Source organism: Diorhabda sublineata, chromosome 10, assembly GCF_026230105.1.
Source record: "Diorhabda sublineata isolate icDioSubl1.1 chromosome 10, icDioSubl1.1, whole genome shotgun sequence".
Classification (NCBI taxonomy): Eukaryota; Metazoa; Arthropoda; class Insecta; order Coleoptera; family Chrysomelidae; genus Diorhabda; species Diorhabda sublineata.
Window position 1 is genome coordinate 12,203,598 of NC_079483.1, and position 121,618 is coordinate 12,325,215.

At 31.6% G+C, this 121,618-nt stretch overlaps 5 protein-coding genes across 13 annotated transcripts; 3 read left to right on the top strand and 2 right to left on the bottom strand.

The window, feature by feature from the left end:
• Positions 1 to 2,936: 2,936 nt before the first annotated feature.
• On the top strand, positions 2,937 to 18,447 carry LOC130449550 (protein cramped). Of its 3 annotated transcripts, none has more exons than XM_056787444.1 (6): positions 2,937 to 3,724; positions 6,289 to 6,558; positions 8,698 to 9,109; positions 10,404 to 10,452; positions 10,510 to 10,962; positions 14,012 to 18,447. In XM_056787444.1, the coding sequence occupies exons 1-6, from the start codon at positions 3,054 to 3,056 to the stop codon at positions 14,542 to 14,544; spliced, it is 2,388 nt and encodes a 795-aa protein (XP_056643422.1). In that variant the 5' UTR covers positions 2,937 to 3,053; the 3' UTR covers positions 14,545 to 18,447. The 3 variants fall into 3 exon arrangements, 2 of the variants coding, with proteins under 2 accessions (XP_056643422.1, XP_056643421.1); XR_008910459.1 differs by having other exon boundaries at positions 2,969 to 3,724; positions 10,404 to 10,962; positions 14,012 to 14,812; positions 16,030 to 18,447; XM_056787443.1 differs by having other exon boundaries at positions 10,404 to 10,962.
• Positions 18,448 to 21,713: 3,266 nt separating this feature from the next.
• LOC130449468 (zinc transporter ZIP1-like) lies at positions 21,714 to 30,385 on the top strand. Of its 5 annotated transcripts, XM_056787306.1 has the most exons (5): positions 21,755 to 21,822; positions 23,319 to 23,500; positions 24,725 to 24,854; positions 27,017 to 27,142; positions 29,273 to 30,385. In XM_056787306.1, the coding sequence occupies exon 5, from the start codon at positions 29,277 to 29,279 to the stop codon at positions 30,309 to 30,311; it is 1,035 nt and encodes a 344-aa protein (XP_056643284.1). In that variant the 5' UTR covers positions 21,755 to 21,822; positions 23,319 to 23,500; positions 24,725 to 24,854; positions 27,017 to 27,142; positions 29,273 to 29,276; the 3' UTR covers positions 30,312 to 30,385. The 5 variants fall into 5 exon arrangements, with proteins under 5 accessions (XP_056643283.1, XP_056643285.1, XP_056643284.1 ...); XM_056787303.1 differs by lacking the exon at positions 23,319 to 23,500 and having other exon boundaries at positions 24,713 to 24,854; XM_056787305.1 differs by lacking the exon at positions 23,319 to 23,500 and having other exon boundaries at positions 21,714 to 21,822; positions 24,725 to 27,142.
• Positions 30,386 to 32,833: 2,448 nt separating this feature from the next.
• Positions 32,834 to 42,707, top strand: LOC130449467 (uncharacterized). 2 transcript variants are annotated; one of them, XM_056787301.1, is made up of 3 exons: positions 32,968 to 33,025; positions 35,687 to 37,073; positions 39,696 to 42,707. In XM_056787301.1, exon 2 carries the CDS (start codon positions 35,689 to 35,691, stop codon positions 37,066 to 37,068), a length of 1,380 nt encoding a protein of 459 aa, XP_056643279.1. In that variant the 5' UTR covers positions 32,968 to 33,025; positions 35,687 to 35,688; the 3' UTR covers positions 37,069 to 37,073; positions 39,696 to 42,707. The 2 variants fall into 2 exon arrangements, with proteins under 2 accessions (XP_056643278.1, XP_056643279.1); XM_056787300.1 differs by lacking the exon at positions 39,696 to 42,707 and having other exon boundaries at positions 32,834 to 33,025; positions 35,687 to 37,117.
• On the bottom strand, positions 38,982 to 97,050 carry LOC130449469 (aquaporin AQPAe.a). 2 transcript variants are annotated; one of them, XM_056787308.1, is made up of 6 exons: positions 69,787 to 69,944; positions 57,072 to 57,274; positions 47,249 to 47,392; positions 44,095 to 44,304; positions 42,772 to 42,852; positions 38,982 to 39,182 (listed from the first exon to the last, which is right to left on the bottom strand). In XM_056787308.1, the coding sequence occupies exons 1-6, from the start codon at positions 69,836 to 69,838 to the stop codon at positions 39,087 to 39,089; spliced, it is 786 nt and encodes a 261-aa protein (XP_056643286.1). In that variant the 5' UTR covers positions 69,839 to 69,944; the 3' UTR covers positions 38,982 to 39,086. The 2 variants fall into 2 exon arrangements, with proteins under 2 accessions (XP_056643286.1, XP_056643287.1); XM_056787309.1 differs by lacking the exon at positions 69,787 to 69,944 and adding an exon at positions 96,603 to 97,050 and having other exon boundaries at positions 38,984 to 39,182.
• A 17,318-nt stretch (positions 97,051 to 114,368) lies between these two features.
• LOC130449260 (nucleoporin SEH1) lies at positions 114,369 to 121,160 on the bottom strand. Its single transcript, XM_056786965.1, has 6 exons — positions 120,928 to 121,160; positions 120,294 to 120,450; positions 118,549 to 118,810; positions 116,814 to 117,047; positions 115,813 to 115,970; positions 114,369 to 114,666 (listed from the first exon to the last, which is right to left on the bottom strand). Exons 1-6 carry the CDS (start codon positions 121,036 to 121,038, stop codon positions 114,485 to 114,487), a joined length of 1,104 nt encoding a protein of 367 aa, XP_056642943.1. The 5' UTR covers positions 121,039 to 121,160; the 3' UTR covers positions 114,369 to 114,484.
• Positions 121,161 to 121,618: the final 458 nt, after the last annotated feature.

Consider the following 121,618-nt stretch of genomic DNA (forward strand, 5'->3'; position numbering starts at 1 on the left):
TTTTGAGATATGAGAAGGATCTGCACAAAAGCCGAACGTTTGGTTAGAACCCTATTCTATAAGAGAGAAATTAAATGATGATAGATATTTACAACTTTTACAGGATAAAGCGTCGTCAAATTCCAGCATAATTGTAATTGATTTTTTGACATAATACGAAACGAGAGTCACTGTTTCGCCAGATTTGGCTTCCTATGCTTTTTCTTTTTAAAAATTTCAAAAATCCACTTTGGGAAACGTTGATGAGTCCATTAAAGCAATAAAAAGTGATTCGCTTAAGGATAAATTCGAAACCAAGGACTCGCTTGCTCATCTATTTTTGGTGAATATGCTGAATGCTACCAATGAGGAACTCACGACTTCTTCTGAAACGGCCAAGGATATTTGGGCCAAGTTGAGTTCTGTGTATGAGCTGAGCTCAAGTCATAGATTTGATAGGCTTCTGAAATCTTTCTTTTCTTATGGAATCATGTTCAGGATGGAATCGTCAATCATGTTGCGCGCTTTCAGCGTGATTTCAATGAGTTCAATGTTCGAATTCAAGAGGCTGCAGCAGGCTGAATTAATATTGATGAGGCGGATCATGTCAACTCTTCCTCCCCATAGTTTAAATTTAAAAGTGTCTGGGAGAGTGTTCCTATTCAAGACAGAACCCTCAATAGCTTAACGGAACGTTTGAGACTAATTGAAATGCGACTGCCGAGCAAGGAATCAATTGAAGTAGCACTTCTTGTCAGAATGAAGCAAAAAGGGAGTGGCAATGATACTTTACGTGCATCACAGAATAATGGTGATGGTGGGGATAGCGGTGTGAAAACTTCTTCCCAACAGTGAATGGGTCGACGGACCAAGTGTTACAAGTTCTACCAGGAAGACCATTGGGCTCGCGATTGTCTTAACCGCGGCAGAAGACGTGCCCTGCCAGAAATTCAATGTGCCTGCAGGACCCTCCGAAGAAAATTCTTCAGCTGGATCCAGAATTTCTGTTTCGGGAACTGGAGTTGATCAGGTTGAAGCAAGTAAAGACGAGGGAACATTGCCAGTCGAACAGTCATCTTAGCTTCCCAGGAGTAGCCGCACTAGGCGGTTGGCCTCATATCTTGTTAATAATTATGTGCTTATTATAGAAAGGGACATCACTATAAAAGAAGCGCTTGAGTCAGATGATTGCAATTTATGGAAACAAGCTATGCAGGAAGAGCTAAATTAATTGACTGAAAATGATACTCGTTAACCTACTCGAAGGCCAGAAGGTTGTTGGTAATCGATGGGTGCTGAAAGTCAAACGCAAAGCGAATGGCGATGTCAACAGATATAAAGCCCGTTTGGTTGCAAAGTGGTACACCCAGGAGGAGAGTGTGGAGTTTGAGCAAACCTTCAGCACTGTTACTCGATTTGAAACAGTGAGAGCTCTGCTGAATCTGACTGCTGCTAAAGGTATGATTTGGGTCTTGGACTTCAAGAGGATATGTTCATGAATCAACCAGCTGGTGTTGAGGATAGAAGTGGTCGAGTATGTAAGCTAAAGCGCAGCTTTTATGGTCTGAAGCAGTCACCCCGCTGTTGGAACCAAAGGTTTGTTCAGTTTATGGAATCTCAAAAAAGTACACGGTTCCATATTCTTGCATCCAGAGGCTTACACCAAACACATCTTAAGAAGGTTCAACATGATAGATTCAAATTTCGATTGAAAAATGGACACGTGACAAAAATGGACCACCATTGGAAAAGATATAGACAAGCTGCTGGAAGCATGCTCTATCTAACTATGACTACTCGTCCAGACTTAACATATGCTGTTAGTATAGTTTCAGAGGTGTTGTATCGTTCTGACTGGGAAGCCGTAAAAAGGATCTTTAAATACTTGGAGGAGACTTCACATTATGGTCTGTTGTACTGTGGAGGAGTGCTCCACTGATTCCGATTATACAAACGACCCTGAGACTCGACGCTCAAGATATTGATTTGTTACTACTTGTGGTGGAGCTGCCGTTACATAGATAAGTCGCAAGCCACCAATCGTGGCATTAAGCACAAATGAAGCTGAATATGTGGTTGCAAGTGAAGGCGCCAAGGAAGTAGTGTGACTGAGGAGGTTGCTGAACGAAATAACAAAGTTGTCTCGGTTGCCAACGTTACTTGTTGGCAATATGACTACTATAAGACTAATCTGGAGCCCAGAGTTTCATCGTCGAACTAAGCACATAGAGTTGCGCTTCATACGGGAAAAAAGTCATGAATTAGCAAATCAAGCTGGAACACGTTTCAAGTCATTATCAACTTGCCGATATGTTCACGAAGAGTCTTCCTACGTATTTATTTCTGTAACTATTTACTTTTTTGTATTATTGTATAATTATAATGAGTTTTTAGACAGAGTAAATGTAGTCATGAAATATGGACAAAATATACAAATCTACAATGAAGAAATTTCTTTAAAAGATCTAACCTTAAAATGAATGACTTAAGGAAACTTTTAAATTCAAATATTTGCAAAATCAACTGTCAAACATGAATCAGTGCTTCCAACCGACCACCTACGTTACGGTGTAATTTCCCTAATGTATATTTTTAACAATTTTTCTTTAAGTAAATGATGTGAATACAAGCCGCAACAAAGAAAATTGTATGAAACACTCGTAACAGAAGGCCATTCCAGTTTTCGTTTATTCGGCCACTCGCTTTTGTTACTTGTAGTTTAATATACCATCTTATCTCGAATGGGTTTTTACTAATCAAATCAACATAGGACTTTTTAAAAATTCAAGACCCACAATAGGTGTTTTATTGTTTCAATATGACCTTTTTTGAACTATATTATAGGGTGAACTATCATTTTATTAACTGTATTATCACATTTCTATTTAAATAAAAACTCACGTCGCTAAGGACTGTCTAAGTAGAGACCCAACAATTTTTATGGTTGACAAGACATTGACTATTGACATGTGACTACGAATAAGAATGATATAAACAAATTTGGTGAAAGTAATTATTGTCGTAGTTTGATGCAATCGGAGTCATTTCTTTAAAAAAGCAACAAAATAGTGATAATGAATAAAATGGATATAAAATCAGAAATAAATTTAGAGGAAAAGTCTATAGTTGCTGTAAGTAACACAGAAGAGGAACCTCTGGGTTCGTTAACACTTTCAGATGTACCTGAATCAAAGGGACAACAATTAAGATCAAGTGCTAGAGTATTTAAAAAAATGAAATTAGATTCGACTGCACCAGTAGTTCCCGAAAAAACCGAAAAGAAAGAAGAAAAACCAGAATCTAAGAAGTGCTTTAGACCTTTATGGTCTTCTGAAGATAAAAATGTTTTTTTTGAAGCATTGAACGAATATGGAAAGGATTTTGAAAGTATTCAGCTCTATATAAGCAATAAATTTAGAAAAAAGGGTGTACCAGACCATTTCGCCAAAACTAAGGATCAAATTAGACATTTGTACTACAGAACTTGGCAAAAAATTTCAAAATATTTGAAATTTTCTGAGGGAATTAAAAAAGTAACTCAAGAGTTGTATGGTCTGATTAATTATGGAGAATTAAGAAAAAAACTTGGTTCGGTCAATGTGAAGTATTTACTTAAACTTAATAAATTAATTTACAAAGGATCAATTATATTAAGAGTGAAAGGAAAGTCTATCAAAGTGAAGACTCCATATTGTAGAGCACTACGAAAATTGAACCAATTGGATGATAAATATGAAGAAATAAGGTAAATATTTGAGTTGAAATATGTTCTACTGTTAATTATTTTCTCAATTTAACATTTTCTAAACGAATTAACATATTGTTTGATTCAATGCAAAATAACAACAGCTGGATTACAGAAACTTCATTTTATTCAAAAACCTTTTTTTTTCAAATCATCAAAAAATTTACTATGAATAGAAACAAAATTAAAAATTAATTGAATACAATTATTATTATATTTATTTCCTTATATTAAATGTGAAATGTTTGCAGCCTAAAAGATTTTTCATTGGAATTAGGTTTTGATTTAGTGCTTTTAGAAAAAATGAGAAAAGTATATCATAAACCTAGTGGTCTTATGAGTGCTTATTAAGAATTGTAGCCACTCAGATTGAGCTCTTTTGACCCTGTATTATTGTGGGTGGTCAGCTTACATTCTATCACTACTTAATTACAGTTTATCACATGGTTTCAAAGTCTCAACTATTCTTCTCCATTTCTTTCTGTCCTGCATCTGTTTGTTCCAGTCACATATTCCTAGATTTTTCATATCTCATACAATCTAATCTTCTCATATATTTTTTTGTCTACCTTGCAATCTTTTCTCGTTTGGCCTCCATTCTGTAATTTTGCTTGTATCCTGTCGTTTTTCCATTCTTTTAATGTGTCTGTACCATTTAATTATTTTAGTTTTAATTTTATTTACTATATCCTCATTGTCTAATATATTCTTAATTTCAAAGTTCATAAGTCTATACTCATTATTTCTAACTTTCACCGTGAATTTTCCTAATTATTCTCCTCTCATATATTCTTGGTTGTCCTTTGTCTATGTTTGTTAGTCTCATAGTTTCATAGATGTATGTAAGTACTGGTTTTATCACAGTCCTGTAGATTCTTAATTTATTTGGTCGGCTTTTTCTCTTGTTCTGCATTATAATTTTGTAATTATTATATGCCCTATATCCGGCATGAATTTTTTGTTTTGTCTTGTCTTTGTGTCATTTTTGTTGCTTTTAATTATTCCTAATTACTTAAAGGTGTCGACTACTTTGAAGAAGAGGTCATTTACCTTTACTGTTTCTTGTTTGTGAACTTGCTTCTTTCTTTCAATTTCCATATATTTTGTCTTTCTCTGATTTATTTTCCATCCCCTTCTTTCTGCCTCTCTTCAAGTTTTTTAATGTGTCTTCAAGACTCTTTTAATCCCTTGTAATGTCACTTATAACTTCATATTCTAGTACATTTCTTATCATCCTTTTGTCGATCATAAAACCGGTACTGTTCTTACCTTGTTTATCTTCTCCTCTTATTTCTTGGAGTGCCAATATGTCTATTTTATATTCTAACATTTCTTTTGCAATTTCCTACATTTTTCCCATTGTCCGCATTGTCCTGATATTCCATGATGTCATTCTCACTGTATCCTTCCATTATTTTTTCTTGTTTTTACCCTTAGCTATTAGCAATTTTATTACTTTGTCGACTTTCATTATATCTATGTTCTTTTCTTTAATTACTAGTTTTTTCACTTCTTCTCTCCATTCCTCTTTTTTCTGGGTAAAGAGCACTAGCTGCACTTTCTTGTGGTCCTTTTCCTCCATATATGCCTCTGTTCCATACAATTAATTTTTAAAATTTGAGCCTGGCATTCCTTATTCTTCCTGAGGTAACAACCTTTTTCTTTCTATTTGTATTTTGAATAGTCTTCATTAATCCATATATTGATACCTTTCAGTTTTTTGTTTCATCATTTCTAATTTTTTGTTCCATTTTTTTATTTTAATTATAATTGGTCTCTTTTTTGTTTGTTTTAAATTCTCTTATTCTGTTACATTCGTCTAAATCAGCTTTCAGGTCGACTCTTACTTCTATTTTCTCATCATGATATGGATTTTTTCCTTTAGTTTTTGTTAGCTTTCATTTCACTTATCTCTGATTCCTAAAATTATTATATTATTGCACCTCATTTCTCTCTGTACATTTCCCAGTATTTTTTCTTGCTTTACTTATTTGATTAAGCCTTTGAAATTCTTGTTTTAATTTATCTATAATAATATATGCATTTCTGTCTATTTTTTCTTTCATGCTCTTGAGACTTTCTTTTATCTGTAAAAAAATTCCTTTTATTGTTACCATGTCGTCCTTTTCTCTTTTATTATTCATTCCTTTGCTTAATGCGCCTTAACGAGTTTCAGCTACGTTAGGCACCTATTCAGTTAGCCCCCAACACTTACCCGGGCAGACCAAACTTGTCTAGCTATTTTATTGTGCCTTAATATTTCTATTCTATTTGGATTAAGTCCAGGTCTGTATTCTAGTCTAGTATATATTACTGTATACAATCTTCACTGTTATAAGCCCATTAACATTCACTAACTTCAGTAGTTTCATTTGCTAATGTTCAAAGATATTCCAATTTTTATTTTTCACTTATTGGTATATGTATGTAAGTATCCTTTGGAAGAATAGCTTGGATCCTTTATTGTTTTGTCTATATACATTAAAAAAAATCTATACAGAAAACAGTTGAAATTTGTTTTTATTTTCAATATGATTTCTAAATAAAATGTGTAATTTTTGTAGACTTCCAAATAGATTGACAGTAGAACTACGGCCTAAGGATATGGCATCATTCCTGAAAGTTCAAAGTGTTGCCCAGAATCCAAGATTGAAAACTTATATGCCTCTACAAAAAAGATTGAGTTCCTTGATAGATTGCTTGAGTAAAAGATGGAAGAGCGTGGAAGCAAATGTTTATGACAAAGCTTTAATTTCTACATCTATTACTATTAACTCTATACCCACAGAGCAGGAAATTCAAATTAATAAGGAACGGCTCAATCCACTTTTAAGGTAAGTAGTACAATACAATTTAAGGGTATCCTAATTACTTGTAGTTAGATAATACTACAAAATTCTAACAAGATGCTCAAAAACACAACTGAGATGATGGAAAGAAAAATCGAGAAAACTTCTATCTTTGCTTACCAATTCTGTAAACATCATTTATTTCAGTCTTTGTTAATCATCTATGTCAGCCAGTGTTTGTAAAATGCGCATCACATATTGTAATATTAAAAATTTTTGTTATATTGATTTATGCTACATAAAGTAAAAATTTATTAATTGAATTTTATTTATGCTATTATTGACAATTTTTGTTGGGATTATGGATTAGCTTTGTATCTGTGAAAAAAAAAACTAAATACCTTATCAATTGGAAGATTATTTTATTTCATTATTTCTATTAGAATTTCGGAGGTATGTCCTTACAATGTTGAGGATCAGAGAGAACTAACTACCTACTACCTAAACTTAATATATTTTGGGTTTTGTATTATCCATTATATATTTAAACTTATACCTAGTTTTATGACTTGTAGCTCAGAAAACCTGTTTTTTTCTTTATTTTAGGATATACCAAAATGTATTCTTTAACAATGTTAAAAATGTATTTAATAGATGTTTTAAAATCGAAAACTTCAAGAATTATATTAAAGTTAACTTTATAAAAGTATATCTTTAAAGAGAAGGATTTTTGCATTGAATATTCCCACACTTTTTTGAACTTTTGAATTCCTTTATTAGAAATTTTATAGATATTTCATTGTAGATATGCCATAATGATTTTTCATTTATTTTGTTTTTTTTATTATTTTTTTATCCAGAAAAATTTTATTACAACAAATTTATTATTGACAAATTTTTATGAAAATCTATTTATTGACATCCCATATATTTATATACCTACTAATTTTTCTAGAAATTAAACACAAGCTTGATAAGCTTTCTAGGGAAGAATAATTAGTACAGAAATTGTATTATAATTTGAATTCGTTCACACTGATTAGTAATTTTAGCAATTATATGTTTAGCAAACAATGGTAATTTTATAGGAAAGTTTTACAGTGTAGAAAACATTTGACATTCATTATATTGACAAAATTAAAAGTAATGTTGTGGATTTGAATAAATACATTGGACATATCAGAATTTGACTGATCCACTCCAAAGAAAACCATTTAAATTGAGAAGCAACTCAAACCACAAAAGTATTTAAGAATGGATTAAATAAAAAAAATTGATCACAATAAATAGTTGACAGATTATTGATCAGATAAAAACCAACAATTTGAAGATATTATGAAAATTAATATCATTGGCGGCACACTATAATTCAAATCACTTGATAGGGGGTTACAACACGGGTTGGGTTAAATCACAAATTTTGATTCAAATAACTCTTGTTCCCCTACCCTATTTAAGGGCAATACATTGTGAATTATGTATGTGTTTTTATTGTAATTAAAATATTGTTCTTTTTTAGTTATTTAAATTAAATAAATTAGTGTGATTAATAAATTCCGGATTTAAATTACTCTAAAAGATATATAGAATTAATGTTTAAAGTTGATCAGATATGTCATATAAATTTGTGAGATACTGAACTCCTGCAATAATTATAATATCATAACATAGTTAGTTAAATGTCTCCAAACGGGTACAAAATTAATTCTTTTAAAACGAGTTGTAGTTTATTTATTCGCAACTAAACCTCAACTCTGCCTTCAAAATACATTAGGATGTGGCGGGATTTGCTACAAAATAACAGTTGTACTAAATTCAGCATGGAAAAATCTATAAGAAACAATATCAAACTCAACTTAGAAAAAATGTGGACTTGGCGGTTTTTGATTCTAGGCACCTCAAATAATGTTGCATGTACCCAATCACCTTGTCTAAGTTCTTTACAAATTGTGAAGTCTTCAGTTTCTTCTGTACGGTAACATTTGCTTTTAATTCATTCATTATCATTACAATTAGTCTTTTTAACTTCACTTCTATCCCTTTGCCTTTCCGAGCCTTGATCATTTTTTCCTTTAGATTGAATTGAGCTTGTTCAATTCACTTATATATGCTAAAAATTATAACAAAGTTACCTTCTCCTTTTATACTGAATATATAATTTTTTCCCGATACTTCAAATTTTAGGATTACGCCTCCTGTAGATTGTAAGATAGAAGTTCCCTCTATAAGCCTTGGAGAATATTTTTCTCGTCAAAGTATGTGTTTTAATTCATACGAAAACCGGTTGATGTCAAACTACAAAGCATATCGTAATTGTGATAACTACAAAATTATTAACAAAACTACGAAAAAAGGTGGCAGATCTAGAACAGATAGTGCTAGTGAAAAATTGCAAAAAAATGGAGTTAACGTTGAGGAAGATGTCTGTGATAATATAGTGGCTGCTGAAAATGAGACTAGCAATGAGACCACTAAAGATGCTAGCAAGGAAACTAGTAAAAAATCGGAATCGAGTGAACACAATACAGAAGAAGTTAAAGTGCAGGATGATAAAACGGCGATTGATAATGACAACACTGAAAAATTAGAGAGACAGGTATGTAAAATTTTTACTATTATATTTTAATATTGAAGCAATATTCACTATATTCAAATTAGGGTAGACTAGGGAGGGTCGGTACGCTTTTCAATTAACTCAAAAATACTAGTTCTAAACGATTCACATGAAAGAATTTGACATTTTACAAATAAGTACTGTAATCAGCTGTAAATACTTAGCCTTTAACTTTTTTTGTGATGTAAAGTGTATCAAGCCTCTTATATTAAAGCAGTATTGATAGACTTTACGGGAGTCTTGATACAACAGAACTATCATTAAAAAAATTTAAAACTTAACAAATAAAACTACTTATTCGAAAAAACGTGTAGTGATTCATATGTTGGTGGTAAGCTTAACTGCCACATAGATGTTAACGTTTATTAACCCGATTAAAAATTGCTGTCCTTCACATTAATTTTCAAATTACTCTTGAATATCTGTTGGGTGAACATCAGATGTAAAATTATCTTCAATACTCCTTAGTTTTTTGTCATTTTCTTATTTCATTCCGAAACTAGTTTTGATTTTATAATATTGGAGCTTAGAACTATAATGGCTGCATAGCATTCAAACAATGATGTTTGCTATAGTTCCGATCTAAATTGAACTGGATACATTTTTCAATTGCATATATTTCTGCTTGAAAAATTCTTGGTGTGTTGCCCAGGCTTTCAGAGTGTTTGGTTCTAGACCCTTACACTCCTATTCCTGTTCTGTCTGCTGTTTTAGAACTATCCGTGTACCATTTAATGTCATTTCTATTCATTTCTCTTATGGTGTTTTGATCCCACTAACTTTTTAGAATTTCGTCCTGAGACATAATAATATGAATGGATTCGTGAGTGTCTAGCTCTGCTAGATTACTATTTTTAGTAACAGTTCCTTTAGTGATGTTCATTTCAAGACCCATTGTATAAATCTCAAAACCGATTAAGATGACAGATTACGATTAAACTCCACGTGAGTATCGATTGTATTTCTTTTCAGCAAGCACGATATGTTTGAGTTTTTCTGAAATATTGCACAACTTGATAGTTTTCTGTCTATCGCAGCACTTTTTTGATTTTACTTTCATTCGTCAAAATTATTTATCATCATTTAAAAATGCTGACTAAATCTGACTAATAGAGTATATCAAACTTATAATTCTGTCTTTCTTAAACAATAGTCATTAAAAAAAGGAGAGACATCAATCAGTTATGTGTTTTTCTTTTAAGGTTATTATATGGTAAAATATGAATGCCCTTTGTATACGTATAAACCAAAGTTTACAAATTGTTTGTGTTTCTAGGAAAGAATTGAAACGTTGAGAAGAGGTTGGACAATAAAAAATAGCGAAAGTATAACTATGGGAGAAATCTATTTAATGTGTGGCAGTAATTCAAAACTTGTTCTAGAATACAGCTGGGATCCAGAACCAATACCAGAATCTGAATTAAATAATAAGCTGGAACCAGATATTTCCGATACTCCGAATTACGGTCAAAATTTGGATCTAAGTGAACCACTTCTAAAACTATTATCAGTCGCTAAACTTCATTATAGAAAAAATATCATCAAGTGTCCTTGCGGTCACGTTTGTGGTACTAAGAATAACGCTCAATTAAAAAGAGACGTCGAATCAAAGATAAGGAAAATTCTAACCGATATTGATAAGTGTTCTGAAGATACTGACGAGAAAGGGGCAAATGGTGAACATATTTTCGAAAATCCCCGAGAATTTGTGAGGCCGACCCCTTACGTGCAACCTAAGTTGCCTGGTACTTCATTCTACCAAGCTAATGCTTCACATTTTGTTTCCAAAATTGACTCAATACAAAGCCTTACACCAGGTTATTACAATAAGAAAGGTATGTTAACATTTTATTAGCAAGTGGCTCGGAATATTATAACAAATAAGCTCCACTTGAAAATTGAAAATTCAGTACAATAAACAAAACTGTATGTTAATTTCTGAGATAGGGGTGGTAGAATGTCACAATAAATAAATGATTTGATATCAAGTATATTTATCAGTTTATTTTATTGATTCGGTATTACTCATATATGGAGGGCTCAGATTAGAAGTAGACCAAGTTCACTTTTTGTCATTTTTGAATTAGTAACGCTGTAACATCTATCAACTATAAGAAACAGTGGAATAATGAACTAATTCTAATAAAATCTGTTAGACAGCAGCGAGTTTTGTTGTTTAGTGACAGGTTATTTTCTTTTGGAACACTACTAATATGGCAGCTGAGCCCAAATCTGGTCGAGTAATTTGTTTTAAACAATTTAATTGTTTATATAGCTATAAATCTTTAAACAAAGAGAGATAAAAAAAAATTTCAAATGAAAAAGATGTTTTAATAAATCAATATTTAAAAAGTTATCTCCAATATAATGGAAAATTATTGCAAAGCTTGAGCTTCAGAATGAGATGTGGTAGATCTTTTTAATATTATCTGTTAAAAAGTTACAGAAGTTTAAATATACAAATTTTCATAAAAAAAGCACCGTTATTTGTTTATAAGTGTTTTATATAAATTTAAAAAAAACCTCATAGTAGCTTAAAGTGCTAATCAAAACGATCATTTTGACCACTTCCAATTATGTTTTCGACCCTTAGTTGTAAAGTTATGCAGGTTTAAACTGCAGAGGTTAAAGAGATTACTTCTTTCATCATCATCAAACCTTTCAATCCTTTGGATTATGGCAATCGCTTGTAGTGCTTTAAAATCCTTTTTTGAAGTGAATTACTCCTCGTTTTCTAATTTTGTTTTCTTCTTGTTTTGCCCTCCAGTTATCCATGTTAAGTGCTCTTAAGTCTTGTTCTGTTTCGTTTCTCCCAGTCTTTCTCGGCCTGCCTCTTCTCCTTGGCCACAATGGGGTCTATTGTGTTATTCTTTTGATCATTGATTACTTCTTCACAGTAACTACTTTGAAGTTAACTTTTTATGATCTCAAAAATACATTAATATTGAAATATGTTTATTATTTCATTGTTTTATTGCACTTTACAAATAATTATTTTTAAATTTATAAAACAAGCTAATAATTTTAATCGTTTGTTGTATCAGAATTATTCTTGTGAGTATTATTTTAGAAAAATAATGATATATTTTAATTTACAACTTGAGTTTTACGTATAATCTTGAAAATTTTATGAAATATATTCCATACGGGACAAAATGTTGAAACATTTCCAATTATTACTTATATGTATGTGTAATAACAAATATGCACATTCCCTATAAAATACTTAACACACAAAAATAAGTTTTATATTTATGATAGATATTATGTTTTTATGCATTATTATGTCACAGCATTTACATGTCGTGTACATTTAGTTATCATTATTATAATATTCTTTTCAGGGCATATTTTTCTTTATTATTATTATTATTACGGTGATAGATAGACTTAGCTGCAATTTACATCTTAATGTGTTACAATGTCTCTTATGGATAAATGTGTTTCAATAGAGCGTACGTGTATGAATTGGTATAAAAAAATTCCATCCTGGAGATTTTTCCCTCTGAGATGATTGCAATCTTCTGGTCGGCTTACGGAAGTTGATGATGATCAAATCAAAGTCATAATTGAAGAGGATCATCATATAATTGTTCGAGAGGTTGCGAAGAGGCTACATGTATCGCACACAACAATTGAAAAACACTTCAAATGTCATGGGCTAGTGAAAAAACCGACTCTTTCTTGAAAAGAATCATCACTGATGATGATAAATGGGTCCTGTACAGTCACATAGTTCGAAAACACGATGAACCCTACAAACCAAATCGAAAGCTGAATAACAATAAAAAACGCTCATGCTGTCAGTTTGGTGAGATTACAAAGATGTTTTTTGAGCTGCTTCCAAGGAAACAAACGATCAATTCTGATGTTTACTGTCAATAATTAATGAAACTGGAGCAATCAAAGGTAATCGGACTTAATTGTCAAATAGGAAAGGTTTAGTGTTCCACCTTGATAATTGCATGGCCTCACACATCTTTGGCAACTCGTGAAAAACTATTGGAGCTTGGCTGGGAAGTGATGCCACATCCCCCATACAGCCCTGATCTGGTACTATCTGATTTCCATTTATTTCGAAGTTTGCAGAATTGTTTGAATTGTCAAACTTTCACAAATGACGATGACCTTTAATCGCAACAGATGCAGCTTTTCACTGATAAGTACCAGAAATTTTATGAGCAAGAAATCATGAAGCTGAAGGAAATATGGACCCTCCATATGTTAGTTTATGATACAAAATATGCTTTCTTGTATTGTAATAATCAAAGTTATTGTTCTGGTACACATTGAATTTTTCATATTAATTTATTATAATAATTATATTTTATTTGCGCTAAACTAAATAAATAAACAGGGTGGTGTCATAATCTACATCGATAGATCTAATTTGTGGACAATTGTGCTAGAAATTATATATAATAATATCATGTTTAAGTGAATAAACCATAAGGTACTACAAAACAACAGGGGATGATTTTTAAATAGTGTTCGAGATAGTTCCGATTTTCTTTTTGTTACTATCTTAAGTGGTATTTTCCATAAATTTCAAGACGAGACGTCACAGAGTAATCTGGAAGCTTGTAGAATGTTAAATCTAAATCTGAAACGTCACTCTACCAATATAAACTTCGGAACGGTGTTAAATAAGCTCAGCTCAGTTCAATGATCAATACCATTATTGAACACCTTTAGCTGGTGTTTATTTCCTCTGATTAGGATACTCCTTTTAATTAAATTTGTTTCTTTACCTATATATTTGTATAATTGAATTTCGAGATGGGATATCCCAGATAGGACATCTCAATTAATTTAATGTTTCGCAACGTGTCCTTTATTTTATGTTGTATGTATCGTTTAATAATGTTCCCCATTATTTTTTAGGTCGCCGTCCTCGATCAAAACAAGTGGTAGTCGAAAGGAAACTACCAATTCTTCCCAACAATGTCGGAAGTGGTCATCAGATTGTCAGAATGAATATAATTTCAAAAGACAATCCAAAACCACCTGATCCAAAAAAAGTTGCTACGACCTCCAATATATTCAATTCCAACGAACAGCCGTCCACTTCAACGTCTAACACCGATTTTTCAAATAAATCTGAAGAAATATCAGTGGAAAATTTCAATAATTCTAGTATAGACATAAAACCCGTCAGTCCTACTAGAATTTTAAATGAAACCGATCAATGGATAAATTCTGAAGTGGAAGATTATTCATTAAGCAGTTTACTAGGTCATTTGGAATCTCCTGTGAAGACTAGTACTAGTATTATAATAAATGAGGACTCTCGAATGTTTCAAGATGTTGATGCACAATTACATTCAATGTTGACCCAAAATAGCGTGGACTTTTCTGCAAGTTTTGCCGATTTAGCGGCTGAAGTAGCAAGAGATACAAAATGTGAACTGGGTTGAACACTTGTTTAAATAGAGGAAGTAGTGATTTATAGAAAAGGATCGAGTCATATTGAATAGTGGACGTAATTTTTTGTTGATCGAGAATATTAGTACTTGTTGGATTACTGAATTAGGCTCCAACAATCAAACATAAATCATTCTTTTATATTATATCCTATTTTAACTGTGGCATTAATGAAAATAGACTTTCTCGTTTCTTATTCAAAATAAGTCATTTATAATAGCTGCAGAATTGGGATTTTAATCCAGATGTTTTTCTTCTAAAGTAAGGGCTACCACATTTTCATTTTTCACAAGAGGCATTGATAAATCGGGTGTCTCAATAAGAATGGCTCTCAGCCATATCTCGGGAATTGTTTATAGTATTCGGGAAAAAAAATTATAACAAAAGTGACCTCGAGAAAAACCTAGAAATTATTTACAGATTTGTAGGTCTACCGTCAGAGGGCGTAATTAAATACCAAAAATTATAAAATGAATGATTTACAAATTTTGCCTAATTAAGATGCATTTAAACTATGATTATCGTATTCCTCAAGAAATTCAGCGTATATTTGATTTTACAAGTTTTAATCTATCTCTTCGAATAATAGGTGGGGGAAAGCGTGAAATTTATTATGAAAAAACGCCTTTAAGTCCAGTGCTACTTAACCTATCTATGCAAACTTAGTCTTTTTGAAGAGAGCTCCTTTCTACCAATGTAATAGTTATAATTTTGAAACAACCTAATGAGTAATGTATACGCTAGAGGGAGCTATTTATTTATTTTTTTGAAATCCTTGAAAAATGTTGAATGGAAACATGCAGTTTTAATTAAGGAATATAAAAGTAGACCAAACTAGCAACAGAATAGCGAAAACCGCATGTCGATATCTTTTTCGTACTACGAGATATCCTAAGAAATGTGTAAATTTTAAGCATTTTCCTTTAAACATAAATTACTTCGGGTTGACTGAACGGGTTTTAACATTTTTTGACTCAAAATTGTCTTTCCTTGTTCTATTAATAATAGTTCCAATTATTATGTCAATATTACTTATGCTGTCACCGGGAAACTGCATTATGGAAGTTAAAATAGAAATATATAAAAACAAGTAGTGGGCCATGAAAAAAACCAAGCAAAAAGATATGTCTTGTGTCAAATTAATTTGACACAAGTAATTTGTTCATTTACGTGTCATTGCGATTTTTGTGCATTAAATACGATATAAAATTTACTTAAAGGTTATATCTAAAATGATTCTTACAAACGAAGAAGAAATTTATGATTTTTGGTATTTAACTATGCCCTCTGGTGGTAGACCGACAACTCTGTATATAATTTCCAGGTTTTTCAATTTTGTAACTTTTATTATAAATTTTTTTTCCCGAAGCTGTACTATAAACGGTTCCAGAGATATGGCCGAGAGCCATTCTTATTGGGACACCCGATACAGTAAGGTATAAAAATTTTAAGTAACTGTTTGTTTTCATAATTGTTAGGAGTGCGCGAATGCTTTGAAGAGGTACAGTGTTGTTTGTTGCGAATTGGTACTATCCGCTGCCCAAGAGAGTTTCAGAAAGTTTGAAGTTTTCTTTTTTTGCACAAAACAGTGCACAATACTACAGTGTAAATCAATTGTCATTACTGTTGAAGAGATGGCTCTCGCGCGGCGTCGCCCTTCCGGGGCCTCGTGCACCTCAAGAATACCATATATGTTGAATTGTTATATATTTTTAGGTTATGAAAATAGCAACAATAGATTAAATTTAACGTATGTAACAAAAGTTTTCAGAAAAAATTCGTTGCATTGAATTTAATTCTGAGTAAATCTAGTTGCCATAGAAAACACAGATTTTATAATGTTTCAATTTTCATACGTCATTTTCGTTTTCATCAATTTTTAACTTAGTTATGGCGTATAAGTTAGATATCCGAAGAAGTAACTACAGTTTAGTTGGACGGTTGTCAACAACTGACATTTTGAATAAATATAGAGAGCAGACAATTGTAATTTCGACCATTTATAAAACAATAAGTGAACAAGGACTACTGCCGAATCAAATAGATTGGTGGTATGTGCAAAAGACAAATTAGGAATACCAACTCGAAGGTTGGCTCGCCGATTTCGGGTTTTCCACATGACTATCAAACGAGAACAATAGAGAAAGGGTGTTAAACATAGGAGAAGGAAAAATGTCCAAAATATACTGAAGATCAGTTATGCAGAGTTTCAATATGCTGTGCATATAGAAGACGTCATTTCACAGAGAATATAGTTTTGATTATGGAAGAGGAAAAATATTTAACCTTATCACATTCAGATATTGAAGACAACGATGGATTTTACACGGATGATGTAGCAAATTGTCCTAATGACGGGAAATGTGAATTTGTAGATAAAGTTTTGATCTGATGTGCCATATCCGAAACAGGCATTTCACGTCCTTGTGTCGGACATGTGAGGGGCGAGGCGTTGGATGCACATATTTATACAGGAAGATGTTATAGTATGTTAACCATATAATTTCTCCAAGATCAATACACTTTTGCTTGAGTATGAACCAATTGTCGAAGCATTTTTTTCATTCCGATTGAGGTACCTCCAAAACATGCGATTTGAACGCATCAACCACTTCTTCAGATGTAGAATAAATCAAGTGAGAGCTCGCATTGTCGTAGTAGAAGAATGATTCGTCTTCTGCGATTGATTTTTCTGATTTTTTGAATACTTCTAGCAACTAAATGTTGTTGCATCGCGATTAATTTTTTCAGCATTTGTTTGAGCGGTTATCAAATTATGCGATATACAACTCGAACAAATCTTTTTAATAGCCAAATGTTCCTCCAATATTGAATGTATGCGAGTGGAATCAATGTCCAAGTACACCTCAATCTCACGGTATGTCACATGACGATCTTGCAATATTAGTTAACGCTCCGCATCGATTTCTTCTGGCACAACAGCCAATTTTGGACGACCTTCACGAAATTCATCCTGTAGTGGAGTGCGACCACGATGGAAATCGGAAAACGAGCCAAACACATTGACTAGAGAAGGTGCTTCATTACTAAAATAGAAGCGAGTTGATCGGCACACTGCTGTTGGTTTAATCCACGGCGAAAGTCGTAGAACATCATTGCACGAAAATGCTATTCTATTTTTTGACCAAGATTAATGGTAGTAATATCTGTAAACAATTCAAATAGCACTCGTATAACACTTTCAGAGTACGTTCACCTTTAAAAATGTCAATCGTTATGATGGCACTGTCAGACTTGACACATCTTATATTTACATCAATGTTGCCATATCTCTAAACTTAAGTAGTAACCCTCGTATAGTGTATATGAATTTATGATGTCATATATGTAAACTAGATATAGGGCTAGACTGGTTCAATATTTTTAAATATACTTAAATCCCGCGAAGTATGTAAAATTTTTTATTTCCCGCAGAATTTAACCTTGTTTTTTTATTAATTTATTCGACACTTTTCCCGTGAAATTATAGTCAACTTTGATTGGTTTATATCATCATCATAAGCATTTTATTCGGTACATCAATATGACTGTGTATTATGAAAAATTGAGAGAAATTCAAATTATTGATTTGTTACATTGAATGGAAATTGAATTTTAGTGTCTTAAATTGATTAGGATAAATTTATTGTTATAACATTTGTAGGGAAAAAAATGTTGCTGTTAAAAAAAGTTGAATAATAGCATATTATAGTCAATTGAACCAAAATAAATATAAAAATATCGAGAAAAAAGTTGTAGCAAGTAAGGTTTTTTGTAACATTAGAAAAATCACATACAGAACAGTTAAGTTCAATATTTATTCACAGGTTTTTTTACTTTGTGAATGTTTGTATAATGGATATGAAACTAACATAGTAAATCGAAAATATATATTAGTAACACATTTTATTTTTCCTTCCAGGGGGGTCATATATCTTCCTTCTTCAATAAAGAGCTGTAATCCACCGTGGTCGTCGCTAACAGCTCACAAATTCTCATAAAAAAAAATGATTAATGGGAATGGGGTAAAGAAATTTTTAATGATATTCGGCAGCTAAGCAATTTATCGGTATCTAAAAGTTGTTGTAGTTTGCCTTCATATTGTTACCCAGAAATTCCCTCATGACACTTACCAACGCGATTCAAAATGAATCTTCTGATTTGTGGCCCAATAATAATACCTTTCTGTAACTTAGCGTCAATTTACTGGGGAAAGACTTCATAGTGTTCACAAAGTTTTTCATCTGTCCAAGTTTAATATGAAGATATTTTTAGATTTACAAGAAGAAACAACTAAACATTGTGAGATTCTGATTGAAGTTCGGATTTTTTCGGCCAAATTTACCTCGCATAGTGTTCATTAACTGCACGACTGTCTCGCGGCAATATTCCGTAAACTTTTCACGAATTCCCACTAAAATAGCGAGAAATTTTGATTGTCACATATATGCCGCAGGTAGCGGATCGGGAATTCCAAATTTTCGAGTGTTGCTTTGAAAAATCCTAAATCATTTCACTCTTTTTGAACAATCAAATGTGGCTAGACGGAACTGGAACCAAGCTTGAATGTAAGTTCGGGACTTCCTAAAGAACCGTTATTATCTTCATTATTTACTAAAACAATAACTTGCCAATCCAAAGGCACCATCGGTATTGGTAATTCTGCATTGAGAGGAACAAGTCTTATAGCGGATTGTAAATGTGGATATTCGATCTTAAGCTTTTTTTATAATAACTTTCGCCATACCACTGGAACTGTAAAAAGCATAATTTGTCTCTTCCCTTTCATCCACTGAACCAATGACATGCTAAATCTGACATAACGCACATGGGATGCCCACAATATAATATCCGATTATAACAGCAAAAGACATAAGGTCAGCCATTTTTATTTTCAAAAATGTGGTTTGTCATTTTTTTTGTTGTTGAAAAATGTTCTTAACAACACGGAAGCATTCATTTGAAAGCTTAAATGTGAACTAATAGAATAAATTAGGCAGTCTATAGAATATTCCTGTTAATAAGTAGAGGTGGATCCAATACCCCAACTACCTGCGCACAATAAAGGATCTAAACAGGATATTAAAAAGTGGTACGTATTAGAACTACATGAATATTTTTTCTATCATTTAGAAGGTATTAGAATTTTAAAAATATTTTTTTGAACTGAATTATTTTGAATCGTCTAGACCCGTCGCTTAAGGTGAGCGTCTTTTACCTGGCAGTGAAATGTCATATGCAGCAACTTATCCTGAGCTACCATCCACATCTTCTCCAATACCACATACAGAAGAAAATCTTGCACCTGCTCCGCCATTATTGGAAAAGCAACTGCACTCTCAACGCAGCTCGAAATTACGATGTCCATCTGTATTTGAACATACTGAATTCGTTATTGAATTTAAACCAAAAAAACCACACCTCATCAACTATAAAGATCTCAATGACTTAATAAGAGACTAAAATCTCCAAATCTCCAAAAAGTAAAGCCGAGTTACTAGCATCACGGATAACAAATGGATATTCGATTATCCCGTTAACGGAAACGTTCTTGTTTCTTCAGTAAGGAAGATGCCCTTTGTTTTTGCCATGACGTGAAAGGTCTATTTGAAGAAATTGGTATTCCATGTCATACATCCGAATAGCGTCGTTTTATTGACAGTTTAACTAAAAGTCTGAAAGCAGTTCTACAAATGGGAACAAATTTCCATCGATTCCATTAGCACATTTCGTACATCTCAAAGATGACAGTATTAAAATGCTGTTAACTGCAATTAAATATATAGAGGCTAGGAGGCGAATACTGAACCTGGAATCTTTGTTGGCTCTGAAATAAAAAAAATAAGTATTGTGATATTTACTCAGCAATAAAGAGAAAAAAGCCTGGATCAGTTTTAATGATGTTGTTCATGGTTTTCTTGGAAACCATAGAGCTGTAAAGTACGAATCTATCATGGAATGTAGAATGTCTCTAAAAATGCATATGCTACATTATCATCTAGATAACTTTGAAAATAATAAGTAACTTACCAGAAGTCCAACTAATAGATTCAAAGTAATAGCTCCCACTGAAGATATTACAATAGCGGCAATTTTTCCTTTATGATGCCTCCGATATTTCCCGAATTTGGTACAGACGATGAATCCGTTGTACAATCATCGGTATTTGATGTAGTTACAACAGCTAATGCTTCGTCAATTACAAATTCATTTTGGCTTGGTTTTGGAAGATCAGTTGCCGGCATTATTCTGTCTCTTGTTTGTACGCCATTTATTGTGGACATATTTTCCTTCAATGGATACAAAGTAGTTCGTTCTTCTGTTGTAAGTTGAATTGTTTTAACTGCAACTGTAGCGGTATCTCAATCTGTCGAGGTACTTGGAGCAAAAGTGTTAATGCCTCATTTGAGTTTCTGCTTTTAATTCTAAAGTTGTAGTTTCTAGTTCAATACTACTATATGTATCCGTTTTTTAATCAGTTTGTGTCTCTGATTGAGATTGGGTTGTTGCTTCACCCTTTTCAATGGTATCCTCTAAAGTAAATTCTGTACTACTAGATTCGGTAGTAATATCTTGAATGGTTTCTTGAGAACGCTTCCACCAACACATAGTGGAATTTGAGAGACGTTACCAAGGCCAGTATACTGAAAGCATGATGGAAGCCTATATGTGGGGATTAATAAGAGAAACTTCTAGGGAACATGACAGAAAAAGTGAAAAAATCATTTTAAAATTTCTTACCTCCATTTTAAAACTGTTGGTTTTTGATATGTCTTAATAAATTATCTCTTTGTGGATTTTCTTTGTACTTTCATTGATTTTATACTCATAAAAACAAATTCAGAAGTATTTTTTGTTCTAATTATTATTTCTGGGTACGAAAGCAATAAAAATAAATCACGTATAACCCGCGCGCAAAAATGTTGTAGACCTTAACGAAAGTATTGTCAACTTCTGAAAAGTTAGTTTTCTGACAAATCGTGCACGTATGTGTCATCACTTGGAGCTATAATTGATCAATCTGGTATATAACTTTATGATAAAATGGGTTAATACTACATATCAGTTTCGATGTTTGATTTATCTTATGAAATTGGTATTATTCCTATCCTTAACTCGAATGAGATAGTTACTTGCGTTATCTTGTGTAATTGTACGATTAAAATTATTAAATATAAAAAGATCTAATATCAAGAAATTAGTTAAGTCTCGATATTTTTAAATATACATCACTAGCTGATATTTTAGAGGATGAAGTGTCATAATTCAATGTAAGTTTTGATAATATTTCATTAATTTCCTATTAGACCGACAGTAGATGCTATTCATGTAGCGAAAATCAGCATATATTATCCCGATTAATCACGGATTATCAAATTTGCAATTAATGGTTACTTTTGATTTAAAACTTCGATCTTTTTATCCCATTTTCGTGAATATATAAATAGACAGTTTTAAGAATTCATAACGAAAATAAACAAATCTATGTCTAGACTTTGTATTTTGATTGTTTTTGAGAGAAATTTTACGTGTTATTTAAGCTGCCCTACAAATATTGATGGTGTCCCTATTACAATAAACCAGTCAAATTAGATAAAAAAAGGATTATAGGATTATCCAAAATACTATCATAAATAAAATATAGAAGTTCCTCTTCGATCCAAAGCTTGAAAAAAATTTATTCGCGTTCCTAATGTCACGAAAACACACTAATGCATTAAAATAGTCAAACGTTAAAACTTTTGCTAAAAGTTAAAACATGCAAGAGAATAAATAGTCCAAAAGTTGTTTGAAACTACATTTTCTGCGTAGGTGTGAATAAAGTGGTTCTCATTGTCGACCAACTTTCAACCCTATATAGTCTTTTATGTCTAGCTGTTAATCAAGGTACACTTTAATTTACCAGTAAAAGATGTTAATAAACAGATTATTTGAAAGATAGTTTTATTCTAATACAGGTACAAAAATCAGAAGGGACCTTATGGAGGTTTGAGAAACAGTATGAATCAATTATTTGCTGATTATTATTGCACAAGGTTCGATTAATGTGCTGGCGTATTGTTGCAATGAAGGAATACTCTCTTGCCAATGGTGTTGACATATTTTCAGTACTGCAACGTAGTATTCTTCCATAATATAATAAGTCAATATTGTCTTCACTTTGACGTTCTTTTTTGGTCTTGGCTGTAACCTCATGATTCTTCATCAGTCATTTTCACACAACAATAATGCAACGATCGAAACTTCTTCAGTCGATAACTTCGCATACGTGACTTATTGGTAAAGCTGATGTCCCAGAGTAGTAACTCGGAAGTTAGGAGGCGGTAGTCAAAAGGTGGGCTCGACACGATTGCGACTGACTCCGAAAGTGATTCCTTCCGATAAATGTAGTTAGTACAATTTTTAGAATTATGAAGACTATAACTAGGTGATTATTTTAGACTATAGTTCAATATTTGTAATTGTTTTGTCAAGTTGGTTTGTAGTGTAATAGAGAAAGATTGCTCAAGATTAACCGGCTATTCAATAAGAGTTGACGACCTTATCTTCTATATCGATTAACCAGCAATTATATAGTAGAGACTTTCTCAACAATATTTGGAGTGTTTTAGAAATGATAAAAAGAATTTTATAACTATAGATGAGACTTTGTTCTACCTGGATGATCCCCAATCCATAAAATGGGATAATGAGTATTACAAACTTGGACTCTAAAGCGATTTATCTTCTTAAAATTGGGCGAGATGTCAGCATGAATGTTTTTTAGGATGCAAAAAGAATTTTGCTTGTGGCAAAATAGTAAACGAAAGGCTCTCACTTCAGGGATGAAATCAATAACTTGTGACAAGTGCATCGAACTTAAAGAGGGTATATTGAATAATAAAATCTCTTCAAAACCATAAAATGATGATCTTTTTATCGAACGATAAAGCTAATTAAGCAAACAAGGTATAATGTTTCTTTCTTTTCTTAAGTAAGTTTTGGTTTGAATCATATCGGTACAATGACATTCGACCGCTAAATTTAAACGTATTATTTGGTTTATTTTTAATAAAGATAATTCAAATAGTAGTGTTATTATATAATTACCATCAAAGAGCACACCGACAGTTGGCATAAATGTCATCAGAGGTGACAAACAGAGGCAATATTAGACATGTACGAGTACGAGGCTGTAAAGCAAGTATATGCAATAAATCATTGGTAACATATTTAATTATTCTTAGTTATACCAATGTATAAATATCAAATATAAATAAGTGAAAAATTACCTAAGCATTGAATGTGATCAACTCAGAGATTTGAAAAGTACATTAATTTTATCATCTTCACAAATAATTCCATCAAAATATTTGAACCATTTTTTTGTAAACGCACAACTGATGAGGTGTGCTTTGGATCATTGAACTTTTCATACAAATGTTTGGTTGGATTTCGTTTGAATTGAGAGTAGACATATATTCAGTCGTATTATTCTTACAGAACTGAAACTGGCAAAGAAGACGCCTTCTAATTATACATCTCCATAATACAAGGCGCTCGGTTTACTTTTCACTTTATCCTTGTATTTCTTATATATATATATATATATATATATATATATATATATATATATATATATATATATATATATATATATATAATCTTAAAATACTATTGAATTAAAATAATGAGTTAATTTATTGTAAGTTCAAATAATTATATAATCGTCGGTTTTTACAGTAATTAATAAATTATTCTTTGAAATTTGAACAGTTACGTGAAGTTTCCACATCACTACTTTTAATAACTGATATATGAAGGTTATGAAAAATGTGACGTTTCCTTATATCTAGGAGTGACTTAAGTGTCACATTTGATAGAATTAAATAAAATAATTATAATAAGCATTAAATAAAATACATTGAAACACAACTGTCACCAGTCCCAACCACTTATACACACATATTCTATTCAATGCAAATAATGGGGCATTTTTTTTAAATAAGCCGGCTGTTTTTATCTGAACGTTTCCAGTATCACGTATTCTTTCGTGACACTCCGATTTCTTACCTACACAGTATAGGAAATTGCACTTGGTTATGGTTATGAAATTAAACACTTTAGTAGTTGTTGAACATTTTACATATTTGAGTCGACTCACTAAAAAATATCTCTCAGGTCACTTTTCAGGGAAAAGATCCCGTAGGTGCCTTTACTCAAATTAGCCGTCTTAAACGTCTGGCAATTTCAAGAATACAGTCATAAACAATATTCTGCCAAATGAGGACAAATTATGGTCACTAAATCCAGAACGAATGTGGTAAGATGTATCAAACTTTATTTATCTTATTTATTTTTAATGTATACAGATGAAGTATATAAGACCGAGCTACTGATTATCGAATAGGGGATTGCATGTGAGTGATCCACGTTTGTGGAGAGTTGCAAGAAGTTCAGAGCTGCGTCAATTTGGGTATGTGAGTACTATTAGAGAAGATTAACTATGATCACAAAGAATATGAACAAGACCCGGATTATTGAGAAGAAACATGAAATTCACTTTTGTATTTGTTACTCCTATATGAATTTGATCATAATTTTACTTGGCCACGTGATAAATAAACTGAAATATTTTAAAAAGGAATAGAGATATGTAATAACAACACATCCCAAGCTTATCCATATTGACGAGAAAATGTAATAATATGCTTAAATTGCGACGGTGTAATTGAGAGTGCAAATAGAAATTGAATGTTTGTTGAGTTGTTTTTTATTTATATTAAATATCAAGTGAAAAGTGTAGTTGATCTGTTTATATGATATCAGTATAATAGTATTTTCATTACTAGCTTCAAGTGTTAACTAAATACCGACTAAGGTTGTTTATTTAAGTCAGGTTCGTCGAGTTTAAATTATTTTTCTATTAAACATGAGATAAAATTGATATTAGTTCGTATCTGCTTGATAAACTTCTATAACAAGTACCGTAGTCAGATTCAAACTACCACAACTAATTTAAATTTTTCTATTGATTTACCCTCTATTTTATTAAAAATTTCAAATCATCAGTTCTTGTTACAACTGTGTTTTACACGGAATCATTTTCTATAACGCCTTTATGTTGTTGGCTGATTTATCCCAGAGTTACGGCAAAATCTCTTGTTATTTTACCAAAAAATTAACCAGTAGTGTTTCTATTTAGTTATTATATATTCTCTTCTCAAATTTTCATAATATGAGATTTTGAATGGTTTATTGAAGATATGACACTCAATAAGTTGTGCGACTTACTAAAAAAACACATTTTCTTTGCCAAAAATAGATTTCATTCATAAATGTATCTCTTTTAAAAGCAATACAATCATTCCAACGCTTCTGTAACTCCTCGATGTCGTACTTGAAGAAGGGTATGTTTCTGTCTCAAAATATGCTTCAGTTTCAGCAATTGCTTCTTTATTTGAGGTGAATTTCTTACCGGCGAGTATTTTTTTGTGATCAGCAAATAGCCAGTAGTCACTGGGGGCCAAATGTGGACTATAAGGTGTATGAGGAAGCAATTCGAAGTGTAATTTGTTGTTGACATTGACTTGTGAATCGGCGCATTGTCTTGGTGTTGGAATAGTGTTTTTTTCTTCGAAACATGAGGCCTTGATTTTTGTATTCAAATAATCCAATGACTCTATGTAGAATTCGCTATTGATTGTCTCCCCATTTTGGAGATAGTCGATGAACAATATTCCATGTACATCCCAAAATAGTGAAGCTATAACCTTCCCAGCTGACTAATGTGCTTTTGGACGTTTCGGACGTGGTTCACCGGCTGCAGTCCTCTCAGGCGATGATCGTTTTGATTCCGTAGTAAAGTGATGAATCCAATATAACATATCGATGTAAAACAAAATCTGATTTATTACATGTAAACATGGCCGAACACTGTTCTAAATCATCAACACGTTGTTGCTTTTAATCGACTGTGAGTAAATGCGGCACCTATTTTGAAATTAGCTGTTTCTAAAATCAAATGTTCATGTATAATTGTAAACATCCTGTCTTCTGATACCTTATGGCCTTAGCTATCTCAAGTAATTTCAATTTACGATTAGATATAAGTAAGTAATCACCTTATTTGGACGACTAGAACGTTCACCATCATCGATCTCTGTACGACCACGTTTAAATTTAGCAAACCAATAACAAATGGTTCTTTTCGATGGAACAGAGTACGGATAAAACATTTGAAGCTATTATTGAGCTTGTACAGTTTCTAGAAGCAATGATAAATTAACACACGAAATTGTTTTGAAGATAACAAAATTAGTTGCACTTAAATGGCTTTTTAAAACATTTGGTATGTCTTGTGAAGATAACGTTTTAGATAGTTACAGTTTCCGGAACCTAAATATTAATCAGATACTATCCAATTACTTACATCAGGACATAATTATTCCATTTGAACTTACTGCCATTTTTTTCATATTTCAGATCTATCTATGATTGAATGCTTCTTTGGATATAATTATAATTTCAAATCAACCGTTCCCGCTAGTAATTCGGTAGTTGAAATTGTACAATTTTTAGTAGAAGATTTGGAACTGCAGATAAACTGCGGTAAGTATATTTGATCGAACTATGAGTAGTTGTTGGTTCATACAATTACCATAGCTAATATTAAAACGTTGAGCTCCGGTGTGGTCCATAGGCCCGCAACTACACTTTCCCCTCTGTCCAGAGCTGTATATTTGATCGAACTATGAGTAGTTGTTGGTTCATACAATTACCATAGCTAATATTAAAACGTTGAGCTCCGGTGTGGTCCATAGGCCCGCAACTACACTTTCCCCTCTGTCCAGAGCTGTATATTTGATCGAACTATGAGTAGTTGTTGGTTCATACAATTACCATAGCTAATATTAAAACGTTGAGCTCCGGTGTGGTCCATAGGCCCGCAACTACACTTTCCCCTCTGTCCAGAGCTGTATATTTGATCGAACTATGAGTAGTTGTTGGTTCATACAATTACCATAGCTAATATTAAAACGTTGAGCTCCGGTGTGGTCCATAGGCCCGCAACTGCACTTTCCCCTCTGTCCAGAGCTGTCTTATGGACCGCACGACGTATTTATTTTCAACCTTCTCCGAGGCCCAAAGGTACCTTTCACTTGGTCCGTTTGTTTATACAAGATTTTTTTACTGTACCCTACACAATCTTTCCTTACCTTGGGACTTGGACCTTCTTTCTTCACTAGGCAATGGGTTTTTTGGTTTTGGCGTCTCTCAATCAGCACCAGCCGTAGTTTCTTTTGTCTGTAACTTCTTTGCTACCTACACTGACTTGAGAATCAGTGATTGCGATATTCATTTTTGTTATTCTTTTATAAAGATTATTGGTATTTACCATTTGTGTACTAAATAACAGCTCACTAGCAATTTTTATTTTTTCAGCTTTTGAACAATGTCTATGGATAGTCTTAGTATTTCGCAATGTCCCCAATAAATGGGTTTGGTTTCCTTGCAGCTTTCTGGCTAACTCAAAGCTTGTATAATACACACAAAAAACATTTTTTAAACTATAACACTATACTAGTATTATTGCGAAAAAGCTCCCATGTTTGTCGTGTGATCACTACCAAGTTTGATCATGTGAGTACAGAATCGCGTCAATCTAAGTCAGTTTTGCATTAATCTATGTGCAAGATTAACGGCGATGACACACGCTGTAACATCGGAGCTCAAGGACTCCTCCATAAAGGATAGACGGTCTACTGAAGTCACAAATTAGTTGATATCACCTCACTTTATAGTAAAATATAAATAAGCAACATAAAATACGAGTAAATAATGCGGTTTCTTTCATGAAAACCTCACTTCATAAGGAAAGGATATATGAGTACTTCTATAAGTTTGGAAAAGTATAAGATGAGAAATGGACTCAAAAAATTAAAGCAGAGCAGTATATGAACTGAAAAGATTGAAGAAATATCAACTGGACTTAATATATCCATTGTTCTTGTCAATATAACCAAGATGATCCAGTCTGCGGCTTCACAGAGATTAAAAATCCTTCATATATCCATGATCTGGCCGTAATAAGGAGTAAAAGATTTAACAGCTACGATGATGTAATGTTTTTGTAGTCATCATCTTCAACAGTAAATTGTATTTATTATATATATTCTTTTTTGTAACTACTGTTCAGCCCAGCGCCTTTTTTGTATCCTTTTCTTGAAAGTAAGCGCTAAGAAAAGGGCTGCAATAACTTAACACATATTCACGTGGCAATTATTACACATGTACTGACGAAATCAAGTCTCAATATGTAATTTCACAGCATGATACATCAATCAGTGATTGTGATCAAGAACTCCAGTATCGTGATCTGATTACGTGGGCCGCCTTAGTTGTTTACCTACTACGAAGCGGGTAGGGTCTTATAAATTTTGTTTGTTAATTAAACCCTCAAAAACCAACTCAGTGGCGTAATATTGGGAGTCTGGCAGGCCATTCTATAAATCAAATCCATTGTCTATGAAATCATTTATTAAAACAGTGCCTCACAGCTCAAATCTAATGCGAGATTTTTTTCTCCGATCAAATTTTTATACCATTCATACCATTCAGAGAATTTTGCAGTGACCACGACAAAGTAGAATAATCTTGTTCAAAAAAATTGTGTTTTATTAAAAAAATCACCCACCCTTGTAGTTCAAATAATGTTTCCAAATAATCCTATTGTTTTAGGAAGATGAGCATGTTCCGAACATTACAACAGATAACAGAAAATGAGGAAGAGCCCGAAGGAAATGCAACTATAGCAAAAATCACAGCAATGTGCGTCTTGTTTCTGGCCTCATTTGTAATTGGCAATCTACCTATAAAATTGAATCATTGGTTCAAATGGAATTCTGATGCAAAAAATAACTCTCCCGTTAAATTTTTACTCGGATTGGGTGGTGGAGTTTTGCTATGTACAACATTCGTTCACTTATTACCGGAAGTTAATGAGCATTTTGAAGATCTGAATCTCACGCCTGACATTGAAATACCTTATGCTGAGGTCTTAATGTGTATTGGTTTTTTTACTATGTATTTCATCGAAGAATGCGTCCACGTATATTTACATAAAAAAGAAACTGTCCCAAATTTTGAAGCAGGAATAGACAATCAACATGAAGCGGATTTAGAAATAGCCATAAGACGTAGTGTTTCAATAAGAAGAGGAGAGGAAGACTTACTGAAACGTCAACAGTTAGCACTAGCTATTCATCAAAATGAAAATTCACATGCTCGAAGAGAGCATTCTCATTTACCACTGCCTACAGCACAACATTCTGCAGTAACTGTAATAAGAGGATTATTAGTGGTATTGGCTTTATCGATTCATGAACTCTTTGAAGGTCTCTCTGTAGGTCTCGAATCATCATCTCATACTGTTTGGTACATGTTTGGAGCTGTTAGTGCTCATAAGCTCGTGATTGCATTTTGTATCGGCATTGAACTTGTCACTTCAGGTTTAAAAACCTTATTTGTAATTGTTTTTGTTTTTATGTTTGCGGTGGTTAGTCCTTTAGGTATAGGAATAGGAATTTTAGTAAGCACGGGAAATGATTCATCTACTACCGTAGTTTCTGTGATATTGCAGGGTCTAGCTTCTGGCACTTTGATGTATGTGGTATTTTTTGAAATATTACAGGGAGACAAAAGAAGCGGCATGAAACAATATGGGGCTGTACTTTTAGGATTTTTGGTGATGTTTGGTGTAACTTTGCTAGGTACGTAACGAGTTTGGTGAAATATTTGTATATATTTTATATTTATAAATAAAGAGAAAAATTTCCATGTGTCTTGAATATCAATTAACTTTTATATACTCTAAATTGAACTAATACCAGTTAAAGCAATAGAGAAAGGATATGAAGGAGAGATCATTGAAGTTCTAAGTAATACGATTGAAGGAGAAGTTGAGAAACTTGTTTACATACAAGATAAAATAAGAGAACAAATTTAGCAGTTATAAGAATTGGGGAAAGTCATATTAACACTGGTGAAGTTAAATCCAGAGATCTAGGGTACATAGCGAGTAATGATGAATAAATATCAGATCAGGAAATCTCAATGTATTCGATATCAACATTGGGATCAAAATTGGTATCCTAGGGAAAACCGAGGTCTAGTTATTATCTGAAATTTTTTAAATAGATACCATTTATTATCATAAAAAATAAGGTATAATTAGCAACAAATTATACTTCGTAGCAAACCGCGTAATTTATAGCTTTTTTATGGAATTCAAAATAATAAACTTTATTATGATTATAATCAACTTTTTAATAAAAATACAAAAATTAACAACGCCTCACTTACCAGTTTGGCTACCCATTTATTAATAAAGGGTCCAAATATCAATATTTGGTTGACCTTTGTAGGTACTTTTGTACTATACTTGTTAACTAAAAATAATAATTCTAATCTTTATCTGAGGTTATAGGTAATAGTTATAATCAGTCTTTTGTATTCCAAAGAGTATCGTATGAATTTAGTTTACTAATAATCTTGTAATTTTTCTTGCTAAATATTTATTCGTAACTTTAGAAATATGAAATAATCGAATAATCAGTCACGAACATGAAATAATCAAATCAGTCACTTCTCTTTTTAAACATATCTTAAAAAACAAATGGCATCGATGGTTTTGTATCCCAACCTACTTCTTATATGTAGCCAGCGGCTAAAAAGGCCTCTTAACTTGTTGGCTTTATAGTTGATAAATAGTCGTGCTACAAAATCAAATATTTTTCTTTCTCTTCATCGGTTTCAAATGCTGCCATTTTTTTCTTTGATATTCTATCAAAATTTTTTTCTTTTATAGTTTATGTCTGTTTAGTTTAATCTTTATTGTTTTGTTTTAGCTGCATTTCTAATTCCTCTTGTAAAGTCGAATTATGTTCCAGAGATTGTTGGCTATTATCTGCATCTACGTCTACGTCATCTAAAAGTTATTTGTTCTCAGCGTCGTCTTTAATGACTCCGCATACAATGTTTTTCATTTCTCGCTGTAACTTATTCTTTTTTGGCATCACAAATATCGAATTGGGCGTTTTCAATTTTTGGTCATACTTAATTGGAAGCTGTAAGTAATTTCACTGCGTCTTTCTTTCACTCTTGCAGTTCTATACTTAAAATTGTATCTTGTTTTTCCAATTCCAAAATAAATCGAAATGTTGTGTCTGCAGTTATTATGCTAGACTTTCTGAGTATGTGGTATTACCCTCTTTACAACCCATCATAATTCAATCAAATGATGACTCTAGTTTAGATGATTCTGACTTCCATGATTATTCTTTAAAAAGATACTATGGAATTGAAATGTTTATCTTCTTGTGTTTTAATTGCAAAGAATTCATTTTCCTTCATATTTTTTGCTTTGCTTTTGCTTGAAATTTCGTTATCCAAAAAAGCGAATGGAGTACAAATAGGGCTCAGTTCACGTCTGGTACCCTGTTTAAACCATACTCCCTTACAGGCAGTTACATTTTACTCGTCTATTTACGTTTTATAATTTAATATTCACGTAGTTAAGTTAACGAGGTATAATAATTATTATTTTCTAAGTTTCAAGTAGAACTACAATTTAGTGCATCTGTCTAAATAACGGCATATAATGCCGTCCGAATTATAATGATTCGATTGCCTTTTAAAGAATACTTTCTTGCATAACATATACAGTATAGTAAAAGTATTCATAAAAATAATAAATTTATAAAATGAGGTATCCACGCCTATGGTAGATAAAAAAAATTATCAGCAAGGGTTTTTATATTGCAATTGATATAGAAAGAACATACATCGCGGTCGCAGTCTCATCTCCCTGTACATCGTTTAATTCATTTTCCATTACTTAAATTATTTTATCATAATGCGGAAAAAATCTTTATGCAATAAAATAAAAAAACTAGCTTTCTATTTAAAAAATATTGATGACGTTATAACTTTTACAATTTTGATGTCTTATTTTTTCGACTTACACTAAAATATGCAGCACAAAATAAATTGTTTGACATGTTTTTACATTTTTTCGAAAAATGCACATTGTAGATTTTATGAATTATGAATGAATTACTTTTCCATTACCCTATATTTATTGTCATTCTCAATATTTTAAAAGATTAAAATCACAATATCCTCAATAAATTACTTCCTCCTACGACAATATTCATTTTAATTTTTTTGTTAAACGCGTACAATATTCAGTATAAAATGTAAATTTCGAATAGGTACCCGTTTTATCTTATCAGTTTATTGAAGTTTTGCAAACAGTTTCGCACCCTTCACTTCACGTATGTATCAAATGGGTAAATACTGATAAGATTATCTCATTTTGTGTTAAATCGTTAAATTTCTTATCGCAAAATACTCAAATTATATATTCTATGTTAACTAGACCAAACTAGACTTCCATGTGCCAGCTGTGAGAAACAATAAACATATTTACTAGTAAGTATTCACTTTTGTTTACTAACGTGTAGATTTCCGACAACTTGTGAACAGCGATAATTAGTTTTTGGTATACCTCTACAAAAAAATACATTTTGCGTAGTAATTTCCTTCTACATATACTTTTCGATATAGTTACTATGTGTAGAATTGTACGTGAGTGCTAACTGAGTCTTTTTTGGGAAGCCTATGGCAACAACTTGCAGTTACTTTTATCCAAATAATAATTCACGAAATTCGTTATATATGTTACTCGTTAAAAGACCGTATAAAGGAAGGATATCTTCCTTTTCTTCTAATGCAATCCATTAATGGTTGTTTGTGATAACAGTGATGACTCTATTCCCTGATGAGTGTATTAAGGACCATATATTGTGCAGGACTGACCATTGTCTGATAATTAGCAGCAAAGAAATTTTAGATCTTCCGATCTCTCTCCGGCTTTCAATCTTACCTAACCATAACTCCTATATCCAGGTTCTCCAGAGCCTCCTCAAAAATTGCCATCGAAAATAAATTAAACATGAGTGGAGACAGCAGAAAATTTTGTCTTGGTCCTCTTTTAATTTTTATAGTATTGGATATATTATTATCTATTTACACTTGTGTTTTACCGTTCCAAATTAGGTTTTCAATGCAGCCAATGTCCTTCTGATCTATGTCGATTCTTTGAGGAGCTGCATTAGTTTGTGTTATCGTACACTATCGAATGCCTTCTCGTAGTCAATGAAGAAGAAACAGACATATTTTCGCTGGCAATGGCAATTCTACTCTTATAATAGTACTTGCGTGGCGATTATTGCTTTTCGTGTATCTAATCGTTGTCTAAACCAGAATTGTGAGCCGCTTAAGTCTATTTCGTATTTTTGGTGCACGATTGTTTTGGAATATTTTTGAGATATGACTCACCACTCTAATAAGTATGTGAACTTCGTACTTTTTTACTTTAGTCTTCCTAGGTAGGAGGGTGAGAGCTGAACATAACCACTGTTTGGAGTAGTGACCTGTCGATCAAGTTTTTCTGGAGGGATCAGGCCTGGGCCAATTGCTTTATTATTTTTGAGTCATGTATTGCTTGAGAGGATTAAATATCAGAAAACCTCCAGATCTGAAATTTGACAGAGACCTTGGGTTCATCATTATAAATACAGTTTCTAAGTTGATATTTTTTTCTCGTATGCTCTATATTTGGTCACATTTTTGAATTATACATGGAAAAATTAGGTCAACTTTGAACGATATTCCATGTACCTAGGTTTTGCCGTTCTTGAGGTATTCCATTTTTTGCGGCGTAAAAGTTTAATTACAACGAATCCATTTAATTTGGACAATTGAGATTTACAACAGAGATATACTATAACTTGTACTATCATTGTGACATTTGTTCATAATATAGTGTTCAAATACTAAAGATCACTTGGGTCAAATTTAAATATAAATTATAATTTATAATAATACCGTATTTCTAACCAGCATGATGGTTGTAATTCTTATGTAAATAGTGGTTGTAAGCACCACTACACTAACCCTGACAATTAAACTGTCTGACACGTGCTTCGATAACCAAGTTATCGTCTTCAGAGACTGAGGGTAAACTGTACACTACCTTCAGTCTCCGAAGACAATAACTTGGTTATCGAAACGCGCGCCAGACAGTGTAATTGTGAGTGTTGGTGTCGTCGTGGTGAAAACAGTGTATTCAGTATGAATATCACCAACGGTACCAGAAATTCCCGCATAATATATATTCAAAGAACAAGTCTTCAACAATATATTTTATAAGCCAAAGGTATAGTTCAGATAGTTGGATGATCCATTTGTAATCTGGAGTCATGAACCAGAAAACCTCTAAGAATTTTTGAAATACAATTTACAATGGAAACCGAACGAGCCCCAGCTCACATTCTTGGATGTTTTATTACTAGAAAAGGAAGATAACTAGGCCGTTTGGTCTATAAAACGTGTAGATGGTGAAATAGTAATAGTTACTTTCGATAACGACCCAATAGCCTAAAAAACATTCAAGTAACTGCAAAGAAATTTCCAAGGTTAATATTTCTATAGAAACAGGATTTCTTAGGTAATCAGTTACTTAGTTAATAGTCTCGAATGATATAAGTTATAATGTGAAAATCTACAGATATCAAAATTAGTTTATTGAATAAATAATCCAATATACAGATACTACGTCCATTAAAGAACGTTATAACGACTGGTTATTGACTTATGGATTACTCTAAGAGTAGATGATCCATATTTTCGACTGTTTGAGGTCCTATATTGACAATCAACTCCTTTTGATCAAGTATACCTTTCATCGAGGTAGTATGCAATCAGAATCATTTCACTCACTTTCGTTTATTTCAATTTGGTAAGAATGTGATGCAGATGATGAAGGTGGAACTGGTAGTAAAATTAACAAAGTTGGTTGTTCGTAGAATGTCCATCAGGATGAATACATTCATTATAGTACGATTAAGAATGTCATAATAAAATATGTCCATCCTAAAATCCAGTTCTGCATACTCCACAATGTTTTTAGAAAGTTATTATCTCGATACCTAATTATTCTGAATTATTGTTCCAAAATTTTAAATTGTTAAAAAAATTGCTCAATACACCTGAATCTCACACCTTAATAACAATTCTATTTATTTTCAGACATGTTGATCTATCTGTGTCCTACCGACAAAAAATATGCGTGCTCGTGGGAAGGTAAATCGGAAGATATTTTGCACCATTTTGAAGAAGAACACGATGACCTTTTACATTTCAGCGACACATTTTTCATTGATCTAGCAATATTGTCAGAAAACAGGCTACTATTCGTTGAAGATGAAATTTATCTTGCACAAACTAAGATATTTGACAGTATAATGGAAATTAAACTAAGGTATCTTGGTCCGGAAGCGATTTCTAAAAAAATAACCTATCATGTATTACTGAAGGTCAATTACGATCTATGCCATCCTGGATATATATCTGTTAACAATAATGGCAGTATAATCGTAGACTTAGCAATATTGGAAAAAGATATTGGAACCATTACCGCTGTAGAATGTACATTTAATATTAACAAAGATATAGATGATGAAACTGATGACGTTTTTGTCAGTCAAGTCGAATCAAATGAGAGAATTATAGAACAAGGTGAATACGAAGACGTTGGACTAACTGAAGAGAATTATAATATGACCGGTTTTGAACATTTACCTTTATCCAATAGTGGAAGTCAATCAAGTGTTGGAGGAAAATGGTATAAAAACGGCTCTAAGAATCCAGATGTTTCCCTTTCTCGCTCGAAAACTATCAGTGTGGACGATATAAAACGAAGACACATACAAAGAGCTAAAAGTACTCTTAGTTTAGGGGCAATTTCAGAGATAGATACGGATTCCTCACCTAATTGTACAGAATGCTTTGTACCGTTGATACCTCCAATATTCCTTTGTCGCAATGGCCATAATTTTTGTCAAAAATGTCAACCGGGATTGTGCCCTATTTGTTCAGAGAAAGTTACTTACCATAGGAACATTCGATTGGAAGAAAACTTCGGAAAATTTCTGTTGCCGTGTAAATATAAAAAATATGGTTGCCCACAAAAGTTATTGAATAATGACCTTTACGACCACGAAGCTTATTGCACTTTTTGTGATTATCAGTGCCCTATTGAAAGTTGTCATTTTGAGGGACAATTTAAACACATGTGGAATCATTTAAAAGTTATTCACGGAACAAAGAAAATTTTGGAATCGTTTATTGTCACTTTTAAAAATATTCCAGAGGCTTTTTTGGTAAATGAAGAGCGAGGTATATTTTATTGTTATGTTACTTTTATTGATGATTATGTTCAATGGAAGGCCATTTTCTGTGGACCGAAAGAAAGAAGATTTTTCTGCGAATTAAAGTTTAAAGAGGGACAATTGAAGCAACCAGTTTTGTTGAATAGAAATGAAAATGTTTACTTTATAGCCTTGAGTTTACAGGATTTGAAAAAAATGAAAGTTAAAGCGAAAAATGCTATTCTAACTATAACTTCATGAGAATTGTAAGCATCGTTTTCCAATACATTAAACATACGTACTTGCGTCATATTTTTTTTAATAATTTAATAGAAAAACGTAGAAACTCGTGAATTTTTTAATTTTTTTCTTGAGACTATGGTGGTTATTAGCAGCAGATCAAACATATCTTCTGCGCATAACTTAACGGGCTTTCAGACGATGGTAAACTCATCTATGGAATTTCGATTAGCCTCAGTCAGTATGTTATTTGATTCCACTCTGTTTCTATTTTTTATATTTTTATTATAAGTTTCATTTCATTTCCCGGGATTCTATGGCAAGCTTTTTATCAAAATCATCATTAAAAATAAGAGAAATCGCTATCCAGGTAAAATTATATTGTTTTACTGACGATAGAGATAAAGCCGGTACTAATTCGTATCTACCAGCTGTACGACTTCTTTTAAGTATGAACCTAATGTACAACCCACAAAAATTATCGCATCACTGGTATTTTAAGATATTTTTAATACTTAATTTTTTGGGACAATCTGTATATGTATCAACTTAATAGATATTTCTGGTTTCTTATCATAAGCAAAAAAATATCACAATTTCTTACAAATGCTCGAGTAAATCATTTCTGTCTTGGAGAATGCATTGAGATCGAGAGCTTTCTAAGTAAATTGTGTTATTGTATAGTGAAAATTTAAATTTATTTTGTTAATAATGGATGTGTTTTAACGTTTAACAAGACATGTGACAAATGAAGAAGCCGCTAGAATCATCGCGCTCATACAAGATGGCCGCAATCGAAGATAAATCGCCGGGGTAATTGGAGTTCAACAAAGCACCATGTCCAGAGTTGTTATTCGCTACCAAGAAGCAGGGCAGCTAACCAGAAGATCTGGTCATGGCCGCGGAAGGGTAATTAGGGATACCACCGCTCGAAGGCTGCTCCTAATGTCCGAATAAGCATAAAAACAAAAATCAAGATTTTGTCTGTATTCATCAGAGAGGCGTGTAACAGTATTTATGCGACGTGGTGAACGGCACGATCAGGTTAATTTTTGTCAAACTGAAAGCTTTGACGATGTCTCTATCATGGTTTGGGGAGGAATTTTTTTCGAGGGTCACACGGAGTTAGTACCAGTGAATGATGGAAGACTAAATGCTGATAGGTACATAACCAATATCCTAGAACCTCATGTAGTGCCCTATATGCCTCATATCGGTGACAACTCTGTGCTAATACACGATAATGCTCGTCCACACGCTGGTACTTCTGAGGACTTGACCGAGGTATGAGAGTTTTCGGCATTTAACTATTATCAAAAGTTCATGAGAGTCAGTGTTCAAACTTCAGCTCCGTACAATAGTATAGAAAGTTGCAAGGACTAATTCACTCCAGCATCTTATTTCCTTATCCTTATCGAATTTCTCAGTGAAGTAGTTTTAAAAATTGGATACCTCCTTTCATGCTGGGATTACCATGGATGGGGATAAATTTGAAGTAATTGGTTGAAATTTTGTGACCAAACTTAACCTAACCTAACATTAGCCTGTAGATAAGAAAATGGTCAGCCCGGACGTATACTAGTATAGACATTTATAACTGAAGAGTGAAATTCATAAACTTTGTCTCAGCAACTTTTATATCCAGTCAGTTTTCTTGCTTTAATAATTCAGAATCTGTTTTTAAGAGAAGGTAAACGAAGCCAAAACGAAGGCAGTTATGTGACAAAACATTGGGTTGAATAATGGTACAGCCTCAGTTGTACATAGAGATTCTACTTTATAGCAATATTCTTGTAGAGCTTCTACATACGTACTTAAAATGCAATATTTATCAGATTTGCTTAGTTGTCATAAAATAAATAATGTCATTTAACGCTGATTGGTGTCCTGAAATACGTTTTATTTTTGAAATCTTTGGGGAAAATGAAACAAAATTGGTTTATTTTATGTTAATATATTATATTAATTAGAATAAAATATCACTTTATGTTTAGTATGAAGCAATAATGTTAATCAGTTATAAATAATGAGTATTTTATTTAAAGATCGTAAGATTCGTCTTTTTTAACTTTGAAAATTATTTGGTATATAAGTGAAGCTAATGTTGCGCCTATTAGGGGTCCTACCCAATACACCTGCAACAAAAAATAATCATGAGTAATTGAAATTCAGCTAATACGTCTCTCATATGCCGCATCACGTGTCAAAGCTTTATTATGACGAAAGCTGTTATAGATAATTTTTGATATTGTGAATTAGAAAAATTTCAAATATTTTTGTTGTACATTGCTTCAAAATTGACATTTTTATACTCATTTTCTGTCAATATCAGTGTGTACATAAAGTATAGAGAGAAAGAGGGAGAGAGAGATAAGCTTTATTGCCACTAGAAAATTTTCACAATTTTATGGATAAAGCTACATAATTTTATATGACATAATATAAAAATATAAAATAATGATTGAATTCAATAGTAGTAATTATAATGTCTCGTATATAATATCTTACGATCACAAATTGAATTATGCCAGTCTTTAGACTCTATGGTAAATTGTAGAATTCAGCCACAGAATAATAAGATCTTTTAAGCAGAAATGCCTTTGTCAAACCTCGAAACGTATCAAAAGTTTTTGCTATTTTTATTTCAGAAGGTAGCTGATTGAATAATTTTATCGCACTGAAGATAATGAAATTTTTCACCAGATCAGAAGTAGGTATAGTCAAGTAAATCTCCAACTTCTTCTTCTTTCTAGTAGGGAAGGTATGCATGGGTCTCAGTTGAGTTGTGGAAATGTTTGCGAACCAAACAAACGGATTCTAAAATGAAGAGAGTGGGGAGAGTTAGAATTTTGTGTTTTTCAACATAAAATTCGCAATGTGATCTACTACTCAAACCATAAATATAACGAACAGCTCTTTTTTGTAATTTGAAGATAGAATCGAAGAGATGCCAACTACAAGACTCACACAAAGATAAACCATACCGAAGATGCGATTCGAATAGCGAGTAGTAAGCTGTTAAAGCAGTACGAGAATCGAGCTGTTCAGATACAGATTTAATGGCAAGGCAAGCAGAGTTTAATTTTTTTTGTCAGGTTGTCTATATGCACAGACCATTGAGGGCACCGTTAGTTTATAGACCAAGAAATTTGATCGAATTTGAAGATCATATTAAGTCATCGTTGAGTTTTAAAACTCCTTTATAGGATAAAACTAAATTTTTCTCCGTGTTTAAACAAAGACCGTTTGCGTCAGACCAGGACTTAATAGTTAAGAGATCATTGCCCATGGTCGAATGTAGAGCTATATCTGGACCACTTCAGGTTACTCTACTACTCCGTGAATAAAGTGAATTGATCATTGATCCATAGGTCTGTGGGATCATTGATGAAAATAAGAAAACTGGACTTAAAACTAAACCCTGAGGTACACCACTGCCAATTGGCATTATATTATAATTAGATGAATAAATAGTAATTTCAACTCACTATTTATGAGCACTATTTTTAAACCTTATTGAGTGAATACGGCAGCAAAAGAGTTTCTATCAAAAACTGAGTCAAATTAGTTCAGGGTCAACAAAAGTTCTTAATGGTCTATTATTTTATCATTGTATCTATCTACTGGACTCGGATGAAAAAACAATATCAATTTGTTGCTATTTCATTTTTTAGGTTAACATTAAAATATTCAAAAGATATCCATATTGGTAATATATTTAACAAACTGTATACATATTATTTCCATCTTGTTAACCAGATCTTGAACGATGAGTTGGTTAAAGATAAAAGCTAAGTTTCGATATTTGTGACGACATGTACTACTTGTAAAGAGAAATGAAGTACCATCCATCCATTATAAATTAGACCTGATCCATGAGTTGGCAAAAGATGAATACTTAGCTTTTATATCTGTTGTGACATCTAGCAGTTCTGTAGAGAAAGTCTAGTTTATGGTAGCAAAATACCGTCTTTATAATTGACACATAGGCAATTTTCACAATTTTATTTAATCGCATTAAATCATTTAAAGTAATCATTGAAGGGTATGGAAAATGTAGGTTTTTTCAAAAAAAGTTTTATTTCTCAGTTGAATTATGTAAAACCAGGTTAAACAAGGAAGAGTAAATTATGAGTTGGCAGTCAGCTTGATAACGTAACATTCAAGAGATAGCCGAAGATAACTGCTAAGTTCAGTTCAGTTTAGCAAATACCATCCCTATATATTACGTTCCATCTATGAGATCACTGGGAACGAATGAGTTTTGTTATATATAGCGACATGGTATGTATATAACTTCTATTCATTTTCATCACAGAACCAAACCTGAACAATTTTAACAACAGTTATTTTAAAGGTATTTTAAACTGTAGATTTGGAGACTCAATAAGTTGTGTGACCAACTAAGAAAAACAAATTTTTTGCCATAAATCAATTTCATTTATCAACGTAGTCTCCTTCAAGAGCAATACAATCATTCCAACGCTTCTCTAACTTCTCGATGCCGTGATTGTAGAAGGATTTATCTTTTGACTCAAAATAGGCTTCAATTTCAACAATTTCTTCTTTATTTGAGGAGAATTTCTTCCTGAGCATTTTTTTGAGATCAGCGAATAGCCTGTAATCTGGACTATATAGTGGATGAGGAAGCAAATCGAAGTGTAACTCAATCATAGACTTGTGTATCGGTACATTGTGAAACAGTAGTTTTTTTTCGCCATATGAGGCAGTTTTCCTTGATAATTGCATTCAAACGATCTAACATCGCATCCCAAAATACTGAAGCCAGTACCTTTCCAGCTGACTATTGTGCCTTTGGACGCTTCCGAAGTGGTTCACCGGTTGCAGTCCACTCTAATGATGATCATTTGGATTGCGGTTTGAAGTGATGGATTCATGTTTCATCAAGCGTCACAAATCAACCCAAAAAAACATGATTTATCACGTGTAAACATGGCCAAATACTGATCTGAATAATCAACACGTTGTTGTTTTTGATCTACTCTAAAGTAAACTTGATGGCCTCAGTTATCTCACGCAATTTTTGATTATATATAACCAATTTGTGGACTTATTTGATGTTTTCTGGACCGCTATGTTTTGCTATCTGTAACGATATATGAGGAACATGTTACCTGGTACTTCTTCATAATTTTTCTAGGCATGTTTATTATCTGGTTGTATATTAAATGATTAGAATTATGATAAACGTGGTTCTTTTTGTCTCTTATATTACACCAGATCTAAAAACGCTATAAATGAATGTTATAATGAATCAAAATAAATAATAATTCCATTAATAATGTTTTGTTCTTAAACTAAGTAACTCGTTTTGTACAGGTACGTTAACCGTCGAAATATATAAAACATACTGATACTGATTCGATAAATATAAATACTCAATGCCATACACAAAGCCCACCAAAAAACCAACGTATTGGAGATTTTCTGCAAAGTATAATAATTCCAAATCCAAATTGACAAAAATTTGGACCCCAGAATGTGGTGTCCATACCGCTACATTGCGTTACAGCTGAGCATTAATTTGATCGCCCAGGCTCCGAGTTTTATAATCTACATATATTTAATAATGTTTTTATGCATTACTTTATGAACACACTGTATAATATATAATAATAGTCGTTATTAGAGGGATCGAATACAATTGATCCTGCTGCCAAAGAAAGTTTTGAGCGAATAATCACAGTGGTATCAACAACTTACCCAGTGATTGTCCCATTTATTTATAATTACAGCAGGTCCAAATGATCTTGCTGGATTGATGCCACAACCGGTGTACTGGAGCTGAAATAAGAAGAAAAAATTTGTTTGAAATTCAATAGTTTGCTTGAAAATAATACTTTTGGTTATCCTAGTTAGTCTTTTAAGTACCAATCTGTAAAAGTTGTTAAAGACTAATTAATCACAGATTATTGCCTACACTTAAAAAATATGTTATTCTGATGGGTAAGTTTTTGTATATGAGAAGAGAATAACTTGAGATAAAGGTAAACGAATTCGAAGAAGTAACAAGTGTTTAGGTGTCTTCATAAATCGAGAAAACGATAGAACATTAGAAACTAGTGTTTCTATCTAATTCAAACAGATTGAGATCAACTATTAATTTTAATATGATTGTTCTTAACCCTATGCACTTATCTTACTTAAGTTCATTCATTAATATCTCTTGTGTTTCATTCTATTTGTATGTCACACAATATATTTTATATCGTAATTTGTATGATTTCATCCTCTTTTGATGAAGGTGCAGCTTGGCTTAGTATTTTTTTTGAAAATTTCTTTGATCTAGTCTTTCAAAAGTGGAATTTCCAATTTTCTATGTATATCTATATTGCTTACGTATCATTTACTACGACTCGTAACATTCTATGTTTGTGTAATTTGTACACACCTGATTTTGGTGAAAATTGTATCCCACATACCGAAATTAATTATGTTCTTTCGATGTTAGTTTGGCGTGCAGAATCATAACTAAATTCATGCATTGTTTTCGTAAGTAATCTTTAACCATTCATATAATTGGTAGAGGGCTGTCTCTTCATTCTTCAGCGGAATCTATTTAGATTGACTTAACTTGATTTATTTCAGTTTTTCAATTAGTCGGTTAATTAATTCTTTTCTAGTCGATATTGTTTGGTCCTGTCCAATTGCTATCATATGCAAAAGTAGTCTGACTTGCTTTAGTTCTGAATATCACAATTATATAGTAGATAGAAAATCGGCCCAAGAACGGTTTCTTGAGGTACTTCTCCCTTTATTTCTTGTGTATCAGGGTATGCGCCCTTTTGATTTCTATCCATTATTTGGATAGCTTTTATGAAGTTTACAGTTTTTTTAACATCTGTAATGTGTTGTATTTGATGTATTGTGGAATGTTTTTCTGTTTGTTCGAATTGGTTTCGATATTAATTTATTTCTATGTATAATAATTTCACAAAAAGTTTTGAAATGATTAGTTGTGGAGTGGCCTACATTCTCTAATGTGTTTGTTAATTACATAATAATTTTTTTTTATTGAAAACTTACCCCACAAAAATGAGCAGCAGTAACGGCAAGTCCAATAGCTAACGGAGCAGAACCCTTTATATCCTTACGTAAAGAGTCACATACTCCGTGTATGACAAATATCAATAAAAATGTTAATGCAGCTTCCATTATCATACCTTGTACTGCCGATATACTAGGATTTACATTCGTTACTCCAAATCCTCCTATCTTCGAATCCGGTACTATTAGCTACAATCAAAAGCTCTGTTAGTTAAATGAAGGAGAACATGTTGAAAAATGGTCAGTTTTTTGTTTAAAAAATGCAATTCCAATAATAATTAGCTACATAGTGAGTTAAAGTATGAAACAAATATACATATAAATTTGGTTTTTCCATAATTTCAATATGACTAAAATTATTGTGGTATTTGAATTCTAACATCTTTTGGTTTTCTTGAAATTTAATAAAATTTATCAATTGCAATTGAGATTCTGATGCGCTGAGTACGGAACCTCCAATACACATTCTTTCAAAGTGTGAGAGAATACGAAGTTTCAGAACGCTATACCTATAAATAGAAGATGAAGATCCATATCAGTTAGGGTCTTCCAACGTCCTGAACTTTCCAAAAGAAATAGGAAACTTTTTGACTATTATCAAGTTGATAAACTACTTGTTTTAACATGAATAGATGATTTCTTGTTTTTTCCAGTGGCGTGCAGCAGAGGTCAATGACCATTTTTCCACCCCTAAATTCTCCGTCACTGGATAAATTATTTTTTTTTTAATTTTTGAAATCGACCAACACTCCCTAATAAAAAAGTAATGAGATTTGCCTACGCTAAAATTGATCGTTTTCGAGAAAAACATAATTTTGTGACCGCTCTTGTGATTATTTAGAAAAAATACAACAGTTTCTTTCGAATCTACTTACTTCGATAGATGGATAGTGTCCTACAAAATTACGTCCTACGTTAAATTACACGTTTTTTTTTTTGAAAAAAATGTTATCTTCTACTACGCTATGCCTGTTTTCCAGAATTTCTTAATTTGCATTAATCAATTTTGTACAATAAATCGTGCAAAACGAAGAAGTAACTTCAAATTTTCAAACTCCTTAATTTAAACTCGATCTGACTTTTCGCAGCATTGATAAGTGTACGTTTTGGAAAACATTGGAAGTCTTATAAAATTTAAATTTACTTTGACTTCAGTTCTAAAAAAATAGCAAATATTCATTTAATTTACGGAGAAGGTCGACTAAATTTTTCAGAAATTTGATATAGATTCCGAGTTATTTGCAAAAATTCGGAATTTTGAAAATTTAAACAAAAATATATCGCTTAGAGGCTAGAATTGTTATGTTAACTTTTACTGTATCGATAGAGCACCCTCGGAATACCAGAAAATTAGCGGCATAACTAATTTTCGTGGTTCAGGAGCTGTGATCACTGAACTATAATTATAGCGTAGTCATGTTATTACTTTTTTATTAAGTTTATTAAGTTTGAAGACTCCACGCTGTTTAGTATTTGCTTGGCAGCCATCAATAGTGAACGTTTTCAGTGTACTTGTAAACATGGAAAAAATTGATCATCGTAATGTGATACAATACTTTTATTTGAAAGGCATTAGCCCAACCAATATAGGAGTTGAACTAGATTCAACTCTGGATCGGACCGATCCTTAGTTATCAGTAGTAAAGTACTGGATAGCAGAGTTTAAATAAGGCCGTATGACCTGCTAGAACCAACATCGCAGTGGTCGACCAAACGAGGCGACGACTACAGAAATGTTGAAGAAAATCCACAAAGCGGTACTAGATGATCGTCGACTGAAAATGTGTGAACTAGCAGACATAGTAGGCATTACAAAAAGTATGGCACATCGCATATTAATTGAAAATTTGAACATAAGAAAGCTGTGCGCAAGATGGGTGTCGTGTTTACTCACAATGGAACAAAAACAGCGTCGTAAAGATTTTCCATCGAGTGTTTGGATGGATGGGTCCATCACATCACACTCTAGACAAAATAACAATCAAAACAATGGACTGGAAAGATAGAATCGGTTCCAAAGAAGGCAAAGACCGTTCCATCTGCAGACAAGGTCATGGTGTTGGTTTTTTGGGGGATTATTTCCATCAACTATCTTGAAAAAGGAAGAAACTTTCAACGACAAGACATTGCATCATTGTAAATTAATGAGTTGGAATTGCTACCTCATGCACCCCATTCGCCAGATTTAGCCTCCTCGGATTATTTAAAAAAATGGCTCGGTAGTTAATGTTTATTTTGAGGAGCTTGACGATTCTTATTATAAAAGAGGTATACAACTTATTGAACATCGCTGGTTAAAGTGTGTGGAGCTAAAAGGAGATTACATAAAAAATGAATATATTCTAAAATTTTTTGTTTTCTTTGGTGGGACAGATACCATTCTCGTAAATGTAGATCATACCAATTACTGTCCTCATAAACAATTGAATCAGTATCATCTGTATAACTAACTATATGGTCAGCTCTGTGAAGAAGAAAACTCCTTCACTTATAGCTGGAATACCGTAGTGCCTGAAGTGTAGTAGTTCGTATGTTATACTGCCTTTCACTAGTAAACAGACCAATTTTCAAATAACTGCAAATAACTGTCTTGCCGTTTCCTTGCATTCTTAGAGAATTAACATAGCTGACTCTATACGATGCTTTTGTTAGATTCCAAACAATAAAAAAAGGACAACCACAACCACAACCACAACCTCGTTTAATTATTGTATTGTATTCAAAATTGAGGCTTCGATTATCGAATTGTGTTTTTTGCTCGTTAAGAGATGTGCTTCTATTTTTTATTAATTCATTCTACACATCTTCCAATTCGGAATTTTTCCTTTTTTTTTCTCTGGCGGTTTTCTACATATTTTTCATTTGAGAATAGAACAATATTTGTCATTGGGTGCAATAAAAAGATGGTGATAACATCCCAAGAAACTTAATATCTAAATCTGAAAATATTTCTAGCTTAATCTTAAGAAAACAGACATAAGATTATGATCATAAACAGTTGAAAGTAATATGTCCACAATAAATTTAGCCTTTAAACAAGAATTCACTCGACAATATATAAATAAAAATTTGTGTTTTAGAGAAACAATATTATTTCACTTAGCAGCTAGTCTTAATCAATATGGTTACATACCTTCAATAAAGCAGATCCTCCAATAGCTCCGACGCACTGAACTATCACATAGCTTACAGCTTTTATGATTTTTACTTCTCGTGTAAGAAGAAAACTGATCGTAACAGCTGGATTGATGTGGCATCCGCTAATGTGTCCAATTGCCTGAAAGATGAACAATGTTGTAATATTAGATATTTTCATATATTTTAACAAATTATTGAGACTGTTAGTTACTCAAAGGAATACCAAGGAGAATTTATTTCTACATTTGATAATCGCGAAGATAACTGCTATCAACAATGAAAATCTTCGTTATTCTAGGAAAAGAAATATCTTCTTCACCAGTTTTGTATTTTGGAATATTTTGAAGCTCATAATAATAACTTACAACGGAATATTTTGGAGCTCATAATAAAGTAGCAGTGGCAGAGTAGCAATAAGTTAAATATATAACCAAATACAAAAATTTCATAACATTATAGAAGAATCACATGAATGCACAACTTTGAATAAAGTTATCAAGATTCCCCAATTCTGCTCTATATTCTATCCTCGACAAGACGCAACATTGCTGACGGCACTATTAAGCAGATTTGTAGTAGAAGTTAACATTGTTCCTTGTTATGTAATTTTGTATTTTAAACTATACAAGATCTATTGGCAACAATGTTAGAATACCAATCGCACCACGAAACCATTTAGATTTGTAACACCGCGTAAAGTTTAGTGAATCGATTTTTGTAGAAATATTGAGACTAAAAATCATCATAAAAGTTCATTTTAATTGAAAAGTGAAAGTTTTCCATTCATACAAAGATTCGGTGAACGTGTAATCAATATTGTAAAAGACTTTATCTGATTATTTCCTAGAAATAAAGTTATAACTAGTACGAGTCATTGAACCGTGTATAATTCAAGCAAAGTGTAGACTGTATAGGTGATTGTAACTACTACATTGCCCCTTCACCCAAAACCCCGCAGGAAATTTCCCCTTAACCCCTACGACTGTCTTCCTTGATAATTGCCTTTCGCCATTAGGTGAAACCCACTCCCGAACTCCATCTCGCCACTTATCGTTTTTAGAGAAAGACATCCAAGGAAAATAGACGAAATAGACATATCAATTTCAAGTCCAAAAACGAGCAATCTGTTATGAAACTCATGATGCTGTAAATTGGTAACAATGTCTCTCTCTAACCTTGACGTGATGTCTTTTTATCGAAATGTATTTGATGAGCACGATACCCATCTTTAAACAAACTATTTCATATTTCATCATTTGTTAAGTCTTAACTACAAAAAAAACCTGTTAATAATTATTATAACTAAATATATTAGACACAAACTGACAACATTGTTTAGTTGTTGCTAGTGCTTTTAGTAACTTCAGATCCAGCTTCTCCTAAACTTGAAAGCTCCATTAGTGAATGTCTTTGGTTTTACCAATTTTTTGTGGTTGACCTGTAACATGGTGAAATCATTCAACAGTCAAATGGCCAACGATCAGGAATGTTGTATTAATAGCAAGTATTCGTAATCTATACAGAAGGTAAAACGTACTGTAGACCACACTGTGAAAAAACATGCATTTATCAGGAGCGAGTAATCCACCATTACTCAAAATGTCTAACGTGCGTTTCGATATCCAAGTTACCTTGCTGGTGAGTCCTGGTAGAGTGGTAGTGTTAATAGTACTGTCAGTATTAAAGGAGATTTTTTTGAAAAATAAAAACCTATTATTATTATAGTAAATTCAAACTGCTTCCATTATATCGCCCTCTATTTTGATTTCGCTATCTCAATTTTTAAATTAACTGTAATAACAAAAACTAGTACACCATTGCATTTCTTTATATAAGGGACAAAAGCACAACGGCTTCATTAAGAACGAGTGCAACTCTAAAACTCTAATATTTCAGGGCTAATTATCTGTATTTTACTGCTCATGTTGTATTTATTATTATTTATTGTGATCTTGGGAATGTATTGTTTCAAGTAAATATATAATACGAGTAAATTTACCATCACGTTTATGACTTGCTTTTACGTTAGTAAATTTTTTAACTATGCCGCTAATGTACAAACAATTTAATTGTAGGCAAAAATTTATCAGTAATAAATTCTATATCTCATATTTGATTATTTCGTGCATATATCTTGACATGTATATAACATCTTAACCTTTTCACTTTAATATTATTTACAAATAAGTAAATAAATGTATAAGTATTTATGAATACACTATAATTAAAAGAGCGTGACAAAATTGAAAAAATTATAATGTTATTACCATCTTAGCTAACATTGTTGGATTATTTATTGAGCTGCAATTAATATATTATTAAAATAAACAATTTCTAAAAACCGTAAATCAAAATATACCATAATTTTACTTATAGGTTATGTACACACTACGATGTTTTATAGCGTAAAACTCGTCATGCATTTTTTAATGCGAAATTTAAAAAATCACCATTGGCGAATTATAAAATATTCGTGGCTTTTCAATATTTATTAGTATATATCATAATTTTTTCGATTTTTCCCACTTTTATCTAGTCGGTTAGCGAGCAAATGAAAAGTCTCTTTTTAAAATAGATGTACACTTGTCAATTTGGAACCGTTCTATATCTACTAGATTTCGACCATTATAGAAAATTCGAAAATATATTTTAGGCAGTTTGAAGACTAGTTTTCAATTGAATAAAACCGACAGCCCCTGAAATTTTGGATGGACTGAATGAAAACAGAATAGAGGACTCGCAACTTACAAAAGGAAGATATTCACAAAAACATGTTTACATTGATACAGATTATAGAGAAAAAACTGAGAACAAATCAAAAATTATACCTTAGTTTTAAAGTCATTTAAAAAGAATTTGATGGAGTCCGAAGAAATCAAATATGGAAAAGTTTATAACAAAAATGAGTTTTCTCCATTTAACAAATCTTACATGCACTGTTTTGTCTTTTATTTCAGTAGCAGATATTTAAAATTCAAGTTGAACGGCTTTTGATCCAGCTTTTAATAGAAATACTTTCCAAAGAGATCGGCATTTATTTCGTCTCCTTTCATACAAAATGCTTAGATTTCTAATAATGTGTGTCTTTCAGTTTTCCTTGACTGTCTGAATTTTCTAATTCTCCGAAAGGAAACTTTGTCGGTTGAGTGAATTGAATGGACTTTTAATATTAACACGTTACACGGGCAAGGCTCGTCAATAAAATTGTACGAGTTAATTAATTAACACTTTCATTAAACCCAATAATTACACTAACTGCAACACTATTAAAATTTCGAAAAATCATTTTATTTCGCCCAAATTGTCTTCCAATACTCGCCAAGGTAGATTCAACTTAACTCCAATACTGTAAGCTCCTTCCTCATATTTATATTGGCGGTGATCCAGAACATCCTAGAAAAACCTCCCAGTTTCTAGTAATAACTAGTGATTGAACAAAAGATGTAGCAACCCACCATTTTATTATAGTTTTCACTACATTAACTTATGATCGCTACCGTCAAATGACGTGTGGCTCTATCTCCGTCACAATATCTGGACAACCCCTTCGGTATATTCTCTGGTGGATTCTTGGTAGGTTCCATAATTAAACTGGCAGACGATACACGTTGACCATAATACGATTTTTACATGTATAGTTAAAGCAACACTCTCAAATATGAAATCCTTTTGATAAAAAAAATGAAAATTCTCAGATTTATTCTATTTTCCAAGCTACTCTTCTCATCCAGACACATATTACTAATACATTGAATTTTTCACCTCGGCAAATATTGAACATACTGTTTTCTAGGAAGTGGGTATTATTGGCAATACCAGCATTTCATACTATTATCAAAAGCTAAGTTTGTTAAGCTCATATAAAATTTCTCGCGAGCTAAATGAAACAAGTTTATTGTACAGCTTTCAAGTTCTTCCAGTGTATACGATATCAATATATTCATTATTAATTTTAAATTTCAAAATATTACCCTTAAAACTAATCGTCTAGCTATAAATAAGCAATATCGCAAGTATTTGTCTCATTTCCAAATAAATTCTGCTGAGACGTTATAAAAATACATAAGACAATATTGAAATTAAAAAGAGAGAAATTTTTTGAGGAAAAACAAAAGCGAAATCCAGTTTCATCTGAAAAAATCAATTGATAGCAACTGATGGTAGATCTATCAATTTGTCTCATCAACAAGGTACTGATACATGTAATTTTATTTCTCACAATAATTCTTAAAGAAATGATTCTGAATTAACTAACTTTTATAATTCTTTCCGTAGCAATCGATAACAAACTTTTCCTAGACGAAATTTCCAATTAAAGAAATATATTCCATCCAGGAAATTATAATTTATTATCGAAATCTCATGGAAGCTACTCTCAACAAAACCTACCTCCAAGCCTGAGTATATACAATTGAAAAAGAACTTTTATTAGATGACGAATATCCCTGTAAACTTATTAACCCTAGATAACGTGACATCAATTTGTAAATTTTATGATAGTCCCGTATTTACGTTGGTGGGTTATAGGGTGACTTTTTTTGGTTTCATGTAAGTTATTGTTTATTATTTTTATTTATGATGTTCTGAAGATATGTCGTTTCAGCAGAATGGTTTGATAACGACCGAATTAGCAGAAGGAATACGAAAAATTATGAAGGGAGAAAACAGTTGTGCAGATTCATTTGAGAACGGTGGAAGTGGCTGAGAAGAAGATAATCTTGAAATTGAATCGATAAAAGAATGAGATGAATCAATTTATAAATCGTCTCTCGATGAGAATTTTTACTACTTCGGGAGACAATATGGACAACGCTATGATCAGGTACAACAGCTACTACTCGAAACATCAAAAAAGATCAATTTCTGGTTCAACCAAACACAGTAGGGTTATAAGGAAAGAATGGTCACAAATAGACTTCCAAGCAGCCCACTAGAACTAGGAGAACTGCTTCAAGAAACCTTATCCATTTTGTATCGGGTCCGAAAGGTGAGGCATAGAAATATGTGGTACCTACTGGGACACAATTTTCTGCATTTCTTTTCTGAGCCAATTCTTAATATGATATTACTTCACACAAATGAAGAAATATTACTAAAAAAAAATTCATCGGTAACTAAAACGGGCATACGTTTGATACCAAAATGTCTTATTTCCTATACAGAATCTGAATAAATTCTGATAGATTTGTGTTTTCACTGAATTGTTTGATGTTTGATTGAAGAGAAACAAGGCAGGAGAGTGAAATCAATGATCCTTTTGTACCTGTTTGTGGGATATCGGAAATTTTCATCGAAACTTGCAGATCATCATGTACACCCTCATCTTACCAAATCATTGACGATTTCGTGGACGATGCTCATTCCACAACTAAATACCGAATAAACCTGCGAAGTATGGTATAAAAATTGTTTGTATTTAGGAAAATTATCCGTACAAATGGTTCGTCACTTGCTAACTATTTTGTGAAGGAGCTTTCAAAATCCATTTATAGAAGAAATATTAATGTTACCATGGTTAATTGGCTTACATCAGTTATTTTGGCTGATGAAATACTCCAAGATCCATTTTTTACATTACATTACATTATATATTTCAACATTCTAATTCTGACCGAATACAAATTGAACAAAAACTATTTCCAAAGAATAGTTTTCACTTGTATGATATAATTTTTCTATTAGCGGTCATATAATCAATATAAGTGATAACTTTTAACACTTGTATCGTAAATAAATATTCTTGTTTGACAATTCTATAAAAAATTACAGGAAAACCTTGAAAAATTTCTGTTCCGATATATAAATTGAATTACCAATGTAGTGTTATTATCGCATACCAAATTGTATCTAATTTAATGCACATAAATCTCCAATTATAATGTAAGATATGTACTAAATAAATATGCCAGTAATTTGATTTGTGAGTAACAAACATATATTTTCCACGACCAAGGTGTTAAATACATATTATACAGTAATGATTAACGAAATAAAAAAAAAATAATGGATTTTTTGTTGATGTATTACATGGGTGGTAACAGTATAGCAGTATAGCATATAGTATAGTGGGAGTATTAACAATTATTACGACCACTACTTTAACATGATTGATTCTAACATGTTATACGATAAAGTGGTATGAATTGTTGGGTTTCATATATGCATTTTCATCACATAAACTACGATTGTATTAATTTTTACAATTAATACTACAACATTTTAGAATGATGACAGGATTATCATCACCATAAATCAGGTTAACTATTCAATCAATAGGTATCAAAGCCCACTTTCTTGAGGGATTGAATGTTGGTTGATCATTTGAACAAATATTGTGAATTATCATCAGAACTGAATGTTCATTTTAGATTTGAACTGTTATTTCAATTAGATAATCTAAAAAAACAGCTACTACGTGAAGCTGGCGGTCGTGAGGTAAAGAATTGATTTTCCTGTGTTAATTTTTCTTCGTTTTTCCGGTACTGAGAGTCGTTTTGTATTGTATTATGGCATTAAAAGAATGCCGTAGATACATTTTAAATCTGTTTCATTGAATTTAATATGAAAATAATACAGCTGAAACCGATTATTTTAATTTATGTCTAAATTACGGGAGTTTTTCGACATTTATTTCCATTGTTGAGTTCTCAAGTTTAACATGAGTAGGTTGAATAGTAATGACCCAGTAATAGCTGGAAGGTACAAGTACAAGCTTAAAGCTTTAGGTGGAGTTAACCTCTTTTCATTAGATGCAAAGAACTTTAATCAAAATCTCACTTATTGTCTACAAGTTTCGAATATACTTGTGTTTCAGATTATATTTACCGCTTGACTACACTGAGCACAACAATGCATAGCGGAAAAAACCGACAAAGCCACTGTCCGGGAAGAAATTCCACACTTATTTTCGTAGTAACTCTTTAAGAAGCAATTTCGCAATAAAACTAGGAGTAATAAAGTCTAAGTTCCATCGAATGAATTCACAAACCCCAAAAGTTCATGGTAAAAACAACATTAGATATGAATTATCGTTAGGGTGTAATGAATAATGAAGGTATGTACAATTCAGGGTGTCATATACATTACGACCAAAAGAAACTATTGAACTCCTTTTTCTTGCTGTTGCGCTGGGGATGCTCAGTGTTTATAGCTGATCTATTATTCACACATTTCGAATAGTTCAGAATGTGATATGTATGTCAATAAATTATGAAAGATATTGTAGCGTAACAATAGAGGTGCCAAATCAAACACGAGAATATTATAATGATCAAAAATATGGGGAAATGAAAGAAAAATAAATCTACAAAGAAAGAATGAGGAAGAAAAATTTGATAGGCTTCTTGTCGTTATAAAAGCATATAAAAAAATAGTTAATAAAAGTTAATAATAGTTATAGAATAACATGAATATTACACATCAGTCAATTATATTATAATTTATTTAAAGATCTTCGATAAATGAACATGAATTGTTATGTATATGAGAAACTATATGAATTGATAGTAACTATGTGCAAAGTTGAATGTTACAAGTAGGTTTGCAAGTAATACAGTTATGGAAATATAAATATTGATGATCATATAATAAATTAACAATGAATGATAAATATAAAATATTATACAATGAGATTATACAGTTATGAAGAATGCAGAAATATTTGTTTTCTTTTATATATACCGATTATAAATGAATTAATTCTAATTAGTTTTCCCACATAGTATGATTAAAATTTATGAATTATTCATATTGATAATAAAGTTTCTTATTGAAATGTTTTTGTTTGATGACAGTCTCTAAAGTCATGAAATGATTTGTCGTTCCGGGCACCTGATATCAATTGTCCTATTTTCAAAAAATTATCAAATTTTTTTATGGATGGCAGTAGCCACAGAACATACCATAAGAAGAAATTCGAACTTAATTGTTCGATGGTTTGTGGCAGAACTTCTATTTTCATATTCTGTGTTATTCATTTCCACCCTGTTCTGATTTCGAAATTTCCATTTTCAACTAAACTAACAAAAATTAGTTGACATAATTACAATATCACTTTTGAAATAATGAAAACTGAAAAAATATAGAATTCTCTATCAAACAAAGTGAAAAGTGTAATATGTAAATAATTATTTGTAAAATCACTTTCCAGAAAATGATTTTCAATCAAACGATAATTTAATGTTGAGCATTGAATTTTACAAAATTCCTACCGTTCAGACCACAATGATTATTTATAACATATTGGGGAGTGGCAGAACTAAATTTGTATTGCTGTAATTTAGATACAAAAATACAAAATACAAAAATTTATTATTGGGTAGCTTTTATGCATTTATGCATGAGTCTAGAATACTGAACTGTGTCAAAGAAAGATAGTAATCTATTAAAACTAGAGCCTTCAAGTGTCCATTGAGACAGCAATGCCATGACAAGACTCCTATTAGTACATGAGGATTTTTTTATTTGGGCTAATACATTCAATGAATCTTCTTTGGTTATAGGTTAACAGAGGTATCTTAGCTACGCTATTTACTTTAGTTAATGCATACATAAAAAATGTAGTTTCATAAACGTATGTTCGTACTACATTTTGGCGATTTTGTCATGCAGCTCGATCGGCGCTGGTGACGTAAACAAGCGATTGGCGCGTTGCAAGAAGAAATGAGGGCGAAGTAGAAATATTGCATTGTGTGAATTCAGTATAAAATATGGACCCGACATATTTTTCAGACCATTGCCAAAGGCTATATGTTATTAAATTGAAGCGGAGAATTTACCACGACCATTTAATATACAAATAGGATATTATCTGAATCATATTTAGGCAAAATATCCCTCTGGTTTGGATTTTAGAGCTCAATACACTGCACTTTCAACAAATTATCATTTATATTTGTTTAAATTGTTGTTATCAAGTGAATAATATAAAATTGTTCAAAATAGTATATACTATTCGTATACCAACATATTTCAATTTACATACTTAAACTAGCATATTCGAATGTTTTCATATTACAATGTGAATTTATACTTGATATTTGTTTTAAATAATTATAATAAAGTGATTAACAGTGATCATAGAACAAATAATTAATATATTATGACCAAAAGTGACGTTTATGCTTTCGAATATATTAACAATGTACTATTTTTAATGCCTATTGAAGCTCGAGCAGATATCTACATTTCATTCATTTATTAAATGCAATCTCTCGACAAAATTACAAATAAATCCCACTATGAAGCATACTAATACAGATTTAACTGCTCCCGATGTTACGGTTACCTTGTCATTTTGGCATAAGACGATTTAGTTGCTCAAAGGCTTCCACTTAACTTATAGATTTACTCGCATATAAATATTACCAATTTCTACAGAGTGCCTTCAATTCAAACAATCTTTCCTTAAGAGGACACATTTTTCACAGTATCTTTTGTTGCTGTTGGATCGCTTTTACCATCATAGACTAACTCGTAAGTTCTTACAAATTTATATCAAATTTATGACATTTATTTTCTACATGAATTCTATAGTTTAATCGACTACATCATGAAACTACTTATCAATCATTCATATTTTTCTTTTATCTTATGCCATTTTGGCTGGGAGAGACCTACTTTAGAGTTATTTTACAATTACTGTTATAGTCAAGCAAACCACAAAAATGGCTTTATTTAGGTAATTTACTACGCCAAATTACAACCGCTCTAGATTCGTACTGATACTGACATGTTAAAATCAAGAATGGCTAAGACAGAACGCGTATACACGTTTAAAGCATCAAACCTGACAATTGTGATTTCACATGTACACTTACCTGTGCTATTGTTGCCACTGTAAGTCCAAATGTGAAAGCAATTCTAACGTGCCCGGCTTCATCTCCTGTACCAAAATCGATGCAAGAGCCAGTGCCTATGAGAACTAGTAAAAGAGTACCTAAACATTCTGCTAGTAAAGCTCTCCATATATTTTTATTTTCAGTGAAGTCGCTGACACCAAGAATACCGTCAGAATTATCATCTGCAAAATAAATAATTATGAAAATATTGGAGAAAATCTGGAAAAACTTCTAAATTTTCAGTTTTTTCACTTTACTTTTTAAGTGCTAAATAGAAAGTTCTCAAAAATTATGAAATCAAAATAATTTTGGCTTGCGCCAGATATATAAATTGAGTGAATTCAATTTCTTCATGTAGATATTTGACTAATGTCGTGGTATTAGTTATCATTGTCATATAACTCCCACTGGAGCAGAGGGTACGTTAACGTTTCTTTTTATTTTTGGCTATTTCTGTAGCCTCTTTCCATGTTAAGTTTATCTTTTTGTTTTGGCTGTTGTATTATGATTTAATGTTTATCTGATTATGTAGTTTCTGTGGTGTCTGATCTCTCCATCTCCACTTTTGCTTCGTAATCATTATGTCTATTTTCTCTTCTTCAGTTATGTTCATAGGGTGTTCATTACTTTCGCATATATCTCATAGGCATCTGTTGAAGAACGATTGATTTTCTGGGTCATCTTTCTATTATATTTCCAAGTTTCAGCCGCATATAACAGAACCGATGACGTTTTCCAGAGAGTTGTAGTAAACTATATTTTATACAGAGACTTAAAACCGTTTTGCGCTAAGGTTATACTTTTTCGATGTCATTTTCAGTACCTTCGTTTGTACTTACTATGCTGCCTTTATTTCTCTTCATTCTAATTAAATGACGCTTCCTATTAACCAACTGAAATAGACATATGTCACTTGCTAATTCAAGTCCTCTAGTTTTTCAGTTCCAATTGATTCTTGATATTTTATCTTCTGATTTTCTCAATATCCAACTAATATTGAACAGGGTTGGCGACAGCAATCATCTCTGTCTCACTTTTTCTTTTTTTATTTTGATCTGTTGGGATAATTGTCCTTCGTAGTAATAGTTAACTAAAATCCACCAAAAAAGTTGTACTCATGTCTCACCAGGAATGTATAAGTTCGATAAAATATTCAAAATTTAGAGCAATAGTTGGCTATTTATAAGTAATGGTTATTTACGAGATACGAGAGAGATACTCTAAAATAACTCTTTTTCTCAAACAGTACACCACGGATATATCTTCTTCATGTTCTATTATATTACGAGTAAAACAATTAATAATTCTACATGTTATAGTTTTCGAAGTTTGTAATTGTAATTAGGTATTAGAAATTCTTAAGAGAAGCGGCTGCAATGATAGAAAGAGAAATTATTTAATCAAAAGTATCCAAATTATGAAGTACAACTTGGAAAATTATGAAACTTTTTGAGGATTCATGTAATTTTATGTTTTTACAAGAAACTACAACATTCAAAACCGCCGAATCTTAACTAATTATTGTAAGTAAATTTTATTATTTTTATACATTTATACATATTTGCATATTTATATTAATCAATAGATCACCTACATAATGAATACCAAAATAAAAATTATTTGTTATTGTATAAAAATTTACAAGAGCTATAAAATTTACTTAAATCATTCAAGTCTCTTTTATCATTAATAGGTTTCTCGTCCGTATGAATGTGAACCATTTCTAGAAATTCTCTTTTCGTGTATTAGATTCCGTTACAACGATTTTTTGCATCTTTATAATTGAATTTATGTTTTTTTTCTATCGTATCGATGACCTTTTAGTCTATTTTCTAAATACTGAGATGTCTGCCCTATGTAGACAGCTTCACAATTAGTACAAAGTACTTGATATATAATATTACTTTCATTTGTTTTTTGGTGTTATAGATTTTAGCTTAGTGAAATATTTGGATAGTTTATTATGTACTTCATTATTGAAATAATTCGATAGTTGTTGTGCAAGTTCTTGTACATATGGTAAAGATAAATGTTATATGTTTTAATGTTTCGTTTCTATTTTGCTTCTTAATTAATTATAGAATCTATTTATCCTTTTCTTGAATATGTTATTTATCATTTTTTCCGCATAATTATTTTCTTTCAATACACCTTTTGCTTCTTGAATAGCTAAGCATCTACTCGTAAGTTCAGGATCTGATAGTTGGATAGATCTATCAGTTAAATTTATTATCACTGATCTTTTTTGTGACATAGGATGACATGAATTGAAGTTCAAACATCTTTAGGACCAAGTTGATTTCCTAGCTCCTCCACTTTATTTGGTCCAGTTAGACAGTGGCAGAGCTGGCGCCTTTTGATTTCTACTATTTGTGAAACGCAGCCTGGATATTTTGGAGCATTATAGAGAAGAATAAGAGATAAAAAATATCTTTGCCACCAATGATTCGATAATTTTTCAAATGTAGTTAAGCGACCATAAAAATATCATTCAACTCTAAACAAAGAGAAAAGGAGAAATGCTTTGTTGTCAAAAAATTGTTACAATTTGTAGACAAAAACTGTTAAAAACTGAAATAAACATGAAAATAACTAAATGAAGCTACAAACTGTCTCTTTCATACTGAACACACTATTCTTTAATGCCACTACATATGTCACAATTTCATTCTCTAGCGTGTGTTTCGATAACCAAGTTATCGTCTTCAGAGAAAGAAGGTAAAGAGTGGTAGTAATGAATGGTGTGTTCAGTATGCATATTTCCACTTTTATCCTCCCTAAAAAATATGACGTGGCTACTCATATTTATGAATTTTCATAGGAGCCAAAAGTATAGCCATGATTTTCTTATTCTAATAATATGTTAAATGTTGTTATTGAAAATGGAGAAGAGTTGAAAGTTTCACAACTAGAAGGAGTTATAAAATTTAATTTGGTGCTTTATTTCAACAAATAATTGTATTGATGCATTGTAAATAAAAAAATAACTATTCAACTCACTTTGAATGATATAATGGTTTGTCCTACTTGAAGTAATCACAGTTTTACTCATATCTCTAAAAAGCACCTGACCTAAATCTCATAGATACTGCAATCTGATTACAAATATAGGAATGTTGATTGTTACTTAAAATCTAATATATTTATAATATACCCCTGTATTTTGTTAAGTACATATAATGTATAAAATATGTACTTTTTTATTTGATCAATGCGATTATCTAGTAAGTCATTATTTTAATTTACTGCTTATTAAAGCATCAAACAATAAGAGGCGGGAATTGAATTATTACTATGTAAACAAGATATATACTTATAATTTTAACAGAAGCTTCAAGTGATTTTGTATAAAACCTTTATTTCGAAAAAAATAGAATTTGACAACTTAATTATAGTCTGAACTAAGTGAAAATAAAATTACTCACCACATTATCAATACATAAAAACATTCAATCGAAAGAGGTGGGGGAATCAGATTTATTTATAATTATAATTTAGATTATTGGTTGAGCGTCATTTCATACGACACTTTTGTCGTAAATAAAATTTAGGTGACAATGTGAAATAATTTAGAGTAACTCATTATGTATCCACTTGAAAATCTAATCACTACATGCAGTTTTTCCCTTTTTGAACATGACACTCCGTAGTAAACGCCGCACGTCTATATCTTTGTGTCTATGCTATATAAAGCTGGTACCACACGATGTGTCCAATGTTGGACGCTGGTATGATTGGACGCATCAGGTGGTCGTAGCGCGCATTCCATTGGATGAATGTTTCGCTTCCAACGTTGACATGGGAACGTTGGCCATGTAAATTAGGTTTTTTTGCCCGCGTCAAAGGAGTACCCAAGTTGGAGCCGACACTTGTGGTACTACACACCTTTCTTGTCCTGTTACGCGTGAATGCTACGTATTTTTTAAGAAAAATCAAAATCGTCACAATCATCCAGTTTATTTTAGAAGAGTTTATATCTCTTGTATGTTGTTTGCCACGTTTCCATTTCTTTAGGTGAGAATAGATAAGGTTCCAGCTTTCATCCAATATTCAGCCATCATTGGAAGATGAGTGTTTAAGCAAACAATGGATGCATCGTTTAGTTGCAGCACTACATCCAGCCTTTCTTCCAAGCTGTACGTTGGAACGCGAATGTTGGCGCAATCGTTAGACGCATCGTGTAGTACCGGCTTAAGTTCTATAAATTTGAACTCCGACAGATGCGATGGTGGTCGTAAAACTGTAATACTCTGTCTACTAGTCATTTTATAGAATTGAATATATAGGGCTCGATATAGTTTGATATTTGTCTTAATACTTTGTTAATCATTTCAAATTTTTTCAAATTAATACTAAAATTTATACATAGAGTATGCAATGCTTGCAATCCGCGTAATTTCCAATTAATGTTGTTTATTGATTCATCAAAAAATAGTATAACTACCAAGCATTTCGATTGATTCGGGTGGAAACATTTATAAATTTTATATGATTCAACTTCCTAGGTGCTTGCATGCATCCTTGCCAATAAGTGCTTATAACAACATCACGGCGCCATTTCTACACTTTTATTACTGTTTATTACAATGATTGAAATCTTTTATTATATATTCTACTTTACTTTGATATTACCGACGTTTATACTTTATCAATTTGTAGTATAAAATTGTCTATTGCAATACATCGAAAAAAACCTATAAAAAAACATGTTACGTTATTTATTCAGAATTGTTTATTGCCCTTATTCACAATTATTATTTTATTTATAATTAAATGCGATTATCTTACAACCATCACATGTTCGTTTGGTACAGATAAGAGAGTAAATTTGTTGTTTTTCTTTAGAAAAGCTGCGTCAGTAGATCATTCATTCAAAATAATAATCGTCGTAAGGAGCTCTTTCCTTTATTTACAGTATCATCGTATTTATTTACCTTTTTAACTCTTCTTTAATTGGGAATATATTCGCTTCGACGATTATTATATATGAGAACCACAGTTTGAAACTAATTACGTTAAAGCCCTCGAAATATTCGCCAGCTTTTATTTTAAATACGAAGATCATGCAACTTCAGAAATTCATTCACCTACTGCTTGTTAGGGTTGTATTAGGTAAGCCATAATTCTCAACCTCATGTCCACCATTCCCTTAAGTCTAGTCAGAATAATAAATTTCTCGATTATTTTTTCGAAATTCATTTGATCGAGGTAGATGATCATTTTCTGTTTCAATTTCAATAATGATTTGCAAAATGTTTAGCAAAATTTTTTGTGCAATAATTATGCTCAAGGTTTTTCGACTCATATTGGGAATTAGTAGTACGTCTTTTTCTTTGATTGCAATAGCCATCTAATTAATCTAATCAAATTCAATAGATTTTAATTCTAGTAAATTTGTCTGTTGTACCTAAACCTCGTCAGTCATACTTCTACAACGAATTAGTCATTGGCGTTCGCGAAGGAAAAATCTTGTTGAAGCTCGATACAAAAGACATATATAGTAAATGAATACATTTTTTAAGAGTCATAAACAATCATAATGTTTATAATTACACAATTAAGTTAATGTGGATTGAAGAATTGTCGGTCAAACTTACTTTGAATTATCAAAGCATCCTCCGCAGTGTAAATTAGTAGTCAGTTTGCCAGTGACTACATTGAGCAAGACATAATTATCATTAATAAAAGAATGGAATCTGATTCGAATCGTATGTGCGACGTAAAGAATGAAATATTTACAAGAAGCTGTTTATTTATTGTGAAATTTTTCCACCCATGGTGTCTCTATTACGCTACGCAACTGGACTTAGTGCTTGATGTGTCTGTGAAAATGTCTTTCTCAAATATTCATTGAATTGAAGTCCTAATTGTTTGTGACCATATTTCATTGTATTTTTATCGTCACTACTTGTACTGGCTTTAGGTTCTATCTTTATCGAATATGCCCTATGAAATATTTGTATTCACTAACTATTAGAATCACTCTGTTAATGTAAGTATTTATCTATTTCTTTTTCCCAACAATGAAATGAAATTATACATATGGAAACGACAGCAACACCTACAGGGTGTTTCTATATTCGACCGACAACGCTCTAACACAGAGAATCTCAATAAATTATTCATTTTGATATAGAAATATGAACCCTTACGGGGTCTAGTTTCTGAGATAAAGGGTGTTCAAAATTTTAAATCAAAATAAAAAAATTTTCATAAATCAAGAACGCCTTTAATTTTTGTTCAAATTTGGTGACCAATATGCTCCTTAATGAAATAATATTTTAAAATATCTAGCTTTGGAAAAATTCAACCAGTAGCGCGTTCTTCAGGGTTAGTTGTCACTTTTATCCCTCTATTTTTTACGCCACTGGAGCAAATTCTTTTTTTAATTTTGTTTTAAATTGCCTGAAAAACTAAAAACCTATTATGGAGCTAACATGAACGGTGTTGTAAAAATGTGCCTCTCAACAAAAGTCTGCAAGCCCGTAAGTAATTTACAAATTAATTAATTATTCATTTAATTTCGAATAGTGATTGAGCGTAAGTAGTTCAAAACAAATAAAAATTATTCATAATCTCAATTTCAAACAAAAATTTGTTGGAATAATAACAAAATTGGCAATGAAAAGAAAAATAAAAATAGTACAAATTAAATTGAAACAACACCCAACGATAACAAAATTGACAAAGTTACAGTAGTTGTTCAAACTGTTGGCCGCTTACTTCAATACACTTATTACACCGTGACTTAGAGAATAAATCTGGGATTGAATGATTTCTGTCGCAGCTTGAATTCTAGGTATTAGATCTTGTTCGGATTCTATGTTTGTTTCGTATAATTCTAAGACTTCATATAGCCATATATAAAAAAATCAATATGTTTTAAGTCAGGTGATATTGAAGGCCATCAATTGGGTCCACCCCGACCAATCCATGAGGTAATTTAAAACAAAATATTTAAATATTCTTTTGAAAAATGGAAATCCTGTTATTTGTTAGTATTTATGACATTCATTAGACAGTTTATTCAACACTGGAATGTCTATTTATTTCTCTTAAATATTACGTCATACGTCACTGAGTGTAGGACTAGTTTAAATATGATATCATTTTTATGATCACTAAATCAGCATTAGAGACATTATCTGGACCATTGCCCTAGCAAATAATTCCCGTGTAATCTTACTTAAGTATATTGTAAATTTACTACCATAAATCTAGCTCAGTCTATCTTTCTTTTGTTTTTGTTACGATAAAGAATTTCACCTACTTGTAAATTTAAAACCGTTGAAACAGATGTCCAAATTGGTTGTGTACAAGGAGATCTCGAAAACGGCGAGAGATAGAAAATCCGTGAACGTATGGCACAATTGATAATTGAATATAAAGGAAGTTTATTTTTTAAGTACATTCTATAGAACACAAAACAGTTAAGGTTGCTCCTTCTTTCTATATCAAATTATTATTATGATTCTGGTGTGCTCAATAAAAAAATCAAGACTATAAATATTATGCAGTGAAAAATGATGGGTTATAACTGACCAAATCATCATTATTCTAATTCTGATCGAGAGTATCGAGACAGACGATGATTCTAGATATGTGGCATTAGAACTGAAGCAAGATGACGTCAACGAAAGACAAACAAGCTCAAACTGAAGAGCAAGCTCCACCGTATCAGTTTTATCTTTATCTCCATCATGCTGTTATCTACAGCGTGAAGATACAAGAGTATCCACTTCAATATTCAACTGAGGGAGCTGGTGGACTACATTAGAAAAGTATTAGAGAACGCGAAGAGAAGAGCTGAGTCACGACAAGCGGTGAGGATTAATAGATGAAAACAATTAGATAAAAGAAACGGTCCAACTATTGGAGATCCTGTCTATCCATGCATACGAAGGATCTCGAATCAGGACCTGTGTGACAAGTAAACTCATTTTTAGTGGCATAAATCAACTAAGAATAAGTCCCTTTTAGAGTAAACGTACACTCAACGTGAACACCAGAACACAAAAAAGATATAAACCACATAGCACTACGCTGGAAAGCAGAAGAGGATAGCCAGACACTTACAATACACCTAGGGAAGTGGGAAGAAGAGAGAGCAGTGGAGAAGACTGACGAAAAAAGGGGAAAAGAGGTGAATGGAAGCTCTTCCGAGAAAGCATCCTCCTTTGAAAGATTATTTTGGTTTAGACTTTGTGTATGTTTTTCGAAATTTAAAAACTAATGTCTAATATACAGTGTCAATTTAAAAACGTAGCTTCCTCTTTAAATCGGTTTCTATAGAAAATTTAAGAGTTACAAATCCACGTCCCATTTCATAATTCATAGTTATGACATATTGCAGTTGTAAACCATTGCGCACATAGACCTATGATAAACTCTTTGATTTTTACTAGAACCTAGAAAAAGTCGAATTCCTGGGAAAAACGAATCGGGCACCTTAAATTAAACTTTTTAACTTCACTGGTCAAACTGTAAGGCTAGCCCAGCCTCGCCCGTTTAAATGCTAAGCGTGGATGTGATCTGCAGGTACTTCCTCTTCCAAGCACCAGTGATGTTCCGGATATTAATAGACCATTCAACAGTCATATTTTGCGGTTGGTTAAACGGAGCAGTAGTTTCACAGTAATTTCTACATAAAGGTTTATATTTTCTAAACATCATTGTTAACAAACAAAATTTCCGTCATTGTAGTGATTGGTATTCTTGGAAATGCCATAAGCGGTCCCTTATTTATTGAAGAATAATTTACTGTATCCCAATATGCTTGAAAACACTATTGAACTTTTTAGAACTTAGAAACTAGAAACTCAAATTGATGCAGAGTGTGTAGCAATAGTTTTAATTTATTGACGAAATATTAGAGTGCTTGTGCTTCGAGAAATAAGTGCTGATATTAAAATTAACGTGCTTGAAATTAGAATTATTTCTCAATTTTTCATAGTATTAACAAGTAAAAAGATATAAAGCATGAGTGGGTGGCTTTCATATGTCACGTCGTACATGGTCAACTACTATAAATAAAAATTATCTGTCTTTTCTTTATTACAAATGGTGATGATTTTTTTCCAATATGCAAAATATTCATTGAATCATCAATTTTATTTGATAATAGTATATTTTTATTAAATTATCGAATTTAGTACTTTCATGAATATTTACTTAATTATAAATGATGTAGTGAATAATAACACTGGCCTGTACAATTTTTAAGACACAGTTCAAACCATTATTTTACTAATTCTAATCCCTTTCAAATAATATTTAAATAGTATTTATAATATAATATATATAATTCAAAAAATAATAAGCTAAAAAGCTTAGAGCTTGGAACTCACTCATGAAGTAGAGAGGAAATTTTAGGGCATTGTTATGAATGCAAACAGCTGGTTAATGAACTTTTATATTATACTGAATACACTGTTTACACCACCACTACATCATCGCTCACAATTACACTGTCTGACGCGCGTTTTGATAACCAATTTATCGTCTTCAGAGACTGAAATATATTTAAGTCATTAGATTTGTATGTGTACACAGTGTGTTCAGTATGAATATCGTTAACGGTTCCAGAAATTCCAGCTTACAACTTTTACATTCCTATGAATCGATTTCTGTCGAATATTATTAAAAATTCATCCACCGAGCTGGATGGAAAGTTCCACTAAGATATAAGAACGATGAAAATTCGGTACCAAAAGGACTAGGTGATTACTGCTCGTTTTTGAAGAGATAAGATATCCATAAAAGGTAAAATAGAATGTATTAATTAGAAATAATTATATTTCCTTCTTTATGGGTTACTTATAGATTATACACAACGTTAAAAAAACCTGTTATGTTATAGATAATTTTATATTAAACTGTTTTCTAAATGTGCAAATGTAACCGTACGGCTTTTTTCTGAGTTGCATCTGCTCATTCCTTAGAATTTTGTAAGTATTTATACAATAATACGTTTAGCATAAATACAATATCTTTTCAGTTTACTTCAACCCTTCACCTTTTTAATAAATTGTTTAAAACTTATTTTCAATATGAGAAAGTATCTTCTAATAATTGAATGATATAATAAATGTTATTTGTTTTTCTCGTTCGTTATTATTGTTCGAATATCTTTTTCAATAGTTAAATCAAATTATTTCATTTAATTTTATCACTATCAATTGTTCATTTTTATCCAAGATAATAATTCTATAATTATTAGGGACAATGGGGTTATATTTCAAGATTTCTATTTAGCGTTACTTAACGCTAAATGATAGAAGCAAGAACTCTGGGATTAGCTAAAAATCAAAGAAATAGTGATTGAAGATTTAAGATGTATTATGGAAACAGCAAAAGAGCACGAAATTGAAGTATTGCAGCTATTACTACATCACTGTGGACTTAACCTTCACAATAAAACAATTAGACTTGAAGATGCTCATCATATGTTATGTCATCGCATATTGAACGAGACAATTGGCAAAACGCTAAGGGACATGACATAGCAAACAAATAGAAACTCTGAAAATTTGATATTTCAAGAATAAAAGTTTGCGACCTAACAAAGATATACTACAAAATAGGAGTTTAATTATGCAATAATGTGCTTCTATAGGTGAAACTTCCAAATTAGGAAACAGGTGAATACGGTAGGTGGTCAACCAATTCCCCAGTTCGAGATGAAATTCGTGAATGTTACCCATGACGATCACCGAAGTGTGAGAAAATTCGTTGTCCCGATTCTTTTTCTTCAAATGAAGTGGCAATTTCTTTCTGTACCTCATCAAGCAATGCTTTTCCAAGATAGTTGATAAAGAGAAACTTGTACTAATCCTAAAAACGGTCGCAATAACTTTTCACTTCGTAGAAACCCTCTTTGTCTTTGTCGGATCAAATTAACCGTAAATAATCAACTGTGTTTTTCATTCAAGAATATAGGGGTGGATCCAAGTCTAATTTACAGTTGTGAATCAACCTTTCAACCACATCGATAAGACCTACCTCAATAGAGTGGATAATTGTAATGGTAAGGTGGAAGAATAACATATATGTTGAATCTCACCACTCCTATTGCATGATGTGTGTATATTGTATACTTTGTAAGTTGTATTGTGTACACATATCAGACCAATAAAGACGATGCACTACTAATAATGGACCTATCGTAGTAGTAGAGTCTAAAATTACCAATTTCAAGCACTTTCTGCGGCTGGTACTTGTAATACGGTGTATACGTATTGAGAAGACCGAACTTGTTGGCCAGATTCTTCTGGTGCTAGCTAACACACTACAAGCAGATGTTGTATGTTGAATGGTCTCTGATGTTTGTTGACACTTTCTGCATTTGTCAGATTGATTGTTGGGATCTTTAATTATATTTTTCTTGTAGTTCTTCGTGTTAATAACTTGATTCTGTATAGTGAAGCCTTCGGTCCCTGGAAAGAGATTGCCTCTAGTAAACCATTTGTTTAAAGCTTCTTTGTCAACATGCGGTTGTTTGAGGTCATGAGTCATAGTCATTTCGTGACTATTGTTCCAGTTTTCGGTGTCCACTACTATATTCAAGTCAGATTCTGACTTGAATATAGTATAAAAACAATTTATAGTATCTGTCGACAAATATTTCGATTGAAAGAAAGTCAGGATCCGACAGAAAAGCAGAAAAATGCCAAAAAAAAGAAGAGAGAAGCTTCAGTTAAAGCTGGGAGTTTTTGCAAAAATTAGACAGAAAATTTTAAATTCGATATAAATATGTAAGCAACATTCTGAAGTAACGGAATGTAATTCAAAAATTAAGCAAATCGACACTCAAATATTGAGAGAAGCAGCAGATGGAACAAAAATCAAATCTTAGGAGTCTCAGTGACAATAAGTTTTCAGCCGCTAAAGGTTTGGAAATGATTATCGACGACGAGTCATATTTTACTTTTAATGGGGATGAAACGGCGAATAATGAGACTTTTTATTGTTAGAAAGGCGAGGAAGTAAATTCAGAAGGCGAGAACTTCACGTGGTCATTCCTCAGCATACATTTGTTCTACTAGAAATTCTGTAACTAACCAAAATATATAAAAAAAAAAAATGTATAAAATCAAGTTAATGCAGCTCATGAAGAAAGAGCATCCTGAAGGAAATTTTGTGTTGTGGCCAGATATGGCAATAGCTCATTATTATGCACGGAAACTTATTAGAACTTTTGCAGAGTTGAATATTCCAAGTGTAGAAATGTTCTTAAAGTACCTCAACTGAAGCTAATTGAAATTTTAAATGAATCGTATATTCTGAAGGCTGGGAAGCAACTACAAATGAAAAATTATAGAAGAGAATTTTGGGCGAACTCCCGCAAAATGTATAGTATGGTAACCATTGTTTAATAAAGTGGAGTTCAAATAATTGAATTAAAGTAAACAGTTTGTAAGGATTTTTTGTTTCCACACCCTTAGTAAGATAATATAATGATTCATACTGAGCTGCTATGTAACTATAAAAGCGTATTTTCCAGTTTTTTCAATCTATAATTTGGTTTTTAACAACAATTAAACTTCAAAATCCTGATTAAAATTCATATTACAATCAAATTTATTCTTAATTAACAAACTTATATAAAATCTGAATATTGTATGTAACTTTTCTCGAATAGCATACCAATTAACAAATTTAAAAAATATGAAATCTCAGTATTGTATTTACTTGCCTCGAATACGATAATCGCGTTGAGATGACACTATCACAGCACCTTTACTCATTTATACAGAATTAACACTTGCTAACTTAACCAATCAAATGTTTATAATAGTTGTAAAAGAATCGGATATTTTTTTATATCGACAGTCCACCGCTAATAATATGATATTACTTGTTACAGAAATTGAAACTGTTTTATGAAGGTCACTGTGTTTTTGTTGATCTAATGATTGATCGCTATATAAAATGAGTATAAGTATCTTATCTTTATAGTTAACCATTGAAAATCAATAAAAAAATAAGTTTTGGTAACCTAGGTTATTCAATTAATAGTTATGCTAAAATAACTTTAATTATAATCATTATAAATTATATTTTCTACTGTAAAAAAAGACAAGGCTGGCGCATTAGCGACAATATGTGAAATGACCCTTCTCTTCCATTGTTTCACGATACTACAAAACCGTGCGAGATAAAGCGTGCGAAATGGTCATTATTTAAACAAAAATCTGGAAAATTAATTATTGATGAATATTTAACAATTAATAATGCTTTTAAACACTTTTAAATTGTAACAAAATTCCACACGAACCAATTTACAATTTACAATATTGAAAATAATTATTGGAATAAGCTTGGAAAAATGATGAATGGAAAATTCTAGTATTATTGCTTTTTTCACAATAATACTAGAATTTTCCATTCATTATTGTGTCAAGTGAAATTTTTTAAAACTATATTTATATTTTACTTTTTGAGGTGTTAAATTCTAAAGTAATACTGATACAGGTGGCATATTAAATCTCCAACAGAGGGCTGATAGTTGTAAAATTTGTTTCGACGTAAAAAGAAAATTTTCAGTGAAAATTTCAAAAAAACAAATTGCCTAAAAAACAAATTTTTAACAGCGTGAAGAGGATTTGAGCCCTCGACCGACGAATCCGGAGGTGGACGCCATAGCCCGCTAAGATAACGAACACAATTGGAGTGGTGGGATATACTAACAATAATAATGTGAGTGAAATTGAGAGATTCAATAAATATCACGGAGATATCACACTAAGTGTTGACGAAAGTAAGGCAAAATGTCACATTTTTGAGCAATTTGTCGGTAATCATTAGTATATTTATATTCTGTATTAGGAATGGAAAAAAATACACAGCTTAAGCTTTATATAAAAGTATCCCCTCAATTAAAAAAGAGGTTAATACAAAATGTCGAGAAAGGTAAAATATCCACTTGATTTACACGCAGACAAGCCAAATGGCATTGGTTTTATTGTCAAGACCATAACGAATGGCACAGTTGTCGAAGACAACTATTTTTATTAATAAAGCGGAATATGATTGAAAAACTTTTTTTCACTACACCGATTTAATGATCTATGTTTTTGTTGGTATTTCAAAAATACTACTTTGATTCTTTTACCGAGAAAGTCTCCAAGCGAGATATCAAATCTGCTATAATCAATTCATATAACGACGGAACGAAAAATAAAACAAGATGAATTGTTAATTTTGAAAAACTTAAATTTAAAATAAATTTATTGTGTCTCAGCTATCGTGGGAAAAATGTTGTGCATAACTCACTGGAGAATGATAAATACAACCTCGTGATTTCTCACTCGTATGTCACGTTCGGTGCTCGTTATGTAATATCTAATTTTTTTTGTCACTGACGTTTCTCGTTCCCATGGAAAAATATTTATGGTTATAACAAATTTTTATTCCAATATTCATGTAGTAGATAATCTATTGATTAATAAAATTATGCTAGTCATGTTTTGAGACCGAAAGAAGTCGGAACATCAATTTTTCACCTGCTTTCAAAACTTTATTTATCCCAACCAATTCTTTGGAAGGAAAATTTTTATACCGTAGATATGGATTTAGCAAAACCTTCTACCATTACAGTTTACTTCAAATAAAATGCTTAATTTTTATCAGTAATGTTTTACAATAATGTTCAGCATGCGATATTATGTGGAAATTGGCAAAATAGACTAACAAAACATTCCCTGGAAGTTATTTTGGTTTTTTTTTTGTAAATAAAGCAGAAGATTGGTCTTAAAATGTGTGTGTGTGGGGGGGGGGGCGGTTGGCATCAGCTTCTGCTATTTGCCACATACTAAATGTTGTGGTAACATATTTCAAGTTTTCACTATTGCGGCTTCCTTTATGCATTGAAGTGTTAATTCTAGGTTTGTCACTAGCACTTTTTTATTTATTTAAATTATATAAAATGATAATTCTCAAATACATTAGCTTTGTCAATATTGATTGTAGTGACGACATTTCAATTTATTTTAACTAATAATGTGTCAAGAATATCACCGTAGCTTTTGACTAAGTGTATTAAAAGGGAATCGAATAAATAGGAAATAGTTCCCATTTTGCACTTTTCGTTCAGCAGTTTTTGTAAAATAACTATAATATACAAGGTGTGATAAAAAATATTTTATAACAAACGAAGTATTCTGCTTCGAAATACCGCACTTGGATAACGTTTCAATTTAACTCAGATTTACCAATTTTTACATTTTCTAAAATAAAAATTCAACGACATTTGAAAATTGGCACATCGTTCTTAAAACAATTGACGTTATTTTGAAATGAGTAATAAATAAAAAATATCATAATTTTCTCATAATAACATTGTGCTGAATATATTCAAATATTCACTTTGTTATATTAGTCCAGTAACTGAAGGTCCAAAGCTCCAGTTAATTCCGAGAATTATTCCCTTGTGGCGCAATTTGTTTTCCACCGATATCGGCCAAAATATAGGACTTAGAGAAATTTCCTTTAGACAAAAGATGGACATCTTTTCATTATCTACAAAAGTGTCCCTTATCATTTTTCTCGGAAATTCGATATTTTTCGAGATAATGGGACCCAAAAGACCGCTCATTCTCACGATGTTGGATCTCTGCGAGTGCCGCTGTCTAGGCATTGACTTGGGTAAGCAAGCGGACAATTTTTTCCATATCTCGACCAAAAATTAACATTTTTTCATGATTCAAAGTTTATTGCAATGGGAAAACATATGGTATATAAATGGTTTCATTCATTCATATATTTCTAGTTCGGCATCCTCAAACTTCATTATTAATTTCAGTTTTACCTAACACATTGAAGTAAAATTAAATCGAAACAAAATTAGTTTTTATTATCACCATAAAAAAAAAACAAAACTTAATCTTAAATTGTTATTTGAAATTCGATAGACCCTACAAATACGATCACACTAAAGCAATAATAGTAGCAGATTGATAACCGAAATGTATTCAAATTTGTTAGTGCTTATCACATTATAAAAAATCATTTATAGTATTTTTTTATTACACCTTGTAAAAAGCTAATCAAAATGTTGATTTATCATTGCAGTTGTAGAAAAAATTGATTCATTTGAAATTAACGTTGTTAGAATTGGAATTATGAGAAATACGGAACTCAGTATAAATTATACAGTGAGCATTAATAATTTGTGAAATAATAATAGTAATTTCAAAATAATTATTCTACTAATGTTTGCATGATGTATCTAACGCTATATGACATAAAAAATTCACCAATCTATATTAAATTTAAAATTTTATTTCGAATATCGACAATAAATACATGTTATTGTGATATTTTTCTACTTTATTTATGCGATTTCTATTCGTGGGGGAATTAATAAACACTATCTCTTACGTTTTTAATTCATTTTAACATCACACTTAACTAATTAATGGATTTCACTTATCACTATCATTTAACTAACTTGAATAATTTATTTAAATTCCTCGATTACTTCTATTTCGGTCTGTTAACCATGACTATTTATTATAAACAGAACTGAACTGCGCTACACAAACTCCTTATATATCCCAAAAAAAATTCTAAAAACTTCTAGAAAACGTAGAAACAAAACAAATGAATAAATTTCTAGAAATTATTCAGTAAAAGTTATATAAAAAGCAAACATCAGTAAACATCAGTAAAGAAAACAAAGTAAACGTAGTCAGAACGTGTTGTCATACGAGTGCTAATTAAGTTGTTCAAGATACTTGAAACATTCATCTTAGTCATAAAATGGAAATGAATTGCGAGCACGTTCGTGCGATGATATTTTATGACTTTCGACGTGGATTAAACTAGTAGCAGTGTGCACATTGACTCGACTCGACTTTTGGTGATAAAGCACCATCTCGAACCACCGTGTTTCGCTGGTTTTCCGTATTCAATCGTGGCCGCTTTTTGCTACAGGATGAATTTCGTGAAGGTTGTCCAAAAGTAACTATTCTGCCGGAAAACATCATTGCTGCGCGTAAACTGATATTGCTAACATTCAATCTTAGTGCTTCAAAAGACGTCTATAAGGGGTGACAGGTAACGATTGATGTATCTATACACTAAGCAACGATCGACTGTATGGGTTTTTCAAGACAAGCCAAATCCAACAAAAGTTGTTATCGTACGAAGCACTTCTAAGCAAATGGTCACCTGTTTTTTCGAAATAACTGGACATGTCACCTCCGTTTCATAAGAGCAAAGTAGAATGGTCAATTATGAATGATAAACCTGCATTTCTTTGCCAATAAAGAAATATTAAATTATAACTATTTGTTTTTATTTGTCTATTACAAAACTGAAGTAGCAACCTCGTAGAACCAAATCCAACAAAAGCTGTTCTCAGAAGAGGCAAATTGAAAGGAATGGTTGCCCGTTTCTTTAGCATTACCCGCTATGAGGCTACGGTAACGTTTAAGTAATGTAAGTCGGTAAACTTGAATTTTACAGAATCATTTGCGAGAGTTACCTGAGAAGATTCCAACCCAATATTGAGATGTCAGCACTTATCAATTATAATACCACACCAATACAATCCTAAAACGAAAAACTAGTCAACACACTGGATTGCCTAATCTAACCTAAAAGATAAATCTGTTCCACAATAGGTAAAGGCGGCTCCATCAACCGGAAAACGATGCTAATTTTTTCCTGTTTCCTAACTTTGAAGTTTCACATACAACAAACGAAGACTTGAGCCATTGTTTTAAGAAGGAAAATGGCAACTATTATTTATAAGAGTCAAAAGGTTAAAGAATCGTTTGTCTAACTGTATAGACTTATGAGAAGACTGTGTTAAAGATGAAAATGACCATGAAAAAAAAAGTCTTGTTTCTCTGTTGGGTCTTTTCAGATAACCCTCGTATTTGTCAGAAGTTATTGAAAAAATTCAGAATTAAAGAAGAACCTGCTCATTAATTATCATTACAATGTAAGCTGCTTAAACAATGGACTTTCTTAACTAGCCAGAAAGCGGAGTATGTGAGTGCTGATTTAACAGCTAATGACTTCTTATTATTGTCGTACATGATAATTAAAATACGATTCGCAATATCAAAAGAAGCCGTTTTTGTGAGAGAATCGCGTAATTTAGAGTTACCGCAGTTAGAGATGAAAAAGAAAAACTTTCCAAATGCATGGAAAAGGGAAATTTTCTCAATGGGGAATATTTTGAAAAACAATATCATGAATTCTTATTGGTGAAGGAATATAAATAGCAGCTCTCGTGGAATGTGGAATGACATTTCAAACAAACATTTCCTTTTTTTTTGAAGATTTTTTAAGAGAAAAACGATGAACGAAATTTTTTTTAGGTTTCCTTACAAAAGCTTGAACTGACATTAAATCAATGTTATCCATTCCAATTTCAAATATCCTATATTGTAAATAAATTGAGCAATTTTCACGTTGTTTCGATTAGTAAAACTATACTGATAGTGTCCTTTAAATTATTTGTTACCCTAATAATTTTCCAAACTAATTTATTCTCTATATTAAATAAAAATAGTTGTAGTAGTTGTTCTATCGAATATCTCCAACAAGAATCAGTAAGTGAAAAATGGAATTACTATAAAAATTGCTAGTAACACACAACGTACAATTAAACTATAGAAAAACCGAAGTTCAAAGTTACATGTATTTCATTGGAACAACAATTATAGTTACAAAAATGTTAATATCAATTGAATGACACACATTGCACATTTCGTGATGGTTGTGCACAAGTTGATGCCCGGGGGAATGTTGTTCATAACTATTTTTCGAAAACAAGTCATCGCATAAATTGATGTAGTATGTCACGATTTAAGAATTATTAAATGTTTCCACTTACAGTATGAATTTGGTAGGCGGTTGATGATGACAGTGGCGCGGATTTGATTATACATAGTGTCAATTTAAAAACGTATCGCCCGATTACTATACAGCGCTTTTGGAACGCGAAAAATCCATGGGATCATACTTCTGTGATTAATGATTAATTAACGTCATATTTAAAATATAGATTGAATTATACTGAATAATAAAACGGAATGCAGTAAATAAATATCAAACTGCCAATTTCTAGATCGCAATTTATTATATTCCGTAATTAATATTACAACAAAATTCCAAGCTAGCATATAACTGATTACAAAAGTACAATCAATACAATTATTATGCGTTGATAAAATTTTGTATCAAGAAATAAGGTGCTAAACTCATTTCCATAATCAATATCCATTCCTCGACAAAGGAACCTAAACTAAATCCAGCAACATCTATGAAGAACAGTGATTTTTTCGATGGCTGGAGCTCGGGCTTCTGGAGTTCATCATTTTTGAAAGTAGTATAATACTTGACATGCCGATTTCCATGATATCACCAATCACCATTGTTCACTTGATTTTTGTCCTGCGTTCTTCAAAATTTTGATAAATCCTTTTCCAGTTTTGCAAATTCTAGTTTTTTACTTTTATTAATAAATATTCGTAGCTTATGAAGCAGTCTTTATTGCTGTAGCTCTTTTTTTGATTATGTATTCTTCTATTGGCGGCCATTGCTTCAAGGTGTTTAAGAACTTCAAATTCATAATATAAATCTTCCTATTTAAGTTCAAATATTCGTTCCTTTCGTTGGTTAATATGAATAACTCCTTAGGAAAAATCAACAGATCGTGAAGGACTAGAATTATAAATCCAATATATTAAGCATTTGTAATATACAGTACAGAAATGTATGTACGTAACACAGCAAAAGATCTCTTGCATGAATATAATTAAAAGTAAAGTAAAAGCTAACTAACAAATTTAGTGAAATGTTGGAAACTAAAAATGACAAGTTACCACTCAATTTTATCCAAACTTTCTAAAACCATGCAAAGCCCCCCATTGAATTTGTTTGCTGAAATGTGTTATCGAAATACAAGTTAGTTAAGGTTGTGAGTAAATGTTTGATTGTTTAATTTTTTTAACTGAATGATGGGTAATTATCTAAAAATTCCATATCATTATTTATGTATATTATCTAATTAGTTGTGAAAAACACTACAAATATATGAATAAATGGATATTTTTTCTTATGAGTAAAAGATTAGATTTTTTACCAAAGAAACTTTATTTATGCGAATACTCTTGCCAAAAAAAATTCTGGCTATTCAAAAACTTGAATTTTGTAAATTCTTCTTTCTTCTTCAGCTTAAGAATTACCATGCATAAGTTGATGTAGATATTGGGTGGACTGAAAAGTGCTTAGGATCTCACATAGATGGAGCTACTTGTATCATCCAAATAACTTTCAGTATACCCTAATCTTAAAAGGGCGCTTTTATTGATTCGGCAGCTGTTGTCCTATTAATTTGTCTTTATTTCATCTTTATGAAACACCTTTTTTAGTATGAAAAAATAAAGAAATTTCGTGTGTTAATAAAGCATTTCTTTGAGCCAAAAATATTAATGTAACCTAGGCTTGGCTTGATAAATATTATTCGGGCTTTGTCCCAAGAAAATCAACTATTGAGAATTGGTTTACTGAGTTACGATGAGCACCGGGGACGATAATACGCAGTGGACGCCTCGAAGAAGCTGTTACCGATGGAAACATAAAAAAAAATACAGCAAATAATTTCAGTTGAGCTAGCTGAGATCCTGAAGATATCAAGCAAACATGTGTTGGACTTATAGTGGATATTAGGGTTTGCGAGAGATCGGTTTAAAGTGACTGCCACGCGTGTGCACAATCAGTAAAGAAAAAACAACGGATTGATAATTTAGCAGTGTTTGGATCTTCTCAAAAAATCTCCAGTCAAATCCAAAGCATAGAAAGGCACAAGAAACGCTGGCAAGGTTATGGTATCATTATTTTGGAATGCGCATTCATCGACTAAATTGAAAACTCTAACTGTTACATAGTGTTTGAGGGAATAAAGCTGAGATAAACAACCTTATTTGAACAAGAAGAATGTGCTTTATGATAAAGACAATGCACCGTGTTACTAATCAATGAAAACAATATTAAAATTGCTTCGAATTCCTTCGCATCAATCGTATTCTCCGGATCTGACTCTCAGAATTAAAGGCTAACCGTTGTGTCTCCCTCGAAAGGACCTAAATTGAGTTCTAGCCAACAAACTTTTCAATTAAAATGGTTTTAGATAATTATGTCAAATCAGTTGAAAAGTTTTAAATATATTGCTATTTTAATTTTGCGTGAGAAATCTCTAGCGCTATATTTTTATAGCCAATATATAAGGATATTAATCGTCAGCTGACATACTAAACACTAGTTTCAGATGTCATATTTGTCCTCGGTGTTTTAAACAATAAAAAAAAAATAAGTATCTTGCTTGAACATATTATGTGCTCTACAATTGGAAAATCAATTATCATAGAAAGATCAGGACGTTCAAAAAGTAAACAGAAAACAGAAACAATCCTGAGAATTGTGAAATAAAACTAGAAAATTGAATTGAGAGAGAGAGCACGAAGATTTTCTACCATTTTAAATCAGCATTACAAAATATAAAACTACTCAAATAGATACATCAAATATATAAATATAGCGTTTCCTCCAATTGAACAAAAACAACAACGAAATGTTACAACCATGTTCAGGAAAAGGCAAATTTATGAAATTACATCCAATTATTTCAGCACCACCTGAACTATTCTTGATTCATTGTGTGGAAGAAATATGCAAATATATTTACAATGATTAATCAATTTCTTCGTATTATATAATGAAAAAACAAGATACAAAAAACAACTACAATGGAATTATATCACAGAATAACCTTGAATAAGTTAAGGTTAATAATCGAGACAAGGCAATCATTCAATTTATATATTTTTTATTTGTTATTGTTTTAAAATCAATTTACCAGAAAGAGGAATTGATATTGTATGAATTCTGGTTTTGAATCATTTAGAAATAGGTATGCTTCGATAATTCCGTTTTTTATTTGTTAGAATTATAATCAGAAGAATAGACCGGCGGATGATTGATATAGCAAAACAACTTCAAAGCGAAGTTCACTGAATAGTTAAAAAAATTGTGCTAACTACGTGGTACAACTGTTGCAAATAGTTCATGGATGATTGTTTTTGTTTGTTATATCTATACTGACGTCTCAAAAAATAAGAATATACAACAGGCAACAACAAAATTGTTATTATACATAAAACCACAAAAGATTTTTGTACTATTTTCATTGAAACATGATTCGCCCAAACGCATTACTTAGCGATAACCGGCTGTTTTAGAGGACTTGGTTAAATTTTTTTTCTGAGGATCAAGTCATATTGGCCGTAAATCAGTGGTACAAAGGTTGACACTCTTACGTTCTTTGGTGTTAACCTCAATGGAGATTTAATTAAAACAAATATCTTTGAGATTTTTCATTTTTTTATTGTAGGTGAGCCAAGGGCGGAGTAAATAGTCCTTGTATTACAGACAACAAACTAGAATTAGTTGAAAATACATTTAAATGAATGCCATTATCAAAGAAAATTACTTTTTCAATAATTCATCGCTTCATAATATTTTTAGCAAAAGAAAAGTAGAATGGAAATTCTCTTGTTGAGAAACGGGAATCTGCGAATTTTCAACCAGACATTGTGAAAGTTACTCCGAAAATCGAAATCTTTGTTCAAACTTTGAATACATTGTTTTTTCACTTTCATTTCGTCCGCTTTTTGTATTATTCTTTTTTGTTTTGCTTAATTTTATTTGCAAAACTACGAATAGATCTCATAAATATAAATAATTTTTGGTAATTTAATTGAAACTTAAACTTTTTATGAAGAGATAACCTTTTGGTAATTCAACGCTTTCCAATATTTTTAGCAATAAAAAAGTAGAGTTCAAATTGGACATTCTCTTGTTGAGAAATGTATAGTCGGATATCTTTAATGTATAGAATTTTTTTTTAAACCTAGTTCTTTTACTTATTGTTTTAAAAAAAAGTACTTAGTATAAAAATGTTTCTTCAATTGTTGATATTTACCAAATATTCAGATATGTGACTTTAACTTCTATGGATTTTAAAGCTAAATCTTGCAGGAATTATTTCTTCATACGATGCAAGGCATTCCAACCACGAGTTATCAGAAATCTTGGGTATTTCTAAAACATCTATTGTGCGAATAATTCTCAGATTTCAAGAATTTGGTACAAACAGAGCACGTATTAGATGTCCTCGAGTGTGAAGTGCAAGGAGACGTAATATACTTAGAGACACCGAATGGCATCAACTTCATCCCCAAAGTCTAGCTTTCAGAGTACTTTTCTATATATAACATCGACACCTTCAGTTCTGAGACGACCCCATGACGCAAATTCACGTTCTAGAAGACCACTTCAGGTGAAACACGCAAGAGTTTTTAACCCAGTGAATATGAGGGTTATTTGGATATGAAACCATAATTAATCATAAACAGTAACTCAACCCGGGGAGCTTCTCCATATAAATGAGATACGGTAGTTTTTTGGATATGAATAGTAATCACCCTCCGCAATCTACAAGAAAGGCTCAGTATGCACTGAAAGTAGGACATTTCAGGATATTGAATTAGTTAGTCAACAGTCTTTAGATGACTCCACATTCAAACGTAGAATTTCGTAACTAAAGACAATTATTATCGAGTCACACTTATTCAGACTACAAATTAGTTAGCAGGCTTTAGAAAAATAGAAAATATTCCACAATAAACTATTATCGCTTATTAAATCAGATATTAGAAATTTATAATCAACCTGATATATTTAAAAGATATTCTTTGAACTGCGTAATTGTGAATCTATAACGTATTTTCGTAATTTGATCTTTTTCTATTTCCGTGAATCAGTTTGCTTTGAAATTACTATCTTCAACATATCGTTAATGATAGGTACTGTATAAAAACGATTAAGTCTAACAACGAAAAATAATTATAATGTAGACGCTTTCGTCAGAAATAGTCACAACAACTTTTTGCATTCCACCTTCCTGCTGTAAATCTATTATTAATGCGAATAAATTAATTACGGCGGCTACAAAACAATGGTTTTTCAAAATTAATTTTGAGAATATCGCGTTACATTGAATTAAACGTTAATTGTCCAGTTAACTGACACGAAAAGATTACAATCAAATAAAATATTTTTGTATTATGTCATATCATAATGATAAAAAAACTTAACGTACCCCCTAAAAAAAAGTTGTTACTGTGACGATATCAAGAAATATAATATTATAATTCATTTTCTAGCTACAAAATGAAGTAAGAAAATTGACACAATTGTGAATTTTGTGAAACAATAGGATAGTGTAATAAAGTTACTTTCTATTGAGTTATGTACGCTATTTTTTCTACTAATCCCTGTTATTTACGAATAGCTTTTATTTCGCACAAAATAAGCTAAAACTACATTTCTCTAGATGTCTGGATGAGCACCAATATATACTCGTGGTCAAAAATAACGCATCATCCCGATTTCTGAAAATATTTTGTTGTTTAATAAATTTAAATTAATATTGTTATTCTTTAACTTCTTTTCAATCAATAATAAGAAATGTGTAGTAATTTTGAGTGATTTTTAATGAGTAAGAAAATATAAATAAAAACGATGCAATTAAACCAAATTTTTTTAAAAATAAAACTTCTATTCTATTCTAAATAATAATGTTCCTTTTCTCAAAACGCTAGTGGCGTGTACTTCCGCCTCTGGATGTAACTATTGCTAACATTCTCCTGGGCATGCTTTCAATTAGTTGCTTTATCACATCCTGAGCTATGTTCTCCCATTCCTCTAATGCCGCTGGTTCAAGTTGATTTAAATTTTGAGGAGATGGATTTCGACGACGAATGCTATGTTTGAAAATGTCCCAAACATGCTCGATAGGATTCATATCTGGACTTCTTGGTGGCTAGTCTAGGGTATGATTTCCTACTTCGTTTAGGTAATTGAGAGCATCTGCGGCAACGTGTGGTCTAGCATTATCATGCATTAAATGAAGATCATCACCAATAAATGGCCCAAACCGAACGTGATTTTCAAGAATCTAAGTTATGTATTTTGCTGCGTTAATAGCAGGTCTAGAAAGAGATATTAATTCCTGCCCTCCAGGATCTATCCCATGATAGACCCTCCTTGGAACAGCTCCCTGAGAATAATAGAAGACTGCGCAAATCTTTCTTCTCGCCGTCTTCGAATTTGATTACGTCTATCTAGAGTGATTCTTTTCTCATCAGTAAATGAACGAAACTTGGCACCAATTTTCCAAATTCCAGTCTTATTGTTGCCTTACAAATCTTATTCTAGCAAAACTTTGCTGCCTGGTCAGCAAAGGTGCCTTGAGAGTCTTCTGCTGTTTAGACCAGCATTATAAAGGTGTTGTTTTATTGATATATCAGAGATATTTACATTTCGGACTTCTCGTAAAAGGCTGTTGAGTTCGACACTTGTCATTAACCGATTTCTTAATGAATTTAATTGGAAAAAACGGTCAGCTTGATGAGTTGAAACTGGAGTAGGTCGTTGTCCAGGTCTCCTAGAATGTGAACCGGTCTTTCGAAATCTTTGCATCAATCTGCCAATGGTTGTATGGTTCGATTTTAAGGCCCATTTCGTACAAAGCCAGTCTAGTCCATTCGCGTCCAGTCAAGTCGGACGCTTTTGAATTGCAAATAATAACTTAGCATTAAAACAAAGAGAATGTGTAAATCTGGTTTCATACTAAGCGGGACTTGACGGGATGCGCTTTAACTAGAATTTAATTTTGAAATGGATACTTACAGGTGAATTGTACGGACTATTATTTCTATTAGTATTCATTTATTCTGAAATTCGTTTATTTATTTTTGGAAAATTTTTAAATTATAAGGAATAAAAGTTCTTTTAGGTCTTTATATAGAAATATATCAATAAATAAAAAAAAATGTTAAATTAGATGATTTAGTGAGTTTACTCTTAGTTTACTAGCATATATTTAAAAGCGGATGGAATATAGTTTATTTTACGGATGCAAATCAGATGAAATCCATATTCGTAAATGGTTGTGCTAAAACTATTGTTCAAATTCATGCGAACCATATCAAGTTCTCATTATACGGAATATATTGAGTACAATTCCATGTTTTCATAAACAGTGATATGGGAATTAATTATGTAATTTATTGATTTAGTTTCTTCTAATATTTCTCTTCATAACAGTCTATCTTTCACTCAATTCCCAATACTCTTTGAAATGGTATTAATCCGATGTTTTCATTTTATTTCTGGTCTTATTCTTGCTTTTTACATACTTGGCCTCTGTTTTGTTACTCTCCTCTCCACTTGAGTAGATGTGTCCATATTTCATTTTTCCTCTTATTTCTCCTCACAATTCCATAATTAACCTCCTCATTTTGTCTCTCATGTTTTGACTTTAACTTTTTGTCAATTTTTTTTTCAAAAATCAATTTATCATCGGTCACTACTAATAATATCGCTGCTTTAATATTTTCAGGTATCATTAATGTTTATGAAATTATCTATAAAAAAACTCCATTACTTTTATCGTTATCATTGTTTACATTAGTTTTTCTTTGTTTATCTTCACGTCCCCTTTCTTCAGCGTCATTAATTTTATGGAGATGTCTTCCAGCTTTCTTATACTTATTGATATTGAGGCTACATCGTCTTCAGACTCTAGAATTTGTTTCTTGTAAAACGATTTTGCATCAAACGGTTTTGTGAGCTACGTCGACTAAAATCCTTCCATTAGCCTTAAATGAGTTCTGCTTGAGAAAACTATTTAGCATTACGTCGGCGGCTTTTGATGATCCTACTTTGGTCCCTCGGTCCTTCATGTATTTTTGTTTGCTCTTTACAATTTATCTTGCCATTTCGCATACCGTTTTCCATTTTCTTGAGTGCTAGCAAAAGTGAGTAGTTTTCCATGTCAAGTATTTTGTCATTTGCAGTATATGCATTTATTCCTGGCACTAATTTTGGAAGTAGGTAAGTTTAATAGTGTCTGTGTCCATATAGAAAATGTTGTTCCAGATTCTCAGGTTTGGCGTTACTCTTTTCTTTCGCCATTGTCCACGTTCCTTCCAATTTATTCATGATTAATTTGCGGCTTTCTTTTTTAGTTTCTTACTGTTCTATTTGCATTCTCCTTCTCACTAGTTGATCTATTAGGAGGAGCTATATCCAGCAGGGTTTTCGTTATTACTTATACTTATAACTCTAATTGCTATTTTTCTTCAAAATGTAAGTAATGAATACTCAAAAGCGATCTGTTTTTTTAATTTCTTCATTTACCTAATCAAGCAATGATGTGTGATACTCTTCTGTTATTTTTCACTTATTTCAATATTGTCGATGACCACAATCCCTTGACTACCTCAAAAAACGGTCGTCATGACTTTCCGGTCGATGAAACCGTTTTTGCCTTTTTCGGAGCAGGTTTACCCCTTGCAATCCAGTGTCTTGACACTTCTATCAGTCCATTTGATAAACATTTTAATAATATCGCTAGTTATAGCAGTTTTTGATCGTTCCAAATGCTCGTCGTCAGCCAAGCTGATACGACCACCTTTGAATTCAGTGGCAGAGTCTCCGAATACATTATCTATCTCCTCTTTCAATTGCGTAGGCGTATCGCTTTTGAAAAACAAATACTTAATGGCGGATTGATACTAAACGTTTTCCAACTTTCAGAAAAATCTTCACAACTCACGGGGGTCGGAAACTATTAAAATTTCCTCGTATGTAACAGTACAAACACCATAATTTCAACGTATTATGCGAAATATTTGATTTTCATAATGTCACAAGTTTTAAACGTTACAACAAATGTGCAGGACATTCCTTGAAAAATTAAGGACTAAATTTAAGATACGCACTACGATTACAGTTCCTCCACTTAACCCTTGACATACGATAAAAATAAATAAATGAATAAATTATAGTAAGTAATGCTGCAATACAAATTGCAACAGCATTGTTCTGACAATAATTTATTCCATAAAACTTTCTCTCTCATGTTCAGATTCAATTTATAGAAATCTAAAATTGACACAAGAATTTTAGTAATTTTTTATGCGAACGTCCAAACTGATATCTAAAAGAACCGACTAAACAATAATGACATAAATACTTTATTCTGAATATTTACATTATGTACATCAGTTTCAAATCTGATTTGCTTGTGTAAATATGTTCTTCATTAACAATATAAATTGTAATAATAAATCAGTGTCGCATCTTCTTGAATTTCTCAATAGTAGTTCAGCTTTGAGTGAAGTACAGAAAAGGTATTTTTACTTTTATCCATTCCGACATAATCTTCAGATTAAATACTGGAGGTTTAAGTAAATAGAATGATCAGTTTAAGTGGTAGAACTAAATATTTGAATGAATGAAAAAGATGATGAAAATCGAACTATTGAACTAGACCCTAATTTGAATTAAAACTTTGGCAGAAGACAAGAAAGAATGGGAACATTGGGCAACCACACTTAAAAATATTCACTATTTTGGATAAGTTATTGATAACATATCCAAAAAAACGATAAATAAATAAAATAATATTTAAAACCTTTTTAGAGTATGTACAGAGAGCAGTTATTGAAGTATTGTGATGTAATACTATACAGATATTACAATAAATTTCAGTACTTTGGCAATTACTATGGAAAAAATGAAGAACATAAAATTATTTTTTAAAAATAATATCGTCTATCTCACCGCTAGGTTTGTTACCTACGTACACTCGACTATTAAGAAAACCTCAGTGAAAGGAATCAGCTGAGAATAGGTTTTAATTTCTTTAGGAATATTTCTTACACCATGAGTGAACTCGTTTAGATGTATTGCACCAACTTGTTGTGGCCATTTAGTGAGGGCCGAGAGAGCACTGAAGATGACCAGCGCCCAGGTCACCCTGTGACTGTTTCAACTCCGGAAACAGTGACCAAAATCAACCAAATTGTATGTCTATTGCCGAGGCTGTAAACGCTGATTAAGAAGATTAAGAAACGGTTATAAAAAATTTATAAGAGGAATTACACAAGTCAAAAGTCTGTGCGAAGTTGGTGCCAAAAATTCTGACTTCTGACCAAAAGCTCTTGCGTTAACGGGTCTGCTCAGATTTCCTTGAAAGGTTAGAAAGGTAAAAAAAGATCTGCTTTGAAAGTGACCCGATTTGAGTGGTTAGAAGCGGTAAAGCAAAAAACGGCAGAGCTTCTAAAGGCACTCAACAAAGAAGACTTCCAGCACTGCTTCGATCAATAGAAAAAACGAATGGAAAGGAGTGTGGCGAGGGGGAGGGAAGTATATTGAAGGAAAGCATTCGAATGTAGAATAATTTTATAATAAAACAATTTTTTGTAACCAGTCTCGTTATTTAATAGCAAGACCTCGTATAAAGTTTGAATTGATTTGCCAATTTCAACCAGATTTCTTCAAATGTCAAGTCAACTTCGAAAACTTCCTTGGCTAAGAGTTATATAGAGCACCTTGTATCAATGGACGGCCATGAAATTTATGTTTTATTTTTCAATAAATCTCCGTATAAAATATACTCTATATATTAGAAAAAAATATAAAAATCTAATGGCATTCCCTTCAGCCTTTCTATCCGACCGATTTTCCTAATTTTTTTATGAATACACAATATTTTTGCCTAGATTTGTTATCAAGAATCCAAAGTTACTCAACTTATATCCTCCTAAAGTTATACTTAAGCACACTAGCGGTGTCTGAAGGGGGATTGGGGGTACTGTGTTAAATCCAGAGCTGCATCAATTTAGGAATGCAAGTTATATCTTTAGCCTTGACTGGGATTGCTCAAATGTTACTTCCTCTTGTCCGTATAGTTCACAGTCGATTCAAATGACCACTCAATTTACATGAGCATTCGGTATCTGGTTTGAGGGTTAATACTAAAGAAGCCACTTTAATTCGTTCCACTAAGTTGATCATCTGGGATGAGGAATCTATGCCCAACAAGCATTGTTTAATGTAATTGCCTATTAATGGGTAACGAACTATCATTCGGGGAAGGAAGAGATTACCGGCAAGTGTTGCCAGTTGTACCTCATGTATCTAGCGCTGCTATAGTGCAGAGCTCAATTAAATTTTCAACTCAATGGCCACTTTTCAAACTCACCAAAAATATTAGAGCGAGCGCAGATGAATGCGAGTTTGCAAACTTCCTACTGGAATTATCAATGGTCAATACCTACTACTACAATTCCCTACTGAATTCAGTCTTACGACGACTACTTTACCATTCCATGAGCTGACTTTAAAGGAAGGGGTTGTTGAAATACTCTTAAAGAATTTGAGTCCAATGAAAGTATTATTGAATTACATGCGACTAATTGTCAGAAAAAATGTTTGACAATAGTTTGGCTTTAGAGATCATTACTGGTATAAATGTTGGATGAGTATAATACAGTCATTGCTGCGCAGCAGCACGGGTCCACTAGTTTATTTGAAAATGAACGATAGCATATTCGCTATGAACCAGTAGGTAAGCCTCAATATAAAATGTTAAATCAATAGCGAAGAATTTCTGGAATAAAATATTAAGCAATATTTCTTTCAGAGTAAAATATCTGGTTCTGATTCATTGAATTTATATTTTTAATTAAAATAGCTGAGGTGAGTGGGTATGCTTACCTTCAGTCTCTGAAGACGATAACTTGGTTATCGCGCGTCAGACAGTGAAATTGTGAGTGTTGGGGTGTAGTGGTAGTGTAAACAGTGTGTTCAGTAGGTATGTAATATCCACAGAGAATAGAGAATATTTACAATTCAATATCAATTCAAATAACCATCATCTTTCTTAGAAAGGTTATGCCCGTTGTACATTATTTTTGTTAATAATTACATTTCTGTTTGTATAATCTTGTGACATATAGCTATTAGTTCTATAAAAATGGACAATAAAAAGCGCTATTGATCAATTAAATTATACTCCTGGGAAATTAAATAAGCTTCTAAAACTTGAACTAGGAGAAGACTCATCTAAATATAAAGTCGTTTGAAACAACTGATCCGAAGAAAAGTGCAATCCTTGTATTCACATAAAAAATTGAATGACCTTTTAGTCGACATCAATGGAGGAGAACCTTTGCCATTCATTAAAAGAGACAAATTACTTGTTAAATATCAAAACAATGAAAATAGTAGACAAACGGGGCAGATTATAAAAGTATAAATGATATCATAAAAATCTTGTAGTTTGACTATTGCGATTACCACCATATTACTGTGAACTTATCGCTTCAAACTAATCTGGATATTAATGGAGGCATTCACTCTTCTAATTGTATTCAACTATTGTGTACATCTTTAAGACGTGTAATGGAACAAAAAATTCTGAAAACTTAATGTACTAATAGGGGATACAATAAAATAAATTCTCACTTCTTTGATAAGTAAGGCCACTGATGATTATTACCTTTAAACTGTAACTGTCCTCATCTAGTATCTAGTATACCATTTGTATAATGTGGGTACTTGATAGTAACAATTTACTGTTTTTATATCAAAGTAATTTCATGTTCTCCATCAATGGGGTATAGAATTATTTACATTTACATTTGTTACTGTTATTCATATGCGGTTTTTCGGGGTGATCATATTATAATCTAGTGGAAATTCAGATAAGAAATTATCACAATATACTTTTTTCTGCTTCACAATCCTGTATATAGTCTGTTGACATAAAACTGTGGATGCTCATATACACAACTAATAGAGAAATTTAACAGAAAACTTATGATATACCTATACAGGTATATCATTATTTTTCCAGAAAAATAATGTTATTTCAAATCGATCACCATGTATATTCTTCGCTTTTGGAAATCCTTCAGATATACTTATTATTTTTCATCTACTATTCCCTACACCTAAATGCCATAATTTCGGAGTTATAGTTACATTTGCCTTATCTCCCACGAAGTTAAAATAATACATTTAGGTGGCTATGTTTCCAACAATAACAAATTTGACGTTTCAATAAATTATTATTGTTGAAGTTTATTGAAAGTCACAATGGATCGTTTATCTGAAAAAGAACTAATTGATATTTTAATGATATTAGGATATGGTGATAGGCGTAGTCAACAAGAAACGTGTAATATCTTTAATAATTTATATCCTAACCGAAATCCCATAACAAGATCTACTGTGAGTAAATTAGTAAAAAAGTTTAACGAAACTGGTTCAATGAAAGATTCATTCAAATCAGGGCGCAGAAAACAAATCTTTAGATGTTTGTGTCCTGTTAAAAGACGATCCGCACTTCAGTACTACACAAATATCCAGGGAACTTGATATTTCACAAACATTCGTAATGAAAATTTTACGTGATAATAACTTCCATCTATACAAAGTAACGTAACTCGGTATAATTGTAGATACTGGTCACGTAACAATCCTCGTTGGATATGTGAATCCCACGCTTAATATACTGAAAAACTGAATGTATGGATTTGGTCCCTTTTTCAGAGATGGAAACTTGAATGATCAGGCGTATTTAAATTTATCGGAAAATAGTATTATACCTGAGTTGGCTCCGATATGTCCAAGTAAGTATTTTCAATTTCCTTTAAAAAAAATTTCATTATTAGAAATTTTTGGACAATAACAATAACCCAAACGGCAATATTTGGCTACAAGATGACGCCCCATCTCACTATGCGTTTGTATGTGTGTGTGTACAAAATATGTAAGATGATTTATTTGTGATAAGTTCATTATTTTTTCGGAAAAGTGGAAGATCTGAAAACAATGTAGATACCACCATGATACCGGCCGTGTGACAAGACCCTTGTAGCCGTTTCCGAGATAATTGAGGCGTTCCATATATAAAACTCACTCTGTATAATACCTTAATATTACATATTAGACGAAATTTCGTTCTCTCGATCCATCATCTAATTAGATATATGTGTAGTAGAACCCATGAATGTTTTCAATTACATCTTAAAGTTCTTGATGGGAATTTCTGCTGTTGTCCCTTAGAGATGTATTACAACACTCTTTCATTGATTAGTTCTTAAATAAAAAATTCAAATTTGCTGAATCTGGATATCTGGGTGACCAATCTATCGACAGACTACCACGACTTATCTATCGGGTGGAAATCGTTGGATCGGTCAGTCGTTATCTCACTGCACTTGGACATTAAACTGAACAAATAACTGAATATATATTCAATTGCTCATTGATTCGTAATCAGCTGCCCACAAATCCTCATTTGAAAAGTTGTGCGCATTAATATTTTTCTCAAGAAAAAAACAAAGTACCAATTTCTGTATTCAATATCTCAAACTTTACATTGATTCTTTGGAAATACTAACGTTATTTATAGACTTCCGGCATGCGTTTTTCCAATCACATTTGCTGTAGTTCCATTTATCCTGTTTTCAATCATATAATTATTCATGGCTTATAGGATTTTTTTCAATGAAATTATACCATAACCATGTCCATTAATTTTAATTAAAGCTTGATTTCTCTATTCTATGAAATAATTATTTCATGCCACCAACTAATAATTGAAAGTAATAATACAATAAAATTAATTTCAGTTCAGTTGATCACGTGGTTGCTTCGATTGAAATAAATCATTACTTGTTTTCCTAATGATACGACCCTGGGAAGAAACTATCAAAAATGTGATTTCGAACTATCTGAACTCTCATGTCCTCAACTGAAAACTGACTAGTTAGTGTTGAGGAAACTTATTTATATAGACAATAAATAACAGATTTAGTTCACTAGGGCTTTTTATGGTATAATAAAATGCTTCTATAAAAAGAAGAGTTCAGTAAAAAAGTGGAAACCGGAAGAGAAGCACTGTAGTGGTAACGGATAACTCCAAAATATTTCTCTGAAACTTTGATACTACTGGATTATATTTTGCTTAGATTATTCGATTTAACCAAAAACAATCTACATCATCCTCTGATTTCTGTACAGGATTCTGTCGCACTCGAAAGCGCTTGATGAGATTAAACCTAGCACAAACTAACTAGTGTAGATAGTAAAGAGTTTGGCATCTTCATCAATTGGAATCGTAGCGACCAAACAGCCTAAAAACCGTACATATATTGTACAATGGCCGCAAAAACATTACACAAATCATAACTAAACTTGAGGCTGTAGTGTAGCTCTTAATTAAATAAATCTATCCCACACTTCCATGAGAGAACAAGGCTTTTTTCGAAAACTATGATTGAACTATGATCGAACTATGATCGAGCTATGATCGAACTATGACCGAACTATGATCGAACTATGATCGAACTATGATCGTACTATGATCGAACTATGATCGAACTATGAACGAACTATGATTTAAATGTTTGCAAACTAACCCGAATCACGTTCATTGCTGTTCGGAGTTGATCGAGTTTATCAGGTTGTAGTCATAATATGATATGATCCATTCTACCCTGGTAAGCCGGTGGATAAATGCGGATTGATTCATTTGTTTTGGGTTTTTTGAACTAACCAAAATTGTTCATTTCCCTTCATGGTCTACTATTAATTCTCAACAGCGTTATTGATAGGTTACTGATGTTAACGGCTTTCGTACTTTCCGTCATTTCAGCATAAAAATCTCTTATTAGTATTAAAATTTAGTGCAAAATCCGGATGAGGAGGTAAATCGTTGATGAGTGCTCAATAAAAATTACTAACTATCTAGAATCTATTATACATAAATATTATGGAAGAATTGACGTACAAAAAAGTAATAAAAAATCAGAGGTTCGTAGATCATGTTTCAGGGCTAGGATTAGAATCCGCGGGCTGTAGTTTCCAAAAAGTCCTACAGTTATACAGAATAATAAAAAAGCTGGAGTACCAAAAAAGAAATAAATTGGGCATATATGGTAGAACATAAGTGTATACCAGATCTTTCAGTTGTGTGGATATGATGGAAAGCAGATGCAGATTATTTAATTAACATAACGTTTCATTGATCCTACAGAGTTAATTCATGAAATTGAAGTTGCTTATAACGAAGTGCGACAAGCAAACATCGACTATCTCTTATATTCAATTCCTAAACGTCCACAGAAGGGAATTAAGCTACGAGGTCCTCAATAAAGATTTATGAATAATTCTTTCTCGATGTACCATTGCTGAGTCCCTAAGTATAGCTCATGTCAGTCTTTTAAACATTCAATCAAAGCATATGTTACTGCTGTGTCAATGTTAGATATAGCAATATGATAAAAATACAAATATTTAGTGTAGATTACCACTAAGGAACAAACTAAAAGTTGAGCTGATTCTAATAGCGAACAATTCTTTACTAGCGATTCTCTAGTACAGCATTTTCCAAAGTATGGGCTACAGCCCGATACCGGATCGTATAAAAATTCATGAGGGTCGTGACAAGAATTGTAAAAACAAAAAATTGTAACATTTTGCCATTTAATTCAAATTTTCCAAAACATTTTGAAGTACTTCAAGAGTCTTCCATTAAATAGTAAACTTTTTTCGAATTATTCAAGAAAATAGGGAGTGAGTTCTTGTGTATTATAATTCAGAGTCAGAACACCCACCATCAAAATAAAATTGATAATGATAAATGTCACGCTTTCGGGTACGACATATTTGCTACATTTAATGAATTGAAATTAGCAAGGCTTTGGTTTAAGTACGTTTAAAGTATTAGAGAAAGTCTCTTAAATAATTAAAAAAATGAACTCCGAGGAAACAATGCCCCCCAAAGAAAATTTCATATCAAACATCACGTGAATCTTCAAGCACTATTTTTTAAAAACTAACTTCCGGGTATTCCTTCAAATAATAAGTGGATTAAAGATCCTTTATCTATCGATATTGAGAAAGAAAAATGGCTAATCAGTTTTACATAAGGAACTAGAATTGTTTGTATTCGTATATCGTACAATGAGATAATAATGAAGGAAGTACTCCTTTTTCCCTGAATATGAAGCTATAGGCGAAGGAACAAGAAAAAATACTGCAACGAAACTTATCAAATTCTCAAATCTAAAGGACGGTAGAAGATAAGGGAAGTGAGACAATTGAATTAAGTGAAAAGAGAGGCGATTTATCGGAATAAACCCGCAACACCGACGAATGGGAAATTGGAAATATGGTGATTTACTTTACACTAATAGAGAAGTCATCTAGGAAGTAGCTTTTGAAAAGGTCATAGTAGGCCATAGCTAATAGTCGATGAGAGTGAGTAATACAATTTTATCTTTTTTTTTGTCAAAAAGAGTTTCCTGATTCTATAGTAACAACCACATGTCGCGTATAAGAACATTTTTTTTGATTTTATACATATTTTTTTTGTTTCAATTATTATTATTAATTTTCTAAATATTTTTTCTTTAAATTGCACCAATAAGTGGAATATATGTTTGGTCACGACTTTCATGAAAGCCTTATTAAGTTTCTCACGTATTACAAAGCTCGGAAACACATAAGAGTTAGTACACTTTCGTTTTTAATTTTGTCCCACTACAAAAACTCAAAGTTCTATTCATTGGAGAGTAAATAAAGTAGGAATTGAAAATTTGATAACTTTACATCCTCTGAGTTTCGTCCGCTATATAGAATATTTTGAGCGACGTTAAACTTATTTTGAGGGAAACAATTTTAATATGATTTTCATCTAAATTACATCAACCTTCTAGCGGCGACGGTCTCAACCTCTTAATTCTTGGATAACAAGGGGGAATTAACTCATACTTTATTATGAAGATCATTTAATTATCAAACCGGAGCTATTTCCTTCACATAACTCACTATTTTTGGCAATTGACGGGAACTCTGGTGAAAACCATATACAAGTATAAAAAATACTAATAGATGGTACAGGATGATCATTGGATTGAGGTTAGAAAGATAGAAGACTCTATCGCCATATCAAAGAAAACCCATTTGCCATATACTAAAGAATTATGCAATCATAAGCCTTCGACATGTTGGTTAGCGCGTTTGATCAATTTGGATCGAATGAACATTTCTAAAGTCTTATTGACGCAGACTAAGCAAATGAGTAAGATCTTTGCGTCGAATCATAACTGTGAATGAAATCTGTATTCGCCATTACAATCCTTAAATAGAGGAACAGTCAAGATAGTGGATGCAAAGAGCCAACGAGTTCCGAAAAAGGCAAAGTCAGTTTCATCAATAGTAAAAGTGACGGCGACCGTTTTTTGGGACAGTCATGGGACTGTGTTCACCAACTATCTCAAAAAAGGTGAAAAATAACAGGGAAAGTAGTCGACGGCATTTGAATAACAGGAAAGTATGTGATTTTTCAACAGGACAACGCATCATTTTACACCTTGTTGATTTGCTATGGCTAAAATTAACAATTTGCACTTCGAATTGGTTAACCATCCAACGTATTCACCAGATATAGCACCTAGCGGCTTCTCCTAACTATAAGGCTTCACTTAAAGGGAGAAGTTTTTATTAGACTAGGACGTTATCACATACGTAAACGTCTATTTTGAGGAGAAAGACAACAACTATTACTTGCAAGGGTTAAAAAGGTTAGACTATTGCTAGAAAAAAAAATGTATACAATAAGAAATAAATATTATTATGGGAAAAAATGTATGTATTACATAAATAAACTTTTTGTAGTTGTAAAAATTATATCGCTAAAAAAGGGCCAGATTTAACATTTTCTTTAAAATATTTTACATTCATCATTCCAGTTACTGTTTCGTGTAACCAAAAATTTTTAATGCGAAATTAATTTCACATGTTAAAAAATATGCGTTTATATTTATTTAAAGTATTCACACTACTACAAAATATTCTCTAAGCTTGTGAGGAATTTTTTCAATGTCAATAGGTTAACATTGAAATATTAAGCTTCAATAGATATTTATTCAAATTGTATTTTTGTTAAAACTTTCGCTTTCAACGATATAACCTCAATTTTGCAAGCCTTAAATTTTATTAACTTACTATTATCTATCCCTTTAATACTTAGCTCTAATCTCATCGTGAGTGAAGCAATACTTTTTTCCCTAATAGGACGGCAATTCTTACGAGTAAAAAAATTAATTTACTCACGAGTTTCATTCAAAAATGTTTCTACGACCGTGGCCTTGAAAAAATTCAATTTTTATTTTGTAATAGTAATATTGAAAGTACAACTGTGAGAATTGTTAATTTGAAGTGAAAAAGAAGTTACATCCCTATTGGTACTCGAATTGGCAAACTTTTCGATTATTTACTGATGTCTACGTCGTTATTTACCATTAGGGTGACTTCCAGTTTTGAATAAGTCGTCCAAAGTGTTGAGGACCTCCATATTTTGGATTTAGTTTCAAAGTAAGCTAGGAACACTCGTTCTATGAAACTGTTTTTGTCTTTTTTAGGAACGCTACCCCATAAATGAATTATATTCCTTCAAATACTGTTCCCTGGATTTCTCAGGGAGAAGAGTCGCTGCAGATGCCTATTCAACAACATTTTCTGGTGTGCAATTTCTTGAACCAATATCAAGAAATAAAAGTGTGACAGTTTATCGGAGAAACGAATTGACATCAGAAGGAAAGCGTTCACATCTCACCATTTTAATAAAATAATTTTATAATTGCGTTTAAAAATGACACGTAACGGCAATTTTTTTAACCCAAAAGCGTGAAAAAATGAGCCGCCACGGTACTTTTTTTCATGTTTTTTTACCGATTCAGAATATACGTTCTATATGAATGCAAATGAATGATACAAAACGTGAATAATAAAACTGATGTAGAAAAATACATTTTAATTCTATTTTTTAATCTTTTTCTATATTTCTTTTTCACATCAATTTCAAAATCTTTTAAATTCAACTTCATTCACTCTAGCCGATATGGTTAGTCACAAATCATTTTATACGTTATGTTAGTTCTAATACCTCAATATATGTATAATCCAGCTTAGAATCGAAAATTTCACTTTATTTATCGAAATTACAACAATATTAATTGATTGTTAATGATTCAACAAAATTGTCAAATACCAACTGACTGATTCATAGAATCAAAAACAATTACGAGTTTCATTAAAATATTACAATTTTACCCATTGAAAAAATGATTTCATTTTGCAAAGTAATGGTTATACATTTATAACTCATCTGCATGTGAACTAAGGTAGTTCAGAAAATTTGCAGATTCGTCTTAAAAGTATTGCTTCTACCCCAAATAAAACAGTTCTTAGTTTGTTATTCACGATAGTGGTTTGACTTTAAAATCAATTTCGAAGAACTGCATTGAATGCTCAACGAACCAATTGCACTTTTTTATTGTGTATACTGGGTGATTATTGGAGTGTATCAAATTTGAAAATCAATGTCATTCATGTGGGATATATTTCCAAAAGTTTTGAATTAAAAAACCAAATCTACATATTAAATGAATGCGTCCAATGAATACAAATGAAAATTATACTTTTTTAGATTATTTATTTCGTCGTTTGATAACAGAAAATATATAAATAATATTATTGTTGACAAAAAAATTAAAAACTCACCTCCTCTGCCCATCTTGATTGAACGTTACCAAATCACACACACCGGTAAGATTAAACAGAAGATTGATATTTTTTAATGTATTCTAACCTATTTAAATTCAAAAAAATTAAAGGACTGGTGGGTGCGCTTAATTTCGCGCAAACAGTTGAACTATGATAACGATTGCCGAGCTACTTGTAAGTACCTACGTATGTTACTCCAACCGTTTTGATTTAGTATTTTATTTCAAATGTTGTGATGCTTATTTGAGATTGTTTGTCAACTCAGCACCGTCTTCAATATATTCTTTTTTTCATTTGATTTGAAAATGGGGGATTTTTATTAATGCACAAAAGCGGATATTATTAATTTTTTACGGGGTGTTAACAATTTGCTATAGACAAAGCTTTGATTAAATTGAAAAAAGAAAATATTATATGATTATCTTCGGTCGACAAATACAATAGTTTTGATCGTTTATAATTATTCAATCATTTCTTTGGTGAATAACTCAATATACATAAGATATTACTTTTCTCATGGAAATTGATTTGCATTGTTGCGCTGTCCCATGTCAACAGAAAAATTATAAAGAGAAAGGTGCAGAGACATTATTTTTATTTCAGACTCCATTGTGTCTTCTACAATTCACTACAATTTCATATTTTAATGAAATAATTTGATAACTACTGAAAAAGTTTGAGTAAATTTGTTTAACCTTCTTTTGAATATGTTATTTATTTTTGTTTCTTGGTAGTTATTCTCTCTTCATCTATTTTCCGCTTCTTCCAGAGCCTTGTATTTATATACAGGATGAACCAATCTTATGACAAACTTTGATATATGGGTTATCAAAAGTGTATTTATCAAGAAAAATTATAATTGTATATCTTCGTTATGAATCATAACTAAGAACTCAATATTATACCCAATTTGGATTGCTTATATTTTTTTGAAACTTTTAATGTGAAGTTTTATTACGCTATACAAAGTAGTTATTTCATGTCTACCAAAAACTCACCCTATTCTTCTTAAATATATTTTATTTTTATGGAAAACAAATGCAGGTGACAATTACTGCCACTTTTAAGAAATAAAATATTTAAACGTAATTTTGCGAAGAACTGTATCCTGAGAGTTATAATGGCGTTATATCGTATCCAACAATGAAGAACCATTCATTTTAGGTGTGCATGACAGCAATTGTAAAAAATATCGGTGTGATATTGGGCTTAATTAAAAAAAATGGCGATATAGGAGCTATTGCTATAGTCAGTTTTAATCATACGATGAAATACGATAGCTGGGTGTTGAGTTACAAACCACTTTACTGCCTAATGCCTGAGTGGGTGATTCTTAAGAAACTTACGTTAATATTTTGATTCACCAGAATATGATCGTGAGGAGGCTGTTCAATTCTCACCTACCTCCACAGACTATGGTGCAGTTAATCCACGAAGACTAAGTTGTTAAGTGGTGGTGTCACAAGCAGAGATCGATCATTTCCTTTTATTAATGCCGAGACATGTAAAGGAGTGCCACGGAGTGGCTAAACACATCTTTATTTTTTGCTTATGAAAACAAACCAATATAAATGTGGAGTCAAAAAAATATTTCATATAATTGGTCTAAAATATTAGGTTTGTATAATTTTGTAGCTCAGATATTTTACGGAGTATGGTCTTATAAAGATTCAATTATTTTTGATAAAATAATGAGTTGTGCTTCCAATATCGAATGAAATATTATGATGTTTTTGATACGAATACGTAAGGTCCTGCCACTTTGTTTCTTGTAGCATCATGGCTTATGTTTAGGTTTATGTTTATTATGGCTTATGTGGCAGAATCTGTTATATTATATATATATATATATATATATATATATATATATATATATATATATATATATACTTACTTACACTTAGTGCAACAAACAACTCAACAAATAATCTTTCTAAAGCGTCTCTGAAACTTATCCATCTCCTTAACAGCCTATTATGTCCTTATTGAATCGCATCTCCGATATGCCCTTCACTTCTGGGGTTCGTGTGGTGCGATTCAATTTGAGCGAATCTTCAAACTACAGAAGAGAGCTGTTAGATATTTACTCGGAGTAAACAGCAGGGCTCACTGCAGGGACTTCTTCAAAAGATCAAAAACTCTGACTTTCCCTTCTTTATTCAACTTTTGCCTAATTGGTAAGCACGTTTCTCTAGTTTTAGAAAGGTCGCTTCCCACTATCCACTTAGAAACGCGGAATAATCGTCTTCTAAAACTGAAGGTAAACAGTTTCTGAAGACGATAACTTTTTTATCGGTGATTGTTAGTGTTTATTCATTGGGAAACTAAGGTGAACAGTATCTGAAGACTTGCCAATTTATTATTATTTCCAAAAACTCCAGGTAATTGATTTGGTTAGCTTTTTAATGTTATACGTCTACTGTTCTCTCACTCATCGATTTAGTTATAGTTGTGTAGTCTGATTTCCAAGTGTGACCATATTCAAAGATGTTAGCTTACAATATAATGCATATTTCAGTTAGCATATACGTGAATTCCGAATGCAAAGAAAAAATTGACGTTGCTTTGTTTCAATTCTTGAAAGAGTTTATTGAATGAAAACTGTCGATCTCTTCCTATGACAAACCTTTCTAGAACTTTGCAGTTATCTGTCCATTTAACTTTCATATAACTCGATATTTTTATCAGTCTACTAAATATAGTTACAGTGTCTAACCTAACAAGTTATTTATATCATCTTATGATTTTTGGAAGTATTGGAAAAAAATGCAATTAAGTATCCTTGGTATATAATTGTTTGTCTGCATTTTTTTCACTATTAAAATATTTAATTGCCATGCAACGAAACCGGATACTGTATGAAAATTAATGGATTAATTACCTTTGATTTGGCGTTGTTAGGTGTACTAATATTAGAACAAAATTCAGTATATGGGTTATTTCAAGATATATCAGAGATGTTATTTAGTATAATAGAACATATCTCCATTTTTTTGGAGTGTCATATAATTAACTACATTTTTGAAGCTTCTTAGTATGATGTGGGATCTTTCATTTTTATACTTTTTACAACTGAAGCATATTATTTATTATGATACATGAATTTTTTTAAATCTACGTTTCTACAGAGAATTTATGAAAAATATGGGAAATTTTATGACTTTAAATGTGATCATAAACGCACTTCTTGGCATATACTCATAATCCTATATAAAAACGAACATTTTGGAAAAAAATTGAAAAATTTTTTTTTATTCATTTGTTATCTCTAATAGTCAACCTTAGTACGATACCGTTTTTTTAATGGGGAAAATTTTTCAAAGTTAACTTTTAATATTGTACATTTGATCATAATAAGTGAATTTAAGAATGGTTTTGTTCACATAACTTTAATGATTATATGTGAGAATAAAAATATAACAACTTCATTTGATTATTTGGAAAAGAGTTATCAACAGTTATACGCGATTGAGTGCATTTTCATGAACATTTAAACCCCAGAAAACAATATAAGTTTCCATTTTTCTTATTTCCATAATTTTTTTCGTAAATCCGTCGTAAAAAGGAAGATTTAAAAAAAAAATTCATCGATATTGAATGATTTTTCGAATTTCTAGTGCCAAAAAATGAAGGGACTGCGAAAGTATAAAATTACCTTCAGCTATATGACGACAATTTTTGTCAATAAAATGAGCCTTCTTTTCCTATCCATCTGTTTTTGATTCGGTATTGAGATGATTTCGTGTAAAAGCATTTTTATAAACCACATATTAACCACATATAAACCACATTTGTCGCCGAATGGTAATTAGAAATTATTCTAATAAAACCGACAGACTTTTAACGACCAATTCGATATAATGGCCAACACGATCTCCTGACCTAACGCCATTCGATTTATTTTTGTAAGGATATGTCAAAAGTCTTGTATACAGATCTAAACCTCTCAACTTAGATGACTTAAAAAGACGAATCACGCCTAAGATGTTGAGTACCCTAAGAAGACAATTCTCTATCAGATTAGCAAGTTTACAAGACGTCACAGTGAGCATTATGGGTTACATAACATATAAAGTGAAACCTAATTAACAATAATAGAAAACTATACAAGTACTTTTTTTTTAGCTTTTTCTATATTTAAACTTGTGTGCTTGTTTGTCCCTCTTATTTTAGGAATTACATACTTTCAAAGTTTTTGAATAAAAAAACGCAATACCTCCAACAAAAGTAGGATATTTGGATACCTTTTCCATCAATCAATATCACTTCAAAAACTCCGTTCAAGCTTCAAGAAATCCGTTCTGTTACCAAATAATTTATCCCAATTTTTCAGAGTAAAAAACAATTGCTTTATAAGCTGAACTAACTCTGGCAGTATCTTTTGTTTGCCGGTATGGATATACTTATGTTTCTATGAATGTATATGTTACAGTAAAAGAAAGAATCCGGTACATCACTTTCATACAAACATAAAAATAAAATGTTAGTCATTACTACCAAGTATTTCAATATTCCAACAATGTATCCATATACTATTCTGTATATCCAAGCTTCCATAATGTCATTCAAATAATTTTATTATATAAACACTTATTGCTTCCGTCAATAACAAAATGATTACAATAATATCACAGTTATTTAAGAACAATACATGGTGTCAAGATTTATCGAAGCACATACTCGAAAGAAAACACTCTTCCTAAAAAATAAATGATGATGATGAATGATTTCTTCGTGACATTGTCTCTATATAGCATGGTTCATATAATTTTTCTTATCAAAGGAATATCAAGGAAAATATTTTTATTATTTAAAACAAAATGTAAAACAAACAAAATATGAAAGATAATGGCTTGAAAGGGAGTCGATGATGTTTGGCAAGTTAGACTGGATATCTTTCATTACAAGTCTTAATTTTAAATGTACTCACTCAATAAAATTTGAAAGTTATATAGATGAAAATATAGCTTGAATGTAATGATAAGGTAGAATAAATTTGATAAGTATCATTTGAACATCTTCCTTGCAATGATATGTACATTTTATATCCTATCCACTTAATCGCACCTGCAAATAACCCCATTCAACAATAAACAACACCGTAGGGTTAATAGAACCGGCCACAGGTAACTTGAGCCTTGAGCATATAAAACCAAAAAGGGGTAACAAAGAGAGTGGTCCGGGGCAACAGGAGCTACCCCAGGTATAAGTACCAATTTGATTAATCTTATAATTTTTCTATCATTGTTATTAAAACATGTGCTTTTTGAGGATATACGCATTATCCCATCCATATTGGAAACATCAATTTTTCATTGGGAAGTAGAAGGAAGACTATTCCAAACATATTGAAGCATATGTAGAGATAGGTAATATGTTTTTCAGATACCGAAAACCTACCCAGAAAAACTTGAAAAAAACAGCCATAACTGCAATTAGAAATGGTAGGAGTGTTTCGGAAGATTCTAAAGCTTTCAATATTCCCAGAATTTAACTGCAAAAGTAACTGAAACAAAACAGGGATGTTGAGCTTTCTCTATGGCACAAACCAGTATTTCAGTAGATGAATATCATTGTGCTTATGCATATGCTGTGAAAAATAATATACTTTGTCCTTTAATAAAGATTGTGCAAGTGATGATTGGCTGTGGAAGAAACCTCTCAATATTAATAAATTCAATCACAGCTTTTAGCGAGGAAGGATTCGCCACAGTTTGAGCAAAGTGTAATTTCAGTGCTCAAAATAATAACAATGCACAAAATAACACTGAAGCAACTCCAGCTCCCCAAAAAAAAACTATAAAAGGGTCAAAAATTACTTTGAGCTAGCAGCACTTTAGAGAATCATAAGAACTGATCACTGTCCTGGTCTAGCGAGTGGTCTGAATAACTATGTTACTTTGAGGAGCGTCATGGACCTGCCAAAAGAGATATAGTTCCAATTCCTCAGCTAGGCGAACCTTCCGCATACAAATCAATATTCAGATATTCAGTCATTTAACATAATGGCACCGTTACCAGGTCCATCAAAATTCAAAACTAGTGGGATTAGGATGGCAACTGCAAAAGAGCATTCTCAAAAAATTATATCCATCCCCCCCAAAAAAAACGTTCTTCAAAAAAAGAATGATAAAAAATTATCAGCTTAGCAAAAACATACAAAGCCGAGCTTTAAAAAAAGTACTTTCTCACAACGTTGTTGATGATCACAAAAAAACATCAAGTTAAGAATAGAGTGAAGTAATAAATATGAGATAATACAAAGAAATAACCTCACAAGACGAAGACAATAATGACGAATACAATGATGCGAATGGAGTTGACATAAATATTGTTTCTAAATTCAAGCGACAAAATTCAGGAGGTGATTGTTCCTATGAAATTGAGATAGGTCTTTCCTAAAATAAAATTTCCTCAGCCCACCCATTTCCGAGATATCACCCTCAAAAGGTGGTGACTAAAATCGTGTTTTTATTTATTTTTCTCAAAATTTAGTGAAGCTATAAACTTGAAATTCTGTAATTTTCGTGCTCTCACAAAGAACTTATCATACATATTTTCTCAATACTCCTGTTATATTATACGGGGATGAAGTTAGCAACCCTTACTTTATTTCATACCAAAACTTTTTTCAAGATGAAGTTTTATACAATAAAATTATAATTTAAAATCCTAGTTTTATTTAAAAATATTGTATATTCTATTTTTTTCCTAAAACCAATAGCTACAGAGAAAAAAAAAACACCAACAAACAGTAAAGAAGTAAAATGTGAAACGATTCATGATAAATTGTTGGGAAATAAATTCAAGAATAAAAAATATTTCAAATAAAACAATGATTTTTAGTTATTTCATAAGAATTCATCTCAAAAAAATTTTTATATGAAATAAAGTAAGGGCTGCTAATTTCACTCCCTTATAATGTTACAAGCACATTAAAAAAGTACATATTATTAGTCCTTTGTGAGAGTATGGAAATTACAGAGGTTTCTATCGTATTCTATTCTATACCGTATTCGTTTCTATACCATATTATATCTAAATTTTAGAAAAAGAAATAAAAACTTAATTTCAAAGATGATATATCGGAAAGGAGTGGGCTGAATTTTGTCGCATGACATTATAAACACCCTATTTGTTAAGTGTGTGGGGAATTCGGTAAAACAGGGTAAGTATGGTTGAGGCGTGATTCGTAGACTCATACTGAAAAAAATATACCTATTATTGTAATTAGAAAACCTTTTCCCATTCTAAGGGTGATAGTATGTTACTAGCTAAAATATGTTCACCTTTGAATGAAGTTTTAAGTATAAAATGGCCAACTTTAGTGACTCCCCTAATTTTGAAGAAAAAAATGTCTCTCGGTATCCTTTAAAAATGAGATATTCAAAGAATTTTTGAATAAAGTGTGACCATTCATTCAGAAACTGAACACATCAACAGTAATCGTTAAAGTTACAACCAGTTTAAAGATTTTAAACAATTTTAACTATGTGGGTTCGTTAATTACCAACACTGGGAAATGCGAAAGCGAAATACGCCGTCGTCTGACTATGGCACCGACTACCAGCTTAAATAAAATATGGAAAGACAAATCTATCACGAAAACAACGAAACTCCCTCTTGTTGAAGATCTTATCTTCCCTATTGCAACATACGCAGCGGAAACATGAACTTTAAACCAAACAGATAAAAACCGAATTGGTCCACATACAAGGCTGCTAACCAGAATAAACCGCATGTATCTGCAGTACCTGGTTCATATAGGTAAAAGATCAGGAACAATGGAGAAGGGAGAATAGAAGGCAAACGCCCAAGAGGCAGATCTGCAACTAGATGGGTAGACCAAACAAAAGATTTTACAGGATAGGCAGGCATGGAAACAACTGCTGAAACAAATATGAATGGTGTCACTTCATCCTTTGGAGGATAATGGAAAGAGGAAGAGGAGGAGGATTTTATTGGAAAAATATAAAATTTGGATTCAATAAAATAGAACTCTCAAGCAAATTTTGCTCATCTATAAAGGAGCGATGTTAATACAACAATCCCATGAATTTGTACTATCATCAGAAAATGATATACTTCTCAAACACTGATGATAATTTAGAGAATTTAGTAAATTTATATCATTATCCTTGCCAAGGTCATATTACGGCTTTTAGATTTTTTTATCGATATTAAACGATAATCCTTATCAAGACCTTGAGGTTTAACTATTACCTTTGGAAGTCGTGGAATGGAAAATGAACCGAAAGTAAATTAGTATTCTAAAAAATATTCACTTCCAAAAGACTATATGGTTATTATGCTCTAGTTAAAACTTATGAAGTAGTACTTAGCCGCCTACGGTCCTTAGACAGTATATTAATAGAACTTTATTGCTAAAAATTATACGCAAAAGTTTCATATGAAGCTGAAGCATTAGATGTAATGATTTTATCGCAAAGTATTCCAATGACGACCTATTATTTTAGTCATATATGATGAAACAAATAAATTTCTTAAAAACATTGAAACGCGCTTTTATAGTTAAGCAATGTATTGTACGCGACATTTGTGTTTTAAAATTAACCCTGCTTTCGAAACAATACGGATAGCAAATTATAGCGATTAATTTTGGAAAGATAGAAATTCAATATTACAGAGAATATCATTGCAATGATGTTCACTGATCCATTTCATTTCAATGTCACATAATCAATGAAGTAATAATAAAAAAGCAAAAATTCTCAAGAAACGTAGTCATTTTTACTATTTTCACAAATGAATGATCCACCATTGAACGTGAATATTCAAAATTAAGACGTATTCATCCCATATTCATAATTTATTTACAATATCGGATTGATAATAATAAAAATGCCAGTGAAAAACGGAGTGCATTATACTAGTAGGAAAACAATTACGAAAGAAAATATTTTAATAGAAATAAGGAATCAGAAACGAAATCTAAAAATAAATATAAACTTCCAATCATGAATATTACAATTCACATTTGCAACTACGTGATATGACATTTTAATCTTCGTAATCACCATCACCATCCATAATAAAGTCTTCAAACACATCATTTGTTTCATTTAATGATATTGGTACCAGAAAAGTAGAACGACTTTTCCTATTTAACTAAGTAATTCAAGTGATCAAGCTATCCTAGATATAAATTATCTTGGATTTGCATCCATATCTATTTAAAAAATTAAGTCCTTTACTCAAATCCTTTGCTCACTATATAAAAATATTCTATGTGAGCCTCCTTGGTCGCATGGACACACCAGACGGTAGTTTATTTTATCCCACACATTTCGTGGCGTGATTTCGTTATTGAACAACTCACAGACCCATGATTTCAGCTTTTCTAAATGTTTTTTTTATAGTACAGATGTGACCGGATAGAAAAAAATCAGCGATGTAGATATTCACTCCTTTCCTAGATTTTCCTTAATTTCGAAAGAAGATAGATGCCAACACAAGAAAAAGAAATTCAATACTCGTTAATCACATGATGATATACGTAAAAATCCAAAGAAACCAAAATAATTTATGGATGAAAAAGGAATAAAGAATATCGTTGGACTATTATTGCACATGTTTGCAACTTGGTTTCTTCGATCCCATATTTCAGATATTCTGAATCATCTAAACCTGTAAGTGGATACTTAAGTGGAGCTTTAACGTGGTAATTTGAATTGTACTATCAATGTTCAATTGAGGAAAAATGGGGTAAGATGAAGTAGCCAGGTAAGATAGAGATTCAACCAAAATAGGTAATGCAGTGTCAATAGAAAATTTATTATGCCGCCATCTGACGGTATTTAGCAGTGTCACAAAAAGTGTGTTAAGAGAGGTGCATGATTCCATTTTGTAAGTATGTTTTCTTTAAATTTTAGTGCTTTTATCTAACTATTGACGTAAATAAATTACTGTTTATTATATAAATGCTGTATAAGATGCATGAGATATTTTTTATTATTGTTTGTTTATCTTACTCTAAACTAGTTGCTTAATTTCAGTTTGCTTCTTCTATATTCATGCAACAAAATTCAAGAGGGGATTGCTCTTATGAAATTGAGATGGGACCTTCTATAACAAAATTTCGTCGGCTCACCCCTTTCTGGTGGACCTCGAAAGGTGAATAAAATTGAGTTTTTATTTTTTTTTTAATTTCAGTAAAGTAATTTCACTAAATTTCGTAATCTTCGTGCACTCGTAAAGGACTAGCTACGGGTAGTTTTTCAATATTCCTGTTACATTATATGGGGTTGAAATTAGCAACCCTTACTATATTTCACATCATATTTTTTCCAGATGATTTTTTATGAAATACAATTATAACTTAAAACCCTTGTTTCATTGGAAAATATTTTTATGATGAAATTCTTTTCCCAAAACTAATAGCTGCAAAATAGAAAAATAGACACCATAATTTATAAACTATTCAATAAATTGAGTGGAAAACTGTTAGAAGTAAAATGTAATCCGATGCATAATAAATGCTGAAAATAACCACCTCTACTTTGTTTCTAATTATAAAGTTTTCATTCATTTCCAAGAAGTTGATGTAAAAAAAAACATGAAAACGGCGCAATTCTTAAATAATCAATTTCCAGTCCATGGATACGTAAATCTCGGAAATATATGAAAGTTAGTACACTATGGTGTTTAATTTTGCCACAATCCCACTATGAAAACGGTCGTAAACTAGCTGGCAAAGACTTCGTTCCAATTTACCCATATATATATATATATATATATATATATATATATACAGGGTATGTCTAAATCAAGAACATGTACATATCCTGGAGCCGACGTCGCATTAGACCACATCCCTTGCATCAGAAATAAAAATAAAGATTAGTAATATGAAAATACCAAAAGCAGAATCAAAGATAGAATATAATATAAATAAAAGAAATATCTAGAATATATAGAAAACAGACCTTATTCTAACATGACACGTAGCAACAAACAGGAAAAAGAAAACTGAGACCAATATATTTGTAACCTGTTTGCAGATGAAAGACTTCAATTAGAAAATAACATGCAACATGATTTGACTGGGATTTCAATTACAACATAAGATAATACTAGAGCAATAAATAGCTCAAAAGATAAGAAAACGGTTAGGCCAGATCAAGTGCTTGTTGAACTGCTCAAGAAAAAACTTCCCAAGCAAATGACTTACATCTCTTTTCATCCCACTGCCAAAAAAAACAACGTAACAAGATGCAAATATCACAGATTAATTAGTTTGATGAGTCAGAAAATATTTCTGATAAGTATTCACTACAGAATTTCTATGAAATGAGAATTTAGATTTAGAAGATGTCTCGGTACGAGAGAGGCACTAGTTACAACCCAAGTACTGGTTAAGAACTGTTACGACCAGAGGAAATATGTAATTACGTGTTTTATAGATTACGAAGAAGCTTTTAATAGAGTGCAACACCATAAGCTTGTCCAAATTAGGGTTAGCAGCTGATGGCTTTGCAAAGGCATTAGCGCTTGGCGAATGGTTAAATTCCAGGTTAGAATGAAGAATAACCTAACTTATTGAACAATCTATATAGTCCTGTCACAATACTTTGTGGAAAATCGTGATTTTAAAATAAATGATTCCTTTGCTATCACCCTGTATATGTATTACTGAATTAGTTGACAATATTCATTCAAGTAACTGATAATTCTTCTATTTCTTTACTTCACAAGCTTTCTTAGTCATTTTCATACTATTATTTATTGGTTCCTTTTTTCGCTCGTAGAAATAACAACAATTTCGTTAAGGATAGAAAGTTTCGGACTCAATTGCGGATGTTGATGCTCAAATATTGTGATAAATAATCAAATGTATTGAGAACTCAAATGAGAGACAATCCCTTACTAATAAATCGAAGTAACTATTTGTGAGTTTGAAAGATTATATATTATGTAATCACTTCCACAAGTGTATGTGAAATATATTCCAAACAATCCCAAGTCACATCTGATAAAACATGTTTAGAGGTTATGCAATACGCTTAATTTGTAATCAATACTTGATTTTCAGTAGTCTTACAATATTTACAGATGTTGAGATAAGTCGATTACTTTTATATCATAATACAATAATACTTTGTACTTGAATAAATTGAATCACGTTTTCTCAGGTATTCCTTGATAATAATACAAAAGTTAATTTATCCGTCTATTCAGATTGATAAAAAGAATATTTGAATACAAAGTAATCTTTTATACTATGTGTATTCGATTATGATTAAAAATGAGCGTTTATATGGTACATAAAATGATTTATTTCATAAATCCTTAAAGCAGAGGACTAAATAATCTCCATGAATACCCTTGATTTAATAATAACAATCAGGGGTGTAGATGAAATGAATAGCGCCTCTTTCAGCGAAGTGCATCGTGGCCATACTGACTGTTTGCTCCAATGACCAGAGGCTTCCTAACCTATAGTAGTAGTCTGAGTAAGGACTTATTGCAATAAACTAATTTACAAGACCGGAAATTTCCTTTTCCTCAGTTTATGTGAAACACAGACACGATCCTCAATGACTTATAAGAAATGAACTAATCGAAATGGCAGTTTTGGAACTATCCATCCTAGTAGATAAGGAAGTTTCTACAATGTTGCTTAAGTACATAACAGAGACCACATATCCATCCCACTAATCCAAGATCCTTGATAGTGAGAAGATAGTCCAAGACGTTACGTGCTTTTGGGCATCTAACATAGTGCGGCCCAGAGCACGCATTTCCGTGGAGGTTATCGATGCGACTCCCTCGTGGTCTGTCAGCAAAAGCGACCTCATGACATCTCATGTAAAACTAGTCCAGTAAAGAATTTAAAAACTCATGTCTGTCTCTTTAGCATCCTCCTCACTCCCACTTTTGGTAAGTCTATCTGCCTTAGAATTGCGTTACTGTCCAGGTATCTAGCAGAGGTTTACATCAGTGTCACTAATCCAGGAGAGTACCTCGCTACAGCACAATACTTTTGATGTTGTCGTTTTTGATACTATTGTTTTCAGGCTGCCAAGCTAACTGTGGAAATTGTAGTGTTTTTTATGGATTCGCCACCTTCTCTTAATAGTCTGACAACCTTCTCTAGTGCGAGAATTTCAGCTTGAAGGATATAGCATCTAATTTTCAGTCTGTACGACTTCTGGATGACCAGTTCATTTGAAAACACAATAATTCCTGTTCCATTTTTTGTTACCGAGCCATCTGAGAAGATTGAGATTTTATTAACCTCTAGTTGAATTATCCATTCCATAATTTTCTTATAGGACTGGTAATTTTTATCAGAGAATACAGTCAATATATATACGTTCTCCTCCTTTTCTAGCCATTTCCCGCAGACTAGTTGTATGTAAATAGTTTTTTGGTCTCCAAGAGTTATGTTCTCTCAATTGAAGAGCGCTTGTTATGAAAAATTCTATAGACTGCAGCCTTAGGATTGCTTCTAATGCTGCTTGTGCAGTACTTATTATGGCTGCATTGTTTTCCAGGATTGCTATCCTCCACACATTCGTAAGTTTTTTGTTTGTTTCTTTGTTGATAGATTACCACCACACTACTGAACAATAAATTATGATAGGCCTTATAATTGCGGTATACAACCAATATATTATTACCTTTGTATGTAGTCTCCATTCTTCACCAACCAAATTCATAAATATCACAGAGGATGAAACCCCTTTCCGCATTCTCTCGAAGCGAGAAACGCTAAGGAACTTCAGAGCACTACACCTGGGAGCATATGAAATAGAAGACGAGGATCTCTACCCATCCCACATTCTAGAATTTTTAAAAGGAGTGGGAATCATGGATAAGCTGTAAACATGGGGTCCTCCAGTATCGCAGCAAGAAAGGGGGACACAATAGATCCTTTGGGTCGCATTGAACACGATACACCAAATCCATACATACATACAAACGTATATATTCATCACTATTTACATTTATAAGGATGATATCTCATTACGGCATTCCTAAATTAATTCTGTTCCTATCCTTGCGTAATCCCATTTCTACCCTTATTATTCTGCTTTTCAGCATTGCTATAAATTAACCAGTTTTTTACTATAAGGTTCACTTCTAGTCTCTAGATCTAGGTCATTATCGACTCTTTTTTAAGGTTGTGATGTGTCTATATCTACTCTATATACTCCCAAAGTAAATTCTTTTGCTTTCAATGATTTCTCGATCACAGTCATTATTTCATACACTGTTTTGCCTTTTCAATAGACATGTTGAATTTTGTAATCCATTTATATAGTTGTATTTTCCTTTTTTATGTAAGTTCAATATCCTTTCCAACGCTTTCATGATGTAAGAAGGGAAAATTATCAGTCTAAAGTATTGTGTTACTTAATTTATCTGCTTCAGATATAAAAATAACTCTTATCTCTCCAATTTTTTGGACGTATCCCAATTTGTGTGAACATTACATCATCATCACGTATTATACAATCCACGGATTTTCGAATCATGGTAAGTACCACTTTATCTGGTTCTGCTGACCAACTGAAAAACATCTAATATCTTTGAGATATACTGTGTCAGCTGCTAGAAAATTTCAACTAAACAGTTACCGAAAAAGCTTTATACCAATTTATGAAAACTTGTTGGAAGCTATTTCTGGGATACTTAAAACAGAAATTGTGTAACATCTAGTATTTTGTTACGTGCAATAAGAATAATTAGAAAATTGACTATATTCATGAGGTTTAATGGAGATAAATAACTTAGTTAAGAGATGCATGAAGTAATTTTAAATTATTCCTAACATCATTGAGTTTGCATTAAAGTCACTATCTATATATAGAACTGGATATTATTTGTCGTCATCATACAAATTATAACCACAAACAAAATTATTTTGTTTGTATTATATAACCAAACGGATTATATTTGATACCTACATCTATACCATAATTTGATATCACTTGGTAATTAAATCATTTAACTAAATAACGCGATACTTTTTTGTAAAAGAGCTCTTCCATTTTATTAAATCTTGGTAGTAATTTGCATTGAATAGTATATTCAACAAAATTAACATAAAAAAATAAAACAACGTTTGCCACAATTGTAAATGCGTTAGTCTGGGAGCCAATCAGTATTTGAAATGTTTTACTATAATATAGATCATAATCTGTGAAAGGTTTTGTTTAAAATTAGGATCACTCGGTTATTTGAATTTTTTTCAATTTCTTCCAGTATTTGAGATTTTATTACTTTGTACATGGCGTACTTATTTTGTACTGTTAAAAACTCGTCCACCACATGAGCCGCGAAGCAGGGTCTATTTGATTATTTCAATAAAATCGAAAATTTGGTGGACACAGAAATAACCTTTGATATAGTTTTTTATAACTTATTTTCAGTTCATTATGGCCATTTTGTAGAATCAAGTTCTGGTAAGGACTTATTAATCGTCATCCATATATTAAGTCACAAGTTAATGGGAAGGGGGTATCACCGAAATTTGACAATGTGTGACGAAGGGCAGGGTCAAAAGTTTTGTGACGTCACATGTTAAAATTCAAAATACTAGAACGTGAAATTTAGATGTGAATAAAAAACTATCAAAATCTACGAACTACATCTATATTTATTGATAATTCTCGCTATGAGATTATATCTCTCATTCAACTTCTAAAGCGGCATTGTGATTCGAGTGAGACACTTAAATTCACGAGAATTTTAAATGGAGAAGGTTTTAATAGGTTTAAGTTGTCGGCGAGTTTCTCGCTTGATTTTTTACTGATCCGCGCGTAGGTTGTTAGCAATATCTTCGACAAATACTACCACATGCACCGGCGCAGTGACTTCAATATATTCCTACTGTTTACCTGACAATTAACTTTTGCTGAGTGACAAAGTTTTCTCAGTTTAATTATTTGTTGTTTATTTTATTAAATTATTTGCTAAATATATTAGTAAAAAATGAAAATAATTGTTTTCTCTCGTTTATTTTTAAATATAAGCATAAAATCAAAAAATGTGACGTCACCTCAAGAGAAGAATTATAAAAATGTGACAACGTGTGACAATGTCGGAGGAAGGGCTTCAAAAGTACTAAAATTCGTGTGACGTGATTTGTGAATGGCCCCTCAATTGTTTGTTTACTTTCTACGATCGAATTATCTAGAAATTCTTTTTGTATCAATAGTTGCTTATCAGCAAGGAAGTCAGTAAATAATTAAATTGCATTCCGAACACAACGGGATAGGCAAATTAACAGTGTATTTTGATAAATTAAAAAAGCGTTTAATAGTAAGTCTTGGGACATAGTTTAGTGAACAGTCTAGTGAATTTAGGGTTAGTGTATAAATATATTGTAAGAAAAATCACTGTGTTTATAAATACACCCCACCATTAAAAGTGAGTTTAAATAATTTAGAAGAAACCATTACAATACGATAAATTTTTCACGATTGTAAAAACAAAAAAGGTCCAAATTCTTAAAAAAAACATTAGCATATTTTGTTCCTATCCACAGCAAATCATTTATGTAGTACAAAGAGTTCGTTCCAGCAGTATACTTCGAACACCACCTTCAAATCAGTTTTTTATTTTGTCTTCCTGCTGAGTCGCAAAAGATTTTCAATTCTTCAATGCCGTTTATAACATACGTCATTTGTCGCAATTTTCGGGATGGATAGAACGCCTCAGCCTTTCTCTTATGCAGATCATTCTTTATAGTTAATTTTCGTCAATGTTTGGCAAGTATTAGTTCATGGATATCCTAAATGACATGACACATGTTTCTAAAATCTTATCTAACCAACACAAAACTACTTCAAACAATAGTGTAATCGAGTTGATAAAAATGTAACTGCTGAAAAAATTGGAGAAATTTATTCAAGGCATAAAAAAAATGAGAACTCATACAGATGTATGACACAAATATAAATAGTTTAACGAAAATGAACTAAATAATATCTGGTGATAATTAAAATATAATATATGTATTAATATATTGTGTATCATATAGTAGATTCAACATTAAAATTCAACAGTCTAATCATATTAAAATTTCAAATCCAACTTAGTAAACCAAATATACCGTATTATACCGTCACGGATGTCACGAGTCATAAGGTGTCATTGTGACAGAAAGGAAAAAACGACGAAAATCGTGTAGTTAAATAATTTGTGGTGGTCTGCCAAAGTGAAAATAAATCTATATACATTGAAATGTGACTGCCTCTATTATTTGTATCAGAGGAAGCAGCGCGCAGTTTAACAGATATTAGGTTGGTAGCAGTGCTACTAGAGAACGAGTTTTTATCAACCAAAGTCGTTATTAATAGGCTGTGTTTATTTGTTTTGTTAAATCACACAGGTGACGAATAAAAGACCTGACATCGTGGTGGTTGATAGAAGAGTAAATCAGTCCGTCCATCTTGTCTTTGTAGCTGTACCGAACACTCATAACATTCTCAACAAACATCAGTTATTATGTTAGCCTGTAATATTGAATACTTGCCACACAGTGCGCAAGTTCATTATGTGCACGAGCCTAATCCTTTTGATACTTTGTATCCGAGAATAGTGCATAAATTATTAAAAGTAATAGTAAAGAAACAATAAATAAAAAAGATTATAACTGGAAAGGGAAAAAAATTCTTCATGTTATGTATGGTGTCGCCATCTAGTGTCAAATACAAAGCTAAAAATTACGATACGAACTAATCAGTCCGGATTTTAGATATTCCACACAAGATAATTGAATTAATAAGATCATTTTGTAAAATATAGAAATATTTAATATTAAATAGTAAAGTACTTGTTGAACAAAACTATAATCAAATATAAAAACTTGCACAAATACAAACAAAACAATCTTAATGTGTATCTTATTAGTGCCAAGGCGTTTCTCTTGTTTGTGATATTGATCCTAATTTTATATAACGAGCTGTTTGTGAAATCGGTGTAATTGTATTTCCATTATTGGTGGAGCTAACTATTCGTTGATCGAAATTTGGTTGAGAAGCATCTCCTTTTAGAACAGCCACTGGTTTCCAAGAATTTATGTAATTCACTAAAAGAAAAAAAAGTTTTTAAAACAAATTTCATGGTTTGAATCAACTATTAAAATATTCAATATAGATTAAATGATTTAATGTTCAAATTGAGCATCACTTCGGGTCACCAGAATCATCTACCATGTATAAATATGTATTTGTGTGAAAAAGAAATTTTAGTGGAGCGTCGTAAGGAATAAAAATAATAAATCTGGGAACCCAGGGCCAGTCAATGAATCTGTATAGTAAGTATTTGACTGCATTATTAAAACCTGAAATAAAAAAGTTGAGAAAAAAATTGACCGATATCGATTACAGCAATTTACTGAAAAATGAGGGGCGCAGAAGGGTGAAAAATGTTTAAAGTAAAAAAATCAATTTTATATGTAAAAATTATGTTTGCAGAGTAACTAACTAAAATAATTTTTGTGAAGATTTTGGAACTGGTCGCTGTGTCATTGTTTGCAGTATCAATATTCTGCATTCATATTTTCAATCTCATTTTTCTGGCTATATTTTTCTTCCGAGCAATGTCTGAATTTACAAAAATACTCTTTTAAAATGTTCAAAAGCAACATCTGCAGCAGGTGGTAAAGACGCTATTAATTATAAAATTCTTCTATACATTCTATGATATCTTTTGAAACTAACACCTTTTATCCATTTATCCCCACCCTTGATCGGTATACCTCCTTGAGACCCAAGATCAAGTTGTATGTAATAGTTCTTTTTAAAATATAATATACAATATAAATGAAGGAAATCTCACAAAAATTAATAATTATTTATAATAATAATTAAAAAAAAGAGATCGCACAAATTTTTTCATATACTATGAAAAACACATTTCCAATGTTTATATAGATTCATTGACTGGCCCTGGATTCTGAGGTATAAACCTTATAGCGCTCCACTATTTTTTATATCAACTAAACTCAATTTTTTTCACACAATCATATCCAGAAGCTTGATACCTAAATTTACTAACAACACAAAACATTTGTCTGGCCTAATGGCTCAGTCCAGTACCATCTACCTAGGGAAAAATTCAAAGGAAAATACTTAAAAATATTTTTATTTTAAAATTGTAATACAAAACTTGCTGGAAAAAACTAATCATTTTTCAATTATATATGAACAGTTCAAGTAAATTTGTTGCTTACTTTTGAACATTCGGACACAACCATCATCTCCTGTGGAACACAATACTGTTCCTGTCAAATTCCAACATACCCTCCAAACTAAACTATTATGATCATCAAACTGTGCAATTGTCTCTACATCTAGTTTAGTCACACCACTCTGTGCATTTTGATCATCTCTAAAAAACAAAATAATAGTGATATTCCCATTATAATGAAATTGATGAAAGCTTCAATTTAAAAATGGATGCCTGGTGTTCAATTTGTTACTTTGTTATGAAGACACATCGTTTCTTTACAATTAGTTTTTTTATTCATTACAATAATTTGATTTTTCTAAAAAATACAAGTTTTTAAGAAATTACATTTATCCTATGTCAATAACGATAAGTTGAAAAAATTAAATAATATATAATGAAAGTAAATAATGAATAATAAAATGAAATGAAATATATATAATGATATATATAATATAAATGAAAGGCATAAAGAACTTGAAGAGAGATAGGTTTGTTGGAGTTGGGCCTGATATAGGAGTTGCTCCTCTGCAGGGCACAAACTTAATAAAAAGTAAGTCCCCCACGTACATGGATAACAGCTACAGTTCATCTTGGTATGTTCTCAATTAAATTTTGCATCTTGTTTTTATTAGTAGTGCAATATATTTTATATAGAAAAATATTATATGATAATTTTGGATATAGGGTTAACATAGGTAGAAAAGATATCAAAACTGATGACTTCCTTGGAAGTTTTCCAATACATTGAAGACTGCGGTAAAAATTTTGCTCTCTCCAAATCTGAGACAGTATATAACAGAGGTAAGTAAGTGGGGTAGAAAAACAATTATCATATTCTTGAGTCAGGAAATGACTAAGTTGCTGTAAATTAGTAGGAGTAGGGTAAACAGGTAGGTGTAAATTCTTATTAGAAATTTGCTAACTTTTATGAATGATGGAAATAGCCATAAAAGATATTGGTTGAATTTCAAATTTATGATTAATTAACATCACAATACTTACTCTATTGGGGTCAAATTGATTATCCTAACATCTTTGGTAGCAACCCCAAGAATGTGAAAACTTCTTCCTAAATTTGGTGAAAAAGCGATATCATGAACAGGGTCGACAATGGAATTTATAGTTTCTAATTTTGTCCACCGTCTACTATTCTCATTGTATTCATAGATCAACACTTTACCGCCATTTGTTGGATTTGGATCGTCACTTCCGACAGCTATCATTTGAGGATGGACCCTAAAGCAAATTATAGCAAATTATTAGATGAAGCACTTTGCAAAAAACACTCAGTATAGTGTTCCCTCTTAATATTAATTTATGAAACTATTGTATTTATAATATATGATGCAATCTAACTTTTTGTTGTGCCAACACGATTTTTTTCTATTGTATTTAGCCAAATTTCTAATATAAGCAGATGTGCTCAGAATTGATCTGTAATGTATCACCATAAAAAACTGTTTTTATAACAACCAAAAACCTCTTTAGAATGTGAATCTTAGAAGATTTGTATTTTCAATAAATGATAACAGTCCAGATGAGGAAGATACAAGTGAGGAAGGAGAATCTGAGAAAAAATCTAAATAAAAAGCCTCTGATTGAATTCAGAAGAAGTGGTGGATAAAGTTGCACCTTTATGGACCATGAAAAACTAACAATCTTTTTAGTTTGAGTGATACTCAAAAATTGTCAATTTTGAATTCTGTGCCATTGAAATACATTTCTAATTTTAACCAGAATCAAGTAAATTTCCAGAAAATATTTTTTTACCTTTGATACTATGTAATAACCCAAAATGTTGAAGAGAAATTTGGCAAAATTATAATATGAAACATGAAATTACTAATAATCAGGTATAATTTATTTCCGTTAATAGAAATAAGAGACAAAGTGGACTTGGTAAATTAATTTCCGAAAATCGTGGTTTTTCAACCTTTAAACTTTTCAAGTACTATAAACATATGTGTCTATCATGTAAAAGTGGTGTAACTCCATAATTTTCTAGTTCATATTTTTTGCATAATAGGTTCTTAATTAATCACATCTTTCAGTATAAAAGTGAAACAACTCCACTTATTCTGCTATACCGCCATAGATGTCGTTACTGGTTTCGTCAAGGAACATATTTTACCTATTATTCACTTTAACAGTGACGTAAGTCACAAGTCACTTTTATAATGAAGTAAGTCCGGAGTTAATTCACTTATATTGTGACACATGTTCAACAATTCGTAAGAGTTTTCTTAAGTATTTGAAAAATAAGTTTTTTCGTAGTATTATAATAGTATTATGTCAAACATAGAAGATTTTAGTGATTCTGAACCTATTATTCCACTTATTCTTCCAATACACCACCAATTTTACAAAAATCTGCCAGTAGATATTCCAACTCGGTCAAGCACACGTAATGCTGATGAGCGTTCATCTGATGACGAAATAATATACGATTAAAATACTAAATGAAATGACATTATGTTTGACTATGTCACTTTAACAGTGAAGTAACTCCAGAAAAGAAAAATGTTTTTTCTTCTATTAAAAAAGTTTTGATTTTTTTTAAGTTACTATCTGCTAATATAATCTTTGATTTGTCCTAAACAATTAAATATATAAAACATTGAACAAATATTTGTGTTTATTTTAATACACGTCAATTAGCAAAACCTTTTGTTTCTCAAAACTTAATTACAATGAGATAATTCACTATTACAATGAACGACAAACATATATTACTTACTTTGATAAGCTGGGGTTCCATGATAAAGAACTGCAAGGTAATTTGCATTGTACTTCATGTTGTAATGTCCACTGACTAAGGTTCATCACATCTGGTGCTTCATAAATTCTTATTATACCTTCTGCAGAACAAGTAGCCAGCTGCAATCCTTGAGATTTTGGTCCAAACTTTACATCCGTTACTGAGGTACGAGAATCTACTAAATTCGTTCTTCTCACCCAATGTCTTGTGCCTCTTTCTCCTGGTCCAGGCAATTCTCCTACTATAAAAATTTATTGTCAAAAGGTGCATACATAAGTAATGGTGGCAATATAGCTGAAACTGATGATAATGAAGTAATTAAAAGTAGCAATTACTTTTACATTTATGGTAGAAGTTGCAGATAAGTAAGTTAATAAGTAAAAGTACCAACTAATTTGGAATTAGGCAGCATTTTTTATGAAAGCTCCTATTGTCATATCACAGTCACTTTACATAAAGCTTTTACAAGATGTGTGAACTACTCTCATAAGTCATACTATATATTAGTAAATACCAGATAAAAATCCATCAATTTTGAATTTATTAGGAAAAGTAAGACACAAAAGAGGACTTTATTTTTCATTAAGTGATTATAAAAAGTTATATACCTAAACCTTTCCTATGAATGACTCTAATTAATAATGAAACTTATAAGAAAATCCAATCATTAGTTTTCAAATTTATCAAGAATAGACAGGAAGATGGACACAATGATTTTGTTTTATAATATGTAGTAATTACACAAAACTTCGAGAAGTTATATACCTAAGCTCTTACTATTGGTGAAAACTGCTTTAAAATAAATTCAGTGATTTTTGAGTTTATCATCAATAAACAGAAAGACATGACAAAGGACTTTGTTATGTAATATGAAGAAATATCTTCATCATATTATTTGTTCCTTTACTCTTCATTCATGATATTGTAATATATAAAATAAAATAGAGTAGATGACTTGAGTTAGAGGTATCCACTGACAGCTCTGAGGAAATTATGCCAATTATATCGATATATCTGTCTTGATATATTCATTGTGTATTGTCAATATTAAGACATACATTTTATTGTATAGAATAATCTAGATGTATTAAAATACCATAGGAGAAAAGGACATTTTTAGCCCATTTTTTACAAAGAAAATTCTAATATTACTAGCGTTTTGTCCATCCATCTGTCTGCAGAAGGAAAATCTCCTCACAGGAAACAAGTATCGAGTTTGGGTTTTTGGCATTTAATTCCTGTATAGCTGTAAATAAGCCAAAACGAAAGACATTTTGGACATTAGTAGGAAAAAGCTAAGCAAAATGTCTCAACAACTACCGAATTTAAAAATTTTTTGAAAGCAAAGTATAACTTTGATTTATTATCTTCAAGCTCCAACAAACACAAACAGAACAATTGAAGAAATCTTTGCAAAATTAAGTGCTTACAAAATTAAAACTTTTATTTATGTATCACGTTTTTCATTTCATAAACCAACTATTATGAGAATTGTCAAGAAATAATGAGGACAAAATTATTGAATAAATGAAATTATTGATAATTTTCTTGTTTTATTTTTTATGGAATATTCCTTTCATAAATTAGGAATTTTATTAATATTTACTCATTGCTAACAGTAAAAAATGCGCTATAGTCTCCCATGCTAAGAGTGCGACGACTTCTACTTGTTTTAGTATTTTAGTATATTATTTAAAAAAATATTTTCTTTGTATTAAAATTACCTATTTCTTCCCAAACAGCTGCAGTTCTATCGAAAGAACAAGTTGCTAATACTTGTCCAAATTCAGGATGTGCCCAAGTTACTTTCCACACTGATCCACTATGAGCTTTCCAGCTAGAAGTTAAAACCCATTTGCCATCTACTGTTTGATCCCAAACCTATCAAGATAAACAAATTTATTTCGATACACATTGTTCGATTCACTTCTATTCTTAGAACTTTCGATACATCCCAAAACTAACACTAAAAGAAGGTATTCTCACAGATTTTCAGTTTTCTTGTATTTGTTGCAATGTTGAAATAAGTATTGCAATTGTTGCATCTTTCTGTGTATTAAATATATAATTAGCTGAACATAAACGAATACTGATTGTGAATCACCAAAATAGAAATAAAGTATATCTTTGTAATCCCAAAAATATTCTTTAATTGATGTTAATTATACCAGCTTTTTGTAGAAAAATCGTTTTGGGTAAAAAGTACATAAGTAAATTAATTATTATCTGGTATCAAATATCATCTTCGTAAGTCTTAATAGCAATTGGCGAAATACAACTATATTCAAGAATATTTCTCCAACAGTTCACGCAGGGATGTTAAAAGTTTTAAACTAAAAATGATCAAAATTTACTTACTTTAACATACTGATCGCTTGAGCAAGTTGCCATTCTACGTCCATAATAATCGTAAGCAACATCATGAATGAGGTCTTTATGTTCAGCATGAATTTCTTGGGCTTCAAACATCTTAAATTTTAATGTCGGTTTAGAAGAAACTACTGCTTTTTCAAAACATCAGCATAGAACATATTTTTTATGACAGCCGCATTGACAATAGTGTTGTCTTAATACATTACATTCACGGTCTTACATATAAAACCGTGGTTACATCGAATCATAGAATTTATATTATTTGATACAAAACGACTTAGATTAGACCCAGTATGTTAGACAAAGAAACGCTTGTCTAAGGCCAGTATCAAGTTCCATGATTTAATTTGCCAGTGAGGTATATTTATAAAGTATGATCTAAAGGAAACTATGATCCTGGACGGGATATGGTGTATTTTACTAAGCGTTCTCAGCGCCAAAAGTAATTTTTTCTCTCTTTCGGTATTAGAACAACGTTCCTCTTGCACGCATTTTCAAGAAGAATGGACTCCGATCATAAAAGATTTTTGGTTATTTTCTATAGTGGGTTGGTGCCCCTGAATAACAGATTCATTTTGACAGCTAACTGGACGATACATTATTCGGTCATGAGACTAGGAACTATGGAGTGTAACTTTCGTAATGTCCAAATAAAATCAACTTAAATTAATCTTCC

Coding starts and splice junctions, on each gene's coding strand:
- LOC130449469 (XM_056787308.1), bottom strand. CDS start 69,838: ATGAGTAAAGGTGCTGTGATAGTGTCATCTCAACGCGATTATCGTATT. Junction 57,275..69,786: donor ACGCGATTATCGTATTCGAG/GCAAGTAAATAC, acceptor TTTATTTTGCAG/ATGATAATTCTGACGGTATT. Junction 42,853..44,094: donor CTGCTGCTCATTTTTGTGGG/GTAAGTTTTCAA, acceptor TTCTTATTTCAG/CTCCAGTACACCGGTTGTGG.
- LOC130449468 (XM_056787305.1), top strand. CDS start 29,277: ATGAGCATGTTCCGAACATTACAACAGATAACAGAAAATGAGGAAGAG.
- LOC130449260 (XM_056786965.1), bottom strand. CDS start 121,038: ATGTTTGAAGCCCAAGAAATTCATGCTGAACATAAAGACCTCATTCAT. Junction 120,451..120,927: donor CAAGCGATCAGTATGTTAAA/GTAAGTAAATTT, acceptor TTATCTTGATAG/GTTTGGGATCAAACAGTAGA. Junction 118,811..120,293: donor AGCTGTTTGGGAAGAAATAG/GTAATTTTAATA, acceptor AAATTTTTATAG/TAGGAGAATTGCCTGGACCA.
- LOC130449467 (XM_056787300.1), top strand. CDS start 35,689: ATGTTGATCTATCTGTGTCCTACCGACAAAAAATATGCGTGCTCGTGG.
- LOC130449550 (XM_056787443.1), top strand. CDS start 3,054: ATGAATAAAATGGATATAAAATCAGAAATAAATTTAGAGGAAAAGTCT. Junction 3,725..6,288: donor GATAAATATGAAGAAATAAG/GTAAATATTTGA, acceptor TAATTTTTGTAG/ACTTCCAAATAGATTGACAG. Junction 10,963..14,011: donor AGGTTATTACAATAAGAAAG/GTATGTTAACAT, acceptor ATTATTTTTTAG/GTCGCCGTCCTCGATCAAAA.